Source organism: Anser cygnoides, chromosome 18, assembly GCF_040182565.1.
Source record: "Anser cygnoides isolate HZ-2024a breed goose chromosome 18, Taihu_goose_T2T_genome, whole genome shotgun sequence".
Classification (NCBI taxonomy): Eukaryota; Metazoa; Chordata; class Aves; order Anseriformes; family Anatidae; genus Anser; species Anser cygnoides.
Genome location: NC_089890.1, coordinates 9,782,853 through 9,907,207, shown reverse-complemented (window position 1 = coordinate 9,907,207; position 124,355 = coordinate 9,782,853). Strand labels below are relative to the sequence as shown.

The following is a 124,355-nucleotide window of genomic DNA, read 5'->3' as shown; positions in this document are numbered from 1 at the left end:
AACATTAAGGTACAAAAGGGCACTGAATGAATAATTCATTCCCTTCTGCATTTGTTAATAAATTCAGTATAGGTAAATACTACGAAATGACAGACCAAATATCCAAAATTAAGTATTCTTTGACATCAAAGTGTACTTTAAAGTCTGAGTTTTGCTGTACACCACTTTAAAAACCACCTAACAGTCATCAGGAACATGATTCATGGATCTGATGTGTTACAAAAAGCGTCAAAAGGAACTGAGCTGCTGCCTTTCCTCTGCTGCTTTCAAGGGCAACCCAGACACTGATTTACCAATGCAGCAAATTCCAGCGTAGCCTTCCTCCACAGCCTGCCTCTGGGCTTCCTACCCCACCTCTGCCCACGCTCCAGAAGCATGGCTTGGACACTCAGACAGCCTTTAACCCGCCTGGATGTAGAGCTGATAATCCTGAATTTTAACTATAGAGCCTTTCCGGCTCTTTCAGTCAAACTGGAAGTTCACAATGGACCCTTCTGATTTCACATTGTATGAATCCTCTCCCTCTAGACAGCCACTTCCCCTCTGTCCGGGTGGGGGTAATGAGTCACATACCTCAGTGAATCAGCAGAACCTGCTTAACCCTTTCCCAGAAGCACGAACAGCTGCAAATAGGGTGGTGTTTCCAACGAATTTCATTGCCAATGATACAGAGCAAACTGGAAAAGCTGAAGATATCCTGAGATAAGAGATCAGAGAGGCTGCTTCTGCTCCTTAGGAACCAGGAAATTTAAAGGCAATTTTTATGTGTTTATGTTCAATGACAACATTCATGGTTACACTACAGTGAATAGATGGAAGAAGTCTAAACCACAACCCCACGGCTCATACATGCCTGAGAGATTCTGAATGGTGACTGCTACGAGAGTTTAGCAGTATAAAGCAATGTCACAGGCCTCTGTACGGAGCCATGTGACTAAGGTTGCAGAAAGCCTTGTCTGCTTGTCTTAGAAGCAGTTTGGTTTTTTTTTTTTTTTTTGAAGATGGTATGTTACACCATAAGAGAAAAGCAAAATGAGGACTTTCTCTAGGCCAAGATTCCCATTTTGAAAGAAAAAAAAAAAAGAAAATAAAATAAGCCACTGGTTAATAGAAAAAAGACAGAAGAAGAAACATTTCTCAACACTTCTTGTTTGAGCTTCAGTAAGCTGTGAGCTCTTGTTTCCCTAATTATACGTGATGAGAAATTAATACCACTTAAATGGTATATATGCATTTAAATGGGTGCGTTCTCCAGAAATGATTATTGTACATATTTGGTTACACATACAGTGTAATGTTTATTCAAAGGCTCACAAAAATACACTTCAGTTGCCTGAGAATGGTGTAATTGTGGTCAGATGGCATGATTTAATTTGAACTTTTGCCCAGCAGGCTCCAATATGTAATAGATCATTTACTGAAGCATGTAAGCAGAACACCACTGAAGGAGCCAAATGGAAAGCAGCCTTATCCCACATGCTGAAGGTGTAATAAAATACTGACTCTGTACTTCTTGGTTGGCAAGGGCAGCTGTAGGTTCATTATAATATCCTCAATAAGAATGGTCGGAGCTGGGCAATAGTTCAGAGCTACTGCTCTCCAGATGGCTCAGAACAATACCGAGTTCGAGAATACATATTCCCTTGTAAGCCTGCTTGCTGCTGGATGGCATGCATTTTTACCCCTTACAGAGAAAACACTGGGAAATTTCCTCCTCACCCCACTTTGAGCAACTTCAGCCTGCATTACAATGTGACTGAGTCACCTGGACAGCAAATGTTTTATACAGCTATTTGACATTGTACGTTAGCAACTTCTCCTTCCGAGGCTGAATTTTGGTGCAGAAACCTTGTACTAATATTTGGCAACTGATGAACAGAAATCCAATTACTCTTCTCACAAGAAGAAAGCTTCCATTCCCTCCCTACTACGCCTTAACTCAGGTTTTCATATTATTTTCCTCTATAAAGATTTAGTCAGGCTTCTCCACAAACCCAGTATTTTCACAGTGAAGTATAATTATATACAACTAGATCTAAACCTAATGCAGACTGAAAGGATAGCCTATTTTTCAGTGCATAAAGGAAACTGAACGTGCTTTAGTACACATGGGATCCTGCTCAAGTCGAACAAAACTCCAGTCAACAGTCAAGCCTGAACTTGTCCAAAAATTGCTAAGCACCAAGGACAGTCAGGGCTACAAGAACTGAGCAGATGAGCCTTAAGTAACCATTTTAAGCTAGGACTCTCAGGATCAGGTCTGCCAAATAGTTAAGCACTTTCATTAGTCATTTAATCAGAATGATCATCTCGCTCAGAGCTGAAATCTTTTGCCGAAGCCCTGCACAGGAGACTTCCACACTTCACTTAAAAAACACCAGGCTCCTGGTGAGCAGCCATCACGTTTTTAGATCGTGCAGAAATGCCGCAGTGTGATTTGCCACATGCAGAAGTGTTTAAGACAAGTTTACATACAACTGTTAAGTGAGCCAACAGAATTAGGATCACCAATTGCATTAGCACAGGTCTAGTAGAAATACTGCTTTGAACTTTTTTTTTTTTTCAACCTTTACTTTGAACTTAACTAAATACTTGCTTCAGGCACCTTAAAAGTTTCTCTTCCTGCTGCTCCCCATCTCAAGTCTCCTTATGCAACATGCACGGGTACACGTGACTAGGTCACAAGAGGTCATCTGGACTGAAGTGAGACATGAGGATCAGGGAATGAGAAATGCGAAATTTGTTTTTATGGAAATATCCTCAATATTACAGCTATCAAGAAAACAGCTGCAGCAAATGAGAAGCACGGCAGAGTTTTTGTGAACACGGCTAGATTTGTACAGAGTTGTATACCTAAAGGTTCATTTTTCCTTTAAGCAAATCCGTTTTTTTTCAGAGGCAGAAAAGAAATGCCGAGCACCCAAAATTGCTGTTTCAAGCCTTTTTCAAGCCTTTTAACAGATGGAACGAACCTAATAAACATGTAGTCTCAGGAAAGACAAATGGTCCCTTAAAACTCACATGGTTTCTACATGCAAGTGTGAGCCTCAAATGAAGTATTTGTGGTTTAGTTAGCATTAGTTACTTTTGCAAGAGAATTGCCAATTTCATTTCTGACATGTTGGAAGGAAAATAGAGGTACCACAAAGTCACTGCATACAAACATAACAAGCTTTGGGAAAAGCATCTAATAGACTTTGTCAAATGGTTCAAAGCAGATCTTAACCTTCCCAGGCACACAGGCCACTGGTGGTGCCCAGGTAGCTTGGAGCCCTGGCTGACATCTGCCGTATCAGTGCCACCTTCCAAAGAAAAGGCTTTAGATCTTAAATTTCATGTAGATCAGCCAGTATTCAAGAAAGTTCATGGGTGACTACCTGCAGACTGATGTCAGCAATCGTAGCTGATCGCAATCTTGCATAAAACCAGGCTGACACTTCAGTGTTCATAAATTTCCCTAGATTTGAGATGCCTTAAATCACCTGCATCAAACACAGTCCTTCCCTCACAGGAGGAGGACCACAGGAGTCACCTGAGCAAAGACACCTTTTACATGGACAGAAAAGCAGTTTCTGAGGCCATCAGGAGACGGGTGCGGTTTGCAGAGCAGCTATCGGAGCAGGGAACAATACACTGAGCTGACAAGTCCTATCTCCTGCTTTTCATCAGGAAATAGCAGCTAGTTTCCTTATTACCAACTGCCTGGGCAACTCATTTAAACTTCTTGGAAAAGCAGAACAATTAAGCTGGCAGTAACTCCCTTGAAACACGGAAGATGCAGCACGCTTACATATCCATATCTGAACAGCTTGTCAAATGAGGTTTAAAGAAAGGTGACCTTTGATTTAATGCTAATGTAGTCAATACTCTTTGAATCATTCCATGAGTGAATAATAAAAAAACCCTCCAGCAATAAAAAGGGCAATGTTAAAGGCAAACTAAAACAAAGCTTGGGCCATTTAACAGGTTCACAAGTGCATTTCTTATTTTTTTAACACAACTGAACATCACTGGCAGTGAACGGGCTCAGTGACTTCAGAGCCCAACAGCCTCTTCAGTTTGAATTCAACACAGAGCCATACTCAGCTTTTTTGACCAAAATACCATTTGGCTGAATTCCTGCTGCATGCTAAGAAGCCCAGCACAGGTTGCTGGGCAGTTCCTGTCTGCTTTTACCTGGACAGCCAAATATCTGAAAGACATTTGATGACAGTTTCTGCATTTGAGCTCCTTTCACTTTGACAACTGGCCCAGGTTGTCACAGCCTCTCCTATTCACACCACTACCAAAATATTGTTGTGCTTCCTTTTATGAAAGCTGAGTGGATTTTTGTGCCCTCAATTAGAAACCTGAATTACAAAGTCACAGCTCAGAATTCTTCTGCATAATCCCTTTAAAAATGAGTTTGCAAGAACATATGCAAATATTTACCCTCTATCTGGTTCGGAACACATTAGCAGGCTATTTCACAAGGAAAGAGATTGCTTCACTCCGTTTCCTGAAGAGGTTCCAGCAATTAAACCCTCACCTGGACCAGTCTGGGGCAAGAGCCCAGCAGGAAGCCCTCCCTGGCTCTCCCCCCTTCATGTTCCACTTAATGCTGCAATCCAGTCAAGGCTGGGTAAAGTACTTACTGTGTAGTTTTTTCTTCTTCCCCTCCAAAGAAATAAAAAACAAAAAATATGGAAAAAAAACCCAGAAATTTAAATCCCAGAAGAGCAATTTCAATTACTGCATGTGATTACATTGAACCTTTTAACTCCTGATTACAGAGTATTTTTTTTAACCATGTGCTTCAAAGAAAACTGCAATTATTTTTACCTCCAAGGAACACACCCAATCACCACTTATTTCTACACCTGCAATAAATTTTGTCCACTAACATTTATATTTGTGCTTGATGATCGCAGAAACATCCACAGTATTTGTGCTTGCAATTAGTGCTGCCTGCAGTGAGAAGGAGGCAGATTCTAACAAATTAAATAATGAAATCCAAAAGCACAGCAGGGAAGGACGTTCAGGAACGGCATTAAGCCATCTTCAAGCACTAGTGACAAGTATCTGTTAGCATGACAGGCAGCTGGGTCATTTTAGAGGGAAGTGCTTTAACAAGAAACAGTGTGACACTGGGGCGGAAGGAAAGGAACTGCAGACAGAGACAGGGAGCAAGTTTCCCGGTGGCTTTTACGGAGCTAAATGTGGTGTGGAACTGGGCGACTCAATCTAACACAGCCCATCCCAGTCTGTTGGCCCAGTGCGACCGTTTCTGCTTTGTTTACATCAACACAATCCTTCTTGCCCTGATCAGGTACGTCGTGGCTGCCACGGAGGGGGACATGCCAGCCAGCATGCTCATGGCTCAGCCAGCCCTCAAAGTACACTGAGGAGGGACGAGTGACAGGTCGGGTGGTAAGGGCGTGAAGAGGGGATCAGCTGTGATCCTGTCTGACCTCAGCTCTGATGCACTGCGTGGAATTGCTGGCCAACTTTCTGCTTTGTTTCCTATTTACAGTGAGTGCGTTTGTGAAAGCAGAGATTTAGCCATGTTCCACAGATAAGACTGAAAACTCTTAACACCTCAAGGTCATCTTTTGCTTGTTTAACCACCCATTAGTTGTTATGAGGGCTATTTACTTCTGTGTGATTTTTAATTCCAAGAAAAAGAATTTATTATTCAGTGTCTAAACTGCAAGAAGAATCAGATAAATTACAGTGACACGTGCTAAGGTTGCTGCTCTTGCAACAGAGCTCCCTTTGAATCCTTCTCTAACCCATTTTAAACTACATGAGTGACTGCTTCCAGTGTAAAATTAAAAATACGTACAACAAAAGGAAACTTTGGGTTAAGGGAGCAAAACACATTTTCAGAAGAAATGCTAAAAGCTCTGTGTCTTTGAAGCCACAAAATGCAATTGCTAATTTATCTTCTATATTCACACTCACCAGAGAACGCTCGAAATAACAAATTTCACAGCACAACAACCAAATTCAATATACAAAAATAGAAACAATCCAGCTGAAATAAACACGGGAAATCAGTTATTTGTTTATTTAAGCAAACATAAAACTTTCCATTTTCAAATCTCACTAGGTTTGCATAACTTCCATTCCTACTACTTTTTACCTTTTACCAAAGTCACACTGTCTCTCAGTGACTGAACAGGTAGAAGCAAGTAGAACGAGCAGTCCCTTTGTTAAATATTTTTAGAAAGCTTCAAAACAACAGCGTAGCTTATCAGAATGGATGCATACAAACATGACTTGCAGAACAGTATGTATGTATTTCTCACTGTATGTGTGTATACATATTGAAATACAAGTGAGAGGAAAGCTTTCAGTCTGTCTAGCGATTTTTCACTACTAATCAGTAGGCAAGGAGGCATAATTATAACAAGACTGCTAAGGCATTTAGAAATGCATTATTTATTGGATCAAGCTTAGAAGGTTTTTTTTTCCTCCTTTTGTAATTATTACAATTTCCTCATCTCTGGACGACAGCATACAGGGACCTAAATAAGTAAATTTCATTTACTCTCATGGAAGACCATAAGACACTACTAGAACTGTGAAGTAAATACCAGTGTCCTTAGGACGAATGGCAGATTTGAGGAAAAACCACTGCCACTAAAACTGGGGAAGGCTGCGAACAGCTGTTTCATTAATCCAAATACCTTGAAGAAAAATCAAACAGCTATGAACTGCTGGCATGATCTATTACAACGTGCCAAATTAATGTTTTAGTAGACTGAAAAAAGTAAAGTATCAAAAAGAACCATGAGGGTTTTTTTTTTTTTTTGAGTATGTATTGTATTAGAGTAAGTTCTTTGCTACATAATTGTCAAAGACCTTATTTAGGCCAAAAAAAAAAAAAAAGCTACTATGGCCAAGAATTAAGAAATACTATTCATCTTTTAAAAATCATTGGGGCAAGTGAATGGCCTTTATGCTTTTAACTATCTCACAGTGCCTCCCAGCACTTGGAGGTTTAGATATTTAATGTAGTCAGCAGCTCTACTGAGAAAGTCCATATTACAAGCCTCCCCATTCACTCCGTACGAATGTTTAGAGTTATACATGAAGCATACAAAATAAACATTACAAACCTTACACACAATTGAGATGAACCTTGGAAAGATGCTTTATGCATACTGCTGCACTGCGTGCCTTCTGCACTCATTTCCACCGGAACTTAAAAACATTTATATGCTACTGATGTTCAATGAAAACAGTTGGAGATGGATGAGCAAACGGTCAGATGAAAGATACCAAAATGTCAGACAGCCTACCGACTGTTGTTGCCATGAGATCCAACAGTCAACATCAGTCTGATAAGCTATCCGACAGGATGGTACAGCCATGAAGATGTCACGACGGTTGGCAACACAAGAGGACATTCAGGCAGGATTGAACATAATACTTATTCTCTCACCTTGCTCAGGATCTGCCCTACCCTAATACAGGGATAAACCTAACCTAAGCGAGAACAAAATCTAGCTACTTTGTGCTCATATTCCACCTTTAGATAACACTAACTGGAAGTCAAATTCTTGTTAGTTAATGCCCCGTAGGATAAAAATGAAAAACAATAGTTCTGAAATTGTTGGAGTTGCAATACATACACCGTAGCAGTGGAATAGGTATCTACTTACTAAAGAGGGAAGAGATCAGTTTTGGTATGGGTTATGTCATATACACTAAAACTGGAACACACCGATTCCTAATAATGTTCTATAAATGTCTGAATTTTAAAGCATAACTGTAAGGTTCTCTATGGTTCTACACATCATTGTTGGGTTTGACACCAATTCTGTTTTCAGAAGGAATTTTTACTCTTCATTGCTCATGGTGCTGTGATCAGTGGCAAATGTCTACAAAGAATTTATGCTAACAAACACAGCTAGCTAGCTAATTTGCCTGCATGAAACATACTTCAAGTTATTACCAGTGAGCCATACTTCAAGTTATTTGCTTTCTACTTTCTTCTGCTAAATAAGAAGTTCTTAAAGAAAGAAAAAAAAAACAACCAAGAATAAAGGGCGGTTTCAGCACCATTTGTGCAGGAAGGATGAGTAAAGCATGCACTTCATGGGATTAAGGCTTAATAAAGAAACTGAGTATACAAAAGTGGAGAGGAAAAGAAACAGTTTAAAAAGACTGACACAAGAAATTCTGGAATGATCAAAGATGACTTTATAAAGTTTTATCTTAACTTCATTCTAAATATACAGAATAAAAAATGCCAGCTTCAGCATTTTGACATCAATCATCTCTGCTAACATCATGAAGATTAAAGGGTGGCTTTTCCAACCGAGAGCACGTGCAATGCAATGGGACACTGGAGAATTGAGATGGAATAACCTTACCGTGAGGGACATGCAACAGTTTTTACCCAATCTGTATTCATTTATATACATTTTGATGGTCTTGAAAGTTAAGGAAAAAGCAAAACAGCCACCCATCAAAATAAAAAGTTACCCTCAGGTCAGTCTGAAGTTAAATCAGGAAATATTAAATCGGTTTTGGAAGTAATTTGGATGGACAACATCTGTGTTAAACATTTCACATCACATTGTCCATTCATATGTCCGTAACACAACCCAGACATGTAAAGCATTTATACCTTTCCTTAATATCTTTAAGTTTGTCAATGAAACGTCTGCTCTAAGAGTCAAATTACTTTCAAAATAAAATAAAAACCTGTTATAGTTGAAAATTGATGTTAAAAAGTTTTCCCCCATTTTGAATAATGCTGATTTTTAAATATATGGAAAGATGTGTCATTTTTCATGTCTGTTAAAACCCATCCCAAGGGGTTTTTTTTCCCCAAGCTCATTTGGTTTTTTCTTCAGAGTACATCTTCTGTTGCAGTCGTTTGGCATAGCTTTGGGCCATGGAGTTGATTATAGATAAGATAAAATAACAAACCATGACTATCACCAATTTTTCAAACATCCACGATAGCCAGTTTTCCCCCTGAAGAGACAAAGACAAAACAGAACAAGGAGGAAAATGAAGATTAGTGGACAGCACAAAGGAAAATTCTCCATTTTATGGGTGAAAGGGAAAAGCCCAAACGTTTTTTTTGGATTATGTAATTTATCAAATTAAAAACAGGAACCGAGTGCAAGCTGACAGGATTCCTGCAGGTCCCTCTCTAGAGCTGACTTTAGTCCCTTGAAAGACAATGCAGGAGGGGTTGCCAAATACACCGCAGGGCAGACGATGAATCCTTGATCATTACTCGTGTGCTAGTGAAGTGATTTATTATTCCTAGTATTGTTTGGACTTTGCTAACAATTCATAGAGTTCAGAATTAGCAACCCCTGACTGTCATTCCCTGTCATGTTTGTTGCAAGGAAAACAATAAGGTCATTGGTTAACAATGTTTTTTTTTCCTAAACTGCACACACTGTACTATCTTCCAATTAGGAGCCAATTCTTCTTCTAGGAGTTAGCGCGATGACCTCTGCGGTCCCGCTTTGAGCGTTTCCACAGCTACTCTTAGCTGTTGGCTTTTGTCAAAGGAGGGCAGCAACGCACTGCACGAAAGTCACTTCAATGCTCATATAAGGCATCTGAGTATTTAGTTATTCCCGACTGAGCCTCCCTAATTTAATCTTTCTATTAAGAAACAGGCAAAGAAACATTTACAAGGACAGCTACAGATATTAAATGTGAAGTGTGAGATAAATGGATTTTACCTTACGATGCCTTCGCATCCTAAGGGAACTCTCACTGAAGTTACAAAATTCCTCTGTCCCCACTGAAAATTGAGGGGGGAATTGGACTTGGAAATTGAATTGAAAATTTATGTTTTTTAAAGTACTTTGTATGAAAGGATACTTCTGCCCCTTTGTACCAACTCTAAGTACCATATTTTCCTTTTCCTTTTGAACACTAACGCTTGGGGATTTTGTTCCTTTCCCTGGCCATTAAAGCTGCAGAACCCACTGGCTCCTGGCGTATCGGTGCTGCCCGCAGTTCACTATCACTTCACGTGTAAATGCGACCTTTTTTTGCTTGTTTCTCTTTCAAAATAAGCACGGTAATATAGAGGCACGATGAGCCACTGATGTTGTTTTAATGCTTTTTGTATTCTCTAAGAGGTTTCAATCCAGTTACATAAAATTCCAGTATTATTTTTAATTCCCAGGTTCCTTTTAAAATTAATTTTTACTGATTCCCTGGGCCACTGCAAATCTTTGAAAGCAGAATAAAGAGTTACATTGGTAAAACTGACCAGCCAAAGACAGAGCTAAAGGAAAAGTTAACTGGGGAGGGAGGCAGAGAGGCTCTTACCTGTGGCACGCCACTGTCAGATTTGTGGTGAAGTTTTATCCTCTGAGCTTCCAAATATTCTTGAAATGGCTTCTGAAGAGAAGGACCTATACTTGGAATAGCACTGATGCAAAGTTCATCCCAGAGAACAAGACAAAATAGGGGAAGAAAAAAAAAGAAAAACAAAAAACAAAAAAGAGATATATGTATATACTTTTTTTTAATAACTTACCACTTGACCCAAACAGAACAAAGTTCAGACTGAGCTACAGCTCGGAAGGGTACTGCTACTTGGGAAAACATAACCACAAAATAAATTTTATCTTTTAGCTGATACTTCTGAAAGGGACGTATTTCCCCAGATCCTCAAAAAGCGTTTAAAAAGAAAAATATTTCAGAGCAAATCAGCGGTAATACACTTTTGGTAAGACAGAAAGAAGCCGTGAGCTAGAGCATTTCCTTAAAGCCCGGGAGCAGCCAGCTGAGGCTGTGCACTGATGCAGTGCTGAGAATAAAATGAATGACTTCTCAGAAGTCCCACATTTATCACCAGCAGTTCCTGTAAGAACTGGTTTGAACCGATTAATAAGGAAATGACTTGTGCTTGTGTCATCCCTCAGTTAAAAAAGAAACTGCTCACCCTATGACTTGCCCCTATCTTCTCAAAGAAGACAGCCCCTTTCTCAAACTAAGTCCTTATTAGGACAATCTGTGCGTCATCCTTACCCAAAAAGAATGCATTAGCAAATTCTGCAGGCACCTCCCACAAGTCAGTGATTAACAAAGGAACAAAGAAAGAACTATGAACCCTGTTCTGAATCATTTCATGGTTTATGGCAGATGACTTGCACAAAAGCTACAATACATTACCAAACACCTTGTTCTTACACTAACGTATAAAGATCACCGATAGGCTTGTGGAACTAGGAACGCTCTCGTACCTCCAAAGCACAAAGGTGCTAATGCAGGACAGAGAGCAGCCACCAGGTTCCAGCCTGCAAATACTGCAGCCGATCCAGACCCCAATCAAAACCAACACAGGTGATTTTTCTTTTGATCTACATACTACACTGTTTAGCAGGAGGTGCAAGGAGCTTTAGAAATCGCCATGGCACACAAAAAAAGCTGAGGTGTTACACAGAAGAAATTAAATCACCCCCAGCAGCAACTGGTGGTGTTCATGCAAGCACTATCTGAGAGCACAATCCCTAGGTTTAATCCACGTTTATGCACTCAGCGCTCCTAACAAGAACTAGGGGAGATTCCCCTTCACTGACAAACACCATCTGATTTTCAAAGAGAACTGTTTTTTTTGTTTGTTTGCTTTTTATATTATTTTAAAGAAATCGATATGGTATTCTACATTTAAAAGTCACCTTAAATTTCAATGCTACAGTTCTCATTCTATTATTTCAGGGAGGATTTAGGAAAACTTGCTTCAGTCACCAAGACATACACAGACAGGATTACAAACCGATCACCTCCTCTCTGAATGGCTGCTATTGCTACGTGGGGCTGCATCTGAAATTATTTTCCTTAGTCTCCTGTTTTGATGTGATCTTAGCTGTTACATCTTAAAGCCCAATTCAAAAGTAATAGCTTTCTAATCTTAAAGATTTATGAAAATGCACAGATTCAAGAAACAAAACAGCTCACTCTGAAATCTATTTCCTCTACTATAGTCGGGGCAAATAATTTTTTGAAAATATTTACAAGAAAAAGATTGTGTCACACATAAATCACCGTCACGATGATACAAATGGGTGAGTAAATTTTGTGCCTGGAGTGGTAAATTTTCAGCCAGAAAAAGAGTGTTGAGACTAAAGCACGTCTATTACACATTTTACATAAGAACACGTCAACTTTTTACAAACAATTTCCAGTTTTGCAAAACCCACCCTTAAGAATCCCATTTTATTTGTGGTAAAACACTCTCCTGGTGACTCGCTGATCAGAACGAGTCACGGCTTTAAAGGAGAATTATGGTCTGGGCTTTCTCTTCTTTTTTCAAATGGCACTTGGAAGCAGGAAAAGCTACTGGAGGTAATACTTCACCTCTAAAATTTTACATGGGTACAAAATGAGGAATATTTAAATTATGAGATCAATGATTAACAGAACAGTTATTCAAATTCCTCCTTTTTTTCCTTTCTTTTTCTGAAAACTGAACCAAGTCAGTGCCCAGTTAGCAGTAAACAACAGAACAAAAACATGAAAACCAAATTCGGATGGCTTGAGGAGATTCTAGTGCATCAATGCTCGATTTCAATTTCTTTTTTCTCCCACTAAAAGCATTCAGCATTTTCTCTTTGTGAGCACGACTAAGAATTAAGTGTAAGACATTCATTTTGTTATAGCTGTTTTGAAGAACTGTAAAATCCTGAACGTAAGGACCTTCATTTCTAAAAATCTGCATCACTTTGCACATTCACAGACATCTAATATTGAAGAAAGTGCATAGGTTTAAGTAAGTAAAATTAAGCACAGCAGCATCTAGAAAATAAACTCCTCTGTGCATCCACAGTACTAGAAATAAAATTCTCAGACTCCCAGGTCAGTGGGTTAGTTCTGGTTACTTGTACAATTTCAACAAAATTCTGTGATTTACTGAACCAGCCAACGTGTTTGTCACCTAATATCGAAGCGTAAAAATCATTTTAGATCTAAAAGTTAAAAACCAAAAATCCTCCAGCTTTCATTTATTTATTTAGAGCTGAGGGAGAGGCACCCCTCACAAACAGAGTGAAGTTCAACGCAGTAAGGCATCAAAGGGGACTGGGGAGGCTTCAGCCTGGATCTTCAGGTGTTACGCTTCAGCCAGAGGCAGGTACAAATGCAAAAGGAAGAGATTTGCATCATAATTCTGCGCCACTTAGCACTGACTTTAAGATCAGGCTTTTTTTTAAAGTCTTCAAAAGGCTACCGCAGTTTCAGGAGCCTCGATGCAAACCACAGGCACATTTACGCATCCGACTTGAAGGAAGATGCTGGAAGATAACCCCGTTGTAGGACAGCCTGAAACTCACTCCTGGCATTTTCCTTTGAAAATAAAGCCTCTTGTCTTTCAAATAAGGAGTATCAGAGGATGACAAAAGAAAAGAAACTCAACACACAACAGAACTTAGCTCATCCACGCTTTGTAGTCTCTATCTGCCAAAACAAAACACCCCCAAAAAAGAACCACGCCATCCCTGTAAAAACATAGATCCTAGGGAGCTGCTGTGGGACTTCACCTTGAAGCAAAAAAAGTCATTCACTAGCAAAAGTTATTCAGCTGGAGGCTGCCTGTCACGCAATGAACACGTTTCCCTAGTTGCTCTCTGCTCGTCATGCAATTTGCAGTTATCAGCGAGGTGGCTGCACTGCTGCTGTGCTCTGCCCCTTCAGCACACTTCAGCTGAAGAACAAAGGCTGGCTACAGCTTTACTCTCACATTCAGAAAAAAAAAAAAGTTTTTTTTTTTTTTGAGAAAACAAAACTCTGAAGATATTTTGATTCATTAATAATTTTAGAAAAAGTTAACATTTTTAAGCACTCAGCTCACAATTTAACTCATGCTCATTCTCTGCTAAAATTAAATGTTTCACACGGAATTGAAACTTAAAACAGACTTCAAAAAATGCACTAGTCTTTGTTAGAGCTTAAATTCATCAAAATCACAACATTTAAGTAAAAAAAGATGATTTGCAATCAATACACACAAGCACCCATCAAGAATTTTGCTTTCACTGCTGAAGCCTGTTTTCAGATGCATTACCTGGTGCTTGTAATCGAACAGATGCATCTGCTCCTCCTCCCCTCCCCTTGTTATTGTTAATTAAGAGCCATGATTTCTAAATGAAAATGTTATATAGTTTTCCACAAACAGAACAAAACTTCACAGCTATTTGAAGCACCACACTACACAGAGTCAGCAAAGAAGTTCCAGGATTTCTTTAAAAATTACACCAAGCGTGTACATATTCTGACAGTATTAGTCCTAAACCTTATCCCTGTAACAGTAAAACTGTTTTCTATAGTACGCTGTGTAATTTAGTAATTTGCTTTCATATTTTAAAGAATGACTGACAATATTTGAAGTGCAAAGGCATGAAGTGGTAGGAAAGATTTTTAGGAGACTTCCTTTTGTAACAGTTTTTTGAAGCACAGGAAGGAATTTTCTCAAACGCACATGGACTAAGCATCAAATCCAGAGGAAAAAATATTTTCCCTATGCTAGATTAACAAAAACTATCAAGTTCTTCAGTACTCCAGTCAACTCTGTTTTACTAACATGAAAACTAAACCAATTTAATCATAGTATTTGCACTTTTGAAAGGCAAATTTATCATCTTAAGAGATCATAAAGGCTACAGGTTATTCCCAACTAACAAATTTCACAACCCATACCTTCAGTTTGTGAACGTACAAGTAATTACAGGCTGCACTAAATACTGAAGCACCGTTCTGTATCTAAACGCCCCATTTGTGAATCACTAACCACTGCTAACATTTCACAAAATAATCAATTTGCAGTTGAGGATATAGAGTTTCCATCTCCAAAAACCCCCGCACATGTGCATATTTGCCCACTTTTCCAGCGAGAAATGTTAGAATTAGCAAGTGCTTTAAGAAAACTACCAAGCTGCCATGGGAGACCCCCATTATAAGAACATGAACATGGTGGATTTGTGCTGCTGTGTTTTAAGCGTTAATAAAAGTTTCATTTGTGAGAGACAGCAAGTGATTAAGCAGCTGATTAATTTTAAGCAGTTCTTAAACTCCATTTATTTTGATTGAAATTAAAGATGTAAATAAGACCTTCAGTGGCATTCAGTTCTCAAATTTTTACTCTGTTCAGCAGCTCACGGGAGCAACTGGAATCAGTCCCTCAGTTGTGATGATCAGGACACATTAAGCTCCGCTCTGTGAAATCATGGAAATCCCTTTTTATCATGGCAATGATCTGAAGGAAATCGGAACCGTAAGCAGTGAATCAATGGCACACACACGAGCCATCAGGCTCCCAGGCCGAAACACACCGCCGCCCTGCTTGGGAAGGTGATGCGGCATTGAGTCACAGCCCCGTCTCGTACATGATCTCCCTAATATCCACAGCTTAATTTGGAAAAACCGTTTAACTTAACACGGGGATTGATTTTATTGGGCTCTCTGGCTGCCAAGCGCACACGCTTTGTCCTTGCCTGGACTGCCGGGGTCTGGGGGGACGCGGTGTCACTCCCCTTTTGCTAAAGTTCAGCTCTTTGGGCTCAGCCAGCTAAAGAAAAACATCCTCTTAGGAAATGCCGGCACTACGATTCAGAATGAAGACAACAGTGAAGAATTTTTAAATAACAGCAAACCAAACGAAGAGGAAAATTTCATTGTGTGTTTTGTCAGCACAGCCCCGCGCACATTCACTATCTCATCCTGCTGTCCGGGAGCGAGCATGGCCTGAGGCCAGGGATTATCTCCTGCTACAAAAAAGGGAGTTCAGTGGCGCTGAAGAATGCGATGAACTGAAGGAGGGAGTGTGCTGGGATGAAGTCGTCCCTTCCAGAACCTCCAACTTTGTTTTTTTAAGAAGTATTTATTTAAATCAGAGCAGCTATTGACAGCTAGGCCAGGGGACCAAGCACAGGCTCCCACCTCTGAGCAGCTAACAACAGCTACATGCAAAACAGCAACAACCATCGCACCCAGCACCCATCCCTCCCACACTTTGGGGTCTGCGTTCGATTCACACTTCTGCGTTCCCCGTAAGAACACAGCTAAACTCCAGCCTGCAAGCAGCACGGCACTAGTAGGAGGCCCCGTGTTTGGCTATCTCAGCTACCCGTCCCCCAAGAGAGACTCGAAATTTTGCTCCAGCAGCATCAACTTCTTAAAAAGTTTTATGAAGCCTTGAAAAATAGATTCCAGTGGAAATATTTCAGTGCCACCGGACAAGTACAAAGCTGATTAGTTTGCATACTGCTCGCTCTCTGAATAGGGCACCTTTCTTCCTGCAAGTTATCTGAACCTGCAATGGTTAATTTTTTTCCAGACAGTGATCTAAACAGGCTTAACGGTTAGTATTTTAATGAGCTGTCATTTCCTGTGCTGATAAAGATTCTCACAGTATTTAAACCATCCATTTCCCTGAGGCTCAGCCAATACCAGGACCCTGCTGCCGTGACTCAGAACGGACCTCAGCCTCCCAGCCTGACTCAGCCGTGACAGATTACGCTGCAGCGAATCTGGCCGGGCTCCCAAGGTGCCCGTGGCTCAAAGAGAGCATTCACAGCAAACCTGGGCTCCAAAACCCGAGGGAGCAAGCGCAGCTCCGGCATCCCCCACTGCCGCTTTGGCTTCAGAGCATTTGGTGAAAGCTCGGTGTGAGCAGCCGCAGCAAGTCCATCTCCTTTATGGCCAGGATCAGCAGAGACACTGAGGGTTAAGCGGCTGCCTGGCAGATTCACTTGGTTTTACAAGATGAGGAAAGAAAATATCTGACTTGAAGATTACTAAGCTAAAATTGTTGCCCGTTTGACGTCATTCCTACCTGGCGCTGTGCTCCAATACCCACGTTAACCAAGCCGCCTGCAAAGCATTTTTCTTGGGACATTCTGTTACGCTAAGGCCAATGCTTTCAGAAATAGGAATTGCAACATCTCTGACCTGGTGGTTCTTAACTCTGCTCCACATTGCTCTTTGTAAGGAAACTTCTCCTTGCATTTTAAAGATATAGCACGATTTTTGGGCACACAATTTATAAAAAAAAAGCTTGCTTGTTTAGAGTTAAACCCTACAAGCCTTTTGCAAATAAACTTTTTATAATTCTGCTGTGATCCACTGGAAGGTTTTCAACACCAAAGCTACTCAAATTTCATTCACATCTGTGTCCCTTTCAAGACGCTCAAGCTTTTGTTGTGCAGAGCTGATCTATTGTGCACGGGGTGTAGTACGAGGGCACGGTCCCACAGGTTTCCGATATACCTGTGGGAGGGGAGCCAGTGATTTATGGTACCAAAGTGTCAGGTGTGTTGTAATAAGCTTCCAAAAGCATTTATCTCAGGAGATTTTAAAGTCACTGCTCGTTTATCCATGTGCTCAGCCATTTCAGGGTATTTTCAATTGATTTCTGCTACAGAGGTCTTAGTTCAAATGCTGATTGGAAACTATATTTCAAAATACCCTTTAACGAAAACAGGATACGGTCACCGGATACGGACTTTAGGGCACATATGCAAAACAAAGGTCCCCAAAGCAGAAGGTGTGGCTGGCAGAGCAGGCCTGGCTCCTTTGCTGCTGCTGGTGGAAAGCAGAGCGGTGTGAGGCCGTGGAGGTCACCTGGCGGGGCCGTGCTCCGCAGTCAAACCCTGCTGAAGGCCCCCAGAAGGCAGAGGAATTGCACAGCACGCTCTGAATCAGGAACAGGACTCATTCCACCCAAGGACATTTTATTTCTAGTGCAGCCCTTTATTACTGTAGCTCACTGACTTGCTTATATTCTAAAGAAATAACCTAAACCTATACATATATTTTTTTCTTCAAGAATTGTGTACATCTTGAAGCAAAGTTTCCAGTTACGTCAGTCGCCATAATTCCACTCGTACTCTTTTCCTAAAAGGAACATCGTGCTCCTTGCAAGAATCGGCTGCGATTAAGCTGTGAAGCAAAGAATTACGGCACAACAAATAGCAGCAAACGGGTTTGTAAAGGCAAGGGTTCAAGTGCCTGTTACCAAAAAACTGTTTTGCTTTAAGACAGCAATTATTCAAACTGGCAGGCGTAACTGGTAAGCATTAAAATTTGTTCCAGAAAAACACCAGATTAAGAAGCCTTTCAGTACCACTGATATTCTGGGCAGCTCTTCAGGTGTGAACTTGTTGAATTAGAGCTCCCAGCGTTAACAGGGCTTACATGTCTCACCGCTACAGCCTGGCACTAAAATTAACTTCTAAATCTGTGCAAGTTCACAATTTTATTTTTTTAAGGTGCATTTCACTGCCTTGTATTAAACTTCAAATTAGTTTGACGACTCTGTTCATTAACTCATTGACTAAATTAATTTCTACTTCTCTTAAAATTAGCAAAACATCATTTGCTACGGGCAGCAGCTCCCTTCTTTTGCTCCAAGACCTACCCGCTGCAGCCCAGGACCACTTATCACACCTCCCCGAGGAGCTGCTCCAGGCACTCTCAGGGTGCTCAGCAGGGACGCTCTGCCCGCAGGGTGTGACTGTCCCAAAGGAGACACAGCCACACGACTTGCAACTTCTGAGGTGGAGGCCGCTGGGTGCCTACTGCTATATAAAACACGTTTCTGATTTTTTTAGATTTTTTTTCTCAAGTTCCAAAATGATGAGCTCGTTTTCACCAAATACGAACAGCCCACGCTGAATTTAAAAGATTAAATTTTTCTCATTCTAACATTTACCCCAAATTGATGGCAGACGGTGGTGTGGATGGTATGCGTGGTGTGAGCTTTGAGTACTGCTTCTTTAGGAGTTTTCTGGGAATTCTTCATGTGCATTTGAAACTACCACTTCAAAGAAAATATGTTTGTGCTTAAAAGCAACGTGCTTGGTGTGCCTTCGTAAACAATCCCGCAGTTGTAGGTAAAGAACAAATTAAATGGAAAGCTTTAAGAGACAGAAGAAAACCCACAACACATATGATAATTAAACATTTTAAATGAGCTCAGCATGCAAGTATTTTACATGGATGATCAATAAGTGAGGAGAATGCAAGACAAAGCTCTCGCACGTCATCTTTCTCACAAAGAGCTTATGAAAGTAATACGACTTGGGAGAAAACACGATCCTCTTTGAGCATTTTCGACAGCAATAACACAACTTTAAACTATTAACTGGTAGAACAGGTTGATAATTACCGGCCTCAGGTAGGCAACCAGGATCTTTGGTTCAGCTTCGATTGCAGGACTCCTGCTAGCTTTGGTTTCTGAACCCTTTCCATGCCCCCTTCCCCTCAGCTAGCACTGACCCTGTTCTAACACGGCTTGCTGCAGCACAGCTGCCACTTGCCTTGCTGCTGCCACCACCCATCCTTCCTATCGCTTTTTGATACTGGATACCACCAATATTTTATTTCCTTTTTTTGTTTTTAAACAGCTTCTCAAATTCACACCCCTTTATTTCCCTTTTCTTTCTATATTTAATTAATACAAAGAGTATTTTATGATCCTTTTGTATGAAGGCCTAGACAAAGATGTAAAATCAAATCACCCTGAATTCTATTAAAACACAGCATCCAGTAACAAAAGCAGACAACTACTGAGCTACAGGCGAGGCCTACAGGTCTACATTTTTGCTTTTTGACTAGGAATCACATAGTTAGAGAAATTCTCTCTGGCTTATAAAATCAGATATTCTCAGAATTCACCTCATAGCTCAACTTAATCTTCTGTCTAGATGCTAGCTGTCCCACACATTAATATAGTCGTTATTTTGAAGTATCATGCTCAGACGTTTCCTATTGTGTAAAAGCAGTATCTCAGACAAAGGTCTTAAGTCATATTGTTGGATAGAATTTAATTAAAATAAGGTTACTAACCATTAAATAGTTCTATATTTTAATTTAGTTTAATGCAAGCTATTGTTTAACATATTTTGTACTCCACTGTAGAAAGAAATTGATGAGGTAATGCTAGCAGACAGATTGGGAGAAGTCAAGGATACCGGGACATTCCAAAAATCTTACTGTCTCTCGAGAACATTTTTTAACTCTGACATCAACCATCTAATAAAATCTGAATCCAGCAGAGGTCTTGTGAATGCATTCTATGTAATTGGAAGCAAAATTATCTCCAAGACAGATGAAGTAGGAAAAAACTACCAGTTTTGGCTCAAAGATTTGCAGGATAAGAAGTCTTTGGAAATATACCTAGCTTAGTAGCAGTGTTGATTAAAAATTAGTAGTAAATCGTCTGGTGTGATTAATACTACAAAAATCTAACTAATGATTGTTGAAATTAGCCACATTTCTCGTTTTCTTCCTTAAAATATTGAAAGCAATTAATTGATTTGGATGTTTGTTACAAACCAGACACCCAATCAGAAGATCAGGAAGTAATAAAGTCAGGATTTGTTTCACTAGTAAACGACCCTAGAATGTTTCTTTTAACGATCCTTTTTCTTTGCATAGCATTACTACTTCAAGTCTACATATTTTAAAAGCAACTATTTCCAGACACTCCTCTCCTGAAAGTGTTCTTGAGGAGTATTTTTTTTTAATTTGAACACAGCTATTAAAGTTTGGGTAGCAAAGTATCAATCAGTTTGCCCCACATGACAAGTGAAAGACCTTGGAAAAGTAAAAACCCCTTTAGAATTTATTTGGGATACCCATATTAGGTTAAAAAAAATTATTGAGGTCTAATTTGTTGGATTACCAGGTTTTGAATGTTAACATCAACAATGGATTTTTAAAAGTACACAGAATGCGACGACTGAACAGGTAGATGAGGCAGAAATCTAGCACTTCAGTCTTCAATCATCATTGAAGCCCATGAAGGCAACATCTAGTATGTTGTTTTAATATACATATATTTAAGCAAAAACGCAGCTAACGTCAGCTTAATCTTGTTTTACACTGAGATTTCTACCTAAAAAAAAAGTAATTACTAAGAACTACAGGAAAAAAAAAGACAAGCTTTCTCAAAATAGGCACAGCTTACTCATGAAAATGCTCATTTCTCCTATGAAAAGTGAAGTTTAACAGAAGTTTAAATGAAGTTTAACAGAGATATATTATTACATAAAAAACTTTTCAGCCTGACATTTTATGAGAAATTTAATATTTTATATAAGGCAATTCTAATTATGTAAGATGTTTATCATCACTTTGAGACACTACATACATCACAACAGTCCTTTCATTTTTTGTCATGGGATCCCAACGCAACACTGAAGGAAGTCAACAAAGAACAGTGCATTTGCACTCAAAAAGTGTAGCAAGCTATAATTAATTGCTGTATCCTATTTTGGGGTGAAAGTTAAATGTAGATATCAGATATTCAGGCCATCTGACCTTCAATGCTATTATGTTTCTTGAAGTATTTGAAGCCTTTCAGGTGTGGAATGAAGTTGCACATAAGACCTGAGCTAGCAGTTAGCCAAAGGTGGCACTTACAAGCACAGCACAATTTTCAGCACATCTGATTTAGCTCCTCCAGTATTTTTCCACTTAATGAGTGAAGGTATTACTGTGTTAAAGAATTACTCACCCGATTAGGGACACCATCTGCTCCACTATATGTTTGCTGAATGTTATAATAACGAAAAGTTTCTGTAGGAAGGAAAACATCAGTTAGAGAAATGTTTGATCAAAGGGGAAGCAAAGACAATGGTGTACAACAATTTATGTTCCTTTCCAATCAAATTGCTTCTCCAGTGCTTACGGTTTTCCCTTCACTTTTCTGTTTTTCAGTACTCTTTTCAAAAATAGGCAGAAGAGAGGAAAGCTATTTACTTTATTATTCTATTTCCTCATAGATCTAATTTCTTGCAATGTTTTTGTAGCCTGTGTTACTAACCATTCGCATCCTCCCCAAACTTAAATTCCCAGAAGCTCAAGGTCACTTTACTCCGTCAACAATGTTTTAATGGAAAAACAGGCAGCACTGTGCAGAAAAATTCACATCCCATTACACAAACACACGGACTTAAAGATCACAGAGCTGAAAAAATGATAGCCCCCTTGTTCACTTGCTTCAGAGAGAAGCAACACAAAGAAATACCCAGTGAAGAACAAGTAAGAGCCATTGGGTACCTTTAGAGAAGACTAACTTCGGAGAAGGTAATCTAGTGCTTTAGAGAATGATAATTTGAAACACAATAATTTCAGTAGAAGACAGTTCTGTAACACATGGCTTATTTTCCATAAAATCCAAGTGTCTGTAATTTTACCTCTCCCTTCTCTTCTATCGTTTTTTTTTTTTGAATAGCTTTTGCTAATTCCTTGCATCACATTCAACAGCTTGTTTGTTTGCAAAGAGCGAGCAAGACTACGTCTTGATGTTCGTATACACACACAGAGTTCCCACAGTCTCCTTAAATGAATTTAAACATGATCCAATGAGAAGTGCATTCAATAGTATGGAAATAAGGGATGTGATAACAACTATACAAAATGATTTTGTGGTCCAGAGGAAGAGACCAGTTAAAAGCAGCTCCAGGATGGCCACTGCAGAGTCAGTTACTTCCTGTCTAGAGAAAGGTTTCATTAAAAACTTGTTCTGTGACTGTTACATTTCCTAAATTCCAAATTGCAGCAAGATCACTGCAAAAAAATCAAGACTATTGCACAAGAGTATACTTGAAATACAACATCACAGAAAACAGAATTCTAATAGCTAAACATGTTACAAAATACAATGATTTACCAACAGTGCAAGAGACTGGATTTTTTTTTAATCTTACATTTTATCTGGGTGTAGAACGTAGTGTTCCATAGCAAACAATCTCCTATCTAAACAAGGCAAATAAAGTTAAAGGAATATTATACAAATACTATTTCACTTTTCTATGTTGCCAGAGCAAATTCTAAGAGCACACAAGTTTAAAAGCAGAAAAATTCAGGGAACACAAAAGTAAGTGTTGAGAAAAAGTGTTGCTTTCATAGTAAGGGAAAAAATATTCAGATCTATTTGTTACCTTCTGTTTAAAGACTATGCAAAGTAAAATAACCATTTACCAAAAAAAAGGGAACAAAAAGGGGTGGGGATTGAAGTCTTGTTCAGGGCAAAAGGAAGAGTTTTTAAGTAGCTTGATGAGGGTACTAGACAATTTAATACTACTAAGCTTCTGCTATTTTAACATCGTGACAGCAAAGATCTCCAAGCAACAAACCTACAGGCACTGCAGAGTCCTATGAAGATCTTTTAAGAAAGCCCCAGCTGAAAGCTCAGTCTCTAACCATTACTATATCATGAATTATATCACTCTACTTGTACTAACCACACTGCCATCAACTAACAATCGTCAGGGTATCAATACTTTATCTTTTATTTGACAAAATGGTGACACATTTTAAAAGCAAGACTCAACAATTTTTTAAAGCTACTTGGGATGCTGATTGCCAAATTCAGAACATCCGGTAAGACTCTTGAGTTAGCAAGAAAAATCAAACAGGCCCTCTCTGAAATCAGGCCCTTTCATAATAACATGGATTGAATAGACCAAAAATCACTAACCACGCCTGAAAATTGCAGACGACACTCCCAAAAACATACCCTTGGACTGCCTTCTGCAGGGAGCAGGGCCTGGAAGGAGCACGGCTCTCTATACATTCAGCTGAGGGAGCATTTAAAAGTGCCGCTTAACTGGTAAAGGCTAGTTGCAGTGCTCTTTGAAACGAGTATTTGTTACCAAAAAGGCAAGTTCATTATGAGTACGAAGTCCTTTCAGTCTGGTAAAAACCGTAGGTAAATAACTTGGCTAACCACCAATTTCCTGAGTGGTGTAGGCAGCAAGCTCATTAGTTTGTAGCTATAAATTATTCAGTTGCCTCAGTTTTGAGTGAAGGAGCCTAGCAGATCCTTTATTGTAAATCCTCCGCACCAAATTAATTTCCATTACTTCAGGTCAGGAAAGGAGACTCCAGAATTCATTATGAAGTAACACAGTGTAACAGGCAAAAAAAAAAAAAAAAGAAAAGAGAAGAAAAGTCTTCAGCCCAGAGCCCTAAGGGAGCTGTAGCATCTACTTGCCTGGATGTGCATTTTAATTACTGCTTTCCCAATCAGGGTGGCACCAAAAAAGGTCCAGAACGGAACCAGAAAGTGTCCACATGTTATCCCGGCCAGGTCAAACAGAGGGTTTGGAATCTGTAAAGTGCAAGGGAAAAAAGCCCATGAATTGCAGTATTTAACTTAGAAGAACAGGAATACTACAGACTGAAAAATGTACATTTTCCCCTCCTTCAACTTAATCCAAAACTCTTGTGTTTTAATACTTACGAGAGTATTAAAGTTACACCACATAACTTAAGTCTCAGAGACTTAACGAGACAATGTCCCAGACAATTCCACTGACAGTCCCTCCTTACCCCTTGACTTTAAAAGAGCTAGCAAAGTTTTCCATGTGAAATGCACAGAAACCACAGTAAAGCCATTTTGAGTGATTTATCAAATTTTCTCACTGACAAGCACATCACTCCTGGAAGCCAGTGTTCAAAATTATCTCCAGTGATTTCCATCTGAGAAAGTACATTAAAAGCTGGCATTTATAGTCATATGTATCCAGTTTAAAAGCACTGATTAAATTTTATTAAGCATATGCATTTCATTTAAAATTAGAAGTTTTGTTTTTTTTTATTGTTAAATCCTTGGCTTGACATTTGGTATTGTGATACTATCTGTAAAATATTTTTGAAGTTAAACCAAGAAAGTATCCAAATCCTAACCTTTCACACCCAGTACAAGGGCCCACAGTCTGAATAAAGGAAACACACCCCGTGTGTTTACAGTAGCAGTGCATCACGCTAATATCCTGCAGCACTTGTGCTGGTTTGTTACACAAACAAACAGGGAGGGTAGATATTTAAGCCTATTAAAAAATAATAACTTTGACCGACTGAATGGAAATCTGAAATCTGCGAGAAAGCTTACGAGGGTTATACTTAGCTGTTATAGACTAGCAATTCAAATTTATGAGCACCCACAACACCACCTGCATAGGAAGAAATCTGAAACGGTCTCTAACCATGCCCCGAAACGGTCTCTAACCATGTCCCGCTGCAGCTAAAGTGATCCTGTACCTCTGACAGCTGTCTTCGGCATAGGTAAATTATTTACTTATGCCAGAGCCAGATAATTTTGCTCTTTTGAGCCAAGTCTGGTCTAGGTCTCCAGTAAGTTCTTTGTTGGTTGGTTTAGCTTTTTTTTTTTTTTCACAGCACATTTTAATTACTGCATTACTCTCACCACAGAGGGAGCAGCGTGCTTTAGGTACAGGTAACTGTGGATATCACCAACACATTAAACATAGCACAGTAAAAAATTACTTAACAAGTCCACATTAGGGTGTATCAGCAGGTCAGTGAGCTTTTCTCTTTGTTTGCTTAAAAAAAACAAGAACACCACACATGTGCAGCACTGAGAGCTGCCAGAAATGCCCAGAGACAGGAGGGCAAAGTCTCCCAAATCACAGCAAGGATCTCTTCCTCCCTCTGCTCCTTCCCCACGGCTGCCTTTACACAGGAATTAGGCTCAAGACAGTAATACAGTTTTCTTATTGCCACTGAACACTACATTCAGGTGATTTCACTGGATAGATTCACAAAGTTTTAAGTTCAATCTGAGTTTTCACGTTGCATTTAGAAGCCATCACTTGACAGACAGTACCATGCAGCTAGGACAGCCATTACATTGCCCCTTCACAAGCAAGTTCTCTTCCCTTTGGCTAGTCACAGAAATACTTCTAGCTAAGATACTGCTTAGAATCCAGAAGTAAGAGGGCAACGATAATGGGGGCGGGAAAGGAGACACCTTCTAGCACAAGGAGAAGCAGCAATGAGCAAGAAGAGCCCTGGAAAAGTCCAGAAGCTGGTGGGGAAACACACAAAGGCAAGCAGCACACATGTGGGGTGCCTTCCTCCTCTACAGGTGTAACAAAAAGGGACAGCTTTGAATCCCTGTGCTTGTTTCAGTGCCTCTCCCACACTACCTCACCCTTTTTACTGCTACTCTGCATTTATTCTGTAACCACATTTACAAATCCTCAGGTGCGCTGCGGTGGATCGGTGATTCCCCATCCCTCCCGACCCACGGCAACCTGTGTAAGCAACAGGAAGCTGGAGCTCAGAGCTCACTGAAGAACAGGGCACCAAGTCGGGAAGAAGTCAAGCAAATGCTTATATATTACTAAGCAGGAACTAGGAAGAGCTTACACATCACCTCTCACGTCTAACAACTCCTTTCTCACGTTCCCTACTAGCCCACATTTCACCTTGTCCAGCTACTCCAGTAACTCATCCCTGCCGTCCCGAAGCTGTTCTCATTACACAACAGACCAAACAGCCCGCGCTGCGGGCGACGTCTCACAAGATGGTGACTAGAGAACAATGAGTCAGAGCCAGCGAAGGAGCAGTCTCAGAGCTTACTGGACGGGAAGATTTAAAGAACAGCTTGTAACCTACGTCCCCACTCCAAACAATAAGACAGTTCAGAAGATTCGTAAACAGAGGTTGTGTGCCAGCAACTGCAATCAGCTTAATTCTTTCCAGCTAACACAGGTTACTTGCATTTGAGCAAATAGTTAACATTGTAATCTCTACAATTTAGGAAACTAAGAAGGACTCTAGACAAGTGTGGAATTAATACCTCATCAGCTGAGCAGCTGGCTAATGGTTGTGGTTATTCCAGAAGAATGGGATCATAGAGGACCTGCAATCCCCCCCCTTTGCTGTCATCACATCTCTGTGCATTTGTGTGTGGGAGGGAAGAGCAAGGCACATCATTCCTACCGGTTTTCATCAAGCTTCCAGGGAGAGGTTTAAACCTCAAACAGTTTGGTATTTTCATACTCCAAAAGAACAGTACTAACCTACTTAAAACACTAAAATAGCATCAGTGGAGATGCTCACGTCACATCTGTCTTAGAAAACAAAAGCCTACGAGTAGCCTGCAGTTCAGATAGCCATGACTAAAATGCTCTTCTGCATTCTGCTCTCCCTGGTTCCTAGTAACCCAACATCACCTCCTGAGCAGACGTAGAACTATTAGGGATGAATATCCTGGTCAGGCTTTGTACAGGTAGTTTTTCACTCTTCAATTCGTGTATATCTTTGAATCAGAACATGTCAAGCACTACAAGATACAGGGTACACACATCTGAAGAAATAATACAGCTCCAGCAGAGTCTAGAAGTTAACAACCTAGCTCTTGCTGTACCCTGCCAGGTAATAATCTGGGCTGGGAAAGTCACAAGAGGCTAGCTGTCAGGGGAGCTAGGGCATACAATCTGATCTGCCAAACACCCACTAACAGAGCAGTGAGCATCTGCCTCTGCTAGAGAAGACATGGCCTCAAACTAACGCCAGGAGCATACCTTGTCTGAAACAGAGCAATTCCTAAAACTGAAGGAGTTTCTAATGCTTCTATCTTTCAAAAAAAAAGCCACCCAAGAACTCAAGGGATCCTTCTCGCACAGTAGTGCGAGTAGTACTATTCTAAAGTCACTGTTTTTCAAGGAGAATAAGTGTCAGGAAGCCCACTAGTAAAGCTGATGGAAGGGATAACAACTGTTAGCTGTGCATTTATGCAGAATTCCCTAGGTTTGGTACTCATCTAGGACTGGAGTTTCTCCGTGCTATTGTACTTGCCAGTACCACAACCATCCCACATCCCTAAGCATCACAGAAAAAACAAACAAGATGTGAAGATTCATACGGACTCAAAGAAACCAACCCATAGTTCACAGCATTAACTTTGCTGCAGTACAATCTGTGATTACAAACCCCCCCGTTAGTGAGATGAACTTACTGAAGCGCAGGCCAAAATGCCGAAGAACCCAACTTTCTGCACCAGGTTCTGGACAGCCAGTTTAGCCCGGGAAGCAAAATCCTGCCAACCAGAAAACAAAGTCATTAATGAGGCAAAACCCCAAATGAACACACCTCAGAGAGTATGTGCTTGCAACATCCTCCGTGCTTTGGGATTTTCTGATCTGCAGTTGGACAAATTTTTGCAACAACAACAAAGTCAATTTGAGGTTCTGGGCTTAGAGGGAAGAAAGAGAAATTGACGATGCTTGGTGTGAAAATCTGACCACCCACACGTATCGAGTTTTTAGCTTTCCTTACAGATTTGGTTCTTCAAAACTCTGCAAGTGGCACTAAGTTCATTTTACTATGGAAACAGGTTTCTAGTACTTCTTTCCACATCTCTCTGAATTGCCAGTGCCACTATTACCTTATTCCTTAAACAAGGAGAAGGAATTAATTCCTTCAATACCATCTACAATGATACAAAGGTACTTTCTCAAAACACAAAGACAGAATACAATATCCCATTAGCTGTTTGCAAACCCAGGTTCTTTTTCAGAATAGCTAATTCTAGGTTCTCTCTAAAACAGGTCTGTAAAGTTCATTAAATCTGTAGAGTTAAACCTAGACTACCTGAAAAGAAACAAAGGTGGCTGATCATATAACATTCGAGCTATTCTCTATGAAGCTTTAAAAAGCAATTTTTAAAAATGATCAAAAATCTACTAATATGTAATGAAAACCTGATTTTCCAGGAACAATATTCAATGATTTGCATTTTGTACAAAACTGTTAAGATAAATTTAACAAGGAAATAACATTAATCAGTAATTAATGCAACTACAAGATAATCCAGAAGAATTCAACTTATGCAATTTTAACTTTGTTACAATTCTTTTGAAACCATCACTACTCCATACCAGTGCAAGTAAATTACAATTACTTCACATTCTTATTAAATTCTAATCTACAGAACTGACATAACTTTTTATGCCAGATTAAAAAAATCTGTGATAAGGCCATCTGCTATGATTTTACACTCTTTTCAAGTGGTAAGTGTTCACCATTTCAAAGCTTTAAAAATAGTTAAATTCTTTAATTAAAAACAATTATTATTAATATCAGAAGAATTATATTATTTATAACTCATATTTGAACCAAAAAAAAATACTGCAACTTAAAGAAAAAAGCCAAATAAATGAGACTTCCTACATCTTACATTGGGACATTTTAACTTCAGGAGAATACAAAAAGCTTTTGGAATATCCTCCAAGGGGCAAATTTGTTATCTTCAACCAGGAATAACAACTCGGGATTACATGATCCAACTCATGAATGTCTTATTGCAAAATGGAACGCAATGAAATATTTACACTGTGTCAAAAAGCAGTTCCTGATATTATTCTGTTTAACTTCCAGGATACGTGCAGTATGCATGAATAACCAAAACCTGCTCCGGGGGGGGCTGATACCGACCTCTTGAGCTTATGTTAGTACAAACAGGTCTAGGGGATGCCTGCCTGAGACAGAAAGCACATTTTTAATGCTTTTCAGTTAAGAGTGCATTTTTGCAAAAATTTTGTCATTTGTAACAAAAAATGATAGCTTAGCAGTGAACTACATCCAAAGATCTTGCAACATCAAGGGCAGTTCCTTCGCAAACTAAAATTCCCTCATCATTATTTTCAAGTTAGTAAATAAAACCACACAAGCTAATATACAAGCACAGATACAGGTCAGCAGCAATACACACGTTCAGTCTCACTGAGGATTTAGGACACGAACTGAAAAGGATGCGGGCTTCTGGAGTGTGATCACAGAGCTCTCAATAAAGGCAATTAAATGTGGCACACGAAGGGGGTAACAGGGATTCTAACTCCTAAGCAAGTGCAAAAGCAGAAATACTTTTTCAGTTTCTCTGCTATTTAGTTTAAAACGTTATGCTTCAGTATACTTTTTCAGTACCACTGTCCTTTCAATGGCAGATTTTTTTCTTTGCAAAGATGAACTGAAAACGCAGTGCCATCTCTGTAGGGATTTCATAAGATGTCTCCCCCGTACTAACAGGGCTGAATGTGACCATGAGAGTTTCAGTTCCTACTTTTTTCACCATTTCACAATGCTCATGGGGTTAGAACAACATTTGCACTTCTATAAGCCCATCTAAAAATTTTCACAGCTCTACAAATCTTCTAATAAAGTACATTTAAAACAATACAATCCAATTATTCAGATACATCCATGATATACTTCAAGGAAGTAGTTTCTGGTCTAATTTTAACATATTTACCCATTATCCTAAGGACTATATTGCTAGGACACTGTTGTATTAATGCTCACAGGCTGGAACTGGAAAGAAGCTCTCTCACAAGTTAACACTGGCAGTGCAGATGGTTTAATAAACTATTTATTATTACAATTATATATAGATTGTATTAACCTAGCATAAGCACAACACATTTTTCACCACATTTCTTAAAAATAAACAGCTTCCCTCACGAGATTTCTAGACTAGTGCAAAATCAAGGCTGCCTTAAAATTTTTATCTCCAGCAAAACATTTTCTGCTTTGAAACCAATAATGGAAGTGTTGAAAAAAGCCTAACAAATTTGTCTCAAAAAACATTGCAGACATTTTTCTCAACTTATGAATTAAATTTTCTTTTTTAAGTTTTTAACCCAGATTATTTCTTCAAGGATTTTTTTTTTTGCATTCACTATCTATTACGAAGTACTCCACAGAAAGCACAGCTACTGCACTTAAAATTTCAGTGAGGAACTTCAAATTTGTCTTCCTTTTTCAAACTTTCCAAATAAGCCAAAAGAGATAACTTTAGGATTTTTTTTTTTTATTTCCCATGATCTAATGTAATCACAGATACAAATAATTTGCATGGCAATATACACAGCAGGGTTACAACAGACATATATATATTTGTAGTCTCTACCCTTACTTTAATGTAAACGAGTTAAGAAATAGTTCTGTTTGGTTGCTTCCTTAAATTTCATTTGTCAAATCTTTGCAACATCTGCAATAATAAAAACCCTTAAAAGTTTCATTTCTCAGAGAATACAATCATCAGTTTCATAACTTTTACCTATTTCACAATATATTTTTTTTCTGTTTTAAATCCTGCATAGGGAATAATATTTTCTCTAATTTTTTAGAAATTAAAGCAAAACAACTTTCATAACTTACTGCTTTAAAAAAAAAAAATTAAAAGACATAAAAGTTCATCTACTTACAGGCAAAACATATTCCCCCAAAATTAAAGTATCTAGACTGGACTCGACTCTCAGCTAATATGATTCATTTGCTACAACATTTCAGGATACTTTTGCTCACTATGTTCCTTTCAAAGATGATTTGTTCTTTTTTTTTGGTTTGGAAATAGATTTCCTGTGACTGCTGCAATACAGGCAAAGGAAGGTTAAATGATTAAACATTACTTCATTGGGTTAATCATCAGATCTCAAGAACTGGAATGGAAATAAGAGGCATAAAAAGGTCAGTGCTGAAATACTGATTCACAAGTCTCAGCTGGCGGCTTGAGGAAGCTTGCTTCATATCTGCCTTTAGTAAAATGGCACATTTTATTGATAACAACATTTCATTACTGTGTTAGAGAAGCAAAAAACCTCTCCTAAACCTCCAAACCTAAAGGGATCAAGTAAAGAGAAATTACATGTTTTGCTGCTAAGTAAAGCTTACCACAATGTTCCTCCTTTAAATATGCATTGTGATACAGCTTCGAGTAGAGCCATAGTCCTCGAGTATGGACCGCTTACCCCCATAAAACAGTCCTGCTTCTGGAAAGAGTGAATGGACACTCTTGTTTTAGCTACAAGGCTTCACCCCATTGTTCTGTTTTATCTTGCTTCCATTTATAATTTAAATCTCTATTTCTTCTTTCTGCCTTCACTGTAAAATAAAATGCACAAGCTTTTCTGTATTTCAGTGATGACTGTTTCACTGGATTTAGTTAACAAGCTCTAGCAGAAAAACATAATTTTGATTCGTTTCCTTTTATAACACTGATAGAGGATCAGAACACAGAATGGTCACAATTTACTGTTCACAGAAGTTACTCCCTTGAAAGACTGTGCAGAGGGGCCTAGAACGATTATGCAATATAACAGCTTATTTTCTAACACGAAGTTGCAACCAGTTGTTAGGAGTACCAAGAAAGCTGTGAGTCCAACCAACCTTCCTTGACAACAGCTGTCAGCCTCTGAAAGAGGCAATCCGGAGTTTGATTTGAGGTCCAGAAGAACATCTCACTATCAATTTTTTTCTGCTATAAATACATTAAATACTTTACAAATATCTTGATAATCATGCTATATCCACCGATACACCAGTAAGAAGGAGGCCAGTAAGGATAGGGAAGTAGTATTATAAGAATGACACTAAAATCAATCACAATTTCACAGCCCATGTATTCTCTGCTAGTAAGAGCAGTGCCTTAACACAGGATTGGGGAAAATCAGCGATGCCAGTGTGAATGCAATTGCTGAAGTACGATATTAATTACCTTGCCTTAAGTGGCAGCCTTAAGAAGTCCAAAATAGATTTCTGGAAGGCTTGGGATGGGTTATGCAGGATTTGCTAGTCTAACAAAAAAATAAGATCATGAATTAACATCAAAACAATACCAAGACAGAGAAAGGGGGATCTGAAGTGAATGTGTTGCACCTTGATGGAACAGGTCCACCACAAACAATGAGAACAGCAAAGCTGCTGCAGAGAAAGGCATTTATCCTGGTGCCAGCAGACTCCCCTGATGCGAAGGCTCAACTTGCACGTGAGGAAGAAGTGGACAATCCCCCAGCATCTGAGCCTAATACATATTATGGATACAGTATTTTTCTTAGCAGAAATGAAGTTTAATTATACAAATAATCTTCAGAGGAGAACATTTTTCTCCAAAGATTGAAGACAACATGTGCAGCTACCGTCTCAGATTATTAAAATTATAAATTCCTTAACATTTAAAAAGCTGCCTACAAAGACAGTGCTCCTTTTTATGTAAAAATCCGAGTTATGTTAAAAATGAGCTGCACAATATTTTGTTTCTTCTGGCTTTCTATTACAACACAATGGAATCAAACACAACTTATGGGAGAATGACCATTTGTGGTTAGGGAATGAATTCTAGAATTTCAGAGGACTGGGAAGAGTTATTAACTCATTGAAATAACATATTAACTGCAGAAGAGCAGTTTTAAAGAAGGCAGATAGCTACCTATGGGCTGAGAGGTTACACCACACATCCCTGCTAAGAAAGCAGCAGCTCAGCAGCTATGTTTAATGATCAACACAGTGACCTGGAGTTAAGACGAAGGGAACAGAGACCAAGATACAGTTGATAGCCTGTGCCTACCGCTGCAAATAGCTCATTACTCAGTGACCAGAGAAACCATTCCATATGTCTCCTGCAAGACATCAAAGGTGACAGATCTGAGTAAGGCTCCAGTAAGCTGCCAAGAGGAATATTCTGACAGCGGTGCACAGCGGTACTGATCTCCCGCTCCCTCAGCTGCAGTGACTCTCAACATCTGAACGTGTCTGGGAAGGGCTGCGGTCCTGAACCTCCGCTCTAGCTTTCCTCAAAAATACGTCCAGGTTAATGCAAGTAAGGGGCAAACTGAAAAGGGGCTATTTCCATCTCGATACCTGGAGAGAAGAGGGTGTGAGAGGTAAGGTTTAAACTTAATTATCACTAGAAACTCTGGGGAAGAAAGGCCCTATACATTGGAAAATGAGCTGCCAAAACACAAAGTTAAAAAAAGTTTTCAAGAATTATTGAAAGCAGCAAAGGGAAGGTGGCAGAGCAAGCACTGAAGTTTGATAAAAGGTATTTATATATGGCAGGCACAGGACAGACATCCCATGGTAGGAGGAAGGGCTCAAATTCTAAGCTTGAGAAAATAAATAAAAATAAACTGTACTTCACAAGAAGACTTTTTTTCTGAGACACTGAATTCTGGACAAGGAATAGTGTAATGATATGGGTAAGTTACAAGAGAAACACATGTCCAAGTTGAAGATGAAAACAGTTTTAGAAAGTACAATATGAAATAGGATGAACAGCAATGAAACAGGGACCTTGACTTTGCAGGCTTTACTGAAGCACTATGGAAACACAAAGAGAGCAGTATCTACAAAACTTCTTCAAATCTTTGATATAGGCACTTTAATGACTTAAAGTTAATGAGATTTCAAAGCATTATTCAGAATAATTGTATGCAAGGATGAGTAGGTACTATATACAAATCCCAAGGGAAACAAACACACAGGTGAATTCCTCTACTAGCCTTTCCTAGGACAAGGACACTGAATACACACTGTTGAAGGAAATACACAGATCTACTTCCACATCCGTTTGTCTTCAAATTCTTGAGGATGTTTGGATGTTAAGAGGGTGACGTTGCCATCAGTGGCAGTTTGAAGGAAGAGGAAGAATGACATTTGCCTTATCATGTGTGTCCTATAGAGCAGTAGCCTTTTACCACATCCACTGCCACCTCTCCGCTCCAATCCTCATGCCAGGTCTGTGCAGTAGCATGAAGCTACACGTCCCCTGTGACACTTCAGTTTTGTAGTGGTCCATGAAAGCATGAAATAAAAAATCTGTTCTTCCTTTTTATGCTGAAGAGCTACTTTCTATTGGCATCTTGTAGGAGATACAGCAGCAAGTAGATCCTGGAACCCTTTTTATGGAAGCCAGTTGTCAGTTTAGCATGTCAGGGAGGTGGCAAAGCCATTAGGACAGTCCAGCTTTAGTACAGAACACCCGGACAGGTTGTGCCATCTCCAGCCATGGAGGTTTTCAAGACCAGACTTGATAATGCCCGAGGAACCTGACCTTATCTCATAGCTGACCCTGCTCGGAGCAAAATTTGGACTAAGACTGCCTAAGGTCCCTTTCAGGATGAATTCTTCCGTGATTCCAGAACGAGATAGGAGCAGCCACCTCCAGAGAGAAGAATGAAGCAGAAGAACATCCTATCGCTCCGGTTCCCACACATCACACGTTGACCTCTGCAGCCTTTGCTTCTACAGTTGAAAGTGTGTGCTGGCAGTGCCTCCACCAACGTACTGGCTGCCTAAAATACCACTGCAGCTGCACAGTGAGCGCTCATTTATCTCAAGGCTGCAACTGCAATTAGCTGTAAGGCTGCAACTGCAATTAGCTGTTGTGGCCACAGGTCTGCCAAGCTAGTTACAGTGCCATGATGTGTACAGCACCATGCTAGGATGTTGTCAATTTTTTTTTTTATTTAAGTTATAAAATCCTATTTTTGGGGGGGTTTAAGATTCAGGCTTTGCAAAAAAGGATACAAGATGGCTAGAATTAAGCAAGTTACTTTACTTCAGCCATCGTCATCAAGAAAGGAAGCAACTTTTGATAACCAGACAAGCAGATCGACCTTTCCAATCCCTTACAAAGCAAAGCTGAAGTCACTCAAGTCACTAAAAAAACCTATACTCTTCCCCCATAAGGAATTTAGAAATAAATCAAGGAAACAAGCCCATGCACAGAAAAAAAAAAACACTTGTGTAATAAAAGCAAGCACTTCTATACACAGCTGACAAATCCTTTTGCACTTGCAAGTCTTCCTACTCAGCAGATGTGCAGAGCTAAGCATACCTCTCGCTCATTCGCCCTGGGAAGTAGCTGAGGTTCCCAGACAGCTCAGAGAAGTGGTCTGCATACCAGACTCTTGTACAACACAGATATTTAAACAGTGTCTGAAGCAGGAAAAAAAAAGTTGCTGTTTTCTTATGATACCATAATTAATTTCTATCAGTTATTGAAGGCTCTCCCTGAAAAAATATTTTTGAAGCAGCTTATCTGACCCCAACGTTTGATTGAAAATCAGAAAATTAAGAACCCAATCTTAAATTTTTTCTTTCTTCTTTGAAATATTTCTAGGCCAACTGTGTTCCAGGAGCTACTTTTCCAGCACTGTAATACAGCTGCCTATCTGTCCAAATAGTTTTAAAAAAATGTATATAACCATGAAATTATAGAAATTGTGACTAACTTGAATGTTTCAGAAGAGCCCTATGCAGAGATGTGACAGGAACACCCCAACTAGAAAATATGCAGACAACTAATTTTATTTTTCCCCCCTTAGATCCGAATCTCCCATAAAGCCTCACCGAAGCTGTAGAGGTTTATTGAGTAGCTGCTGCTTTTTCTGTATGGATCACAAAGCTGAGAAAAGCCCATAGGACTATGAAAGAGTGAAACAGAACTGTCCAGGACCAGTTTGTTCCCTTAGAAAGTTGTATCAACCACTGTCAAGCCAGGGGGAACAGAACGTGCAAACCCAACGGCAGAGTGCTTCTCCACACTCCACAGCTGCAGTACAAAAGCAGCGTGCAAGACTTCCAATAAGCTTGGTGATAATCTTTATTAAAATGTTAATTTCTACTGCAAAGTGAGGTAGTTGTTGCTGTAGAAACTCCTCTAACAGCCTCAAACCAAGTGAAAATATTACCAAGTAATCCAGATTTCTTCAGTGGTTTGACTGTTACTGATTTATGTACTTTCACACTAAATATTAAAGAGACAGAGGGCCCTGTAAATGAGTTTTAGCTAACGGAGGTATCACAAAGAACAGCTCAGAGAAGAACGTGGAAAAAAAAATCATCTCTAGATTACCATTAGCAAACCCTCCTTGCTGTTTTTTCCTTATCTGTAAGCAGGTGTGCAAATGAATAGAACAATGCAGGCACAAGACTGCCCTATTTTCTTGCCAGTGTCCAAAGAAATCCAGCAAGGAGGTGGCTTACACATTTGTTACTCATAGCTCCTATTGTCTACCCTGTGCCTATCTTAACTCTTTGCTACCCCTTTTCTGAGGAAGTTCCTGGTAACAACAGTTCCCTTATTTAAAGCTTTCATTGACCCGTTCCAAAGGTTATCTCAACTCACTGATTTTGGTGAACAATTTAAAATAAAGCCAACGCTTGCTATACTCACAGTCTATTATATTTTCCGTGAAAAACATCACATTTTGCTATTAGCTTACTACTACCAGTCTGCTATCTCACTCTCGAGCTATAGCATTTGTACAAAGTTTCTGGAGTGAAGCTTCAAGCTTTGATTAGTTTTGAGTTTACATTTAATTATGGGCCAAGATAAAAGCGGGGAGAGACCTCCCGTACGTGTATTAACAAAAGCACGCAGCGAAAGGCAGGAACGCCCGGTGTGCAGACAAGCCTCCTGGTGGCCACCCATCAGGCAGCCTAGACCAAGCACCAATCTCCTCCTTGTACGGCACAATTAATAAAGAGAGGAAGCTGATGAGGAAAGGGGGGTGACTGGAAGAATGAGCAAGAAAAATTATGAACGGAATTTGATGTTGGGTTTGAACAAGTTATTTCTGGGAAAGAAAAAAAAGAAGTCGATGTTTTCCAGTTATTGTATGCAACTTTACCACTTCCATTTTTATCATAACTACTTTATAAAAGCCTGCTTGTGGTCTGCTTTAACTTCTTTTTTCTTCTAAAGAATACCCTTAAAACTTTTTGATTTAACCAGCCAGCAGCCAGGGAATCCTTTTCAGGCAGCAACTTACCAGATACTAATTGTTAGTTTAATCATGGGAGAGATCCATTTTTTAATTTGGCGATCTTACTTTACGCTGCTAATTAAGTAACATTTTGCTTATTAGACGAACCTAATCATTCCATTTCAGTGAAGTCACAGTGTCGTGTCAGAACACAGTGCTGGGTTCTCCCAGTAACCATGGCTGGGTGTGGTAGCCTACTTTGTTCTGCTTCTGCAAAGAGAAACCCCGCATTAGGACATGGAAAAGCAATCCAGCTCAAGGCACAAGACCTTTCAGAAATGCTGGAAAGATGGGTTTAGCATGTGTCTAACTGTCACTATCGCAAAGTTCATCAGTTTAACTCCTTGCAGACAAGAAGCCGACTCTCGGAGCAGGAAGTTGTTCGGTGGAACTCCTGACGCAATGCAAACCGAAGCAGTTGCAGCTTAGTTTAATACAAACCCTCTTGAGTCCACGTTGACAAATTCTTTAACAAGCCCTGTGGTTACAGGGAAGCTGGTTTCAGTCTGAGTCACTCCTGTTCAAACAGTTTACTGGAAATGGAGGGGAGGGGGAATTTTCAGAGAAGTCATGTGATGGCCAGACAAACCACAACCAGTAAAGGTTCAGTGGAGTCAAAAACAGGTCCCAGCAACAACCGGCATTCAGTGTGCAGATGGCACTCAATCATTTACAACCGAGCCCTGCTGCATCTCAGCAATTCTATGGATTTAACCCTTTTTCACGTTTGTATTCCTTCAAAGGCAGGACGCAGTTTGGGAAGTAAACAACGGCAGCGACTGATAGTAACACAGGCAACTAGAAAATATTTTTACATGGGGATTTGGCTGCAGCAATACTGCACAGAAGCAAAGCCTAATGTGCAAATCATTAGTTCTTCAAAATATGCTACTTAATGAATCCAAACACTTCCAGTCATTAAGGCTTAGATATACAGCAGTGATATCGGTATGTTTCTCCTCTTAGCAAAGCGCACCATGACACTGCACGGGCGCATGCATTACGCATTCCCGCTAAGTACCTCGAGGGAAGCTGGCATCAAGCTTCATTTTCACCAGAAACCTCCGTCAGCTTTAAGTGCTTCAGCACGACGGGGAAAAGAGGAGAGCACTTCACAACCAGCAACTCTTAAACGGTCAAAAAGCAACAGCCCTGCACGTGTGCGTGGAGACATAGAGCTGCGCGGAGCTGTGCTAGCACTGTGTTATTACCAATGTGCTGCCCCAGCACTAAGGAGCAGATTCACTTCCCCTAATTGCAAGGTTGGTTTGAACGGCTGCGCTGGAGATACTCCTCCTGCTCCAAGGGCAGCTTTGATACAAGTCACCATTGCTCTGGAGTTTGACTGGAAGAGAGTTAAGAGCAACTGAACGCCATTTTAAACGTGTATAATTCCTAAATACTGTCTTAAGTGTTAAGAAATCGGGCCAAGTTGCTCTGTTTCTATAGCATGCTGGGCTCTGCATTGTGTGGAGCTTGGAGAAAAAAAAAAAAGAGCCCTGCTTGTAAACCGCACTCCTTCTCCAGGGCAAAGTCACCCGATTTTAACAAGAGCAGCCACGAGGCAAGAGAAGCTCCGGAGCTCACTTTATGTAACCAGGACGGGCTCGCCAGCATGCACAGAGACACACAGAAAGGAGAAGTGAGTGTTCCTTTAAAATGAGGGGCTTTCTCTGAAGTATGCTAATGGAAAGTCCGAGGCTGACTTACACATCATCTGGAGGCTAATGAGTTTTCTCAAAACCTCGCTCAAGGAGACAGGTCACTTAGATGTGCAATTTATGACACAAAATCCATCAATAGACTCTTTAAAGTAAATAATATTTTACTCCGTGCAATTTTGAATGGGGCATTAAAACTTTAAACCGTTTAATCCTTTTAAGTTCCTTTTTTTCCTATTGTTTTTTGAACTGCCAAGCTAGCAAGCGCATTCCCCCCTTACAGATCATTCAGGCTGGATGTTAAATTCATAGTCTATTCTCACCATGGAAGATTCTCATCTGTTTCTCAAAATTACCATTGTTTTTGAGAAACAGCAGCAACAAGCTTTCTAAACAAAACACACGCACGCAAAAACGTCAAGCCATTTGGCTTTGCCTTGTAGGCATAGAGCAGCTCAGCAGAAGTAGAAGGGGAAGCTATTCTTCAAAATCTAACACACCCAATTTCATGCCTTTCAAAAAAGGCTGGATGAAAGGAGACCTTTATACTGAAAGAAGGCTTCTGTCATTTGATGTCAAACATTTGCGGTAGTCTCCATGGCATGAGACACTTGTCACATCCCCCATTTTCCTAAGCATAAGGCTTAAACTTGGGGAATGGGAGAAGCTGATGGAGGTAATAACGACTGGTATTAAGCAATTTAAAAGTAGACTTCATAACAGTTCATGAAGTTGCAATTCCAGGACAAACAGTGATAAACTATGCTTAAAATTGGGATTTACTCAAGGTCATAGGAAAAGGCAGGCCTGTCTCCCACAGACATCTAGCAAAAACAGGATTTAAGCCAAAAGCAGAAAGGAAGTCATATTAGCAAGTGGAAAAAACAGAACTGTCAGTTTTATGAGTGCAATACAATTTAATCAGATTGTCAAAGCCTCATGTTAAGAGAATTTTATAGAAATGAAACCACAAGTGTAGTTTTAGAAGAATTTTTTTCTGGTTATTCATCCACAAAACAACATGTTTTGATCCAAATTCAATTGCCAAGAAAATAAAATCAAAAGTACTGGTAAATAACACCATCATTTTCCTTAACTCATTACACAATGCCATTTATTTACTAAGGGCAGTCAATGCAGCTAGCTATATTTTGGCCTGTCCTGACAAAATGCTCTCTAGCAAAAAATTTTCTTTTTCTGCCCAAGAATCTTAATCTTACTGTGCGTTCTGGAAAGCAGCTCTGGCTGCTCTCAGAACTTTACATGCATATAATTTGCTGGGAGAGTTTCAGTAAACAGAGATAGCATTTCAGCACTCGAGCCATGTGTTTGACTTTTTTTTTTTTGCAGCTAGGGATTACTTTGCAAAGCAAAGACTGACAGTAGGGTAAAGACCAAAGCAGATTTTTTTTTTTGCCACTGTATCTTTAAAGAAATAGAAGAGTTTACTACTTATAATAGCAGAAAAAAAAAAACTTTGGAACTTTTTAGTAGAGGGAGGCTCTCATAAAACACAGGGATTCGTGTTAGTATTACTAGATTGCACTCGGTATTTCCAAAAGCTTCATCCATGATTTGAGGGAGCATGGGGGTAGCAGGAAGAAGTATTTATTTGTATCAAGGAAGTACCCAAGACAACTGTGAGTAGTAAATAGCTTCTGCTGTTTGTATAATGACAGTCTCATGACCTGTTTCTACCTAGTGGTTTTGACAGACAAAATATCCGGATAAGAAGGAATAATACAGCAAAGAAAATCAGTGGCAAGAAGTTTGAAAAAAAAAAAACACATTATATTTCTTTTAAGTCATTATTAATAGCTTCTGAAGAAGATGCAAACTCCTTACCTGAATGAAAAATTATCACCTGTAACATCTGACTCACGTACAGCATCAGTTGCAAACTATGCTGTAACACAAGCAGTATTTAATCTATCACGAAAATAAGTTACAAGAGTAACAAAAAGGGATTCAGAGCAGTTTGGCTGCATTTTCACACCAGTAAAAATATGCTCCCTTAGGCTGACGAATGGGTCATGCACTGGCCCTTGAGGCTGTTAGTGGCAAGGCAGACAAATATCATCCTGGGGGGATAAACTGACTGAAAATCATCTGGGCCAGGGAGGTTTTAAATGCAGCTATTCCACAATCGTAGTTGTTATAGCACCTCCTCTATCACTGATCTGTTAGCCTACTTTCTCCCTACCTTTACTGTGCTGTTTTAGAAACTCTAAATAAAAGCAGTATTTGTAGCAAATACTTTGGCTGCACTACTGTATGTGCTTCAACAAGCTCCGTTCTCATCCTCCTGCTGCCAGAGGTATCTCTACCCGGTAGAGAATCTTCTTCCACCCCTGGGAAGTCCCTTGCGAATTTGCACCAACGGATTTTTGGCCCATTCCCATTTAATTGGAATGGTTATTTACTCCATCTAGTTGTTCTGTGTTTTATTAATTCTGTTGTTTTGCACTGTTCTTACTTGTGCAGTCTCTGCATGTTCCAGCATCTCCTCAAATTCCTGGTACTCTTCATCATCAGGTTCAGCACCAGAGAGTCGGGCCGCCCTCGCCATAAAATATGGAGGTAGCTCTCCAATTGCTGTGCCAGCACCCTGGGAAAAGAATAATCCCGATTTATTTTTTTGTTTGCTCTTAAATAGGAAACATGTGATACACACAAGCCCTTAGACATTTCAAAAGATTAGAAGCCAGAGATATGTGCTGTGTTATTCCAGAAGAACTGCGGAGACCAGCTGCCTTGAGATGGTTGTTTTTATCCACCAGGACAGATTCCTCCTGATCTCACATACAAAGCCGTTGCTTTGAGACCCCACTTTCCTCCTTCCCTAGCTTAGGGAAATGCAGCTTCTCTCAAGGCAGACTACAGCAGCAGGCCAGCGGTTCCCAAGCTGTGGCCTGCAAGGTCAAACTACGAGATCTGTGCATCCCTGGGGCCCCGCGAAGTGGCGTGCTGCCCAGCGGCAGCGCAGCTCGGCGGCCCGGGACGTGCAGCAGGGAGGCTGCAGCCCCGTCACTGTGCTGCGGCCGGAGCCAGAGCCAGGCAGGCTGCAGCCTGCTGCCTGCCCCGGTCCCTGACTCAGCAGAGCGCTGCCATCTCACCCCGCCGCACGATGCCAGACACATTTGCCGATGCCAGACACATTTGCCGGCATGTGACAGCCCTTGCTCCTGCACGGCCCTCGGAATAATCTGGGAACTCCTCCCCTGTGCCGTCATGCAGTTTACAAAGTCATGAGACTTTGTGCGAGTGTTTATTAGAAAACAGGCTCGGGTTTTACTGCCGCTACGAGCAAGGAAAATAAGGTTAAGCAAAGCTTGAGCTCGAGTTTCCTCTTTCCTTAAGATGGAATAAAGAAAGCCAAGAGAAGCGGAGATGAAAGCATGGCTCCTTTCTCACCACATGAGAATTATATTTGTTTTCTCAGGACATCAAATGACTCATTTCAGTCTTGTGGGTCAATGCATCATTAACCAAAGAAAAAAAGAATAGGAAAGAGACAACTAAGATTGAACATATGGATAAACATAGGCTGATGAAACAGGAACTTGGATTAAACTCAGAATAGTTTAAATATAGGACAGGTAATAGCACAATAGTTGGGCAGCTCATTGGAAAAGTGCTAAAACTTAGCAGCATGCAGATGGCTTTTCTTTCTTAGGGTCAATAGTAACAAACGCTTTTCTATTCCTTTGAAGCTATGTAAAAGCTTTTCAATTTCCTTTGTTCTCGCTCTAGATGCAGCTGCATGCAAGGGAGAATTCCAGCTGCTGTGGATATTCCAAATCAACAGGTTGTGGTTTTAAATACCGCTGTTCTCTGCAGTTACCCAAACTGTTAAAGTCGCAGTTTGAGCATATAAAGTACACAGCCTCACTTGTTTACGCCTTGTTTTCCACTGAAGAAAAAAAACTTAAACGAGCACAACAAGCTGAACTTCATTAATCTGCCGGTTTCTGGCACAAGGGAAGATAAGCCTGCAAACAGTAGCAACAACGTTTCAGAAAAATTAACTTGAGGTTATGTTCTCAGGGTGATGCAAGAACAAAAAGTCACATTGCTTCTCCAGGCTCTGCCAATTCGCCTTGGCTTCATTTTGTTAACCGAGGAAGAGGTTCGCATGCGTGTACTGGACATGAACTTTCTTTAAATTGGATAAGTCACATGCTCATTACAAAACATTTCAGAAGTGCAGCAAAATCATATGATTTCATGTCTGCCTGAGATAGGTTCCTTAAGTGCATTAAAAAAAAGAAGCAAGCAATTAAGGGATACAAACCAGTAACTATTTAACTTCTTTTTGTAACATTAGTTCTCTATTTTCACAATTTAACATTGAATGCAATTTTACTAACAACATATCAAAAAGGTAATTGCTGATCAAAATTCTTTTACACAAGTATATTCAGAAAAGGAAACTGGGCAATTACTCCACTAGAAAGAGTCTTTTAAACAGATTTTCATCCTGGCCAGGACACAGAATGCCTGTTCTGCTAATCCTGAGCAATTAAACAATTTTATTCTTTCCCCTCATTTCTTGTAAAAAAAGAGAAAGAAAGAAAAAAAGCTGCAACACATTAAAAATGTATGGCACTATTGAATTCCTTGTCCCTGTGGGATGGAAGGCTGTGAAAACTGGCATACACCTAGCAGATTGTTTTTGAGAGTCCTTCTGCAGGCCAGGACTCGTGGAGCCGATTTTTATAGTGATTTAAAAAAGCATCATTTTCATTTCACCTAATAATTCCTTAGATACGGTGATATTTAATCCCAGTAACACTTATTATCTGCAGAAATGGCTATCACTGACATGCAGGGGACTAGTAATGATTTTAATCTCTGGAAAAAGCTGTACCTGGTTTAAGTTGGCTGAAACAGCTGCTGATGTTTTTGTGATCTGAATCAAATCCCTTGTGCAGATAAATCCCTGCACTCAAGCCTTGCAGGATATCTAGCCTGGACAGCTTTATAGTCAGAGGCCTGCAGAGTCCCCAGTGGGACCGTCCTGCTTTCAACATTTTACATGAAAACTTGTATTCCTACCACCCTCCTGTCTCCCTCCAAACAATCAAGCAGATCGGCCAGGTTTCACTTTGGAGCCTTTCAACATTATTTCACTTTACAAGTCTAAAAGAAACAGGCTCTTGGTGCAAGCACATCTGTACACATCCAGTAATTCCTTTTCTTTCCAATTACCCAGCATTTATCATAAATTCAGATTTTAGATCCAATTAAAAGTTGCTGGTTTCATTAAAAAAAAAATGTTGCGAGTTCATTCAATCATACCCAGATCAGGAATTATACTTACTATTCCTGATTTCACTTTAAAAGGTGAAAAGCCATTCAATTCAAAAATTTTTAGTAAGGTTCTGAGTTGAAAAAAAAAATAATAAAATAGCTTGCTTTGTTTTCTGGAAGTCACTGTTACTTTCCAGCTAAGTAGAATTTGTTTTTAAGAGAGACAGAACTGAGAGTAATTTTCTTCAACAGCTTCCATAAAACGTGAACTGGAATTAGGACAAAAGAAACATATTGGAAGAAGCAGCAGCAGTTGCCAACTTGATTTGGCTTACAGGAAATTAGCAAGCAATGTTTATGTACTCATGAAACATTCCAAGAAAGCATAACATTACACTAGACACCACTGGTAGACAGAGGATGCTCCCAAGGGAAAATCTCATGGAGACAGAGTTCAGTGAAAAGGTAGCTGACAGTGAATTTGAAGGCGAGAAGAAAGAAAGGCGGGGAAGAGGGGGATGCAAAACGTTCTGGCATGGTCCTATTTCCTTGTCCTTTCCCTAGCCTGAACCAAGAAATGCTGCTCACATGAGACTGAAGATACCATTTGTTCTCCAGCCTGGCTGCTCAGAAGGACGCAAGATTTCAGTGTTTGCAGCTCTACTCACTCATTTCTAAACTAGTTAATTCTCCTCATAGTTCAGTTATTTTAAATGCTGAAGATTAAGCAATGCATGTTTACCCCGAGTTACATTTTTATTTTGCAACCCTAGAAACGTAATTGTAAATGCCATTTTTATTACTCTAGTCTTCATTAAACAAACTTAAGCAGAAGGGAACCAGCAGCAAAATAAAAAAGGAAAAAAGCTTATATTTATGGTCTTATAAGTACTTGTACTTCCCGCTACTTATCAAGCATTCAGGCAAATCTGTCCACTCATTTGAGAGACTGAAATTTAAAACATACTTTGCTTCTTGAGAGGGCTGTAACTCCACTTTCTCCATTGTTATTTTGACATTGGTACTGCTGTATGCTACTTCAGTCTATAATGTGTACAACCTAAATGTAACTTTTTTAGGTAGCAAAACTGCTGATAATTGTAAAAGCTGTTAGTGACTGAAGTTGCCTCAAGATATCTTTTCATGTCATTGGAAGGTATTTGGGAATACCAGGGCAGACATCAGATACTGTGTATTTTCAGAATTTCCTCTCTGTACATTTGAACTGGAAAACCAAAAATCTAATAATTAAATCAGAACAGGAAGCCAGTAGTAAAATAAAGTTAATTTGGCATGCAGTTCACAGCAGATGCATCTGTATAAACTGCAATTCCAAATCACCTACCCATAATGAAAAAAACAACTGACCAAAATCCTCCAAAAATCAAGCTGTTAAAAAAAAAAAAAGCTGCAAAAGGAATGAAAGGAAAACAGAAAGGAAGTTCTGATGACAGCATTTCCTAAGACCTTGATTCACTTAAAAACTAACCTGCTTTTCCTGTTTGAAGCAAAGAGTTTGCCATGATGGGAATAGACAGAGAAACAAAAATAATATACAAAATTTGGTGACATAGCACTATATTTAATCTATTTTATTGATGCAACCCAGAAAAACGTCTCAGCTATGATATTAGGGTCTGAGTCCTTTATAGGAATAACTGCGAATTCACTCAAGTTATAGGCTCAAAATTAGTGAAATTTATTGCTCAACTGCATTCAGTGTAAGATCTGACAGCTGCAAGACCACTTCCAATGCAGATACCCTCTCTAAAACTTACCTTTTGCATCAACAGCTTTGAAGCACAGAAGTATTTTCTGCTATAATGTAGAAAAAGAGTCAACACCACAGCTGACAAAAGACAGTCTTGTAATAACCTATTACTTTAATAGGAGATTAATACTACAGGGGATTAATACCATACAGCAAGTACAGAGAAGGCTGATCAGGAGGAAAGTAACTATTTATGTTGCAGATATGTTACTGTTGGCAGTGTAAGCCATCATTATTTTGCTCAATTCAGCGATTTTTGTGTATTGCTGAACACAGAAATTAAGTGCATAAATTAAAATTCCTTAAGTTTTATAAAGCAAAGCTTACCCACATGCAGGCCTCCAGCCTGACTTTTGAGATGATAGCCCAGAGAGAGATGGATCCATCAGTCGCCTCCTCATCGGGGCAGATAATTTGATCCGGGTAAGGAGGCTCAGGAAAATTAACTGAGTTACATTCATATGCAGCAAGAGTAACTGATGCTATGTGTGGACCCTGAAAAAAACAAAGGTAATTTCAAATGCATTTTATGTTAGTAGTAATAAAAATTAAAATAAACACACTTATCCCTGACATAAAGGACCAAGGCTAAAACTTACTGTTTCTCACTTTGGCCATTAACGATGTTATATACATAAACTAGATTTTCTAGACAATCTGAAGTGTAATTTTAGTTATTAATACTCTTTAAAAAATCCCTCTTTTCAACAGTTAATGTTAAGGAGTCTTTCAGTTCTTGCCATGCCATTCTGCACTAGTATGACATTGCTAAGGCAAAATAAGAATTCTTATTTCTGAAAACCGGAAAATTTTCAAAATTTTAAAACGGTCTCTTCAAGGTATTTATGGCCTGCAACTTTATTAGAGCAGGTGTTTTCCCTACTGTTGTTTTTAGAGGACGATTTAAATTCCATGTTAAATTTTTTTTAGAACGCCTGGACCTTATCACATCTTCCAGTGGACCTTTGTAACTTTTGGATCTTTCTCCAAAAATCTGTTACTTAACTTGTGCTGGTTTTTCTATGTATACAAGAAAGTGACCTTACTGCTGTTTGCTAAAATAGTTTAAAATGTAATTCAAAACTGTAATGTTATTTAAATGCCACATAAATGAATTACTTCTTGTCTCCAACTAACAGTAAAAGATTTTTTGGACAAATCTCCAAACAAAACCAGCATCAAAATCGATTCAGGAATTGAACTGCTACATAATGCTACAATCTAAAAGGATTGTTATTATTTTAATACAAAAGAAGTCAGAAGCAATTCGATAGTTTCTTGCCTGAGCAATAGATGTTGTAGCTAAAAGAAATCACTTAGCTAAAGGTTGGGGAAACACTGTTGGGGGAATAAGGAAAAAAAAACAAACAAACAAAAAGATAAACTAAGCTCTTTTCATAAAATCACAGATTTAAATCTTAAATTTTCTTTACATGCTCAATATATTACACAAACTAACTTCTGCTATTAATTGATGGCTTTCGACATTTTTGGGAACATACCGTCAACAATTTTCTTCTACATTTCTTGCTTTAAATGAGTCGCGTGCATTTTATTAGATCGATAAGGAAGCCTGATAACTCCCCCCCAAGCTAGCTTTATTACAGAATAACGAGGGAAAGAGAAAGTATGATTGACCTAAACACTGCCTAAAAACCCTGCACAAGGCTCCCAAAGCTCACTTTGAAATGCAGGAGCAAGAGAGATTCAGAGGATCCTGCAGGCTTCATTTGCACATTAAAGGGTGAAATTCTACAGCGCCATGCCTCACACAAAAGGTGAAGCAGCCTCATTGCCTTTCCTAGACTTACTTGGAAGAAGGATTTCGTTGCCTTCATTCATGTCAACATTTCAGGTCTCACTGTACACGCCAGAGCACAAGACTTAGATAATTATATTGACGCTACAATTTACTTAATGGCAGCGAAGAATGGTGAAAAAAATACCAGATATCTTTTTCTGTATGACAGCTGTGACTACTGTTGTCACATGTACACAATTCAAAAATAAAACCAGTCATCTGGCATGCAATTGGTAAAAGAAAAGCTGCTCTGATACCAAGCGAATTCTTTTATTCCTTGTTGCTTTATAGGAGACTAATTCAAGAAGTGGTTTTAGGCCTACTTCTGTGAATACTCACGATAGAACCTACCTATCGAGCTGAAAAATGAGGCACAGTCTATCCCAAATAAAAATAATCAAAGGTTCATTAAAGTAAAATTGAAAAAGAAGAGGTCCAGAACTTGATACACAAAAAGCGATGTTGATATAGGAGGGATGAACAAGTGAGAGGTAACACGTGCTAGAGCCATTTCGCTAGGCCGCAACGGCAGTGGCCTCCTTTTTGGTAACAGCTGCAAGGCACTCCCCGTTCCCCCCCGTTTCAGATCTAAACAAATAATGTATCTCTGTTTTACTCATGGAGGACAGAGGCAAAGAGAGAACTGAAACTTCCCTGAAATTACAAAGTACATTTCTGGTGAGCCTGGGAACCTCTTTCTGCACCACACAAACTCAGGGAATTCAGTTCCATCCCGTTCCCCTCCCTGACCTGACAGCTAACTTGGGACAAAAAGGTCTCTCAGGCCTTCTTCCCTAAGTCATGGTTTTCACCTGCATAAATTTGCAATAAAAACCTCTTGAATATGAAATTTGCATGGAGGAAATCCCCACGTACTCGACTTGTAAATGATCATTTCCTATGTTCCCTTGCGAGTAAGGGTAAGCTTGCTGCCAAGGCAGCGAGGTACGGCGTGTGAATCAAGAAGTACGATTTTCAGTTCTACAAAATTTGGAAGATCAACCACACTACAGCTAACTACAGCCAGCTGTGATGGGAGACTGTTAGTTTCAGTTTTATAATAGTAAGAGACAAATATAATCGGTAGTGTAGCGAGGCCCCCACCCTCTTCGCAAGGTTTCACTGACACCGTCACCAGCCCTTCTCAAGCTGCACGCAGGCAGTGCAGGGAAGCCACTGCACTCCAGGAGACTGCAGAGACAAAATGCCTACCAGGAGACCGCTGTGCATGACCAGCATGCTTTTGTAGGAGCTTCTTGCCATGAGCAGCTCCTCCCAACAGAGTTGCCATCCTTGGATGGCTTCACAGCCTCCAAGTGTCACCTCCTGTTAGGAGAGCTCTCCCAGTCCTCAACGAACATCTGCAAAAGGAAAAATCGTACAAGGAGCAGCCAACGGAAAAAAAAGGCATTTCACAAAGCTGCTGTAAATGGCCAGCGAGCCACCTGAAGACTACGCCAATTGAACATAATTCTTCCACTGCAATGTAAACAGTTCTATAATGGAAAAAAGTTGGAGTTATGGAACCCACAGAAGCCACATTTTAACTGGAATAAGAAATAAAGCATAAACAGTTCATTAAGAGTGATGAAGTGTGGAGTATTAGAATTCAGAGAGCCAAAGGAGAGCAGAACAATCCCGTGTCCTCCTCTCGCAGTGGAGCCCAGCTGTCCTGCTAGTCGAACGGACAACATCGCACAGCTTGGCAGGCTGCACGCAACATCTCTGACATCTGCTTTTGTTCTAGCTCTGCTCTGAAAGCTCACATCGAGCATCACGCTTTCACAAAGCTGGTTACCAAGCACCTCACAAAACAATGGTTGGCTAAACAGGACCATGGGTGCAGGGAGGGGGGAAGAGTGGGAGGGCCACTGGGTGTTTCATAAGAGAGGTGCCATTTTGTTTTAAACCATCGCTATTGCTAAATATGAACTCTGAAAGGAACAGGGAACCAACTTCAAGCAGGCTCCAGGTGTCATCTTTGCAAAAATCCCACTCAAAATGCACTCAGTTTTCTTTACACTCCTCCCTGGGCCAGGAGGATTCATTCTCATAATTTTTTTTTTAAACCCTCTTCAAACAATACCTCCCCACCCTCTCTGCCTCCTCCTCCACATGGAGCTGCAGGCAATGGTCCGTGTGTTACCTCTTCGCAATAACTCAGTTTATTTCAACACTTCAGGGAAACCTTTAAGATATCTCCTCTTGGACTCCAACTGCACCTCTACCTTTAAAAATAGCTTTGTGAAACTACTTCAAACCCTCTCATACCAGACAACAAATATAAAACCAGCCGATTTAGTAGACATGCTGCTTGCCAAACCAGGAAGAGTCGCTGAAATTCAAGGCATGTAAGATCCTTGAACACCAACTGTCTTTTCCTCACCCTTTTCCAATGATTTTTTTTTAATTGCAGGAGGCACCACCAAGGGCTAACACAGAAGAAATTGAGAAACATTCTGCTGACTCGGGCGAGAAACATTTGCTTGCCTCTACTGACGACCAGAAGGAGCCTGTGGTTAGGCTGGAATGTGATTTGTTAGAAATATCTGTACAATTTACAAATCAAACGAGACAAGAGTTGGTCATCGAGATCAACTCAACATAAATCTATATTTTAGCAATAGTAATTTAGGGGAGTTTGGAAATCCCTATCTACACAACTGTAAAGTCTTCGAGAAGGCAACCTCGAACTCTTGAACTCAAAGGCCTTCAGAGAATTTTCAGTTTCATGATTGAAGTCACCCAAGTTCGAACAGACACTGCTAATCCTTAGAAACAAGTTACTTTAAATGCTGTGTTATGACATGTCTAGAAAGCATAATCTTTTATTTATAAATCACACTTGGAAACTCATCACTGCAAGTTGAAGTTAAAATCCTTACAAACATGTTGATTTGCATTATATTTATAGCACAGAAGTCTTTACCATAAGGAAAAACGACTGAATATCCAATTAAAAGTGAATCACATCTCACGTTATTAATCATTCTGTGCATCTAGACTGTGAACAAAACCATAGCTGCAAACTCCTTATCAAGAGTTCTTCTCTCATGTGCCCCTTCACAGAACAGCCATCCTGCCCAAGTGATACGAGCACAAGAATGACATCTAATTTTAACCTTTTTTATTTGGGGAAAGATATAATTTTAGGCTGCTTCTAATTTAGCAATATCTCACAAAGAAAAGTGATACGTCTGCCAGCAAGACAAACACTATTCTGAACTCATTGCTGAACTTAATGTACTAAAAATCTGTTTTCCTCCATGGATACAGAGCTTTTCATACCAGGTTCAAGACTCAGCCCTTCCACAGGGGGGAAAACATGTCATTCTATATTTGATTAAGATAAATTAGAAAAGCAAAAGCTTGCTTCTCATGGGAAAAATCCTGCAAGCGTTGCCCCGGGCTGCGACTCATCTCATACTTATCTACGAAGTCATTACACCTCTGTAGAAAGTAACACCAAGTTACAGCATCTTTTCATCTCCGGGAGCAGTGGACAACTACCCACCAGGAAAACCGCTCTGCAATTACGAGAGAAAGACTGGACCTAGAGGCGGCTAGAAAATACGTCAATCTAGTCTGTCTGTCTGTGTCACAAGATTAAAGTGCCTCGTGATTTTATATATTGCCTGGTACGCAGCACAGAATATAAAAAGGGTCTCAGAACGAAGAAGGATCCCATAGCTAGAGCATCCTCAAGTGACATAGCCATCCATCAGGCGGTCAGGGCTAGCTTTAGCACACCGCCGTGGCATTTCAGGCAACGTATTCATTTTACAGTCATGTGCCTGTTCGCAAGTTTCCATTCCCACTTCAGTCGAGCCTTGCCCCAGTGCAGAGCTGATGGAAATTCCAAACGATGAGCCACAAGCTCCAAATACAAGTGAAGAAGAACCACCAGGGGAGCAGGCACGTGGTACCACTGAACGCATAACAGGGCCACGTTGCTGCTTTGAGGAGTAACATGAAAAGCAGACGCTTCATAAGGCTATGGTCATACTACTTTCTATAGGAGCCATCAAACAGACTGACGTCAGGAAGAGGCACAGTAGGAAGAATCCAAGTTCATACTCTGGTGCTGACGGAAGACAAAAATAATCTGTCAGCGTTTTCTCCTCACCCTTCCCTAGCCACCCACTTGTTATTACTGAGGAATAAATCACAGAATCTATTCAAATTGATACTAGGAGTGATGATTGGCTTTAACGTCTCCAATTAGAGATCGCCTTGCACTGTTATCAGTTTTTCCAGCCTGGCTCAAGGAAGCAGAGACGAGAAAAGCACAAAGTTCAGGCCAAGCATTAAAACACAACAAAAAAACCAGCAGCGACTCCAAGAGAGCGAGTGAGAGGAAAGCAGAACGTGACCTCCCAGCAGAGTTATCAGACGGGATCGGTGACAAGGAAATCAAGAGCAAATAATGAAAATAAGGTGTCAGCACCCGAAAGGTAAAGTCCATCAGCCTTCGAAAGGAAGAGCACGGCGCACAATCACCTCACTAACCCTTCGGTGCAAGTTCAGCTCGCTACCACTGGCCCAGATGCTCAGTGCAACTTAAATGTTAGCATGACATCAGCAGGGTGCAGACTTCTGAAAAGCCACAGTAAGGTAGCTAATCCTGCACAGATGGAGGAGCTTCACGTTAGCTGTTTATTACCACAGTTCCAGCTTTAGATAAACTGTCCAGATCCTGACGTGCACCGCTTCCAGCGGCGCTGGGGGCCATATAAGGAACTCGCAGCCCCACCGCTTCGGGTTCTGACTCACGCGGCCCGGCAGCTCACGGTGGGGCAGTGCGGGAGGTTATTGCTTCCAGCTGCTCCACCAGCCCCTGCCACCCTCACAGCAGGGCAGGGGACCGGCAGGAGCTGCTCCTGAGTCACCAGGAAAATGCCATTTTTCATCTCAGATGTTTTAAACGCGAGGAAGCCACCGGGAGACTTAAGAAACTCCCAGGTTGCTCAACTAATCTGGCGGCAGCGTCCTGGCTAATGCGTTGGGCTCTTCCAGTTCATCAGCGCGTTATTAATGTAAATGCTGCAGTTTGAGCAGAACAGAGCCCGTGTGAACTGTAGGAAGGAGCTCCCATCAAGGGATGGTGAGCAAAAGTGATTTTTTAAGTTGTGTTGATTCAAGTACTCCAGGATGTTTCAGTTCATTGTAAAAAGCTTAGGACAGCTGGAGGAAGTTGGTTTAAAGAGATGGAGGAAACAAATGAAAGAGTAAGAGTCACATGCGATCCTCACACCAACAGGCTCCGCTTCAGCTTTACAACTAATTCCTGGCTTCTGCACCCACCATGTATTTTGCTTTCAACTGCCTTAACTCAATAGCAGTAATCTGATCGCAGATTTTAGACAAAACCATTTTTTATTTCATTGGCTATAGGCTTGCAGGTTGACATGTGAATCGAAGAACAGCACGGACTGGAAACGAACACCTCACTTAGCAAAAATAATTCAGCACTGGGAAGGGGAGCGCTGCTGCGCCCGCCTACCTGGCTGGGGCAGCTCAGCTCTTGTTTCTCCCTTTTTCCTTTACACACAGACCCCATAATTTTATGAATTATTCACAGTCGTTTTGAATGATCCACAAGAAAAAAGCAAAACTTCTCCTGAAGTTGACAATCACTAAGAAAATACTCCTGTTTTAAAATAGGAAATAAATGACGGGGGGGAGGGGGAGGGAATTAAAGTAAATTCTGTAGATTTTGAAATTACATCTACTTCACAAAAGTGAGTAAGCCCTGTTTTGTGAGTTTTCCTTTTTAGAACCGTTTTTGCAATTTTATCATTAGTCTCCTTACAAGCTTAGCTTCTGGAACTGGATAGCTAAAAAAAATCTTTTAATTTTAAAAAGATTTCAGTAGTCCTGGCAATAAAGAAAGGTGGTGTATTTGGCTTTTTTTTGTTTGTTTGTTTTTAAAAAAAGATCAACACCAACAACAGGTTGTTTTTTTTTTTTAAATGAGCTCATTATTGCACGAGCTGTCTGGATTTTAAATGCTCAGTTTCTAACCCAAACTCAGTTCGGACAGGGCCAAAACGCGAGTCATTTCAGCTGCAAACTACCGTGCTTTTGGGAGGCCAGAATGTGACCTCTCGCCAAAGCCAAACCCTGGAACCAATTCAGGACAAAAGCAAGACATTGAACCCTCAAGCCCAGATAAACCCAAACTGGCTCTCTAAAGCCAGCCCTGTCAATGAAGACACTGTCTTTGCAATTCCCTTCTTTTTAAGGGCAGTTTTCTGTTCTTTTTCACGGCCTGAAATCATTGCCGTGCTCTTTCACTCCGCTACAGGACACCCCAGGAGGAATTCAGTGACAAACCCACACATTGCAGTGCTGAAAAAATCCAAACTCTTTTCTGACCTCCGCGCAGAAAGCATTCCTATTGTACCTCACATTTCCTGTTTGTGCTAGTCTGCAATCCAGCTACCAGCGAAAGCCTCCCCAGCAGTTGCTCCACTTGGCTCTACCAGCAAGCAAGCAGAGATCCACATTCAAAAAACAAAAACACAAACAACTGCAGGCAGCCAAAACCCGCTCTGCACTTTTGACCTGTAAGGAATTTGCTTCCATTCATCCCCCAGCACTGCAGATTTTAACAGACCATATCCAGAAAGGCCGTTTATCAGCCAGTTTTCACACGAGGCAGTTTGATAGGCATTAATTCTAAGCTGATTTTCTGCGCATCGGTCGCATCTTTTGCGATCCGTTTGGCGAACCGAAAGCAAGATCACGCGGAGCGCAGCGCGAAGATGGCACGGGCGGCGCGGCTCCAGCTGAGCGCTCCACCTAGTGTCTCTGCTGCCAGCTCATTCATGTCGCTCTGCAGCAGCGGATGGACCTCTCCAAGATGTACAAACAAGAAATTCCTGACAAGTTACCCGCGGTCATCTTCTTCTGGCACTTAGGTGATTCGTGCCATTTGTATTTTAACGTAGGAGCAGTATAAAAGAAAACATAAGGCTAAAAAAAACCAACTGTGTGCTGCTAAAACCAGTATCTGGAGTCGTTAATCATAATAGTTTTATTTCCTACGGAACCACATCGTGATTACTATTTTTAAAGTGGTGTTTTTAAAGAATTGTGAAAAACCTTTAATGGACTTTGGGAAAAAAAGCCAGCAGACTTGTTTTGAAAGTGTCAGAATAAAAAGGATTCTTGGAAGAGTGGCCTGCTTCCACATTTCTGTGCTGAAGACCTGCTCTGTGCCAGCCCTCAGCTCACTGCCAATTTGCAGACAGAGGATTGTTTCCCAAAAAGCCAAGTCAAATTTTACATTTACTGCTTGCGACATCCAAGGGGGCAGAATTAAACTAGGAGCCGATGCAGCAGATAACGTTAGATCCTTTGCAATATATATAAGAAGTTCTTGAATCGCAGAAATAGCAATAAAAAGCCTATGATCAAACTAACAAAATTGACCTTTCCCTCCTAGACCACGATGTTTTCAGCAAGAACGTTCTGCCAATGAACATTCTGGTGACCCACAAAATCCAAATCAGATGTGAACAGATATAAAGCAGGGGCAGTAATGTGCCCCCAAAGGGAGACTGCTTTAGGTTGTAAACTCCGCTTTAAACAAAACTGCTAGTTCCAACTACTGTCTTCTCAGTAACCCCAAGATCTCTCCTGGAACTTGAATCCACCTCACTCCACATGGTGGCTGGCGTGAGATGCTCTGAAGAATCCAGACGAATGACAGTTTTCAACCCTGGAAAAACAGCTACCCAGGCCAGAGTCATTCCTATGCTGCATCTATTGCATAACTACTTCTGGGAGCGATTTGCCCAGCTAACAGGCTGCGCTTATGAGCAGCTTGATATGAAATAGTTGTATGCACTATGTGCAGGGCTATATTTAAGAAAGATGCACCTGTGTCACAGCTGAAGCAGTTCAGGCACTGTATGAACAGGTGCCTACATGCCATCAATTCCTGCCCGTTGGCCCTTGATGGCAGAGACAATACTGCAAGCATCAACAAGAGCTCAGCGGCACATGGGTGGGCCCGGGAGCATTGTTCTCTAAGCATGTAATTGCATTCCCAGCAATCTCACTGTACATACACATTTAAAATGAGCAATTAATTATGAACAATTTTAAAATACTTACTGAGTCTATTCTCTACTGCCTGCAAATCCAGGCACTAAAGCAGAAGAGGATTTTTTTGTTTGGTTGGTTTTTTTAAAACTTTTAATTTCTTTTTGTTTGTTTGTTTTTAAACTTTTAATTTCTTTGAATCACTAGAAGAATAAGTTTTAGCGTAATCAAGAAATGTAATTAAAGTACATGGAACATGGAAAGTAGATATACATTAATGTAAAATTCAATATAGAGAGCTCACTACCTAGTATTTCTACTATATTCTATTCTATTTCTACTTTTAGAGGTAGGTACTGCACAACTAAAATAGCAAATTATTTAAAACTCCTCCTTTTGAAAGCCAGAGCTCCTAATTGCTTTGTTTCCAGATGGATTAAATACAGAGTACTACTCTGAACCAATTTACCCTGAGAAGTTACACCAACTGTCTTAAGTTAGCAATCCCCGTTCCCTTTCGCACAACATGCAGCCCTAAAATCAGTAGATATTAAAGCCTGTATTACTCCATTGATAGTACGTTCCACATACATACTGCTGGCATAGCTGTATTGACAAGAAAATTAACAGTTCTGCTACTTAAAATGGCAACACGCTGTCAGGGCAATAATCTTGTGTTCTTACACTCCCACTGCCATCTAGTGGCACAAAGCCCAGTATGTTCCACCAAGTTATGAACTGTGCAGTGTTCAGGCACGTTTAGTGCCGAGGAAGTGTATTTGTTCTGAATTTAGGGTCCATGCTAGTCACTAGATCTTGCACACGAGAAAAAATAAAAAATGCATCTTTGCTTCTCTTACTTTGCTCACTGCCTTTATGGAATTCCCTCAACGTAATAGAAAAATGCTCATCTCTATTACGTATTTAAAGCAAACAAACAAGTATTTCTCCTGTACTGATACACATTAGATGTTAACGGTATAATTTTATTACATTTTACTCTATAACCACCTTCTAATTGATTGCAGTATGTTTTTCCCCCCCAAATTGTGAAACCTTACTTCTTACATTCCAAATAAATAACTTCACTACATCTGCAATAAATACCCCTGCTAACAGTATTTAGCTAAGTTGCTTTTTCTAGGTGATATTCCTCATTGGAATCTATAAAAGGCTGCTCACTTATACCTCCTACAGACACAATGAAAATTATATTGACTATTAAGCCAGAGAAGTAATATTTTGTCTACGTGACTTAAGTGTCAGGCTAGGTCATGACCTAAATGTACTGACTAAGTTCACACACCCCACAGGAAAAGTTCAGTGATATGCTATGAAGTTTAATTTGCTTTCTATTAAAGTAACTTAGAACTATTTAAAAAAATAAATTTAAAACTAGAGTAAAAGAAAGGTCAATTCATTCCACCTTCTTTCAGAAAAGAAGCAGTGCTGTCTTATAAAGACTTCTTTATAGGATAAAATCATCTTGGATACAAAGATGATTTGTCCAGGATACAAAATGACAGCACTTGCTATTCTGCACCAGATCAACATACAACAAAGAAATAACCCACTTTCAAATGCAGTTTACAAATAGTGGAAAACATTTCTTATTCACTAGATTTCTGTCAACATGTGTAAAAATTAAGAATAGAACTGTACAGTAAGCTCTCCGAACTGCTTCAAAGGCTGTCTAGATAACATGACGTCTTTGGTTTGAAGAAATCAGAATATCAACCAGTGAGACACAACTTAAGAAAACAAACAAGCAAAAAAAATATACAACAAGACAAAAATCTATCATTTAGAAGTCCTACTTGCTGATTTATATCATGATCTACCGATTTTCACAGCAAACCTGGAATTACTTTGCTTTCTCTTCCTTTCTCTGGCCTGATGAACAGCCAGCGATCCTTCCTGCTTAATTTTCACTCCCACCCTAGGCTGGTGGAGCACCCAGACTGAGCTGAATTTGTGAACTTCACTCCACCTCAGGCCATCACATCAGGCTGGGTTGCCTCTCCAGTGAGATGGGCACCTCGGTTCAGGACTGATTTTGATTGATTCTCCATCTGCAGAGCCCATGCGTTTTGCTGTCCCTAAGCTACTGTCATCACCTCTGCCAGTCAGAATGATTCGTACACTGTCAAGTCACCACTAAGCACTGTCCAGCACTGCATGCAAAATGTTTAGACTGTGTTCATCGGCTCTACTGAGTTTAAGTTTTCAATCATTTAGGTTGACAGCAGTATTTTTGCCTAAAAGGCTGCGTATGCAGAAGCTTGTTTCTGTTTAACAATAGTTTTCTTTCCTCCGTACCTTCTGCCTCCAGAATCTTTAGGAGAGAAGCTACACTAACAGACTAACGCGACGGCAAACGATGCCTACACAGATGTCACTAGACCTAACAGGCATTGCTTTGCTGCGTGGAAAAACACGAGCTTCTTGTTTCCTGTAGTGCTTTCTGTGTTAATGATTAAAGCAGTTCTGAAAGTAAACATCTGTAATTGTCCCAAATACAAGATGACATTTGTTGCATAAACTGGTTTTAATTATTTTGTGGCCATGAATCCTTTTCTTAAATCCAGGACAGTGGTTTCATAAACAAGGAACTAATCCAATGGCCAAAAGCAAAACACGCCCAAACATTTCTCTAACTTTCCTAGCTAAGTTGAGATAAACAACATCATACAAATTTTCAGAACAACAGAGACTATTTTATCTTTGTAGCCGAACATTTTTCTTGCTATTATTTTCAAAGCAAAATTAATACAGACTGAACTACAAAAACAGTTGCCCATTTCAGCAGTTTCAGCTCAAAGAATGATCATTTTAAGTAATTTACTCTACTAAGAGTATGCAGAAAATTTTAAAATGGAAACATTTGAGCTGCACACACTAGAAAATGTTTTCTTTAAATTAGTAAGTTAGAGCATAGGGCATTGCAGATTTTGACTCATTGTTTCAAAGTGAAGGATGACAGCAGACTAATATCTAGAGTTCAACATGAGCATATAGCATAAGCTATACAATGTAGAGTAACAACAACACTGAACAGAGTTTTGCAGCATTACACTAAGTATTTCTTTTCCTTCGGAAGTATTTAACATTTAGGACCTAGGGAAGATTCTTTATTCATAGATCTTAAAAATATGCAACAATTAAAATAAATGATTCAGAAAGAACACAAAATAAAAATATCCTTACCAAATAGAGCAGAAAGGTGTGAAGACCTGTTCCAAGTCCAACAGAGGACAGAATGCCTAATCCTACCCAGTAGGCACACCAGAAGAACTTTTTCTCCATATACCGCACATACTGAAAGAGAAAAGTCACAAAACAAACAAACATGGTGATGTCTCTTAGAGGAGAAAGTTAAAGCTACAGACAACTATCCGCATTAGTTTGTATTACAACAACGGAAACAGCATCCTAGATTCTTCTGTTTGCAACTTACTACAATTATAGCACAGGCATATGTACAGAGAACAACGCATTTTCAAATGAAAAGCCCACACGCCTTATAATCAGCTAGTTTCCAAGGAGATAGATGAAAATTCAGGTTCAGTAATGAGGACTTGAAAACCCAGAATAGTTCACACAGGTAAGCAGTAAGCACAGACAGTATCTACCGGAGGCCAAGCAGCAAGCAGACAGATCAGGGAATTTCCTCAACTGATAAATAAAGGAACAGGGTTAGCTGCTGAACGTTAGTTGTTGAATGCTTTATCCTGGCCCCCTGAGTAACCATGTTTGTTACTTCTAAGGGAAGACTGAAACTTTCATTGCACGTTGCAAAGGATGTGAGAAAGTCACAACAAATTCTGGATGCAAGGGTGCTACAGCCAGGTACACTGCAGGAACAGGAGGTTGTATCTCGCTCTCGCTGCCACGAGAGCAATAGCGTAAATGGGTGAGCGAGGCCTTCAACGTGTCTATGCCACAGCCCCAAGAAGGGAAGAAGGGGTGCCCTTTAATACCACGCATGGATCGACAGCATCTAGGTGAAGTTTACCAGTCTTAACCAGGCTCCAGCCTACCAGAGTACAAAAGAAGTCCTAAAAACAGCTACTGAAACTGCAAGTATATATACTTAGCTATTTTGAATGTGGTTTTGGAAGAAAGTGACTTATATATTCAATTATATGTTGATGGTACACAGAGATGGGTAGAGGGTTTAGCAGGACATGGACATTAGGTAAGAAGCTCTGGAGGAAGGGGTATGGACAGACAGCTGCTGGAGCAAACAACCGCATCAACACAGAAGACAGCTCCAAGCACCGCTCGACACTGCAGGCACGCTCCCCTTGCTCATCCCAGAGGTACGGGCTTCTTCCCAGCAGGCTCAAGGAAACCTCTGGAGGCACTGCTCTGCCAAGCCTTGCTGCACCACAGCCCCAGCCAGCTCAGGGGGCATGTGCCTCAACACCAGTTTGTAAGAGCCATCTAGTGGCAAATGTTGAGTGCATCAAGCTCTGGCCTCGATGCTGACAAAGCCACTAGCCAGGGCAGTTTGTAAACGAAGCAGGTATTTGCCCATCAGGAACAGGAATGGACCGCTGATCTACCATCTGCCAACCTGCCCGGTGTGTACCTGCTTAGGTTTCAAGCATGGGACTGAGCAAGCAAGGATGCAGTGAAGTGAAGAAATTCATTAAGTGACTCATCCTGGGAAGCCAGGAGTCCTGTTCCAGACCTGCGTGTCCCTCAAGCAGTGACAGAGCACAGCAGCATAGATGTAAACAAGTTCCCTGAGATGGGGAACCTGGTGATTTTCAGAGTGGTAAGGTGATTCAGCTGCACAAGGAAATGCTCCGCTGGGTTAAAAAGGGCTGCCCTCAGAGAAAACCTGAAACTCAAGGACAAATGGAGAGGGGACAGGTGTAGACAACACCATCACCTTACGCTTAGAGAAAACACCTACACTTCAGGTGATGTAAAAGCATAAGCGTTCATGTAACCAAAGACAACTAAGTTTTTAAAACAGCCATTGTAAGACAATGGGAGCATAAAAAGCATCATGGAACCAGATTTGAGCCACGAAACCATTTTATGCCTACGCGTATGCCTGAGTTGGTCAGGATACCCTTCCACAGCAATAGGAACAGTTCTTGGAAACCAATCAAGTTCTGTCATGACTCAGTTTAACATTTTCTCAAGAGTTCAGGCTACTATTTAAAGCTTGTTAACAACAGATGTGAAAGAATGCTGCAGCATCAGAGGTGTGCTTATTTAGGAACAGATGAGAAGTAGAACACCTACATATGCAACAAAATAGATGCAATGATACAGCTGATCTTCCCCCGTCCTTAAAATGCAACTCATCCACACATGACACAAGGGGAGTCATGACATGATAAACAGATAACCTTAGCAAGCAGAGGTTCAAAAGACACGCTACAATCTCGTTAAGACCCTATTCAATTCCCAGGACGTCTATTTTAGCACAGGGACAGAAAGTATTAGCCCCAGGAAAGTAACCTGAAAGCCTCATACCTGTTGATGTCTTCCTTCAACATAATACGTAGCTGTAAGCACTGCAAGCATCAGTAAAAAAGCCACCAGGATACTTCGTCGATGCCACAATCTTAAAAGACAAATGGTGATTAGTGTTTTTCATAACTTAGCATGCATTTCAAAGTAACTTAGTTATTTATCACTGTAGAGTGGGTCTGCGTGGATGTAGTCAGTAGGCAAAATGACAGCTGAAAAGTTCACTGTTATAAAAATGTAAACCTCCCAAGAACTAGCTGGGGAGCCTTTATTCTTGACAGAAAAATCTCTAGTTCACTGTCAAGTGAGAACAAAGTTCAGACTTTTTTTTTTTTTTTTTTAAAAAAAAAGCAAGTAAAAGGATGTTTGCTTTCAGCAAGTTACTATCTAAAAGCTAACATTCAGCTTCTGCAGCCAAGAGAGTTTCAAATACAGGACCACCAAAAACATTCATGGTTAAGCCAAGTGCAAAGCAGGCACCGGCCCTGTGCAGGGGATGATCTGTGGGTGGGTGACAGAAGTGCTGATTTCAAACTGTGCTGGTGGGTAGAGCCACAGTGACAGTAAAATGAGCAAACCTCAACATTATTTTGGTTCTCTTAATCTGCTGAAGTTAGTACCTCTTGTTACAGCTCAAAGTTTAATGCATACATTATTGCTAATTATGAAGCATTAGGAAGCTACTATGGGTGAAGGGAAAAAAGCACTTTTATGACATCCAGTACTTTTGCACCTGCCTAATTCTGAAAGGTTGCAATAATACTGCTTGACACATAAGTGGCCACACACAGTTGATTAAAGAATATATTTATTATTTTCTGGGAAACACTATTACAGTGTCATCTAATGCTATAAAGAAAAGGAAGTGCTAGCATCACTTAAAAATCACTGGCATGAAATAGTGAACTATAAACGTAATTTATCCATTTAAATAGGCAGAAGGAAAGATTGAAATACGGGAAGTGTAATACAGCAAAACAGTAGCAAATGTTTCATATTAAGCAGGCTGAAAAAAGTTACTTTAATCTTCCTGTAATTGTAAAAACGTTTGTGCTGCTTGTATCAGTACAAGAATTGGATTTCCAAGCGATTGTCATTTAAATCCCAGTTTACTCAAGTGGAACACAGGAAACCAGTGTCAATCTGAGGTCATCTTCATAGTTTAGAATCTAGTTGTTGTTATTTTCTGTAAAGACATTGTTATTTTACACACCACAGCTGTTGTTGTGTAGTTCTATGTTGTACAGTGGCACACAACATAGAAGTGCTGCACAACTGAGGATGCAAATGCTATCTATAACAAACTTTAGTATCTAGGAAGCCAGGCAGTAGCTTAAAATAACACCTCAAATGTTATTTCTGTTGTGCTTAAGTAAATAGTTGTTTCTGACAATCTCCAAGCAATGTTAAAATCTGAGAAGACAGCTCTCAAAGAAAATTTTCAAGGATAGCTGAAAGAATTTACACAGTAAAATAACTAAGCTTTGGAGTTAGATTATTTTGGGTGGGGAAAGCACAGGGGGATGAAGACTACACTACCTAAGTCTGCTACTTTTCATTCCAGAAGGTCAAAAAGGAAAACAGAAGTTTGTCTCGACATATCTTATGTGTCAGCACCTAAAACCCAGCCCAGAAGAGTCAGTGAACATAGCCCGTTATCATCAATCTCAGCTCACTCCGCAAAGGAGCGGCCCGACAGCTAAAATCAGCCAAGGTGCTATTAGACCCCGTCTTCTGACTGGGAAAGTGATTGTAAACACAATCCCAAACTAAGATTCCAGTTACCAACACAAGCGCTAGACGGTTGCTACTCCTGGCTTTTTCTGTTGCCAATTTTATTCACGTTTGCCTTTCGATACTCCAGAACCTCCCAAGGCTAGAGCATTAAGAAATAGCTGTGCATTTCAGCATTAGTAGATGTTAGGCAATTTGCAAGTAGCAGTCCTAACTAGAATAAAAGCCCATTTCATCCAGGGTGTAAATGATGCTTAGGGGAAGCGCTTCAATAAATAATTTCCTGCTGTGAAAGGGACCACGTAGCTTAGAAGCAGTCCTCTAACAGAGCGTCATAAACATCATTGTAAATTCCACGTAACCCTGAACCCTGCCCCAGCTGAGTTGTTTGAAGATCATTAAGTGATACTAACACGTGTATTAAAAGATCAGTACTTAACACTGCAGTCTTAAGTACAATATCTCTTGCCTTCAGGATCCCTAAACACTGTCCCATTCTTTCAAATTGGCATATTCAACTCTTCAGGAAGGAAGTTCGCAATTCTCTTCCATCGAGACCTTACTGTATTTACACTTATGCAATTTAGGCAGAAGGTCTGGGTACACAGCTGGAAGCGTGGTATGTTCCAGTAGCCACCTTTAAGGGACAAAAATAAATATGTTTTCTAGAAGAAGAATTTTAAAGTAGTGAATCATCAGGAAAAGTGAGATGTCAGAATGACCTACTGAATCAGAGCATGGGTTTCCCCAGAATGCTTAGTAGAAGTTAAAGAAAGTATCTTTACTTTATGGTCCATTCCTTCAAGTTTATTAGTGTTTCCAGGAAAAAATACTGCAAGGTAACAATCGGTTGTCTCCAGAGGACAATATTCAACCTCTCTTCTCGGTCCCTTCGCTTCCGTTCACCCAACAAAGAGGAGTCTGCAAATGAAAAGCAACAGAAATATAAAACCACAGGCTGACAGTTCAAATTCCATCCCGCCCAAAAATATACTGAGTATTTCTTGTTAGGAAGAACAAGAAAGCTCCCAGTCATCTTTTCCACTTATCACAAAGCATCTGCTCCAAGGGCATCAGAAATCGGGTGACCTCCAAAGGAAATACGGTGGCTTTTTTCCTCCACGTAGCTGACAGCCATTCAAGAACTGGCTCAGGGTGCAGAAAGGCTGTTAAATATATTAGCATTTATGCAAAGTATTGCGCTATTAGCTACAAATCAGCTAATCCAACAGGTCAAATGTGTCCCTATTGCCCACTACAGAGACCACATTTCACTTTGAACCTCTGAATTTGGTTCTCTTCCAAAGCTATTCTCAGACGTCTCCAATCGAACTAGATTGGATTACGTGTGCTTTCCACACACTTCAGTCCCTGTGTAACTGGATAACAGTCTCTCTCCTCCCAGTCAGAGGGCTCGGGCTATGTGAAGCCGTGCCACACTGCTCAGCTTCTCCAAAACGAGCCCACGAGACAGGAAGTGCTCCCACGAGAAGGGCCTGCCTGTAGACCACAGCCCTTCGCTAGGTTGACACTACACGTTTGGTTGCTTTTAACCGCAATAATTCGGTTATATTGCAGTGCCCGACACAACAACTGTAACAGCAGTTATTGTACGTTTCTGTACAAGTACAGAAAAAAGGATCTTCTAATAAACACGTGTTATTTTGTGCTCACAATACAGTCAGGGTTAATAAAAATCCTTAGCTATTTTTGGATGAGGATGCTTTGTTCAAAGGTCGTCAGGCTAAGGAGTGGCAATCATTTTTACACTTTTAAAGAAAATGAATTCTGAAATAAGAAAAAAAATCATGAAACAGTGGGAAAATATGGAAAACTAACTTTTATCCAAATACTATTCAAATTTTAAATTGGGATAAAGCCGTTACATATACAACATGAACCTAATCTGAATCCCTATCATATTGTAACCCAAGATGTTTTATTCCAGTAATTCAAACATGCTGCCTTATCAGATGTTAATATCTGCATCGAAATCACATACCTCATTAGTCACATTGCCCATTTAATTTTCTTTAGCTGAATTCTTTACTTCTGAAAGCACCAGTTGCCTTAGATGAACTAACAGAAAGCCTGCAATTGCAAGTACTAGATAACATATACACATTCCCTCAGAGGAAAGTCCCAGTGAAGTAAAAGGCTTAGATTTGTTCCATACATACAGGCATACACTTCTTTGAATCCTACCACACCCCTTGCTTCAAGAATTTTTGTTCTCCACTTTTTCCACTTAATACGTCTAATAAAAACGCTTCAACCTTGTTGTTTCTTTTTATTACTTTGTATGTTCTTAGTAAAGGTCATCAAAGACGATGGCGTAAGGCTGTGTACAACTTGAGAAATCACTTGGTTACAAAACTTAATTAAATATGGAACTGGCACATTCAAGGCTGACAGGAAGCAAACTAAGATGATTATTATACCACACAGCACAGATAATTCGGTGACACAAGGATCTTCATGAAACATTCTCAGAATTATTATTTTTTTTTTTTGCATGAATTCTAAACATGAGCCTAATTTGGACATACCTGTAGGACAAACAAAGGCAAGGCAGGAGATGAAGTAGTTAACTGTTTTCCCAGTAGTTTATCATTGAAAAATGATAAGCTATAGCAAAGTTAAATAATAGAAACACTAGAAATTGGGAGACTAAAAACCAGATTTCTCCCAGAGATTATTATCAAGTACTAACTCTTCAGAGCCAAAGGGTGGGGCTGTGTAGCCTGCCTTTTACAGCCACGTTTGCCAACATAATTCAGCTTTTCAGCTCCCAGCTCCTATTGGTACCCAAGCCAGCTTTACAGGGCTCGCATGCGTGTAAGCTACAGAATAAGAATGCAGAAGGAAAAAGATTGTAGAGAGAAGCTGAACGCAAATACACAGCATAAAACTATTCTATGGTTTTACATTACACGGGTTCTCTTGATTTCAGATTTATAGATGATTAAGTTTCCAATATTGATTTAGGCTTCTCTCCTTGCATTATCTGGGCATAAAGTGCACCAACAAATTCCTTCTGAGCTTTGTGCTGGCCATTTTGCACACCAGGCTGACCGGCTGAGAACATTAAGTCGTTTTCCACCTACCTGTAAAGTTTCCATTGTGCTGTTCTTTGATCATTCCTGTGCGTCTCTGGTCACAATCTGTTCCATTCTCTGCCATTTCATAGATCAATCACGTACGGGGGATCTAAGAGCAAAACAAAACCAAAAAACACAATGTCTCTATTTCTGGTTATGAAGATTCCATTTACTCTGTAGTCAAAAGATGCACACAACCATCCAGTAGTTCTCCAAATCACAGTTCTCTTGCATCGCACCATTAAAAAGGAGAAAGTGTTTCCATTCCCACAATGACAAAGTTTAAAACATTTCCACCCACAGAAATCTGATTTTTTTCACTTTAACGACACAACTCCCTCGCTCCTCTAACTGAAGAAAAGCTTGTTAAACAATCCCTTCCACTAATCAGCCCACTGCCTCGGCTCCACAAGGAGCAGAACTTCACACAAGCTTCAGTTCAATCCCAGAAGAGAGGCTTAAGATTTGATTCTCATATTAGAAAGCATCTATCCTGGCAGCAAGCTCCCACGTGGTATGCAACTAGACCTCAAAACCTTCTCATTTTAAGAAAGCACCCCTCAGTATGGTAAGTAAGAAACAGAATTCCATCTCATGGTGTACAGGGTAATAACTGAAACAGAAAAGGAAAGCTCTGCAACCATCTAAAGGAAAGCTTTTTGAGAAGTGTATACTCTCTCTGCTAGTTCAGCCTCTCTTTGTTGAGATCAGCCTTAAAAACCCAAAGAGCTGCTGTGGTTTTCCTTATCCAGGAGAGTAAATAGTGCAGCAACTGGAAGCCAGCACGAAGCAGAATGTTGCAAGAGTTTCCCCCCCAACAAGAAAAAAAACATGAGACCTGACCAGCTGACAATTCTTATGCAATCAGACACAAGAAGCAGCCGGTCAGACCCCTTGCTTTAAAAATCCTCTCCTGAATCTTAAAACAGTTTCAGGAATTTTGTTTTGGAAAAAAGAGGCGCGCAAAGCTAAAGCATCTCCTTTGCATTATATTTCTCCCCGTAAGCAAACTTGATTTACAGTTTTTGATATGCTGCTTTTGCTGGGAAGTAGTACAATACTAGAATGACAGGTTATATAAAACTGTCTACTGCAGGAAATTAAAATTTTATGGCAAAAATAGTTCCCCTTTGATTTATGTCAGGCTTAAGAGCCAAGCCGCAATTCAGGTTTGGTAAACAGGAGCGAGATCTTCGCTTTGATTCACACTGCAATCTTTTTGTCTGTTTTTTTTTTTTTTTAATGAAACGTTAGAAGATTTAAGATACTATGTTTGTTTCGTATTTCCAGGGTTTCACAAATTAGTTTTAGACAGGTGTTCTTCTAAACAGGTACAATCCTTGTGCTTAATACAAGGAAACAGGGTACAGCTAAAATTGCTAGCTAGGCTGTGGTTATTAAAGAGGTTTTACTTAAAACCCAAAAGTCAAAAAGCATCAAGGTCTTAGGAAGCAATACTTCCTCCACCAGCTTCTTTCTGAAATGAAACGAGCACAAATATAAATATGGCTAGTTAAGCAAAGCAGTAGAAATTAATCTCTTGACATGTTAGTTTTCATTCATCGAAACTTGGGCCCCAGAATACCCAAACCACCAGGGGAATTAAGGGAACAGCCTTGCAGACGTTTGCTTCTGAAGAACGTTGAAGGGCTCAGCCAAGGACAACGGGGACTGACCTGCTACAGTAAGAGCTCCACAGCGTCCTCCTGCAGTGGCAGCTTTGCTCCGAACCACTACTCAAACACCAGAGGAACACGAACCTCCCTCCTCAGACCAGGCTTACGGCAGCAGCCTGAGCTGGAAGCCAGAGGAGCTCCACCAGCACCTAGCTGAGGACACCAGGCCAGTCACTACCGCGATATAAGGACCGAACCTTTCGCCACCTCCTAATTTCTGCCAGACAATAAGGCCCTGAAAATGGTGGAGCGTTCTGTTTCTAGTGACTGCACTTGCCACCGGTGGGTTTATTTTTATGCGCATAAAAATATTTACACACATTTCCCCTATAAATTGATACACGTATATCAGGCACACACATTTATCAAAGATCACACAAAGATCAATTTGTGAAAAGGAAAACTGAAATTGGGCACCCACAGTTACAAGTTTTCCTAGGAAGCCAATCTACACCAAGCCACACAAAAAAACCCTTCTGGTTTAGGGAACGCTGGTCACATTTTGTTGGTGTAAACACCTATTTAAAAATGTCAGTGGAAGCCACACACTCCTAATTTTGAAATTCATCTTTTTTTTCCTTTCTTCCTTTCTTTTTTTCCTAGATTTAGCCTTCAAGATTGAAGTGTCGACTGGTTTGTTCTCTGCACCTAGCTTAACTACATTTCAAGGAAGTTAATTCGGGGTGATGCAAAGTGCTGTCCGTGGCCGATGCTCATGTCTCGGCTGCGCACAACCCCTCCTTGCCCATGAGCTGCCTTCCACCGCAACCCATTAAAGGCCTTCCTGGCACTCAGAGCCAGCGGCCTCTGGGGTTCCCGATGCATCGATGCCCACGTATCGACACGCGTATCACGGCTTTCGCAACCTCAGCTAGCAGAGCCAGTTTTACCCTGCCTGCTCGGGAAGGCATCAGTCTGGGATTACCTTTGCATAACACTACCTCGAGTACACAAATCAGTGTTTACAAAGATAAATAACCCCCCTGCACACTCGTGTAGGGCGCGTACTTGTTAAGAAGGCCCCAAAGTTCAACCATCCTGCAGAAGCGCTCTGAGAACTCAGATTTAAGAACAGAGATGGCTCACGGAGATCTGGGATCTATCGCATGGCAAGTCTGGCAGGGCTGTGACTCAGAAACCAACCGCCTGCTGGTTTCAGAAAGAACTTCTCTGTTTACCAAAGCCTAATTGTACTTAAAGCATCCTAGCGTAAGGAACAGGAGGGTGTGCAGCCAGGAAGTTAGCTCCCTGATCCGTTTGACATCTATCTGAACCACCAGTCCTGCACTGGTGTCTCCACGTGGAGATGGACTGGAGCAGGAAAAGGAGCCAAAACAGAGTTACCCTTCAGTAACCGTGTGCACATCCTCAAGTCTACGCCAAATCTGTGAGAGCTCAAAGAAAATTAAATGCCAGCTGTCAAACAGCCCCCCCGTGTCTTATGAACCCTAAGACAGACCCACAGCCTACATCTAAAAAGAAATTCCCAAGTCCACTGAGTAGTTACCAGCAAACATCCAAATAAACTATTAAAAGAGCGAGGAAAACAACTTTGAACAGTTTTTGTATCAGAGTCGCTTAGATCATCTGCTAGAGCTGTGCTCAGACAAGAAGTTCTTTGTAGGGCTGAACAAACAGCCCACAAGCCATTATTCAGCTTCAGTGCAATCCATAACACTAAGTACAAAAAGACAATTATTGCCAGTCAAAACGTAAATGGACCAACAAAAAGGGCTGATCACGACTGCGACTGGCACTTCGCAGCCTAAGCGAACAAAGCCTAACGAGCCGTTAGGACACGGGAACATCGCACACTGCAACTTCTGCACTCGGTAACCAAAGAAAAGGACAAAAGTCTCTTCTTTCCGAAGTCCTGGGGAGGCTGCTGGAGCTCCCCGCGTTGGGTCGCTGTTCTTCAGTTACAACAAGGAGAACAAAAGGTAGACCCTCACAGGTGTAACCAGCCGCACTAAGCCAGACAGCTTTACACACCTGCAACACGGTTTTGTTTCAGAGATCGGATGCTCAACGATTTACACAGGGAGTAAGCTCACCGCTCCTCAGCCGAGTAAAGGTTTTGGGAGCACTCTCCTTCAGAGCCCAGCGACTGCCTGCACAAGAACACGTTTAGATAAAGGACGAGACCAGTCCTGTAGTGAAACGTTACGTACCCCTGCAGCTCCGTAAAACCGCGCCACTCTTCACCGCCTCTTCTGTATTCAAAGCCAGCGGAACAGACAACTACGTCCTTAGCTTTGTAGGCACTCAAGACCAAAGTGAGCGCTCTTCCAAACCTTCTGTCCCTACAGAGCAAGGTAACACTGCTCATCACGTGATACAGGACTGCCAGGGTCCCTGACTTGAAGGTTAATAACTTTCCTAAAGCCACGGAAAATATAAAAAGTACCTGCTTTATTTTTCCAGTCCCTTAAGACTCAGGGGAAGCATTCAATTAAAATAAATTAGGACACATCTGAAAGACGTTCGAAATCTCTATAGACGTAGCTATTACGGGCTACTTTCATATGAGTGCATTTATTCCCATCCTAAAAATGTTTTTCTAACTAAAGTAGTTTAATCCCTCAACGGACAGGACAACTAATTCAGTTAAAGACTACAGGTTTCCATTTTGTGGGTTATGCCTCTGTGCACCCGACCTATTTTCCAACTCCTAACCAGACGAAGTTTCAAAAAAAGTCATCTTACAATTTAGAGTTAAAATTTCTGTTTTTCCAAAAAGATTTTGGGACATCTCTTCGGAAAGCACAGACTGATGTTGTCACACGAGCTTCAGGGATGCCACGCTTTTTCTTCTGGGGTTAAGAGAAGTTGTGATTCTGCTGATAAGGCTGCGTATATTGAACTGTTCTCCAGTGAATCTTCTCAAGTGAACCACAAACACTGACGGTTGTCTGTGTAGATCCAGCACTAGAATCAGTTAGTATAATAAAGTCATCACACAACGCATGGGTGGAAAGGCATGAAGACGGCAGCAAAGACAAAATTCAGGTTGCCCAGGTCTTCGCTGCGAGCTCTTGCGGAAAGCTCAAAGGAACTCCTTAAATAAAAAAGAAAACTACAAAACTGGGAACGTGAGCATGGCCAGCACAGCACGCCGTGCCCCAGGGGAGGGCACAGGCCGGGTCTGAGCTCCTTGCTCCTCACGCAGGCGGGCGCAGCAGGCCTAGGGGGCAGATGGCAGCTTAGGGAAGGAGGCAGCTCCTCTAACGGGGACAGAGCTTGCCAGGCTGCTGCAATACCCGGGAAGCGGCTTTCTGAGGGTGGCACATGCCGCTGTGAGGGCATCACGGGAGCCCTCCCTAGTGCTGGGCTGCCCTGCTACCTTCAGTTCCTCAAGCTTCCAGCTCAGCTATATCCATGTCTTGAATCAGGCAGCGCTACAACGCTCCTCGCGTGCTTCACGCCCTCCCTCCAGCAGGGGTTCAGCGAGGAGCACCATCGCAGCACCGACCGCTGCCTCCTGGCGAGGGCACAGTGCGTACGCCCGAGCAGCTCTTCCACCAAAACCCATCACTTGGGAAGAACGGTAGCAGCAGAGAGAAGGGCTTTGAAGAGAGGGCAACGCAGCTCGGGAAAAAATAAAACAACTTAATATTCGGGTGACTAAGCTGACACAGCGTCTTTCACGTCCTTGGTTTCAGAGGGCCATAAGGAAATCCATGCACGTTAACGGCTTGGCAGAGGGTCTGAAGGTGGCAGTCAAGCTCTCATCGGCAGAATCCCCGTGCTTCCAAAAAGCAGGGAGGATAGAAAGGTCACAGGAGCTGTCACAAAACAACGGAGCCTGCACAAAAAGGCCCTGCTAAAATTTAAGCAGGAGAGAACCAAGGGTGAGAAAAATAAGAGTATGAACCCAGCCCTAAGAATCAGCTCCTCGAGCTCCTCCAGCAGCGGCGCAGAGAGCAGTTTGCTCGGAGCTGTGCCCTTATCCTCTGCTCTAGGTGCCGGGGGGGCAGCGTCCCCGCAGCAAGATGCCCGAGCGAGCCCAGCCGTTAAACCACGGTGCTGCTGCTGCTGGAAGAGGCGGCACCGATCGAGTGCAACAGAGACAAAAGGAACAGAGGTACCTAACAAGTCCCAGGGAGAACGGTGGCCGAAGCATTCTCCTGAGACTTCCTCCGCTTTTCACAGGCATTCGCAGCCTCTGCCTCGAAGCAACGCGGTTACACGACGGCTGCCTCGGCCACGCACCGAGAACGGCCTGCCCACGCCGGGTGAAGCACAGGGGCTACTTCGGAGCCTTGCCAGAGAGGAGAACATTTTTTCAACAAGTCAGCAATACACGAGGCTGCCTGCCTCACGTCTTAATGTCCCCCGGGTCTGTCAGGTCAGCGTGACACCAAACCCAGCCAGGTGCTGTCCCGTGTCCCATGCTCGGTGTTGCAACAGCCTCACGGCTGCACCCTTCGCTCCTGTGGGATGGCAAAGTCCAGCCAGCTCACACTTCTCCACATGGCACTGAAGGTAAAGGTCTAACCGAAGGTGATGGCTTCTCTTCACAGCTGAGCCACAAAAAACCTGCTCTGCTCTAACTATTGCTCCTGAAGTGTAGTAGGTTTGGGTTTGTTTTAGAAACAGAACTCAGTAAGAAATAAAAGGAAGTCTCAAAGCACGCATTAACATCCTAACAATAGGTATTCACAGGACGCAGTCAGACAGTTATGACAGATTCCAAGGCTATTCAAAGACAGCCCCAGGAAAAGACTCTTTGAAGTGGGAACAGCGCAGACTTCCCAGCTGAAGGCCAACACCCGCTTCCAGCGCCCTCCCCTTTCTCACTGCCACTTCCCACTTCAAAGCTACCAAGCCCCCTCCTTCCCCCAGAAATCACCAGCACCGTTGATTTCACCTGCTAAGTAGGGCAAGAAGCTCAAATTAACAAGCAGCGCTAACCTCCCACTGCACGACGGCAAACGTGCTATTTCAGACTCTGATCCGAAAGCGCGGGGTGAGGCAATCGTTATAACCATCGCCTATTACCAGTGAGAAATAACAATAACAAAGAGCCCGTCCCGTGCTGTGGAAATAAAAGCAGGCTGACGTTACGAAGCCCCTTTGGCGCGCTCCGAGGAATAAAGGCATAACCTCACAGCCACCCACCTCGGGGCGCTCAGCCCACATCCTTAGCGCTAACTAAAGCAGGGCACCCCCTTGTTGGCGGGCACCGGCTCCGGCAGCACGGAGAACGAGGGCAGGAGCAGAGACCGGTACCGAAGCCGTGCAGCTTCTCGGGGGGATCTCAGGGGTTAACCCCGGTTCCGCAGCGCCACGGCCGCACGCCCGCAGCTCCGCTCCCCTCGGGTCCCCGAAACGCCTCCAAACGCCCGGGCTGCAAAACCGGCGCCCGGCTGCCTCAGGGCGCTCCGTAACCGCCTGGCGGTGTCGGTCGGAGCCGCGGGCGCCAGCCCCGTTCAGCCGCTTCCCTCCCCTCAGGAGGGGCCGCGAGGACCCCCCGGTGCCTTGGGGCCCGCCCGAAGCCGCCCCCCGGCTCCCTCAGGCCGCCCCCAGCCCCTCAGCGGCCGGCCCCGGGGGCTGTTGCCATGGAAACCGCGGGGCCCGGGGCCGGCCTGAGGAGGGACCGGCGGCCGGGAGCGGGTTTGGGGGCGGCGGGGGCGGCTCCACAGCGGCCTGAGGTGCCCCGGGGGAGCCGAGCGACCCCGAGCTCCCCGCCCCCGCCCGCCCGCACTCACCGCGCTGCGCCCCGGCTGCTCCCGCTGGGCCCGGGCCAACCCGGAAGTAGGGAGGCGGAGCCCGCCCGCCCCGCTGACGTCACTTCCTGCGTACCGCACCGCACCGCCCGCTCCCTGTTCCCTCGGGCGCTCTCCGCGGCGGGCGGGGCCCCGCCCCTCGGCGTGCTGGCGTCACTTCCTGGCGACGGCGGCGAGGCCTGGTGGCAGCGTGGAGGCGGCGGCGGCGGTAAGGGGCGGGGGGGGGGAACGGGCGGGGCCGGGCCCGGTTTTAACGGCTCTAACGGGCCCGGCCCGGCCCGGCCCTAACGTCCTCGCTCCCTCCCTCTCTCGTTGCAGGCACCCCCCGGAGCCGCAGCACGGCCGAGCAGCCCCCGGCCGCCCCCCCGCAGCCGCCGCCCGGTGCCGCCATGGAGCAGCTGGGCAAGGCGGGGCTGCTCGGGCTGGTGGCGGGCGTGGCGTGCGGCCTCTGCCTCGGCTGGGGCCTCCGCGGGCGGCTCCTGCGGCACCCCCGGGCCCGGGCGGCGGCGGAGCCCCTGGGCGGAGCGGGGGCTGAGGCGGCGGTGCCCGGGGAGGACGGGGAGTTCAAGCTGGTGCTGGTGGTGCGGAACGACCTCAAGATGGGCAAGGGGAAGGTGGCGGCGCAGTGCTGCCACGCCGCCGTGTCGGCCTACAAGCAGGCGCAGAGGAGGACGCCCGAGGTGCTGAAGCAGTGGGAGTACTGCGGGCAGCCCAAGGTGGTCCTCAGGGCTCCCGACGAAGAGACGCTGATCCAGCTCTTGGCCGAGGCCAGGCGCCTGGGCCTCACCGTCAGCCTGGTGCGGGACGCCGGCCGCACGCAGATCGCCCCCGGCTCCCAGACGGTGCTCGGCATCGGGCCGGGCCCGGCCGATGTGGTGGATCAAGTGTCCGGGCACCTAAAGCTCTTCTGAGCCGGGGCCCAAATAAGCGCCAGCGCGTTGGTATGCGTCAGTACTGAGGGGTGAAATCCAGAAGTTGGGATGATTCCATATGCTCTCAGTAAAAATAAATATCTTTTTTTTTTGTAAAAAACTTAAACTTGCAAAATTTAATGCTGTTTATAAGTTTCTCTAGCTTCTGTATTACATGCTAAAGCGGGAAAGAAAACACTAAGCTGGGTAGAGAGGAGAAGCAGAGCTGAATTTTCCTACCCTAAGCAGGAGGAACCAAGCATTTGTAAGACTTGTGCAGCTGATGATTTAACATTTTGTCTGCTTTATTGACTGGATACAAGCATTAGAGAAGGTTATCTTGTGCCAAAAATAGAAGGTTCCCCTCCACCGTTGCCTTGCACGAGGATATTTTAGATTGATTTTGTAATTCACAACAGCCTGGCTGCCAGAGCAGCTAAAGATTGCCCCATACAGCAGGGGATAGCTGCGGCTAACTTAGTGCAGTTTCTGATCCGGTAACTGATGCAACACCTTGTAACTGGTATGAGATGTATGAGACAGAACAAGTTAAACAGGGTGTACAGCTCAGTGCTTAAGAGCTATAAAAGCTTCTAAAGGGAAGCCGTGCTCCTTTCTGGACAGGGCTGTGTAGCTACTGCATTTACAAGAATGTAAGCACACCAGTTTCCCATCTGGCTGACATAGGGAGTTACCCACATGTGTATAAACAGCTTGCCACACAGGAAGAAACTTAATTCCTGTTTTACTGAGGATTAAAAAGTTCTCATAGGTCTGAGAAAGCACTCAGTTATAGAAATCGATTACTGAAGTTACTGGGCAAAGGTCAGATGGCCCTGATCATGGCTCACGTACTACCCAAATCACAGAGATTCTACCCACGGCGCTCCCTTTTAACTCTAATACTGTAAAAGGCAAGTTACCTGTGCTTCTAATTAGGTGGATTTTCTGTTACTTTTAGTTTTGTAGCAAGGCTGATTGGTGGGTTTTTTTTGAGAGTTCTGCTATTGAGCACTGAGTCAGGAGTTCTCTGCAGAGTTCTCGCTCAGGATCCCATTGAGATCTTTCCTAGGCCAGTTTCTTATCAGCCCAGGGAAGGTCTGAGCCCACTGAGACAGGTGAGAGGCACAGCCTGGGAGAGCTCTGTGCTTCCTCCTCCAGCCCTCAGCAGCACAGTTCATCAGGGAATAAACAATCCCAGCTCTAGCCTGCAGCTCCCAGCCCCCCCAGCTTCATACCCACTACCCTTCCACACTGACCTGCTGTAAACGCTCAACTGGGAGAATCGCTCAGTTCAAGCTGAGCAAGGAGGAAGGGGATTCAGCCTCAGAGCTGCGACCTAACGCTGAAGATAGCTGGAGAAGCTTCTGCCTCGTAGCCAGGAGCTATCACAAGTAGGGCCAGGCACTCAAATATCATTTGAGTTCATTGCACTCAAATATGACAGTATTCATTGAGAAACATTTAAGTCATTTTTATTTGAAGCTAAATATATTTAAGGCAACTTACATACCTAGAACATAATCTCCATTTAACTGACACACCCTACTACGATCCTAACGTATCATCTGGGCGAAGATGCTGTAGTTGACCGCAGCGCAGCCAACTCTTGAAAAGTGCTATTTTCTTCTGTCTGGCATAATCTTTCTATAGAAAAAGCATCACATATTTTCTTGTATCGTCCCCTCGGCGCAAGACACCACTACTGGTCTCTATTGCTTCTGTTCTAATGGCCCCTTCTACCCTTGAGGTGTATGCACTCTTATGCCCCCACCGACTAGCACTGTAATACTTGGTTCAAGGTTGAAGGTCCTTTTGAAGACAGTAAAGTGAAGCTACCACTATGCAGCATGTCCACAGTCCAGTAATTTATTTTTAAATTGAGTAATTTCAAATTGCACAAACAAAACTGAACAGCAATATGCTTGAATTCTCTCTTCTGTACACTCAAAACAGTGATCTAAAACACCACAATATCCAACATACACAAACCTCAGGGCAGGGTTAGTAAATACACAGATTGGAATCATGGTGCTCTGTTCCTGAATGGAATGTCCCACAAAAGCACAGGATACAGCACAACATAAGGTCATCTGTTACATATGGAGTGAGCAAAAAGACACTAGCATTTTCTATATGCATAACTGGAAAAACCTGCATAGGTTAAGGAAAAAACTTTTACTCATTTTAAGTCAGGCAAGGTTGTCTGTACGCATCTTAAAATCTTTTAGAGCTATGCAATCCAACCAGGGTAGGATATGCTGATTAGTGTTGTCTCTTGTCAGCGGTCTTGCAAGGTCAAATACAAGTATCTTCACTTTAGCTTTCTCCGAATATACAGTGAGACTTAAATGCATTTAGAATAGACAGTACATACTGTAAGCTGCTCACATACAATGAACTTAAGATTCAATATTAGAGTTTAACACTATAGAGTGCAAATCAGAATCTTCACAACAGACTTAATGGTAATAAGCAGTCCTGCAAAAGCCCACTTGAACAAACTTGTTTAAACTATTCCCCTTTTAAAGTAAAGTCTAAATGACATGGAATGTGAAAAAGATTTAACATAAGTGATTCAAAGTTTGCGCTAGAAAAAACAGTCCTTCATGAAATAAAGGTTACAAGAACACGAGGCAGAACTCTTGCTTTTTCCCTGGTATGAGTTAAAGCGGGGAGGGACGGTGGAGTTTCAGTAAGAAAATATGCTAGCTCCAAACTGACTTGTGCTGCACCTTACATGCTGTACCCAAAGCCAGGCTGCGGTTGCCCGTACGGAGGTGCAGTGTAGCCATAGCCAAAAGGTGCTTGTGGAGGAACTGCAACGCTGGGTCCTGCTGTCAACATTAGCTGGGGCTGACCTGGAAGACAGAACAGTTCCACCTTTACTCCTAGGTGCCAAGAGCTCCGTCAGAATTCCTGCGACTTCCCCGTTGTCGTTTGTCTTTAACAGTAACTCCCCGTTTACCTGGTGTAGGGTTTTCAGCAGCCAGAATGGCTACTTCCCCACAAGGCCTCAGAAAGAGGAAGTTTATTACTAAATAAATAAATAAACACTCTATGACATATGTACACTAACGGATTCTTGCAGTCAGAGGCAAGTTAATTTCTTAGAAATCCAGCAAGGAAAGCAAAGGGACCAGCTTTCTATTTTGCTCACACAGTCCCGGCATCAGTTTGACTTTAGAACAGCAATCCCTGCTCCAATTTTGTGAGCAACTTAGCTTCCTTTAGGCCAGAGTTCCTTCCATACTGCATCGAGCCTGATGCAGAGGCTGGACCCCAGAGTTCTAAAGCACAAAAGCAGTTTTTGAGTCACATTTGCTACAGTGGAGTAGTTCATTCCAGAGAAATAAGTATTAAATGTCTGAATTTCAGCTACTTCAGGCAAGACTTTAAATAAGACAGCCCAACAGCTTGCAGTTAGGCTAAGATATCCGCTCCAGGCTAGTTCTTTCAGCCTTCCAATAGTTTTAATATGCTTGAATTGCTAAGTGAGCATAAAGACAACTGCATCACAGTATTTTATTTTTTTTCCTTCTTCCTTAGGAGACAGCATAGAGTTGATGATTTATCAGATTAGCACTCAGAGCTAGGTCTTGAAACATCATGCCCTACAGCTTTATGGCTGATATTCCGCAATTACTGCACTGCTTCAGGATGTGGGACTAGAGGCGCCAGCGATACACCATCAGCTCCTTCATCACCGGATGGAATTCATATTTCTAACTAACTAAAATCAGTGGAATAACTGAATGTGAAGGAAATACCCAAGATAAAAATAAAGCATATTGAGCAAGATCCAAATAATACTTTTCTAGTACAGCTCCTGCACTATTTTCTCTAGAAAATGTTTCCTTAATAGGCTCACATAATCTTAAATCCTGCTGTCCACACACAATCTTCGCAGCAGCACCAAAGTGGTACTTTATCTAGTATTTTAGAAGATATTCCCTTAAGAATTGATTTCATATGAAGAACATTTCAGGGTGGGGGGAGGACCACCAAAACACATCTAGAGAGGTGTTGATTTAAAAGATAAATGTGTTACTGACAATGCACGAACTAAAATATTACCATAAACAATAGGTTGTGTTTCTGTAGCTTGCTCCTCTTCCTTTCTCAAAGACTCTGATGCATCCAGTTTATCCACCTGGAATTGAAACCAACAATTAAAACAACAACTCCAGAAGAGGTACTTATTCATGGCAGAGAAGTGGAAAAGCCTTAGTGGTATGTTAACACCCATCAAGAAAAGGAGACCATTTACAAGTTAAGATCAATTCAAGTAGCAATGTTGGTACTGGTGCAGTCAAAATTGTCCATTTCCTGAAAAACACCCTTCATTGAGGGATCTGTGGAACTTCATTGAAAGCTCGCTCCAGGCCAAAGCTTTGTATGAGAGGTCCCATACTGGACTAGAGCTACTTTGGCATCAGTAAGCTCAGTGACTGTTGCTCCAACTGCTTCGAACCAACAGCCTTAGGTCACAAACTCCGATTTTAGCGGTGTCAATTGGAGACCTTTGGTGTTGGAGCAACTAAGATAACGTCCAGACCTGGAGAAGTTTCCCTGAATATAACACTGATGCAAAGTGATCTGAAGTTGGTATTCGTAGAACAGACTGCAATAGCATCCGACATGTCACTTGAGCCTCAAGATTTCACTTTCCAAACCCATTCACTCATGCAATTTAAGTTCAAATGCAGAGAATGCATGTGTATAAGACTTGCTTTTTTCCACTCTAGAACTGTGTGGCAGTCAGCCTAAACCCACAAATACTCGACTTGTTCAAGCTTAGTACACAGTAACAGGACGAGACTAGCCAGCTTCACTCTGCTGCACAGCAAGTGGAAATGTGCTGTTAGCCCAGCCCTACAAAAGGCAAGAGAAGAAACTTGTTCTGTATCGCAGCATCACTTGCTACTAGAACGGATCCAAGGAAACTCAGCATTACTACAGGCTAAGGCAGGCCCTGAAACTAGAACCACAAAAAGTAGGTATTGCTATTTTACCTGGGAGATAAGATTTAGAATAAAGTCAGAGACAACCATGCCAATTACTTTGTAAAACAGTAAGACAACTCACAAACCAGATTAGTCTTTAATTTCATGTGTCCTTAATAAAGGAGCTCAAAGGTAGGTTTCCTGTACTTACACAGGGTCAGCATTACTTAACAGCTACATCAACATCCGTGAGTTGAAGAGTTTTCACATTAACTGTGCTACGTTAGCAGTTACCTGCAAGCAGCACTAACAGCTTTCTTCTTCCTTAGTTGCATGTTATGTGTTCCATAAACCTCTTAATTTGTAACCTCAATTAGAGGCATTAATCCATGAAGTGGCATAAGTTCTGAGCTTTATGAGTTCGTTCATTGACTGGGCTTCCGTGGCAAGCCTTTTTGTCGTCTCACACCAGTATCTGGCTTGCTGTTGTCAAAGCACACAAGAGCGTATGCCAATGCTTTACGACTCGTTTCCAGACACCGTGCTGAAAACTACACTGTTTTTGACTCAAATAGCAACACACTGAACACAAAAGCACAAGTTTAGAGATGCAGATCCAAGAAGAATGTGCAGGTTTGGTACTAAGCAGAGGCATTTGGTTTACACACGCTTGGAAAGCCTCCAGCCCCGGACATTTAATGCATTTTGGACCCCGTTTTGATGCCTCTCCTCAGAATTAAGCAAATATTTTCAATAACAAGAGCAAGTCTGTAACCAGCCTGCAGGATGGTTCTCACGCCACTTGCTTAAGCGTCATCAGGTTCGGTACCCTAACACACTTGTTACAAGATTGTTTTAAAGGCTTTTCCACAGGGACTGCAATAAGCTGTAGAAGAAAAGTAACATGCATTCAATGTTACCGTGTTATGTGTGCATGAAAAAGAGGCAAAAGTACTGAAGCAGGAGTGAGGTCTGAAGATGACTGCCATACAGGCTCCCCCCAAAAAACCACACGCAGCCCACAGCAATGCCTTGTAGCTTAAGGAGTAGTGGGATGTAATTGCAATGACTGCTACACATGCGTAGTTTATGCAAACACTGCAGTTCAATTACCTTTTTTCACACACACGCTTTCTTACTGCCTCACTTACTAGCTGCTGAAGGACCTTACACTACGCATTTTAGTCAGGTTAGCCTTGAGTTCCAGTGGTGTATTTACAGACATCTTGTCACCAAGAAGCAGTTTGCACTTAGTCCATCCTGAAGCCATTTGTCAGTTTGCCCTTTGCTCAACCACATTAATGGAAAACTCACACTAGGGCTGATTTCTGTTCTAAGGAGAATTGGAGTGGCATTTGTACGGAAACAAATGGACAGAAGCCTTAGAATTGCTCTTAGGAAGGGCAACATTGCATAGCAAAAGGCAAGACCCAGAGTAGCCTCAGAGGAGCTTTTTGTTGTTTCTTTTAAGGGGTAGCAAGAGAAATTTAATGAAGCTGAGGAGCTTGGAAGGCAGTCTTTTTTTTTTTGCACAACTACAAGAAACTTACTACAGGGAAGGGAACCACAGACTTGGTCTAATAACTGAGGTTTTAAGTTACTGTGTGAGCTAGAACACCATGTGGATTAGACTAGCACCATAAGAACTGGACACCTGAGTGAGAAAGAGTCTCTTCTGAAGCAGCTAGTATCTATTCTGTCTACTGTCAGCACACATTAGTAACAGTCAAGAGATCAGGAACTGGATCACAGTCCTATACTTGTATATTCTCTAATATATTAGCAAACGCCATATTGGTTTATAGTTCAGAGAGAGACAGCAGTCCAAGACTTAATTATTCATTATTCTAGGTCATTCCTCCAGTCAGTTTGGCAGTCCAATAGTAGCACTTTACCCCTTTGACACCAGGTTGACTGTGATCCAACTGATCACCTGTATGCCCTTCCTGAGGATCTACTAGCATATTAGTAGCAAATGAATCTACTTTTGTCCTACTGCACTATCTACTTGTAGAGTTAAACAATTTGCATATGCTTTAGTGATATATTGTTTGGGGAAAAAGCAGTAGCAGCAGTGTAATAAACGTAGGAAAGAAAAAAACTCATGCAGAATCCTTAGACTTAGTCCTCCAGACTTAAAGATGGAAAACAAGAATCAACTTTCACCTTTTCCTTTATTGCATCAACCTGCAAAGGAATTCAGAAGGTGCAGCTTAGAAAAATCAAATTCCATATTTAGCATATAAGAGGTAGAAACAAAAGTGTCAGGGAAGAAATAATTAAGGTACAGGAGAGCGAAAACAAAGATACACCAGAAGTATCTGCTTTAGAAAGGCAGCTCTGCTCATTGCTAGGTTGTACCGCGTTGATTTCATTAGCTACTCTACAGTTATATCCTAACCCTTCAGCAAATCACAGTGTTTTAATCTTTAAGAATCCTACTCCAGGACTACTAGTCCCAGGAGAGGCCTAGTATTAGCTTGGTACATCAGGCGCGTCTGACGAGCAATGCTATTGCTTAGATAGCTCCCCACCTCCCACAAAGTACAGCATTTAAGGATAGCAGCTTCCTTCAGGAAGCAACAGCCAGGCAAGTCTCCTAGACAAACAGGCACTATGGTCTTCACTGACTCAAGCACTGAATTCAACTTTTACTTCTCATACAAGGAGGTTTGATCATTAAGGAATTTACACCATTTAATTTCAAGATACTCTAACAGCTTCGGCAGGGCAAATCTTGCTAGTGACAGCTGGTATTTAGCTGTGACAAATCTGGTTCAAGTCTGTCAGAGCATTACCAAGTATTTTCCCCATCCTAAAGTGACCTCAAACAAGAGTTGAGTCAAACAAATAGTTAGTGTCATTAGCATCAGAGCCACGGTTTAAAGTTAAGTGCACAGCAGACAAAACTAAATTAAGTTCTGGCTATAAAGATTTTTTAGTATACAGTCTAGAATCTAGTTAGAGCTTGTTCTCTGCTGGGATTCCTGACTGACGTGGCATATAAGAAGCCTGAATCCTAGAACTACTTAGGACACTGCCCACGGTCAGGCAAATACTACTGATGCAGGTTCTGCAACTGGTAGATAGAGTGGAGTCTGCAAGCGTTTCAGTCTCTTAGAGGGCGAAGTCTCTCCCCAGATGGACTGAAAAACAAGTGTGGACATGGACAGACAGACATTTGACGAAGCCCATATCAATGTTAGTAGCAAGCAGACAGTCTCAAGGCATACACACCACAGTGACTAACAAGCTTTCACTGTTGGAGAAGCACCTGCTCTTACCTTGGTCAAGTATTCCTTCATGACCTGAATGAAGTATGGCATGGCAAAGTCCATGATGTTGTGCCTCCATGCTGTTTCCAAGACAACATCCGGCCTTAAAAGATCATAGCAGGTGAACAGACAAGCACCAAAGCATTCTTTCTTGTTCTCCTGCAAGAACCACTGCAACAATTCTTCCGCCAGCTCAGTGTCTTTGGATTCTGAAGCATATTGCATCGCATCCTACAACAGGAGAGTCTGGTTAGCTTCACGTGCCATAGTATATTCACTGACATAGATGGGGTACATAACTAAGCTGCAATTTATTACTGACATTAGCAGAGAGGAGGCATCCTACAACTTGTTTCCAAGAAATCTTGGAAATATACTGCTACTCTGTGCCAGACTAGCAACAAGCACCACCTAGTGGCCTCCAAAAAGATGCAGCTTGACTGGAAAGTCAAGGGATTCCAAATTTTGGGAGTCAGTTAAAAGACTAGAAATAAGTAAAATACGCTAAACCAGATCTGCGCACAGGTCTTACCTTATACAGTCTGTCTTTCTTACAGAGCTCTACACTCTGTTTCCAGCGATTGTTTCCTTTGAAGAGATAGGCAGCAATTCTTCGGAACTCTATCAGCTCATGTTTCTCCAAACGTTGAGCAAGAGAAATATTGTCAAAGTTGTCATATGCATCTATAGAAGTCCTAAGCGCCTGAGGCGAGAACAACAAAGTTACTCACATTTCACACATACAATTGCATCCTCAAAGATGTCAACACTTTCCATACATCTTCTGTATTCCTACTTCTAGTAAGCTAAAGTATGCTAGTCAGACCTGCAGTGAGAGCTGCTTTTTTTTGGAGAAGCTGGCATTTGACGCACATGGAGTTCAGAGTATTCCAGTTCATATTTTTCAGTAGCAATTGCTGAGGTCAAGAGACTGAACACCTTCTGTACAGGCTACGCAAACAGCAGAATAGTTAGATGTTTGCCCTTTCTGCGAGTTCTTTCCTTAGCATCCCATTTGTTTTAAATAAAAACTGGATCTGTCAAACTAAGTGGTTAGTCTATTCTCAGTAGGAACAGCTAAAAAAGCTCCCAGAAAGCCTGACATTTCTTGACTTAATCCTTCCCTAGTCACTACTAGTTCAGTTTGAAGCAGCAAAGAACATACGCTTAAGGAATGTAGGTTAACAGTAAGTAGGCAGAATCTATTGAAAACAAGAGAGAAACCTGTTTCTAAGTCTTAAAAGCAGACCTAGAGTATTAGGTTAATACTGACACAGAAGCCAGCTTGAACAGAACTTGTCTGAAGCTCAGGAGAAGATCTTTCTTTAATGAAGCACACACAACATGCGAGTCCCTATCTGTTCCAGATGCTGCTGTTTCAAGACCAGACGTACCTGGTAGTCTTCTTCAATAATGAAAAGGTTGTTCAGGGACTCGTTCACCGATTTGTTGTTGTGATTTTGAACAGAACGCAAGTAAGGCTTAACCAGTGGTAACTGTTTAACCTTCAAGGAAGCAGACAGACAAACTTAAGTCAAGGCAACTTTCTGTAGATTTCAGCATCCTCCGTGTGAGGTGGTGAAGTAGCTGAGCATTTTTAAATGCTTCTACAGCTAAATGCTTTTGCAATTTTAACTTTTTCTTTGATCTGAATAGCAGGGAAATTACCTTGGTGAAGAAAGTAACAGCACGAGTATGGTCAAGCCGAGGGGACAATACCATCAGCAGATCATTAAGCAACAGAGGTTTAAATTCCAAATAGAACTGAACTGCCTTGTAATACAGCTCCACGTTAGCCACCTAGAAATGAGCAAGGACATACGTTCAGAGCAGAAACTTGATTGCAAAGGAATCCAAATGAAAGATGGACCTAAACTTACGCATTCCAGCACAATCAAGCCCCCCTCCCCCCTTTATTTCTAGAAGTCCTTTTAGTCACTGTAGTTGATTTGTTTTAAAATTACACAGCAATATCGAGAACTCTGAATTTTAAACAGACTACTCGTGAAGGAAAAGAATGGAAGTACACACATCAAGAATTTTACTTCCTTTCACTAGTAAAGTTATACCTTAGTAATGATATCTTTGAACTGTCCTTCTTTCCAAGCATCTGTTGGGTGGTTCATCATTGTGATTATGGCATTATCATATTCTTCATACTTATCATACAAGAACACCAGTTCAGCCCAGAGATGGGCCTGTTCTGCAGCTCTCAGAACCTAAGCAAAAGGCACATTAGAAATTCCAATTATTTTATATATATTGCTATCAGTGCTTCTCGTAACAGCAATGAGCTACTACTACAAAAGCTAGGGTACACACAGTCCCGACGGATGTGTTTTAAGCTTTGGGTTTAATGGGTCTTTCACCTTGGGGATGTTGACTCTGGACCAGAACAGTTCCAAGTGCTCCCTCATCTTCTGTGGTTTGAACTTGGAGTAAAGAATTGCTAGCTCCGTAAACATTCCCATGTGTGCTCGCTCAAGCCCAAGTGCTGCTTCCAACATAGTTATCAGCTCTTCAAAGTAGCCGCGATCCTAAGAGATACAGTTAAGAGATGTTTTAACATTAGGAACCAACCAGACTCTAGACTTCCAGTCTTAAGCTATATTCTCTACTGGCAACTCTGCCCTTGACTGTAAAAATAGCAGTCAACTTAGTTACCTGGTAATAATTGATTAGCTCTTCCAACTCATCCGCATGCACTACAATATGAAGTCCACACATCTGGGCCAGGCGGAACTCTTTTCCATCAACACAAGCAAAGCAGACCTAGAATTGACAATTTTATTATAGCTTATTAAAAAAAGCTTCTGAAGAGACTACAGCTCTGTAGTTCTTTAAGTTATTCAAGCAGTAAGTTTACCTCTTTCCACGTGCGAGTACTGTTTGCTTTCCGAGCACCATCTACAGCCGCCTGGTATTCACCTAGGTGAACTAAAGTTGAGGCTAAACGGCCAAAGTTGGACACGTTGTTATACAACAGCTTAGCTGCTTCATACATCTTTTCATCGTAACAGCGATCGCCAACCTACAGGAGAACATAACCAGGTTATTCTTGCAGCTTTTCAGACAAACTTAAATAAAATGCGTAGCATTTAAGCCATTACCAAAATGGAAATGCCTGTAAGGTTCAAAACCTACATATCTAAAGAGATAGAAGTCCCAACACCGCTTTATCAGTGGGGCCTACAGAGCTTGCTCTAACACTGGAGAAAAAAATCAGAAAAAAAAAATCACTCACTTGCTGAATATGTGCATTGTTGGGTCCATTGATAAACTCCTCTAACTCTGCTAGACGGTTTGTTTTAGCAAGAGCAAAGATTAATTCTGTTTCCACGTATGACTCCCGGGCCTTCTTGCGTGCCATCTGAAGATATTTCACCAGTTCTTCCCAGTTTCCTATGAAATGGAGTTTCAGAATGCTTAATCCCCACCGAGGTCATTTGTGCTTAGTTTATACTACCAACTCAACCTAATTTGACGTATTTCAAAATATGATCCCCAACAATCATGGCTAGCTTTTATACTGTGTGTGCCACATTCATTAAGCCCATCACAGTGACCTTAGATAAGTCAACTCTGCTATTTAACTTCATGCAAAGGCCACCTTATAAGCAACTGCTCTGACAGAAGTCCCCAGCTAGGTAAAGAAGGTAGTTAGAAGACAACTGATTATTTGCCAATGGAATACAATAACTTTTCCCATTCTTCTTTAGGGCAGTCTTTAAGGGTCAGATTCCTCTGGTTGAATCAAGATACAGGTTTGGCAGAACTGCTTTTGGAGCAACAGATCATACAAAAGAGCTCAGCAACATCAACGGTAAAGATTTAAATAAAACTTAATCATACCACTGGCATTGGCAGCTTGAACAACTTCCATGTACGAGGAAGGATCATCTGCTTTAATATACGAGTCAATTGCTTCTTTTACCATTCCTTTCTGAAGCTGTGCTTTAGCCAGCTGACTCCACACAGCAGGCTCATTGCAGCGTTCAGCAAATTCATATGCACGATCCAGGTTTCCAATGTGCTCTATTAATACCTACAGAAAGGGTTACCATGATCAGTCACTACCTATGAAGGTCAATTTTACAATACACTACGTTGTGTTTCATGTTACAGTTCCTCACTGAGTCCACACTGAATGTTTGTTCTACTTCATAAGACAAAGACACCGAGCAGCTTTTGGTGCTAACTGGTGTTAAGTACTGAAGTTACAAGTTAACAGCGAAGCCCTTGTGTGAGGATGCACATCACAAATTTACTGCAGACAAATTTTAAGATACCTGTACAGCTGACGTGTTGACATCAAACTTCCTGAAGATGGCAAACGCCTCCTCAAAGAGCTCATTACTGATAGCTATATTGGCTATGTCTGGAGCATCATAGTTATCCAGGCGATTGATGTATTCCATGACACGCGTGCGATCAGCCTTAATTGCTGTAAGAATTAGAAGGTTCTGCAGATTCCTAAATAAAGAAAGAAAATACTAGTACATAACCAAGTAATGATCAAGAGATTCACCCTCCCCTCTGGAGAAGTTAATGGTTAATTTGCTGTTCCACCTTAGGGCAGCTCAACACCTACATCAGGCATAAATTCAAGTTTCTTGTGACTCAACATTGACATTACATACCTGTGCTCACTGAACACAGAGTTATCAAGAACTATTTTCTCCAACAGTTCAATAAGCTCATTAGGAAGATCTGCAGTCATGAAGGCCTTCACAGTGACAGACACTTCCTCAGGATCCTGGGTCTCTGACAACGCAGTCTGTACAACCTGTAGGCAGAGTCAAGCCGTTGACACGCCAGGTAAGACAGGTGCAAGCAAATCAAGTTAAGACAGCAACGGCTTTTAATATTTTATCAGCTATACCTGGTCAATCAGTGGTCTTCTGTAAGGGTTGCTTTCCAATAGCACACTGGCCCACAGTTCAGGGTCTTTACGGCGAACCAAGTAACGAGAAAGGCTTTTGAAAAGGGAGTTCTCATTGCACACCTAGTGAAAAAGCAAAGTCTTTTCAGATTGAAGTCACAACTCTGGAGTCTACCAGTGGACAAACTAATTGTAATGTAACATCAAATAAGCCCCCTGAGATGGGGGCTAGAAATCTAGGGCTTTGATACTTCCATTAGCCTCCCATTCTAGGATTTCCAGAGCAATCTCTCATTTCTCATTCATCTACAAAGGGACATTTAAATAGCTACTTATTCGACTGCAAGTGAGCAGTTCCTAGCTTAGTATTTTTCAGGAAGTAAATGTTGTTGTCAGCAATTGTCCTGAAGTACCTATCCCGCGATATTCAGGTTAGAACTTAAGCCATGAGTCAGCTGCCTTGGCATACATACGTTGATGAGTTCCAAATCGCACTGTCCACGCTCATAAGCCACACAGGCCAGGTGAGGGTCCCTCTTCTCACAGTACTTGCCAACAACACGGCTATCATAGTAAGGATTCTCACGCAGGAATCTCTCTGGGTTGTTGTTGCTATCAATGTATATTTTGGCCAACGCGTTGTGAGTTGCAGGCTCCTCACAACCCTCGTGAATTCTTGCTTCCAGCCAGGGCAGAAGCAATTTCAGCCTAGAAAGAAGGTGGTTTTGCATTAGAGGTTGAATAAGTATCCCCTTGCACGTTTTCTTCATTATATAAGTCAGCTTTAGTGTAGGAAAGTCAGTAAATAAACCAGTTACAGTACTCCATTTTGGCCTGCATTCTGGTTCACTACTACAGTGGGATAACTTTTTGACATTTAAGAATCACATGCTAAAGCAGCTCATTATCTCAAGACTACTTAATGGGGGTCCTCACATCAGCCAAGAATTACAGCAGACTTCTGCTGCTTTCTCACCCAAAAGCAGCTTCTGGTTATTTGTCAGTACCAGGGTTAGTTACATACTGAGGATGCACACGGATGGATGAGCGTTACGATTACCGGTCCATCAGGTATTGAGAGACTTGCAGAAGTTCAGTACCTGTTTCTCTTCTCAACCTCTGCAACAAGTTCATCAGTTGAAAATTGGCCTCTCACAACAAGGATAAGGTTCTTGATCACATCTTCAGAGCAATCCACATCAAGCAGTCCCCCAATAACAACAGGCAGGCGGCTTGGATTCACCTAAACAAGATCATTTTAAGAAATTAGCGTGTTGTCATGCAGCACAGAGTCAGTACTTATCCCTAGAAATACAAATGAACGCTGCTTGCTCAGAGTGACCTCATCTTCCTGCCCTATCTCCTGAGGATCTGGACAAGCTTGAAAAAAAAAATCAATTCTCCAGTCAGCAGGGGTTCATAACACAGTTCAGTGGCTCGCTAGTGCTCAGCCCCCATAGGAAGAGCTCCTAAAGCAAGCCAGTTTGTCCCTGCAGGAAACAGTAGAGGAGAATCTCCCACCCTCCCAGCCCCAAAGCTGGAAGTTAAAATTACTGTAAGAAACCTACAGTTACTCTACCAAGTCTTCCTCCTTAATGAGGCACATTACTGGGGGATTACACTCTGACTGACTGAAGAATAAATAACAACTCTGACTCACATAAGGGCTAACTTGCCAAGGGCCACTAATAGATACTTAGATATCAGTCTCAAGTATGAGACTTCTTGCTGAATGCTTATAAAAACATTGTGCTTATAGTTGCACACAATACTAGAAAGGTTGATCAGTTTGACCCATTAAAGCTAAGTGAAAAAATGTAACTTACCTTCTGTACATAGATCTCAATATATTTTTGGAGATTATTTCTGTACAGGTACAGCACCAAGTCGTGGACAAAGTCAAAGCGATCACACACAATGATGAGCGGTAGCTGGTCAGTGAGTTTAGCTTCCTACAAGGAAAGAACTTGTGTAATTTGGTTTTGTTCTCAGGGTCAAGCAGAAAGGTATAATCAAATTGTTAAAGCAAGCTGAACTTGGAAAGCCCCAAATTCAATGGTCAATCAAATAACGACAGCTTATTATTTGACTTTTTTTTTTTTTTTTAAAACAATACGCAGCAAGTAGGAATACACCCACATCAGGGCCTACAGCAAGCAGCTTTCTGAAGTTTAACTGTGCTGCTTTGCATGGCAGGGTCTACAAAATGTTACAACACAGTACAACTATCGTGAGTCTAAGCTATAGGCAGCATTTTTAGTTGCCACTGGTTATCGGTGTGCAGGATTAGCACTCTGGGATTTCAAAAAGAAATTTAACCAAGACTAAATTAAGTTGTGGACCATAACAGAAAGCTTCCACACAGAACTGACTCCAAGCACCACTGTCCTGTGATACCTTGTAGCAATGGATTTAGAGAACAGCAAGAGTCAAGCTAGTAGTCGTACTGAAATTGTTAACCAGATTAAGTTATCTAGAGCTATTCCACTTTGAGCATAAGATTACAATTGTTACAGTACAGAAGCTCATCTACATGGTGGACACCAGTCCAAACACACATTTCAGAGCACTTATTTGAACATGCACATCCCAGAATATAATCCTACATATACAAATTGTAGTTAGGGAGTTTACACAGGGAAGCCTGTACTGGGAGATTTACCTGGTACATGTCCTGCACATTCCAGACATGGAACAGCACAAAAAACAATAGCTTTCATCAGGAATTTGACAGCTTGATAACTTATCTTAGGTGGCTTGGGCATTTTACATACCTTACACCTCAGTGACACCAGTTTATTTTACAGATTTCTCATTTGAAGTGTTTTGCCATCTTCAGATGTGATCAGCAAAATCTAGGACTATGCTATGTAACTGACAAATATGAAGGCAGGAAATGTTCCCAGATAAAGTTTTCCCCTCCCACACTGTTTCCAAGATATTTCTAGCAACGTTACATTTGTCAATAAGCTCAGCACTAATAACAGGCTACAGAACGTGAACTTCTTCAGAACTATGTTACAGAGATGCTCCAAATCCCAGCTGTTCCCATCAGTTAGCGTGTATTTACACAGACTGGCATTATCCTAGCAGAGCTAAACTGCAGTTCACCTGGCTGAAGTTTCAGAAAGCGTGTAGATGTAAAATGAATGGATAGATCAACCTTGAACTCTGAAAGCATTCATGCAATTAACTGACACCAACACTCCAAGACAATCCACACCCTCCAAATATTACCTTGAGGAAATTTTTAACACGTTCTGGGTCATAGCAGTTGCTTTCCCTGCAGATTCTTTCTACTTCTTTAATTTGCCCTGTCTTGCATGCAGCTTGAATATACTTGAAGTGCACATCTGGATCCTGGCTGAAGTTTACAATAGAGCCCAGGAAATAAAACAAACCTTGAAGGAAATGGTCAACATGTTATTTTGCTAGTACTTAAGAAGGATGAGTATTAGCTTTTGAGAAAGCCTGCCTGGTTTTGATTACATGAAAATCTGAAATTGGACTATTGCAGAAGCTTATAAAGAACTTTTAATTCAAGTATTGCAATTATTTTACAACGACCAGATGCACTAGCCAAGCTGTACCTGCTGTCTCCATGTGTTACATAGACTAGCATATCATATGCAACTTTGATTAATAGTAATTCATTCCCATCAATTGGGACAGATCAACTTCATTGAAATAATATCCAGCACGTGCCTTCCTTACACCCCTACACAAGAGCAAGGAAGGGTTCCAAAAATCAGAAGTAGTTGGGTCCAAGCCACACTCGCAACCTTTCACCAAAAGAGGCACACAATGAAAAAGCTGCTTACCACAACTCGCAGCTAAATCTCACTTAACCAAGTAGTATATGCCATCAGCTTTAAGTGACTTGGGAGTCACTTGTCTCAAGTAATCAAGATAGATTCCAAGATAGATTCATTGCATGTGTTTTTCAGAAAAAGCACACTATGCAAGAAACCCATCCATAATAGCACCACATTCCAATAACCATCCTCCTAATCCTTCACGTATATGTATGAAAAAGTGAGCGCTAGTTCCTTTTGCTAAAGACAGGAGCATGAACTTACCTTCAAAGCTCTTGAAGGACTCAAAGAGCTCAATAAGCGACTGTGTTGACAGTTGTTCGTGGTATTTTGAAGCTACCTGGACACAGATCTGCAGGTTCTGACGAATATTAGCAGATAACATAGCACGCAGACACTCCAGCGAGTCTTCTACCGACAAGGAGCCAAAATAGTTCACTAACCACTGCAGAAATACATAAGCCATTTTAGACCCAAGTAAAACACTACACTCTGAAGTCAGTGTTGAAAGAAATCGTTAATTTCTTGGCTTTTGATAGATTCAGGATATTTGATTTTATACCTCAGGATTGAGAAGATGAGTGTGAACTACTGCACGCTTGATGTCATACAAGTCTGTGAAGTGTTCCAGCGCTCTCTGCAGCAAGCCAGCTTTCTCACACAGCTGAGCTATGTGAGCCCGGTCATAATGAGTAAACATTTGGTTTCCCAGGATAGCATCTGCAACCTAGAAGTAATAACAAAAGTTTCATTTAGTTCCTAAAGCACTGCCACAATTCAATGTGCAGCTCCCCATAAACAAAACTTCCTAGCTTGAGAGAAACTGTATTTCAACTGTAGCAAAGAAGCCAGGAATTAACAGTAACACTCGCAGCAATTCTGTGCAATTGAGAAAGTCAGAAATGATGTGAAGAGAAGAGAAACTACCTTAGGGCTTTGAAGCGCTTAAAAAAAATAACAGAATTCTAGCTTTACAGTTGAAGCAGAGATGCTTTCAAGATTTTAAACATTTATCAGTGGCATTTGATATGGACCACAAACTAGTGGCTTGTCTAATCCAGTGTAACTCCCAAAGTATACCTGAGGCGCATGCATGAGGTTCATCTCAAGTAAACGTGTTTGCAGGGGACCTTCTGAGGGACGATTATTCTTCAGTGCATCCAGCAAGAAGGCTGTACATTGCTGAATTAAATTATACTCCATAAAGACATCCACAATCTGCAAAAAAGATTAGGCTTTTGACTTGGAGCTGGAGGCACGTTTAGACAAAGTAATATCAAGTGCAGCTTCCAATGTACCAAGCTGCCACAGCGTTCTTAAAACTAGGCAAGAAACAACACTGTCCCAGTAGGCTAAACCCAAACAAACAGTTCAAAGTACTTTCCCTGATGTATGGAAGAGGAGTACGGCTCCTCTTACCAATTTATCACCTCAGGAGTTAACATTTCACAGCAATAAAATTATTTACTTGTGTTATGTCTGCAAGAGGCTCTTCATCTTGAACAAGCATTTGTGCAAACTGCTGTCCTTGATCAGGGCTGATTCTCATAACATTCCTCAGCAAGAAAATCCAGTCTGGAGTATACCCAACCTGAAGAGAGAACAAAAAGTAGTAACTCAGCAAGAACACAGAGCTCAGTAAAAGCTACTGTCAGTAGCTTACACAAAGCAGTCACGATTTCCTCATTTGGAGGAGGCTACATAGGGAAGTATGAAGGATACATGTATGAAGTCTAGGAATAATTAACAATGAAACTTTGGACCAAGAGAGGCGATACTTTTAGCAATTTTAGAGCATGCATAAATTATTCCTAAATACAGAACAGGCGTAGCAACTTAAGTTTCCTCTCACCTTCTTAGCGTACAAAACAATCTTCTGGACTTGTCCTGTTTCAGCAAAACACTGGATGACTTTGTTTGGAACATTGGCTCTCAGGTAGACACTAAGTGCTAGTGTAGGATCTACAGATTTCACAAGATCTCCCAGCTCCTCTGAACACTCCAGCTGTTTAAAAGAGATAAGTACAGTAAGCCCATCCCAACAGCGTCATGATGAAATGCGTTTCATTTGCATCTCATTTGTCTTCCTTATAGGATTTTCTTAAAAAAATATAAGGCCAAGCTTGATAGCATTATCTAACTCTTTCATCTGCAGGGATGTTTCTTAGGTTGGTCTGACAAGAGTCAGAAATGCATTTGTAGGGCTAAAAAGAACTAGGTTATCCAACATCAGCCTGTTTCTTCAGCTCATTACAGAAATTTAAACACAGCTCAAAGTATATGGAAGTCAGTATTTGAAGAAGCCTGAAACAATTACGGAAGGAGCAGCAGTAGCTCAAAAGCCTTCCATACAAAATTCATTCTGCTGTGATTTTAATTTGAATTAATAAAGCTCTGCATGTATTTGGTCAACTCACTTGAAGAGAACTGTTAAATCTCTTCACATGTTCACTCTGTCTCAACTATTTGATGACACAGCGCATTGAGGAGTTGCCCAGTTGAGTTTTCCTCAAAAAAAAGCACTACCAGGCAGTTATCTCTCTTTAAGTACCTAAAAGGTATCTATTCCAAATTTACCTTGTCTTCTTTTAACCATTTCTCCAAGAGCTGTTTGCGTCCCTGCTGAAGCACTGGTCTGCAGAGTTCCAGCGACTCATACTTATTCAGCTGCCCTTGATCAAGCAGAATACCAAAGTACTGGAGTAAAGGAGAAGTCTGTCCCGGCTGAGCTGGAACACTCTGGAACCGACGTATGGTGTCTGGAGTACGCAGGATTCCCTGCCAGAAATAGAGATGCACTTTAGTTTCCTGTTCTGCTATTGTGGCTTGGCAAGATTTCCTCCAGAAAGCTGAAGTTGGAAATGCTTACTGCAGCAACATTATGTTTTGCCAACCCAGAAAAACAGTCAGCAGTACAGTTAAGCATTGCATTTGAGATGTTTTAATAGAACATGTGCGGTAGCCTAATAGTAGCCTATTAAATCTGTCTTGCTACTGGAACTAGTCTAAGATCAGAGGACTGTCCTACAGAATTAAGTCATCCTTGCTCTTGCAAGCAAGTTCCTCTCATCTGAATTTACTATGCTAAACGATCTCCAGCCTTAGTGAATCTTCAATCTTAGCATCTCTCCTTTTTATCCTGTTTACAGGTGCAGCCTCAGCTAGAGGTTGTCATTTCACAGAGACTTTTCCTGTCATTGGAGGGATTAAAATTTATACCAGAAGCATTAAGTCACATAGCCATTACTTCATTTAGTTCTCTCTCCCCCTTTGTAGGCTTCGCACAAAATTTAGAACCTTCCAGCATGTGAGTACTCTCAGCATATAGCATACTGGATCTTCATGGGTATGTTAAAATGTACTACGTTAGGACAGGTCTCTGGTCTTGCCACTCAGAAGAATCCAGTGAACCTTCCCGAAGCACGAAGCTTAAGCCAGCAGAGTTCAGTACTATTCAAATTGTTCATCCATTACCTTTGGGGCATTAGCTGCCACTTTTGCTGCCTCCGAATAGTTCCCTTGTGCAAACAGTGCGTTGAATTTTCTAGCAAAGAGTTCCTCAGCTCCTGCCAGGTTGTTGCGGACAGCCATTCGTAAAGCTAGGTCAGGATTCTGGAGCACATTTGTGATGTAGGGAATAATATTCTCTTCTTCCACACATACTGACAGCACCTGAATAAATTATTGAGGAAAAGTTTCAGTTAGCCCAAATATAAGAGGAGAGGCAGGTGCTAAGTTAACCTCTAAAAGGAAAGCTATAGCATACATTGAAAGCTTCTCCATCCCTTGATAACCACAGAGCCTTGCCATTGTATTTAAGAAACAGGCCTCTAGCTGAAAAGAATCTCTATCATCCAGTTACTGCATCAAGGCAGACAAATAAGTCTGTGAGCTGAAGTAGAAGCAAGAAATAACAGGGATATAAGTATTGTCTTTCTGTAACCTGTACTCAGCATCTTAAGTAACCAACCCTAGCTATAGGATGTTAGTAGCCTGGTTTAATCAAGTTAGATGTATACAGAGATACAACAGCAAGTTTTCTTTGGGGCTCAGAACAGGCAGACTTGAGATGTCCTGAATGCGCAATTTCAAGTTAGTATATTTAAGACTTTATTAGCAGGTGCTCTGTAATAGAGTAACATCTGCCCAAAATAGAAGTATATTTTGGTTCTATCCTCAATAGTAGGAGGGTGCTTAGACCCACTGACTGCCATTACAAAAAAAAAAAAAGTAAAATTATGCAACCAGAACCTGAGTTGTAGAAGAAACCAGATGACAGACAAGGTGCACTGCTGTTCAGGTATCTGATACTACCATACTCCTCACTCTGTTATTCTGTCTCGTTCATTTATGGAGACTTTTAGACATCAATATGAACACTGTAGCGTATCATTAAAGGCCAGTTGGATTGGCTAAATAAGTAGTTTCCGAGCCAAGCTTTCTTACTTGTCCCTTTCTGTTTACTCCTATAATTCCAGCTGTTGCTTCGTGCTGTGCAGTAACAAATATGGTCTCTCCACTGATTCTGTTCATGTAGATACAGGTGCCCGTTTCCAGGTCATACAAGTGAATATAGCCATACTTCGTTATCAGAAACACCACATCATGCTTGTCACTGATCTGCAAGACAGGAATAGATTAATCAGATTTGCTATTGGATAAAACGAGTAAGTAATTTTTAGAATTGGACAGCTGCGCCATTTCAGGAGGACTAGAAGTGCTTTTTTTTTTTTTTCCAACCAAATACTCGAGTACTCTCATAGTAGAATCAAGTTTTAAGAACTTGGAAAGCAGTTAAATATACATGAGTATTTTTTCCATATATAAGAACAAGCTGTCTTTGAATCTGCTTAAGTCCCCAACTTGAGTTTAACTCTACTAAAGCAGGAGCAGAAACCACACCAATTAGTTTAGCGCCAAACCTCAGGTTTACATTGGCCAACTAGCTCCCAATGCCCTGCTTCACATTCATATCCACTAAGGGAAGCTACAGATTTGTTTTTACGTGCAGTTATCATACCTGCATTGCAACAGGAAAGTCATTTTGTGCTTCAGGAGGAAAAAAGACATCCACTGCTTTCTTTGGAAACGGCTGATTCCCAGTCGGTGGTGTACCAACTTCAATGATATGCAACTGTGCAATAGGTAAGATTAGTCTGTCAGTTTCCAAATAATACACAGAACAACAGACTTTAACAATAAAGATATGGCAGTTCTTTTGCTGCTGATCCTTAATCCCAAGCTTATGCAAGCAGAGGAGCTAAACCAGCCCTCCTGAGCATTTGCACAGGCATAAGGTGTAACATACGGTATTCATTCTCAGTTGTTTTCCTCATCTATGGAACATGATCTTTAGTTATCTCTAGCTACTTAAAACTTCAATGATTCCTTTAGGTCACTTTATGCAAGTCTTTTGACTTGGGTAACATACTGAGACAGTTCAGAAGATGTTTCTCTGAACTAGCTCTAGCTCTACTTTGTTTCAGCTTTCACTTAGAGTAGTTCATATATTTCTGACATTGATATTGATCGCTAACTAGCCCGGTAACACTAGCATTTAATTTTTTCATCCAGTAACTCGGAAGTTAAGCTTGATACTGGGGATCAGCAAAGAGATTACAACAGCTTTTCCCTTAAGCTTTGCTTGTGAAGCCAAGAGGCACATCCTTCAAGCAGCTAATTAGCTTGCCAGTCATGACACATCACCTCACTTCATGACTGGAACAGACTTCTCTTCTACTTCAGGTAGCCCCTGCTGTGAAGCTGTGTACGCCCCAGTTTTCATATACGCTAGAGGAGTAGCATCCAGAGTGACCCTTTTTTCCTAGAGGCAACTTTGTGCGTTAAACCACTTATTTTCCTGGAGGCAGATAACCAGGATGAGTTATTAAAGATTAACGCATGTTTAAAACCAAGTCTTACCTTACCCCCAGCTTGCCCTCTTACTGCAAAACAGAAGAGAGTGGATTCTTCAGCATTTCCTTCCATCTTGAACTGCGCGAAGCTAGCTGCATGCCCCTCAATCGGTTGTGACACTTTTCTATCTACAGAATAGAGCTGCATTGCTCCCACAACACGGTTTTGCTAGATAAGACAGAACAAGAGTCAGAAGTAGCAAGCACATGGGCAGCAAAGTCCTCTAAGTTACTGTTAGCAAATACGTTGTAATATTAAGCTGAAGTACCATGCCATGCTTTCTCTTATAAAGGTATCGCATCAGATTAACTTTTTATGTGATTTTATACCATTACTGTAAGATTTTCAGTTACACCTAAGGTGTAAAGATCAAAAGAAGCACTTACGTTCCAAACAATGTTTTAATAAAAACCAAAACATCCTCACACCCCGCATCTACTCCTACAGAAGGAAGAAAAGAGCCACGCTATAGGCCTGCCACAGGAGGCCTCCTTCACGGTAAAGTACCTGTGCAGATATGCCAGTCAGCAGCAGCCACTTCTGCTTAGCATCAGTACGGTAGTTGATGATCTGGCAGCCAGCAAGACTAGAATGGCGATCAAACATTTTCACGGGCTGGGACTCCCCCTCCATGCTCCAGTGGTAGACTGCGTTATCCGTTACAAGGGCAACAGTATTCAGAGAGATCCACTTCCAGAAGGTGACATCATCTGTCATTGTATGAGCCTTCATCTTGCTCTTCATTTCAATGTTGAATATTTGAAGTGTTTTCCCAGCTGAAAAACACGACATTGTTAGCCAGGTGGCAGTTTTCACCTGTTACTTAATGTTAAACAATGGTTCAAAGCAGACGAGCTGCATTATGATGCTAAACACTCGTGAAGTTTTTAGAAAACGCTATGATCTATTGGCAACATCATTCAGCGATCAGCTACTAATTCTAACCAGACCACATTCCTAACTTCACTACCACATAATTGTATGCTTTTTGGTCTGAATTTGCCATTACTGACTGACCAAACAGATGTGGAAAACAGCTTGGCAGGAAACAAAAGCTTCAGCTACACAAGTTGTATGATACTTCATACATCAAAGCCAGGTTAAAGTAAAGCCGAGTGTCTTGAAAGTTGCAAGGAAAGCTATGCCAGTGTCATTAAAAATGATGTCCACATCTGTTTCAAGTATAACAGGGCGTAACACGGGAAGGTCAAGCTGGCAGAGCCTTTCCTAATTGAGACTCATTAACCAAAAGCCGTAAGTTGCACCATCGGGATACACAGAGCTACTGGCTGCAAACCAAACGAACACACACTGTGCAATGGAAGGACTCTAGTGACCAACACAAGCTCTAAGAAGTAAGAGGACATGTTATTTTAATTACGCACATTGCTGAATACACACATCGCGAACAGCCACCTGCAATCATTTCTACAGCACAGTGGTGTATGAGATATTATTTCTTCCTGTTGAATAGGCAAGGAGGGTTCTGACCAAGCTCTGTTAGTTTTAGGAGGTAGCTACTTAAGCACACGCTACTGTAGCCCAAAAGGAACATTAAAGACGTTGTAAAACTAGGTCCAGGTCAGGGTCTCTGTTAAGGTTACTAGCTGTATCTCAGCTTGATAAAGCCAAAGCCATGTGGACAAGTGCCTTCACTCAGCAAAGACTAGTTCAGGTGAAAGCCACCATTAGTTCAGCCCACTGAAATACGACGCAGAGCCAGGAGTTTCTCCAGAGCTTGGAGAAGGGTGTCCAGTAGTGTTACTCAAGCTACAGGCTAGCCATTTATTTCCATGTCTAGTGCAGCTGGAGCTCTAGATAGAAGGGATAACAGATTCAGGCAGCATCTACCCTACATGCTATGCCAGGGATATTAACAGCCAAAAATCAAACTCGAGTCTAAAGGGTCAGTCCTGTTTATAAAAAGCTTAATATCAAGAGCGTGATAGTCTAAAAGTGCCCTGAGTTGGAGTGGATTAAGTTTCTGAATCTTAAGGATTCCCTTGTTTGAGAGGGCATGAAAAAGACTCTGAATTTAGGCTTTCAGTTATTTAACACCACTGTTCAGCCACGCCCACCATAAACCTGAGCCATTTGATTCTGCTTTCTCTTTTCATAAAACAGGACAGTAACTGGTACAGTCAGTCGAGATAACTCACCATCTGCACACACAAGAGAGCATTAAAGTTGTGACAAAACAGTAGGACAGTATTAAAATCAAACTTAGGTAATATTGAACGCTTCTAAATATTTCCATTGGCAATATATTAATTTATAGAGCGACAGAATATTTGAGGCTTCCTGGGAGGAAGAGGCTTACACTTCTGGAGCCTCCAGAGGAATGATTGTTCTCTGTATTGGCAGAGATAAGGAGCGAGCTGACCTTGTGCTTTATGCACTACGCAAGTCTTCCACGGATAGTTTTACTTTCCCTATCAGGGGCTGATTTAATAAATATGCACAAATCAGGGCACCAGCCTTGTCCAGTGTGGCAAAGACTACAGCCTCTGCAAATATTTCCCCTCCTCCCCAGTCTGAGTTTTCTACTCTGTACAGAGAGGTTCAGCTGATGGATCCTACACTCAGGAGATCAGGTCTCACTTCCCCTAAGAGGATTCCAGACCAGAGACTCCAGAAGTGGACCAGAGCTTGAACTTTCTTTCCAGCTCTCCTCACTCTGAAGCCATAAATACTCTCACTGGGAAGCAAAAAAATCATCCTAATGACCAGCAAATGAGCAGCAAGCCTTAACTGAAACTTATTACCCAGCTACCTTCAGAGGAACCAAAAAATCACTGAACTTAAGCTCCCATTAAGCTGTGGAAAATTGGTGAGGGATCCTCCCACCTAAGTTGCCTGACAGATTTACATCAGTCACAAACCAGTACTACAGAAAGCTCTCCAGAGACTTCACTTGTTTCTTTCCCCACGATTTCCGTACCTTTTAATGCAATGACTTTACTGGCAGGATTCATGATAGCACTGTCAGCTGAAATCGGTCTTCGAATGGGGTTGCTGGGGTCGTTCATGTCAATGATGACCACTTGCGCTTGTTCTCCCACCTTCTCTCTGATACAGATGAATTTGTCAGACTCCATCGTCAGAGTGCTGAACCCGATGTTTGCTGGGTTGATGCCCAGGTTTTGGAGCTGGAAAAGAAGAAGGTTTAGCATTAAGTTATTACCTCGGCACAGCCACCGGCAGCTTTGGGGGAAGCTGCAGGAGATACCAGCCCTCCCGTATCCTTCCACGACAACACAAACCAGAAGCACATTACCCACAAGTGCCATGACACCAGCATTCTCACCCACCTGCAGTTATGCCCAGCAGGCTTTTTGAAGCCCCGCAGCATTCAGGCACTTGGTGCCTTACCTCCAAGGTCTGTTACAACTTATTTTTTCAAGAGCCCAGCCTTTGAGCCCCTCAAGTGGTTTAAGGGACACGGCAGCTGCCTGCTCCTGGTAGCAGTGCCAGAGTCACAGCCTTCAGTACCCACTCGCATCAGCTTCGCTTCCAGAGCCCTCTTTCACTCCACTTGAACTTGGCAGCTATCGCTATTTCAAGCTTAACGCCACACGTGAGGGGCCTGAGCTTTATCTTTATACTTGCAGAGTTAAAAAAAGCTACCTGTCTCGCATTTAGCCTAGCCCTCTCTGGCAGCAAGGCTGTACGCCACCGAGAAGGTAGAGCTAACAGCTACGAAACAGACCCTGCTGAAAGCAGAAACGGCTCACCTGCAGCCTTACTTGGGACAGCGGGCATCTACAAAGCATCTCCTTTCCTGCTGAGCCAGCCTGCTTCTGGAAAGCTTTAAATGCCTACCTTTACGTGGCAACTCTAGCACAGTAAACACAGTTTATGCAACGCCACTGCACTGTGCTTGCGGACTGATGTGTCAGGATGGCAGTACTGAAAGCAAGCTGTATTTCTGCTGTTAAAAAGGGAGTAAAATCAGTTACTTCACACCACACACACACGTCCAGCCTGTGGTAGGCATCCCTTAAAAACCACGGGCTCGGTTTTCTACCACTAGAGGAGTCAGCCCTTCTTCTAACGCCTCTGTCCTTCTAGGAGGCCCTCTGAGCTCCGGGCCCCCTCGCGCCGCCCGGAGGGGCTGGCTGCTAGCTCTTCAGGGCCATTTCGGCGTTACTGTGCTAATCTGCAGCACCACACCGAGCTCTTATCGGCTGTGCTCTGAAGGCTCGGAGGTGACCACGCCTCGGCCGCTCTGTCCCGGCAGACTTGCGGCTCCTGATAGAGGGGGTTTTACTGCACTTCCCCTTTGCCCCGGCTCGCAGGCAGCACACATACAAGGAGCCAGCACCATCCTGCTGCGCCAGGTTAGCAGCACAAACTTCACGAGGGGCATTGCTAACGACGGCCTCCATCACCCAGGGCATCTGGGCTGCCAGATCTCAGCACAGCTTCAAGTACAGGCTCGAAAGCAAGGCGCTTCTAGCCCCCTGGGTTCGCTGAGGTAGAGTATTTCTAGAAAGTGATTCAGTCTTTGGTTCTACAGGCACCCTGTGTGTAAGTCCCTTGCCCTAAAGGACGCCACTTCATTGCAATTATCTTGCCAGATGGTGGGACTGGAAGAAGAGATTGAAGCAAGTCACCACGACTGACTAGCTGAAGCCGTTTGCCTGGGACAGGACCCCTACGTTCCCTGCAGCTCAACGCAGCGAGCGGCTCGATTCCAAGAGAGCTGCCCTCACACCCGCCCACCTGACAACAAAGCCAGGAAACCCGCAGGTGAAGGACGGGTGTTTTAGCTGGCTCTCCTAGGGGAGAGCTGTCTTTGTGCCAGAAACCAAACCCTGCCTCCTGGACGGGGCAGAGCTCTGCCGCTCAGATCGAGGGGAGCAAGGTCCAGCGCCCCAGAACCTGACCACAGCTCCTCCAGCAGCAGGGATTCACTTGGCAAGTTTCAGATTTAAGCTCAGGCCTCCATTTCACGCCTTTCTTCAGGTGTTCTCCAGGCCTGAGAGTGGTGTCTGTATACCAGCTGAGCGCTGCTAACTGCAGCTGGTCACATCCCTGCGGGCAGAGAAGGTTTGAAGGTTTGAAGTCCTACCAGCTTCATTTGGGAGAGACTTACTAGGACGGGGCATTTCCTTTTACTTGGCTGCAAGCTTAACAAGCGCTATTCCAGTCGGCAAGCGCAGCTTCCTCGTTAGAGGAGGGCAGTCTCAGAGGGCCGAGGACTCTGCCCGGCAGTAGCTCACAGCACTATGTCCAAATGGAGGCTGTGAACAGAACAAACCCAAGCACGTCCTAGCAGATGGCGGACCTCTTCGGGAGGTCCTGACTTAACCACTGGGTCAAAGTTGCTTGGATATTGCAGGACGGATTTATCTTAATTGCGATCAAAGTGCCATCTGCTAGGTGTCACACCTGAGGTAGCCAGCCCCAGTTAGCAGTGGGAGACGTGGTCCTTTACAAACTTCGTAACATTTTCTGAGGCTAGGTAGTTCTTTGAAAAAAGAGTCAGTTGGCTGCGGAGTTCTGAAGCAAGCCTGGAGCAGCTTTCTGATGGAGCCGTGACCTTCAGCGAGGTCTTTAAGTACCCACGTTCCTCCTGCTAAGATTTAATCTTTTAACCTCAGCAGATCCCATGAATGAAGTTTGCTCCAAGCCCCGAGCCTGGCAGGCTACCCCGATGGTGACAATCCCGGCAGTGGCTTGCACAAGAGCTTCAGCAGCCAGGAGTGCCACCTGCCTCATGGTAAGGCTCGCGGTAACTTCTGCCGGCTCTCCAGAGGCCGGCCTTCCCTGCAGTATCAGTCACTCCCTTCCCCAACCAGGCTAAAGTTCAGGTGGCTGAGGCAGAAGCATTGGTGAAGTTAAGCAAACAGAGACTGAGATTATTATTAGGAAACACGACAGGCGTGTTTCTTTGGAGGCTTTTATTATGAAGACTTCACTACTACTCCGTGTACTAGCTGTGGTGCAGGCTCCGGAGTTAGAAGGGCACGGGGTTCTACAGCAGGGTTTTTTCCCCCCCTAAAAGATGGGAAAAAGAAGGAACCACTCAACACTCTACGCTATGACAATCACTCCCTTGGCTTTCATGGAAATGAAAAAGCAGAACTTGCCGGCCGCGCTTGGGCAACCAATTCACAGCTCAAGTTATTTTACGGTAACGTTTGCTGGAGTTGAGTTGTGCTGGTGTCCTGACGCACGCGGGGAAGAAAGCATTCGGCCCAGGAGCTGCTCCGCCAGAGCAGAACCGCAGAACAGGCTGCTGCAGAGCTACAGCCCTGAGGTGAATGAAAGCGTGGTGGCTACGACGAGTTTTTCACTGTCGCATTCCTCACGGATGTTCCCGGTAACTCACCCGGGGAAGCTGCTGTGCTACACACGCCCGACACCGACCTGAACGGCAGAACTGCTGACAAGAGCCGCTGCGTCGACCCCTTTCCTGGAACATTTGCTTTCTTTCTGACACTTTGCTTAGCTGTCAAATAATTTCTCCTTGCCTACAAGGAAGGGCACAGAACCGCTGAGCTTGCGTTTCACCTCGGCTCTCACACAACAGGATGTGAGCACTGCTCTCGGGGCCACGAGCAGCTGCTGAGCCTCTGCCCGGAGCCTCCTTATCTGCGTGCAGCTGGGAAGTGCCAGCCAACAGACACGTTCCCAGCCGCTGAGGAGCACGGAGGGGTTTGTTTTGTTTAAATAAAGCACCTCGCTGTGCAGCCAGTCACGTTACTGCTGGCGCAAGGCCGCGTTTTCCTGGGCTCTGATAGAGCTGGGCGGGCACCAGGCTGCACTTGTGCTGCTCGTTGCGTTCCAGCCGTGATGCTCAGCTAACTTCTCACACATTTGTTTTATACCCGGGCTGACCCCTCAGAGCTGCTGCCTGCGTTCCTTAACACAGAAACCCGCAGCGAGTTACGCTCTGAAGCGCTTGGTGCGTGTCGGTGCTAGGTAGGAGTCACAGCGTGAGGCGGGCTAGGAAGTCATGCTTCCAGCAGATAAGAGACCTCTGCAATAGTGAAGAACCTTTCTACATCCTTCCTATTCTCGGCCTCACCCCAGCAGGCTGAGGTACTCATCCGCTCCCGGCGCCGCGAGGCCACGCTGGTTACAGGCCACAGCCCGAGACCCCACCTGCCGAAACCCGGGCATGGTGCCGCTGCCTGCGATCACCGGCACCTGCTGCGAGGGACGTGCTCATGAACCGCTTAGCTAATTACTCCCATCCAATTAGTCCACACACTCTTTGGGTTGTCTGGATTCTTCCTCGCAGACTTTGCCCTACACCTCTGCGAGAACATCCCAAGCTCACGGGCTTCAGGAAGTCAAGCCCACGAAGCTGGGTGGGGGAAACACCCCAAAACAGCACAGGGCACGGCAGCGCTGCCTTCACCCTGACTTCTTGAAATACCAACAGGAGGCTTCAACGCTTCGAAGCAGTGCTGCTGCAGCAGAGATTTAGTGGCTACAGAAGAGTATTTATTAATGCCTTCACTCACACCAGCGCGCCTGGTCCAAGTTCAGTTCTTAAGTATTTCAGGATAGCGTGGCTGAACTAGGTGGCAAGCACAGCTCATCCCCTGCTACCTTGTCTCACTCATCAGGAACCTGTGCTCTTAGAAAACCTCCATGCTCCTAAATAAGCAGTTGTTTGTACTTTTTTTTTTTTTTTTTTAATTTCACCCCTCCAGTTCAGAGGCATCAACTTACAGAATCACTAGAATTGGATACGAGCAGCCAGATTCACAGTCATTCAACACGCTACACACCCACTGGACTGTTTCCTCATGGCTACTTCGTGTAAAAAGCTCCACTGTAAAACTTTATGGCAAGAGCCTGGTGGTTCTGATAGCGAGGAATCAAGGTTTCTCCTTGGAAATTCTCAAGGAAAAGTTTCTCCACCGCATGTTGTTGCGGTTCTGTGGCAGGGCAGGCATCTACAGTAGACAATACACAGATAAGGCCCTGCGTATCTGCCGCTCCTGAGATTTCAAAGCCATGTAATGGGACTCGAGCCTGACAAACAGCCTGAAACCTGACTACACACCTGGATTTTACACTTAAACCTAGAGAAAGCCCCCAAGCCACAGCTCACTTGGCCACCCTAGATCTTCGGGGCTGAAGATCAGCAGCTTTGTACAGTTACCTGACCGTTCTCTGACCTGCAGTGGATCCACGGAAAACTGCTGCCGATTAGCACTGCATGTAGCACGATGCTCTTCTAGACTAACTAAGAGCATCTTCTAACGATAGCCTTCCAAGAACTTTCCCATTCACATCCACCACCTGCCTTTTTACGAATAAGGCCCCACTTGGGTACCTCGCCGTGCCATTAAGCATCAGCTACAAACTTGCAAGCGTTGCGCAACGCCCCTGTGGCAGTTTTCCTAGATGAAGGAGGGCAGGCACAGCTCAAGAAATTGCATTATTCGAGTCCATCAGGACTCCAGCAAACAGATGGGAACACGCTACAGACGTTCTGGACAGCAAAAGCATTGCAATATCAACGCTTCTGCTCTCAGAATCGACTCCAACAGCAAGTCAGATGTTTCAGCATGAAAAAGGCACCCCCAAAAAGGCAAGTTCCTCCGAGTTTTTTCAATGAAATGAAAAGAGGAAGCTCTGTAGTTGCACCAAACCGGAGCATTATGGGCAAGAGCCACGTGCACGCAGGCTCGGAAGGCAGGACACCAAGTCTTACTGAAGAGCAGCTCACAAAGGCAGTTGTGGAAGAAATTGCTTAAACCAATACTCTTTGTGAGATGGGACAGGAGTAGCTGACTCCCTCAGCCTGAGCAGGCACGTCCCATGACCTGGCCCGAAACCTATCAGCGCTTCTGGCGCGCAGCAGATGAGTTTCCTTATGTAATTGTGCTCATGGCATTAGAGACCTGGCACACGCAGGGTTTGTATCTTTAATAATGCATCGTAGATGCGCTTCACGATGCTTTATTAGGAGCTGGGCTATCCCAGCTCAGTTTCACCCGAGAATAGCAGAACCTTCCCAACACCCTGCTCTAGGCTCTGCTGCTCCGAGTGGATAATACTTTTTTTGAGTGTAAAATAACATTATGGCTGTGGCACTTCCCACAACAAAATGAGTATTTTTGCAAGCGTTCTTTTATCAAGGTGCCTAGAAATTAAGCTCTTTCCATTGGGTTGGAAAGAAGTCACTGTCCTTCGTGTAAGCCATCACTATGTTGGTGCCTGCCCAAACAGCCACAAACCACACACGTGAGCTGACATCCCAGGGCACTGGAGATACAGGGGGTTTGCTAAGGGCCGGACGTCAGAAGACCCAATTTAGACACATCAATATAACTTTTATTATACGAGTTATCCACAAACATTTCTCCCCAGCAGCGAGGACAAGCCGAGCACCACCAGAGGTGCAGGAAGCCAGGAGGAGAAGGCCGGCTCGCAGCGCTTCTCCCTGCACCCGCCAGACGCCAAGCGCGCATTGCACAACCGTGCCACCGCTTCCAGACCCCTCCCTGTGCTCCAACTTCACCCGCAGCCACCGGCCGCGAGCCGAGGCGACCTCTCAAATTCAACCAAAACCGGGATTTGGTATTCAAATTCGGGATTTGTCCCTAGCGCCTGCCCGAAGCCGCCTCGACGAACCCGGAGGCTCGCTCGGCTGGGATCTCCCGGCATCCGGCTCGGGCCCGCCGCCACCCTGCCCGCACCCAGCCCCGGAACCCGGCAGGCACCGGCCCGGCCCCGCACTGCCCCAGCCGTACTGCGGGGCCAGCCTGCGGCAGCGCCGCCGCCGCGCTCCGCCTCTCCGGAAAGCGGCGCCAGGAGCGGCGACAGCGACAAAACCCCCGCCCGGGGACCGCAGGACGGGGGGGGGGGGGGGGGGGGTTCGCCCACACACGGGGGCGGCCCCGCGGTCTCCCGGTGCCCCCCTCCCGCCGCACCGGAGGGGCCGCGACACCCCCCCCCCCGGGCTGGATGCCCGCCCCGAGGCCTCGTCAGGGCCCGGCGGGCCGCGAGCCCGCCCTCCCCACACGGAAGGTGCCCTTCGGGGCCGGCCCGTGAGGGAGCGGCGGGGCCTGGCCTCCCCTCCCCGCCTCAGGCCCCGCGGCCTCCGCCCGCCCGCCCGCCCGCGGGGAGCGGCCCCTCGCCCACCTGGAGGTGCTCCTGGAAGCGGATGGGCAGGATCTGAGCCATGGCGGCGGGGCTGCGGCTGCGCTCCGAAGCCGGCCCGGGCTTTGGCGGCGGCGCCTCCTCAGCTGAAGGTGGAGGTGGGGGGGGGGACGGGGGGAGCCTGGCAATGGCGGAGCGCAGCGGGGCAGCGCGAGCGGCGAGCCGCGGCCGGGCGGAAGCTGCCCCCGCCGGCGGAAGGATCCCGCGGCGGCAGGAAGGGGCCGGCCCTCACCTGCCCGGCACCGGCCTTAAACAGCGCCGGCCCGGCGGAAGGATACCTCCCCGGCTGCTTCACGCGTCCTCCGCGGGGGCCAATGGGAGCGGCGGAAGGATCCGCCGCCGGAAGGGACTATTTGAGCGCTCACCCCCTCCCCTCGCGGATTTTTTTTTTTTTTTTGCCACATCATGCGACCGAGGGCCGGCTGCGTCACTTCCGGTCCGCGCTCGCCGCCCCGGCGGGTCACGTGCCGGGGGCAAGGTGACACCGGGAGTTGCCGCCGTGTCCCTCCGCGGGGGGGGGGGGCGGTTGCTGTGGAGACGGGCGGGGCGCCCCACCGCCCCCTCAGGCCTCAGCCGCCCCCTCCCCGCGGCTCCAAGTGAAAAATAAGCACAAATAAACAATAAAAAAAGCGTTAGGGTGGGAAAAGAGATGGTCTGTGCCCAGCATGAGGGTGTGGGGGGGGTGCAGGTGACAGGATACAAATACACCCTGAGGGAAAGCAGCAGGAATTCCCGATTTTTTCTTTTTTTTTTTTTTTTTTGGCTTTTCTAAATCAGAACTCAGGCTCCAGGTTCAGCAAAGGACAGCCCCTGGCTTCCCCAAAGGCAGCACGGCCCCCCAAGGCCCCCTGCCCCGGCTGTCTTCCATTTTAATAGGAATATTTCATAGGTACTGGCGCAAAAATGAGGCCCCAGAGAGCTGCTGCTTTCTCTGTGAGGAATCACGCTGCCACACTGCCTGTGAGGGAAGCCCGAGGCCTTTGATAGCTTATGATGGGGCCACAGCCTGTACAGAGATAAAACACTTCATATTTTACACTCGGGGCCAGCGCTTACTTGTAACCTCACCCTAGCAGCCAGCTAATTACCTGAAAAAGCAACTGGAGGAGACACAGCTGCACGTAACCGAGGCTTGAGAAATGACAGGAGGGGTGCCTGGTTTTGGGAAATTGTCTTACACAAAAGGTGACTTACTGCAAACGAAGGAGAGCAAGAGAGGCAAGCTTGCCCCTGAAACTTTATGATGACTAAGCATCACAAGGCTTTAGCTTTTTTTCCCCTCAACGCAAATATATAACAAAGTAGCATTTCTTTATATATTCTTTATACACATTACAAACAGACTTCTTCAGACCAAAATCCATACAGTTTAAAAATAACAGCCACCAAACTCAGAAAAGCATCCCCCTAGGCAGCAGGCCTGCTGACAGACTGCAGGATGGCACCTGGCTGTTTTCTGCCAAATGGAGAACACCACACAGTGCTAAGTCATCCCTGACAAAAATTAGGCATTGCTGGCAAAAACGTGGAAACATTTACAAAATACTTTGCATACAAAACCATCTTTACTCAGAGCCATCACCGTACATGGTACAGCACAATACACAGTAGGAACAACGTCTGTAACAGAGAACGCACGTGGCAAACGTCCTTTTGACTTTAGATCAAGATGGCTCCATCATTAAAAGAGCGCTCTTTACACATTTTCCTGAACATCAGATAAGCATTAAGATTGTATAGCTATAGCCATACAAAGTAAAATGAATAAAAAGGGACAGTTCTGCTCCTTTAAAAAAAAAAGTTGTAAGAAAATTTTATTAATGAAGGCACTGAGCCCTTTCTAAGTCAACTGAATGCCACAGAATTGGCACCACGGTAGGTATCATGTCTTCACCCACAGCTGAAGCCATGAAATTATTGCCTGTGACACGTGGCAACAAAATTCATTTTGGTAACTTTTCCTTGCGGAATGCAGCAGTGAGGATCACGTCCGTATGCCTCGGCAGCCAAACGTACCACAAAGCAGAAGTTCTCCCTCATTCTAGTCAGTCATCCTGCATTACGCAACCATACCCAGAACAACTGTACCACGCTGCCTTTCCTATTCCTGGGAGCAGACCAGCCACGAGCATTAGCCCATTTCGTTCAACGGGCCACTTAAACCCTGTACTCTTTGCTGCTTTCTCTCAAGATAGCGAGCTCGGGCATCCTGTATTGATTTATCATCATTCCTTTTCTCCAGCTTCTTTGCAGGGTTGTCTTTGACTCCTTCTGGAGGGGGAAAGGAAAGAGACATATACTCTTCTGTGTCCAAAAAAAAAAAAAAGCCAACAGCACTACAATTTCCCCCATCTGTAAAATGTCCAGACAGAATTCCAAATGTTTTTCAACTACCAGTCAGTCATTTAAATGAGTTTCAGAGAGGACAGGCTGTACCACAGAGGAGAAAAAGTAAATACATCATACTTTAAATCCCATGTCAATATTTGCAGTTGGGCTCATCCCACCCCCAAACCTATATCTTGCTTTTTATTGCAACAGATGCTATGCATCTTATGTTCTATGCACCCATTTTTCATTAAATTTCACGTCTCATACTCAGGTTTAGGCAGGAAGACGACAGCAGTGGGAACAGAAAAAAAGTTTAGAATATCTTCAGAAATTTCTGGAGATAGGAGGAAGAGGGAGAATAACACACAGATAAAGCAGTGGGAAAAGTCAATACACCCGCTCAGACACCCTTAGAAATGTATGTTTTCTCTTGCACCCTCTGAGCTGAGACCTTGGAATTGTTTCTCCCAGAAGGAAAGAAAAGCAAGAAATACTTAGACCATTTTACCAAAATAAAGAATAAAATAACTAGAAGACTCAGAATCTACATAGCGTGTGAATGTAGCAGCTAGTATTACTCTGTCTCAGAGTCAAGTTAGGAGTTCAGTTCATGCTGCAACCTTTCCCTCCACTGAGCACTAAACTAAGCTTTTGTCAGCTATTCAGATATCTATTTTATGAGAAGAAACACAACATTTGCAAGGACAACCTCAAACTCACTTACAATTGCCTGGTAAAGTCAAAAAGTTGAGGGGGACAAAGAAAAATCCTCAGATCCCCAGACTTCAGACAAACAGATGAGGGTCCCTTCTGTTTTCCAGTAATTCAAATATCCTTTCCAGCAAATTTATAATCAAATCCAATTTGTATTTTTATGATTTAAAATGGCTGTTTCATACAATTACAAAGGAGAGAAACAGATGCTATTCTGAGAACAAGAGTCTACAGTTTTTCCATCGTTAAGGAAATTGAAGAGGAACTACATTACCAGTGCCAGGCTGGATATTACATTAAAATTTTGGAAGGGTGACTTCAGGAGTAAAGGGGCCCTTTGAATACTTGGCTGCCTTACAAAACCTGCTGACAGAAGAATCCAAAGAATGTCAAACAGCTAGAGCAGTTAGCATACCCCAGTTTTAATTAAAAGACAATTTATTTAGACCTATGGCATTAAATTAATTGTCAGAAAGACATTCACTGAAGTGTGATTTATTTTTTTTTTAATAGCCCTTAGGCACTCTCTCTTTCTCAGGTCACTATTATCAACTCATAATTTCTATGGCTAGATACCCTTTGCAAACTTAAAGAACAGACTCAAAATGCTTCAATTCCACTCTTGGTTAAGTTCTGTTTCTGTCAGGTGTAATAAACCAGAAGAAAGAGAGAGCACTGCAAGAACCAATAGGGAAACACCACTGCATGCAGTGCCAAGGCACAAAAAGGAGGATTATAGAGCTGTAGTAAGACAAGAAAACAGCTAGAACAACACGTATCAAACACGCCAAGCACATCCAGATTAATACCTACTCGTCCAGAATGCGTTCCATGATACAATACACACACAGGCTCAACATATCGAAGAAAACCACACGCGACAGAAATAGAAGTATTATGCTTACCACACTGCCTTTTAAGGTCCTCCTTGTGTTTCCACTTGGTTATTTCCTCTTCTGTTACTTCTTCCCGTGCCACACTGCTCAGCTCATATGCATCAATTTGATGCAATCTAGGCAACAAGTCTTTGACCCACTCATAGCGAACAGGACACACTGTCCGGACATAGATTTTGGATGTCACTGTGACATCATGGAAGATGATCCACTCAAGTCGAGTCTCCTGGTTATAAAGCTTAAAAATACAAAGATTAGTTCAGAACTGATAAAAAATAATTTCTAGAGCACCCTCCACAGCTTCAGATGCAAGAGTGAGGTAAAGCTGACATTACCTTAAGTTTTCAGGCAGAGAAATTGCAGTATGACTTCATAAAAGTCACAGAACCGTAGAAAGACTTGGGTTGGAAGAGAACTTAAAGATCACCTGGTTCCAACCCTCCTGCCTTCAGCCGGGGTGCCACCCACTAGATCAGGTTGCCCAGAGCCCCATTCAACCTGGCATTAAACAATTCTAGGGATGGGGGCATCCACGACTTCAATGGGCAACCTGTTCCAGTGCCCTGCCACAGTCTGAGTAAAGAAAATGACTTGCTTAAAATCCAAGAACAGCCAGAGAGAAAGCTCAGCCTATATAGCACTCATTTCATAAGCCAAACATTTACCAGTTTTGAGGATGTAAGGCTCTTTCCCACCCTCAAAATGAATACTACGCTCTATACTCTAGGTGACACTGCATCATTTTTTCTCCTGGCCATAAGTTAGCACAAATCAAACTGAAAAGGAAGAGTTTGCAAAGATTTGTCTCTTATTCCTTTTACAGGTCCTTTGCTACTTTATTAATAGAAATTGGCAACTTACTGTAGATGAAGGATGGATATAGACTATGCTGCCGTGTCCGTCCATCGTGCAGAAGGTCCTGGCTGCAGATCTAAAAGTTTTGTGAAAAAAAAAATCTATACTGAAACATGCTTTGCTGTGATTAGACGGCAACACAAACTAACCAGTTCAGCAGCATAGCAGAAAAGATTCAGATATATAAGGAACGGAAGATCTATCCAGAATTAAGAGCAAAAAACAGGTGACGAATAAAATACATCTGTCTAATTTACCACAGGAGTACTGCAGACATAACAACACGATGATAAACAGGGTTTGGGACTGTAGTCTTCAACAGCCATGATAATTCGACATCTTCAAAGTGCTTTAGCTTAGTACCTGGCAGTATTCATCAGCTTGCAAGTTCATTTAATAGACAGAAAAAGTACTGTTCCAAGGATGTAAGCAACGTGCTCAGGAACGGAATCAGAGTCAGAAGGCAGACTTCTAGCCCTGTGCAGAACCACCACCTGTAGCTGTAACTGCTACTTTTTTAACAGCACAATATTGATATTCTGTTTCAACATACAACATCCTTTAAAATATGCATAATATATTTTCCATTCATTTTTTGCTACTTTATTACTTACCTCCTAGCTACATTAATAAAGTATCCTGCACATAGACATCTCCTTAGTATTTCAGTTCTAGAGCCTTCAAATGTCTCTTTAGGGAAGTCAGGCAGCTACATTAAAAAAAAAGAACCAGGGTATTCGCTAAAGAAACAAACTTTACACACCCCCTCCATCCCATGGATTTTAAACTCTAGATTTCTCACCCTGCAGAAACCATGAGGAAAAGAATTAAAACCCTCCTTCCTGCTTGTTACCACCACCATACCTGTTAGTTAAACAAGCTACAGGAAGGATGGTCTAATAAATATTTAAGTGTATTAGTTTCTACTGGAGAAAGGCCATAACCATCTGGCAAAGGGTCAGTACTCCAGTACACGTCTCAAACACAAACTAGCATAACTTGATGATATACAAAAAGTATTTTTCACCTGTTTCAGTTTACTGACTATTTCCCGAAGTTGTTTTTCCACACTAAAAGCAGATTTTACAGCTCTCCAATGGATCCAGTATTTCTGGCACCACGCTGAAGGAGACTTGCTGAGAACAGAAATACTTGCATTATAAAGAAGCCCTTTGTAAACTGAAGGCAGAAAGTTGCCTCTATTTTTTGTTATAGTCGTACAAAGAAGGCAACCTACACAGCCAGATACTGTGTTAGTTTAAATAATAGTTGTCTTGATAGAAATTACAGATCACAATAAGGAATCAATCTGCAGTTAGGAGTAAGTACAGACACGTACATATATGGAATATATTCAAAAAACCATCTGCAGGTGGGAGTTAATGAGCAACGCAAAACCACTTGCTGTAAAGAAGCCAGTTTATACCTTGTTTTGCACTGTTCAAAAATATTTAAGAGGGTTGCAAAGTCATTGCAACCTCCCACTTGCGAGGAAAGTTCCTGGTGTTGAAGTTCTGCCTCCTTTTGCTTCTGAGGATCACCTGAGGAAGTAAGTTATACCTCACTTTAACAAAGTCATTTTTATTTATCACTCTTACTTTATCTTTTATTAGCGCATCTCCAAAGTGTGTTTGACAGTCTTGTATCTCTATTCATGTTATTTTTAGATTTGTCTCTCCTCCACAGCTGCATTTACAGTTCTTCCCCCCTTTCCTCTACTGGTGAGCAAGAATAAGTAGATGCTATTAAATCTGTAATTAAAACCATCAGTCAGCCATAGGGATGGAGACTTCTAGTCTCTAAGAAAAGTTACTATGTATTGCTCTCACAACCAATTCAGATGCCAGCGTGGAACGATAAAGGAACAGCAACCCTAAACAGCTCACAGGGATCAAGTGAAAGTTTTGCCTGAGGGAAAAAAGCAAGACTGCTGGAACCACCCCATCATAGCACCTGATCTGTTTAACTCAGCTTTTGTCCTACTACCCAAGTACAATAGTGATGGAGGTCTTAAAAAAAAAAAAAAGTCTAGAAAAAAAATGTCATCCATTAATTCAGGGGGAATTTGCCTTCATTAAATGCTAGGAATGTACTGATAAAAGCAACAACATTTCCAAGGTGTTATTTCAGGTTCTGAGTATTCCCTTGGTAGAGAGGGATAACGCTGCAGAGGCCAATGTATCGCATTGCTGCTGCACTGCAGATATCAGAAGTTTGTGGGTACTACAAGTAACACTGATGAAGGAAGTGGGCCCGTTCACATATATATCACACACGAACAAGTGTCTTCAAAATGGCAAGTCTCTGTGTTTGTGTCCTAAAGTGTGCTGGAGAGTAACGAACGTGTGCTCTAGCTAGCTGGACAGATAACAAGTGCACATTGCCAGATGGAGGATGGGGAAACAAAAGCATGTTTGTGGCAGTGGGAAAGACCCCAGAGCAGAATCCAGGCTATCAGTACTATCAGCGGTGCCTTTAGCTGTTGCACTAACAGGCACAGTTAATAGACTACAGAGATAACTGGACAAAAGCCAATGAGTGACTTGAATGGACAAAGGTCTCCCACAAAGATCATGCTACATACAGCCTTTTCTCAGCTGGGGGTGGGCAGGCGCGCTGGGGAATCAGGCTGAAGGGAAAAGGAGATGGGAAGGAGGACATGGGAGACTGGGTTTAACACTATCAAGAGGTGCTAGCTTGGAATGCCAGCAAAATCACATTTTCCATTAAGCCAGAAAAAAACACTGGAAACGGAGGCAGTGACAAGTTGAACTTCTCACATTAACTCAAAAGCTTTACCTATTCAGTGTTACTGAAGAAACCCATCCAGAGGTGACCCCATTCCTTAAAATTTAATTAATCCGCTCCTCTGGCTTATAATTAGACCAACAGCAGACACCACCAACAAAACATCTGCTGTGGTGTGTTCCCTACCCCCTCACCCCAAAGCACAGCTTTCCTCCTATGACCTCTCAGCACTCCATTAGCTTACCCAGATGTTACTTTACAGCTCACAGCCCTGGGACAAACACAACCCAATTCAACGCTATCTTGAAGCTTTTGGAATAGCTGTTGTCCAATTCCTACTGTGCAAAATGTCCTGACTCCAAGACCACAGAAAGCTGTAAAAGCATACAGGCACACGTATATTTGCCCTAATCTTAACATCCTTTCCTACAGGTCTTTCTCTGGGAGACGAGGCACTGCGCGTGAGGAATAATCCTCACGCTGCAATATAGGTGTTATTTAAAGCATTAGTTTAAGGTGAAGCAGTGTGTGCTGCCCAGCCATTGTCTGAGATGTCCCTGTCCAAGCTGAATTCCCCACCTTCCCAAGGCTGCTTCGAGATAAGGGGCTTCCTACCTGGACGAATGAAAACATTTTCCACAGACAACATGGCTGCTATGGGAAGCAGCATATCTTCACAGTCAAGAGAAGCGGCTTTTATGACAGCACAGGTCAGGTTAGGAGGGAGGGGAAACTGCACCAGGAATTCACCCAGTCTTGTCACGTGGCCTCTCCTTATCGCAGGGAAAAAAACAAAAAAAACCAACAGATTCAACAACACTATGTTTAAATGTAAATGGGAACAAGCACACGCAGTGTTAGCCACCATATATGGATAAAGAGCAGGAAATAAATGCTTCCTCTGACTGCTCTAATACCGCAGTCTGCGTGCGCCCAGACAGGTGCTGGAGACATAAAGCAAGTGTCACTAGCAGAAGAGCCTTTCACCTTTCTCCGGTTTGCCTGTGCCTACTTCATGGCAGGCAAGGCTATTTAAGTGTATCGCATGCTTAAGATTTTTTTTGTTCCCCAAGAAGAATTCCTGGAAGCTTTGGATAAGATCTCCCTTCCTGTCTTGAGTTCTCCAGTGGGTCTCACAGGCAGTGCATAAGCACCTTCGTCGCATTAATCTAGGATCTGCTATCAGGAACTACTGCACAGAGGGTTGAATTTGTATGTTGTTATTCAGGAACTCTAGGACAACATGAAGAAATTAATCTCTCTCTCAAGTCCTAAGCTATGCTCTAATTCTAATTTTACAATGAGTATATTAAAACTTAGTAGTTAACTTCCTGGTCAAATGAGGAAACAATTTATTGCTGGGGAAAGTCCTTTAGCCCAAGTGAACAACTCATTAACAACAATTGAACCATTAAATTTAAATTCTTGCAGTGACTACACCCCTTTATTTTTTTTACCTGTCAATAGCATCACACTGGTAAAGTTGCTTGAGAGCTTCTAAAATATGCCTCTCTTCAGGACGGTCCAAATAAGGAAATCTATAGTAAAAAATGAAGTAAAAATTTCACTGTTCAGACTCAGTTTAGCTTTGTTAATTTTCATATTTAGTAAAATACTTTTGTAACCTTCCAGTACAAGTTACTGACCAAAGAGTGCACAAACATCTTCAGTATATGGACATATTACTAAATACGCAGCTTCATGATGTAGAATTACAACTGCAGACCCAGCACCGACTATGAAAAGATTAGCTATATTTTCTGCATGATTCATCCTAAATTTAAACAATTCCCCAGAGAGCTAGCTTTTGCAATACCAGTATATCAAAGGAGCACTGTTCATTTCAGAGATAAGGAGGTAGTTTTGGCAGAACCTCACAATGAACTTGCGCTCAAGATCCAATCTGGCATTAAAGATTCTGAGAAGAACAGCAGAAAAGCTGACAAGCTGACTGTACCGTCCCGTCACCGTTGGCCAGAGACCTAATCCTGCCTCCTGCCAATAGGCTCTTGGTGCCTGTTCTGCTTTGCCTCTGAGACCTCAGGAAGAAAGTGATAATCCCCCCCGCTCCACGGACGTTACCTTATGACATCATGCACAGAAAGGCACTTCAAGGTCAGGATCACAGATGTCAGACTGGTTCTCTTGATCTCTGGGACCGTGTGGTCAGGCATACACTGCTCCCAGAACTCTTTGCTGTATAGCCGGTAGCTTTTTCCAGATGATGTCCTGCCAGCTCGGCCAGCTCGCTGCATTGCTTCACTCCTGCCAACGCACAAAGGCAGGGGGGAAAAAAAAATTACATAACCTTGATCCGTTCTGTTTTTAACCAAAGCACCACACTGTAAAAACGACAAATATCAATTTCTATGCTTGTAGATGAAAGATTTAATATATTGGGCAGCAACTGAGAAATCTAGCTATACAAGAAACAGCAAAATGAAGAAGCACTTCTATTCAAAGGAATAATTTTATTTAATCTTCTCTGAATCAGACTGTTGTATTGAGCAAACATGTGAGCCACTGTCCAGACTACAGACAATACATTGTCAACTTCTCCTTAATGCCTGTAATTTCTTATAAGAAATAAGATGTTCTGAACAACTTTCTGTGCAGCAAACAAAATGCCTTTGAACTACGAAGCCTCAAAAGACCCCACTTCCCTCTTGTGCTCCCTCTTTTTCTTTTTTCCTCTTTTGTAAGAGCACCTGAAACACAATTTTGTCAGAGCACTTCCCAGAAACACCAAGCAAATCACCTTTTTCAAACTCACTTTGAAATGGGAACCACCTCCAGTATGTCCAAGCCAACTCGCGGGTTATGATTCAACTGCTTCACAAATCCACTGTCTACTACGTACCTGAAAAAGATTCATACTCTGTCAGAGAAGACAGTAACAGAGGCCTCAACAGACAGATAGGCAAATGCCACGTATGTGTAAGGTGAGAGCAAGAACACAATTGCCCTACATTTGCTGCAGAGGTACTTGCACTTTGCTGGCCAGCTGCAGCCCTGCAACAATTTGGTCTGCAGGATGTTACAGGTAACACCTCCCCACACCCAGCAAGATTATGCTGATTTACTGGAGCTGATCTGATTTCAAATTAGGTTCCAACAACATTAGTCATTTGTAAGACTACACAATAGCAGCTAAGGTATTTCTTTTATCCACTACACAGACAAAAAGAAGGCAACAAGTAATGTACCGGACAGGTAGGAAACCAGAAGGAAGTCAGATGAGCTTTTCCAGATCTCTTACAACTTTCTGAATTATTCTCTCTGTTCCAGCTTTTATAAAGGATAGGAAACAATACCTGACTCCTTCAATTGTCAGAGATGTTGCAGCAATGTTTGTGGATACCACACATTTTCTAATGCCTGTGGGAGCTGGCAAAAATATTCTTTTCTGTTGATCTGAAATGACAGGCAGTCAGTAAAACATTGCTCTGATATCAAATCATCTAACACTAGACAAATGTACTCAAATGTTTAATGAAAATTATTTGAATGAAATTAGAAAAGGAATCACAAAACATTTCAAAATACAGATTAGATCTTATTTTAGCATATGGCAGGAAATAGAGAATATACTCTTTATTGTTTGCATATTCAAGATTTTGAGATCAAGACCGACCAACTCTCCTGGATATTTCCTAACATAGAGCTAGGAAAAAAGAAATGCCACCTGGTCTTGATGGAATCTTCAAGAAGGATTTGAAGGGTTTTAACATATCAGAGCAAGTGAAGGTGAACGTGAAAAGATTCAGATAAACCCCTCATGCTTCCAGCAAGTATTCTTCTAACATGTAGAAAAGTAACAAATGCAATTTCCTTTAATTCACTTGCATTTCCAAAAAACAACAGAAGAAGTAGAAATTCAGCCCTCTCCTGAAATTTTATTTTTTAAGACATGAAACTTCAAAGTACCAAAATCTCCTTAAAATTCTCTCTCGTGTATTTAAAAGGCTGAAATACAATGGCCTCTGAGAAACCACCAAAAAAGGAATTTAAAAAAAAATCTGTCAGAATCTAACACCTAGCAAGGATGGAGAAAGGAAGAAGCTACAGCTTTCTTTTATGCAACTTCTCATTTCGCTCTTTCAAGAGGATGAAAACTTTCTGCAGGTCTTTCCCAGATCATTTCTCTCAGCAGCACTTCCAGATGGAAATTATTGCTGTCCTGCTCTTCTGAACGCTTATTCAGCCTCCTGGCATTCTACATACCACACCCACACATTTAAACATCACACTTGAGATCATCTGAAAATACAGCGCCTGTGTTCAACAGAGGTCAAAGTGCCTTTGTTTTTTTTAACTCTTCAAAATTAAATGTGATATTGCTGCCAAATAAAACAGAGTGACTCACTCTGATAACCTATACTTTCTATATTGCGTAACACTGTATTCTTTCAATCTTCTTTTACAGGTCTACTCTCATCTTTGAAAATATACTGGCAGTATCTTTTCCGTATAAAATAAAAAAGAAAGTAAAATGTGAGGGCCCTAAATACAATAACTGAACTTTCAGTGTTGCAATATCCCCTTCCTAAGCTGGAGGCATCGATACTATGTGAAGCAATTCCTGCTATTTCCACTATTTCCAGCGGATATGAATTTTAGCTGGTGGCTTCTGTGCCAGTGCAGAGAAAGCTGAAGTGCCATTAGTTTATGAACACCACAAAAACAAAAACAAAAACCCTACACACACAATAGTGCTACAACGTTGTAACAAATAGGTTAATGAATCTCATTTCCCCAGTCACAATAAAAATACCCGTGTAGGATGCTGTTTATAACAATTCTTGCAGTTAACGTTTACATGAATTAAGTTCCATATTATTTGCTCTTACCTGTTGACATCGACCCATATAATGGCAAGATAAGCAGGCCTTCAATGGATCGATCGTGTACTTCATACCGGTAATCGATAGACTCTGCTTTCTTGAAAAGGAGGTCGCAAGCTTTTTCTATCTCATTTTGACCTGAAAAACATACAAGTGACCTGCTTAGCCACAACTCTGCCTTCTTCGTTTGCAACATCTGTGCACAAGGCTTCTGCCAACGTTGCGGTCACCCATCCCACTGCGAGAAGGAAGTGGTATTTGTGAGAGTCAGCCTCGGTAGTGACAATCCCGTCTTCCCACAGTGCCTCTCACCAAGGCTTTTCCCTAAAAGATGACTGTGCAAGAGCTTCATATGTCACTTTTGGTGCCTGGCCCATACTCTGATGTAGGCTTTTGGAGTTAATGAAATTCTTCTTTCCCAAATTAAGAACCAAACAGAGCAATACAAATATTGAGCTAATCTGATGCAGAAAGAAAAAAACATGTACAAGTCTTGTACATATTTTTCATAGCTGATCTCATAGGCCTGGATATACCCTTAACATGCTCGGAAAACTACCACTTCACAAGACTGTCAGTCTGCAACTTTCCTTTCTCTACTTACCACTCTGGAACAAACTGTAAAGCCATTGAGAGGCTGTACTGGTTTAGCTGACAATTAAATACTTTGCCTGGAATGACCGCTAGTTGTTGAAATAAAGATTCTTACCTGTCAGGAAAACCAAGATGTCGCCTTCTGGTTCATTTAAGTGGATATCCAATGTCACTTTCACAGCCTGAAACACGCAACGAACAAACCAATATCAGCTGGAAACAGAACCTCACTCTTTCAAAGACCTCATGGTACTAATTATTTCCCACACCATGCTGAGATGCTAAGAACACAGCAATCCAGCAGCTGAGTCTTGTGGTCTTTAACAGACAACAGTCATACTAAGAACAGAGAATGTAACACAAAGTAAAACAGGTCAGACCTCTGTAACATATGCAGAGCTTCCCGTGTCCCGTGGGCTGAGCAGGTTGCAGAATATCTCCTTTACCGGGTAACTTCTTCCTGGAATGTGCAGCACTGAGCAGTGTCCAAAGAACTCTGAGAGCTTGTCTACCTCCAGGGTGGCGGACATCACCACCACTTTCATGTCTGTCTTCCTGCCCGATGGTTTCTTCTGTAGAAATAGTTTCTTCAGCAAACCAAATAAAATATCCTAGCAGAAAAAAAAAAAACACAACAATTTATGTTAGTTCCCCAGTCTTCCTAGAAGTGCTGATGAACTAAGAAGGGACTGAGTTTATGTCATGGATATAGAGAAGACAAAAAATTACATCTTCAGAGCCTATGCACTCAGAAGAACACATACACTTAGCTTGCTCATCTCATAAGAACATAAATTAATTTCTAGAATTTAATTAATGTTTCATCAGCTTTTCTCACAGCTTATAAACGGAATTCTTTGCTTTTCATTTTTATACACTCATGGCCAAGTCAACTGCAAGAAAGGTCAATTACCTCAGATCAATTAAAAAAAGTTATCTTCATCCAGTATACGTTACCTGACTGAGTGGACACTCTCCTTTGTCATACTGGTTATTGTTATCACTTCAGAAAATTTATTTTACTCTGCATTGCAGTGGATTAAAAAACTGCTCCTTTTAGTTAGTTATGGGTGATGGAGCAGTAACTTCTTACGTCACTCTAGCTCAGTTACTTGCAATACCCTCAGACGCTTGAGGACAGAAGTGGGATGCAGAAAGCAGTGTGTCTTTTCCCCAGGCTGACTAGCAGGTTGTTTTCCCTGTTCCCATGGCTCACTACTTAGGACTGTCTGGACACAGACTCCCTGCTATTGCCAGTTCTTCAGCTTCCCCATGCACTCTCTCCCCCACCCAATGTCAGTGACACAAAACAGTCTCCTGAGGACTGAGTCACTCGAGTCTCCCTCTGCTCACCACAGAAGGGTCAGGCTGACATTTGACAGCTTTCAGTACTTAGGTCAGTCTGGATACCTCCATGACCCCCAAACCATAATCTCTTTGCACAGTCATATACACACCCTACGAAACGTTAGGCCTTACGGCAAGAGAGATGTTTCAGGCTGGTTTATGTTTGTGGGTGGGTTTTTTTGTTTGGTCGTTGCATTTTTTTTGGAGGGGACGAACAGGGGGGACACCACCATCCAGTGCCAGCCAACATTTAAGTGCTGTCAAACACAACAACAGCTACAACAATTTCAACTTGATTACAGGCAGCATCTTATTTTTGGGATACACAGCATGCAATAGATCAAGCAGTGATCCTACGGCCTTAGGACAGCAAAAGGATAAAACACATCTGTAGAAAGTCAGCCAAAAACCTTGAGAATCATGCTGATTACCTTTCTGAGCAATAAGAGAGACAACATTTCTAGAGGTCCGTCCAGACACAGTGTCAGGACTCCTGAGATCTTGTCTTACTGCAGGAACTGACTCACTGTGAAAGATTTTAGGTAGTCACTTAGCCTGTTCTTTGCTTTGGTAAAACTCTTCTGTCATTAAGCACAGATGTAATTTCAATACGCAAACCTCTTACAGAATCTTCAAGTGAAAATAGACTTGAAGGAAAGAGTACCACATTTATATTATTTTTACCAACAAGTTCCAACTTCCCGTTTACCAACACCAAGCGACACTTGCGTTCAAGACGGTGACACTCACAGTGCTAAGACTCCGCTCGTGAGCTTCATCCAGAATGATGACGCTGTACTTGCTGAGAAGGGGGTCGGCCAATATATGCCTCAACAAGCAGCCATCCGTCATGTACTTGATGGCAGTATCCTGAAAGGTTCAATTAGACCTTCAGCTTCTGTCCCGGTTATTTACATCGATATAGGTCAGATACTCACAAAGCACAGACACACACACAGGGGTTGTATCACACAACTTTACGCACAGCATCACAAGTGTTTGGCAACGCTCCTGGTGGTGGGGCATGGGAACAGGTTGCCCAGAGAGGCTGTGGATACCCCAACCCTGGAGGTGTTTAAGGCCAGGCTGGATGGGGCCTTGGGCAACCCGATCTCGTGGGTAGCGTCCTTGCCTGTGGCAGGGGGTTGGAACTGGGTGATCCTTGAGATCTCATCCAACCCAAGCCGTTCTATAATTCTACGATAAGAATTGAATTCTGTGACAACCCAACCGCAGCTCCACCCCACTGGGACAGCTTCTCTGGCTCATGTGAGACCAAAACCTCTTCTGAGGCTTTCCGCCCCGCAGCCCCCGAGCACTCCCCACTCCCTGCCCGCAGCCCTACCTGTGAGGAGCAGTCGTCGAAGCGCACCTGGTAGCCCACGACGGTGCCCAGCGCGCAGCCCAGCTCCTCGGCCACCCGCTGCGCCACAGACACGGTGGCGACGCGCCGGGGCTGGGTGACACCGATGGCCCCGTGCTCGGCCAGGCCTGCAGGGGAGAGAAACGAGGGGCTGAGGGGGGACTGAGGGGGGAGGGGGGGCTGAGGGGGGAGAAACTGAAGGGGGGGGTGGGGCTGAGGGGGGGCGAGGGGACTGAGGGGACTGAAATGGGGGGGGGGCTGAGGGGACTGAAGGGGGGGCTGAGGGGACTGACAGGGGGAGCTGAGGGGACTGATGGGGGGGCTGAGGGGCTGAAGGGGGGGGCTGAGGGGGCTGAATTGAGGGGGGGCTGAGGGGCTGAAGGGGGGAGCTGAAAGGGGGGCTGAAGGGGCGCTGAGGGGGCGACGACCCCGACCCCGCCGCACCACACGCTCCGGAGGGGCTCGGGGGGGGGGGGGGGGGTCTCCCCCGGCCGTTACCTGCCTCGAAGAGGTACCGGGGCAGCTGCGTGCTCTTGCCGCTGCCCGTCTCGCCGGTGACGATGAGGAAGGGCTGCCGGCTCACCGCCTCCACCAGCGCCCGCCGGTAGCGGCGGATGGGCAGGCGGCCGCCCTCCATGGCGGCGGGGGGACCCCCTCCCGCCCCCTCCCCACCTCCCCTCACGCAAGCCCCGCCCCCCCCCCACGGCTGACGTCACCCCCGCGCGGAAGCGGCGCCGCCGCGCGCACAAAGGTGACGCAGCGCGGGTCGCCGCCCCGCCTACCCCTAAACCACGCCCACTGCGAGCCCCGCCCCCTCCCGTGCAGGCCCCGCCTCTCTGCCGTGTAGGCCCCGCCCCTCCTGTACAGGCCCCGCCCCCCCCCCACGCCCCACCTTTTCCCCTCAGGCAGCCGCCCTCAGCCCCACACAGGCCTCCCCCCCCCCCCTCGTGTAACCAAAATGGTTGTTTTTTACCCCAGAGCTCCTGGGGGCCTGGCAGGGGTGAATTATAGTATGAAATCGGAGGGACCGCAGCGGTTCCCTCGCAGTGCCTGAAATACCCCCTTGCCATCCCCACGGCGTAAGGAGGACATGTGATGGAAAATGGCTCAAAAACCCCAAATGTCTCGCAAAAGCACCATTCGGCCACACCAGGCCTGGCATTCCCCGTAACGACTGAATTC

The 124,355-nt window shown here is 42.7% G+C and overlaps 4 protein-coding genes across 9 annotated transcripts; 1 reads left to right on the top strand and 3 right to left on the bottom strand.

Annotated features, from left to right (window-relative positions):
• Window positions 1–6,026: 6,026 nt before the first annotated feature.
• VMP1 (vacuole membrane protein 1) lies at window positions 6,027–73,728 on the bottom strand. Of its 4 annotated transcripts, none has more exons than XM_048074188.2 (12): window positions 73,588–73,728; window positions 66,207–66,309; window positions 63,885–64,020; window positions 61,369–61,459; window positions 59,080–59,190; window positions 46,347–46,514; window positions 41,472–41,603; window positions 27,746–27,826; window positions 23,972–24,088; window positions 21,488–21,549; window positions 10,300–10,402; window positions 6,027–8,973 (listed from the first exon to the last, which is right to left on the bottom strand). In XM_048074188.2, the coding sequence occupies exons 2-12, from the start codon at window positions 66,280–66,282 to the stop codon at window positions 8,830–8,832; spliced, it is 1,221 nt and encodes a 406-aa protein (XP_047930145.1). In that variant the 5' UTR covers window positions 66,283–66,309; window positions 73,588–73,728; the 3' UTR covers window positions 6,027–8,829. The 4 variants fall into 4 exon arrangements, with proteins under 4 accessions (XP_047930145.1, XP_013053503.1, XP_047930146.1 ...); XM_013198049.3 differs by lacking the exon at window positions 73,588–73,728 and adding an exon at window positions 67,877–68,032; XM_048074189.2 differs by lacking the exon at window positions 73,588–73,728 and adding an exon at window positions 66,875–67,017.
• PTRH2 (peptidyl-tRNA hydrolase 2) lies at window positions 73,680–74,643 on the top strand. The gene is made up of 2 exons (XM_048074196.2): window positions 73,680–73,813; window positions 73,924–74,643. The coding sequence occupies exon 2, from the start codon at window positions 73,995–73,997 to the stop codon at window positions 74,514–74,516; it is 522 nt and encodes a 173-aa protein (XP_047930153.1). The 5' UTR covers window positions 73,680–73,813; window positions 73,924–73,994; the 3' UTR covers window positions 74,517–74,643.
• A 1,728-nt stretch (window positions 74,644–76,371) lies between these two features.
• On the bottom strand, window positions 76,372–107,736 carry CLTC (clathrin heavy chain). 2 transcript variants are annotated; one of them, XM_066979406.1, is made up of 33 exons: window positions 107,464–107,736; window positions 100,292–100,499; window positions 97,858–98,126; window positions 97,357–97,518; window positions 96,455–96,568; window positions 95,881–96,054; window positions 94,909–95,106; window positions 94,012–94,212; window positions 93,287–93,439; window positions 92,903–93,025; window positions 92,515–92,652; window positions 91,997–92,161; window positions 91,699–91,879; window positions 90,857–91,020; window positions 89,446–89,571; window positions 88,720–88,862; window positions 88,093–88,327; window positions 87,620–87,742; window positions 87,378–87,523; window positions 87,027–87,210; window positions 86,590–86,782; window positions 85,982–86,139; window positions 85,604–85,768; window positions 85,402–85,509; window positions 85,107–85,274; window positions 84,807–84,956; window positions 84,406–84,537; window positions 84,132–84,242; window positions 83,270–83,440; window positions 82,747–82,968; window positions 81,629–81,649; window positions 78,594–78,669; window positions 76,372–77,377 (listed from the first exon to the last, which is right to left on the bottom strand). In XM_066979406.1, exons 1-33 carry the CDS (start codon window positions 107,503–107,505, stop codon window positions 77,253–77,255), a joined length of 5,049 nt encoding a protein of 1,682 aa, XP_066835507.1. In that variant the 5' UTR covers window positions 107,506–107,736; the 3' UTR covers window positions 76,372–77,252. The 2 variants fall into 2 exon arrangements, with proteins under 2 accessions (XP_066835507.1, XP_066835508.1); XM_066979407.1 differs by lacking the exon at window positions 81,629–81,649 and having other exon boundaries at window positions 107,464–107,733.
• Window positions 107,737–109,024: 1,288 nt separating this feature from the next.
• On the bottom strand, window positions 109,025–123,859 carry DHX40 (DEAH-box helicase 40). 2 transcript variants are annotated; one of them, XM_066979416.1, is made up of 17 exons: window positions 123,672–123,859; window positions 123,156–123,301; window positions 122,561–122,680; window positions 120,844–121,074; window positions 120,579–120,645; window positions 119,876–120,007; window positions 118,340–118,439; window positions 117,799–117,885; window positions 117,108–117,290; window positions 116,483–116,563; window positions 115,641–115,798; window positions 113,704–113,818; window positions 113,305–113,413; window positions 112,892–112,986; window positions 112,284–112,353; window positions 111,432–111,660; window positions 109,025–109,749 (listed from the first exon to the last, which is right to left on the bottom strand). In XM_066979416.1, exons 1-17 carry the CDS (start codon window positions 123,808–123,810, stop codon window positions 109,613–109,615), a joined length of 2,199 nt encoding a protein of 732 aa, XP_066835517.1. In that variant the 5' UTR covers window positions 123,811–123,859; the 3' UTR covers window positions 109,025–109,612. The 2 variants fall into 2 exon arrangements, with proteins under 2 accessions (XP_066835517.1, XP_066835516.1); XM_066979415.1 differs by having other exon boundaries at window positions 109,025–109,752; window positions 123,672–123,858.
• Between the last annotated feature and the right edge of the window lie 496 nt (window positions 123,860–124,355).

Bases quoted from the DNA above. Each gene is read 5' to 3' on its own strand.
- VMP1 (XM_048074188.2), bottom strand. From the start codon at position 66,282: ATGGCAGAGAATGGAACAGATTGTGACCAGAGACGCACAGGAATGATC. The intron at 24,089-27,745 runs GTAAGTTCATCT...TGCACTTTACAG, and splicing joins GCATTTTGGCCTGCGCTTCA to ATTCCAAACCCTCTGTTTGA. The intron at 10,403-21,487 runs GTGAGTAATTCT...ACTTTGCATCAG, and splicing joins CAGATGGTGTCCCTAATCGG to TGCTATTCCAAGTATAGGTC.
- PTRH2 (XM_048074196.2), top strand. From the start codon at position 73,995: ATGGAGCAGCTGGGCAAGGCGGGGCTGCTCGGGCTGGTGGCGGGCGTG.
- CLTC (XM_066979406.1), bottom strand. From the start codon at position 107,505: ATGGCTCAGATCCTGCCCATCCGCTTCCAGGAGCACCTCCAG. The intron at 100,500-107,463 runs GTGGGCGAGGGG...CTTCTTTTCCAG, and splicing joins GCTTCCAGGAGCACCTCCAG to CTCCAAAACCTGGGCATCAA. The intron at 87,524-87,619 runs GTATAGCTGATA...CTCTGCCTACAG, and splicing joins GAAGACCACTGATTGACCAG to GTTGTACAGACTGCGTTGTC.
- DHX40 (XM_066979415.1), bottom strand. From the start codon at position 123,810: ATGGAGGGCGGCCGCCTGCCCATCCGCCGCTACCGGCGGGCGCTGGTG. The intron at 113,819-115,640 runs GTAGGAAGCCCC...TTACTTCCTCAG, and splicing joins AAATGTTTTCATTCGTCCAG to GTGATCCTCAGAAGCAAAAG. The intron at 111,661-112,283 runs GTAAGTTGCCAA...TGTATTTTTAAG, and splicing joins ATATCCATCCTTCATCTACA to CTTTATAACCAGGAGACTCG.